The sequence below is a fragment of the Coregonus lavaretus genome (assembly GCF_964263955.1).
Source record: "Coregonus lavaretus genome assembly, chromosome: 24".
NCBI classification, from domain to species: domain Eukaryota; kingdom Metazoa; phylum Chordata; class Actinopteri; order Salmoniformes; family Salmonidae; genus Coregonus; species Coregonus lavaretus.
Genome location: NC_140011.1, coordinates 30427854 through 30570895, shown reverse-complemented (window position 1 = coordinate 30570895; position 143042 = coordinate 30427854). Strand labels below are relative to the sequence as shown.

The following is a 143042-nucleotide window of genomic DNA, read 5'->3' as shown; positions in this document are numbered from 1 at the left end:
ACTTTTTCTCCAACTGCAAATATGACATCAGTACGTTGTATGATGCAGCTAGCAGCTCAGTATGACTTAGAGTTACATCAGATGGATGTCAAAACAGCATATCTACATGCTCCTATTGACTGTGAAGTGTACATGGAGCAACCAGAGGGTTTTGAAGTCAGGTCAGATACAGGTGAGCAACTAGTCTGCAAACTGAACAAGTCACTGTACGGCCTGAAACAGTCAGGAAGGAACTGGAACAAAGTGTTGCATGATCACCTTAGTGAAAATGGTTTTACACAGAACCCAGCTGATCACTGTGTTTACAACAAACAAACTGCAACAGAAAGGATCATTTTGATAATTTGGGTCAATGATCTAATTATCGCTGCTAGTGATAGTGACTCACTCACAAGTGTAAAAGAAATGTTAAGTGAAAAATGTAAGATGAAAGATCTTGGGAGGCTTAGACATTTCCTAGGCATTGATTTTACACAAAGTGAAGGGAAAATAAAGATGAGCCAAACAAGGTACATAACCAAGATACTGGAAAGGTTTGGTATGTCAGACTGTAAAACAAGGTCAACACCATGTGAACAAAAAACAAAATTTGATGGTGATGGTGAACCTATTGATTCAAAAAGGTATCGTGAAGTGATAGGCAGCTTGATATATGTTATGACATGTACAAGACCGGATATCAGTTGGATTGTCAGCAAGCTGTCACAATACCTATCAGAATCAAAAGAGCAACACTGGATAACAGCTAAACATGTGTTGAGGTACTTGAAGGGGACAATGAATCAGGAGTTGTGTTACAAAAAGGGGGTGGAAAAACTCAACCTCGTAGCATATAGTGATGCTGATTGGGCAGCAGATCAAAGTGACAGACGAAGCATAACAGGGTATTGTTTTAGTTTAACTAAATGTGGACCTGTTATTTCATGGAGGTCTAAGAAGCAGCCAACAGTAGCTTTATCTACATGTGAAGCAGAGTACATGGCACTGGCTGCTACTACACAAGAAAGTTTGTACCTTGTACAGTTATTGGGCCAGATGGATAGTGAGTGCCAATATGCACCAGTAACAATCTTTGAAGATAACCAAGGTGCAATTGCTCTGTCAAAGAATCCAGTATGTCGTCAGAGATGTAAACATGTTGACATCAGATATCATTTCATTCGATCTGCGCTCAGTGATGGCAAAATAAGTATTGAATATTGTCCAACGGCAGACATGGTTGCAGATGTTTTGACTAAACCTGTAACGAAGTTCAAAAATGAAAAATTCTTGGGTTATATGTTTGGAATGTAAACTGACATTTGTGAGATGTATAACTGTAAGCTAAATGTGTTGATAGTTAGGTTGAATACGACTTGTACAGTATAAGAGCAAGTGGGGGTGTTAACATATAGACTAATATGTTATAAATTGTGTTCTTACACTGGTACAGTTATGCCCTATGAGAGATGTACAACTGCGCATGTGCAAAAATAAAGAATGGGCATTTTCCCGTGTTCTGGTTGAAACACCAACGATGAACATGTGTGTTTATTCCTCCGTTAAGTAAGCCGGTATTCCTGTCCTGAAGATGACAGCACCAACACTCTGAGAATAATATCGACAAATACACAGATACGGTGACTGAGTTTATCAGGAAATGTATAGGAGATGTTGTACCCACTGTGACTATTAAAACCTACCTAACCCAGAAACCGTGGATTGATGGCAGCATTCGCACAAAACTGAAAGCGCGAACCACCGCATTTAACCATGGCAAGGTGACTGGGATTATGGCAGTATACAAACAGTGTAGTTATTCCCTCCATAAGGCAATCAAACAGGCAAAACAGGCGGACACAGACGTCTTGCTTCCGGATAAGCAAAACACCTTTTCCGCCCGCTTTGAGGATAACACAGTGCCACCGACACGACCAGCTACCAAGGACTGTGGGCTCTACTTCTCCGTGGCCGACGTGAGTAAGACATTTAAGCGTGCTAACCCTCGCAAGGCTGCCGGCCCAGACGGCATCCCTAGCCGCGTCCTCAGAGCATGCGCAGACCAGCTGGCTGGAGTGTTTACGGACATATTCAATCTCTCCCTATCCCAGTCTGCTGTCCCAGCATGCGTCAAGATGTCCACCATTGTTCCTGTACCCAAGAAAGCAGAGGTAACTGAACTAAATGACTATCGCTTCGTAGCACCCACTTCTGTCATCATGAAGTGCTTTGAGAGACTAGTCAAGGATCATATCACAACTACCTGATACCCTAGACCCACTTCAATTTGCTTACCGCCCCAATAGATCCACAGACGATGCAATCGCCATCGCACTGCATACTGCCCTATCCCATCTGGACAAGAGGAATATCTATGTAAGAATGCTGTTCATTGACTATAGCTCAGCATTCAACATCATAGTACCCAAGCTCATCATTAAGCTCGGGCCCTGGGTCTGAACCCCGCCCTGTGCAACTGGGTCCTGGACTTCCTGAAAAGCCGCCCCCAGGTAGTGAAGGTAGGAAACAAAACCTCCACTTCACTGATCCTCAACACAGAGGCCCCACAAGGGTGCGTGCTCAGCCCCCCCCCCCCGTACTCCCTGTTCACCCATGACTGCGTGGCCAGTCATCAATCATCAAGTTTGCAGACGACACAACAGTAGTATGCCTGATTACCAACAATGACGAGTCAGCCTACAGGGAGGAGGTGAGGGCTCTGAGAGTGTGGTGCCAGGAAAATAACCTCTCACTCAACATCCACAAAACAAAGGAGTTGATCGTGGACTTCAGGAAACAGCAGAGGGAGGACCCACCTGTCCACATCGACGAGACCGCAGTGGAGAAGGTGGAAAGCTTCAAGTTCCTCGGCGTACACATCACTGACAAACTGAAATGGTCCACCCACACAGACAGTGTGGTGAAGAAGGTGCAACAGTGCCACTTCACCCTCAGGAGGCTGAAGAAATGTGGCTTGGCACCTAAAACCCTCACAAACTTTTACAGATACACAATTGAGAGCATCTTGTCGGGCTGTATCACCGCCTGGTACGGCAACTGCACCGCCCGCAACCGCAGGGCTCTTCAGAGGGTGGTGCGGTCTGCCCAACGCATCACCGGGGGCAAACTACCTGCCCTCCAGGACACCTACAGCACCCGATGTCACAGGAAGGCCAAAAAGATCATCAAGGACAACAACCACCCTAGCCACTGCCTGTTCACCCCGCTATCATCCAGAAAGCGAGGTCAGGACAGGTGCATCAAAGCTGGGACCAAGAAACTGAAAAAGAGCTTCTATCTCAAGGCCATCAGACTGTTAAATAGCCATCACTGGCACCTTAGAGGCTGCTGCCCTATGTACAGTTGAATACGGAAGTTTACGTACACTTAGGTTGGAGTCATTAAAAGTAGTTTTTCAACCACTCCACAAATTTCTTGTTAACAAACTATAGTTTTGCCAAGTCGGTTAGGACATCTACTTTGTGCATGACACAAGTAATTTTTCCAACAATTGTCACTTAAAATTCACTGTATCACAATTCCAGTGGGTCAGAGGTTTACATACACTAAGTTGACTGTGCCTTTAAACAGCTTGGAAAATTCAGGAAAATGATGTCATGGCTTTAGAAGCTTCGGATAGGCTAATTGACATCATTTGAGTCCATTGGAGGTGTACCTGTGGATGTATTTCAAGGCCTACCTTCAAACTCAGTGCCTCTTTGCTTGACATCATGGGAAAATCAAAAGAAATCAGCCAAGACCTCAGAAAACAAAATGTAGACCTCCACAAGTCTGGTTCATCCTTGGGAGACATTTCCAAATGCCATACCGCTCAGGAAGGAGACGCGTTCTGTCTCCTAGAGATGAACGTACTTTGGTGTGAAAAGTGCAAATCAATCCCAGAACAACAGCAAAGGACCTTGTGAAGATGCTGGAGGAAACCGGTACAAAATTATCTATATCCACAGTAAAATGAGACCTAAATCGACATAACCTGAAAGGTCGCTCAGCAAGGAAGAAGCCACTGCTCCAAAACCGCCATTAAAAAGCCAGACTACGGTTTGCAATTGTACATGGGGACAAAGATCGTACTTTTTGGAGAAATGTCCTCTGGTCTGATGAAACAAAAATAGAACTATTTGGTCATAATGACCATCGTTATGTTTGGAGGAAAAGGGGGGAAACTTGCAAGCCGAAGAACACCATCCAAACCGTGAAGCACGGGGGTGGCAGCATCATGCTGTGGGGGTGCTTTGCTGCAGGAGGGACTAGTACACTTCACAAAATAGATGAGGAAGGAAAATTATGTGGATATATTGAAGCAACATCTCAAGACATTAGTCAGGAAGTTAAAGCTTGGTCGCAAATGGGTCTTCCAAATGGACAATGACCCCAAGCATACTTCCAAAGTTGTGGCAAAATTGCTTAAGGACAACAAAGTCAAGGTATTGGAGTGGCCATCACAAAGCCCTGATCTCAAATTTGTGGGCAGAACTGAAAAAGCGTGTGTGAGCAAGGAGGCCTACAAACCTGACTCAGTTACACCAGCTCTGTCAGGAGGAATGGGCCAAAATTCACCCAACTTATTGTGGGAAGCTTGTGGAAGGCTACCCGAAACGTTTGACCCAAGTTAAACAATTGAAAGGCAATGCTAACAAATACTAATTGAGTGTATGTTAACTTCTGACCCACTGGGAATGTGATGAAATAAATAAAAGCTGAAATAAATCATTCGCTCTACTATTATTCTGACATTTCACATTCTTAAAATAAAGTGGTGATCCTAACTGACCTAAAACAGGGAATTTTTACTAGGATTAAATGTCAGGAATTGTGAAAAACGGAGTTTAAATGTATTTGGCTAAAGTGTATGTAAACTTCCGACTTCAACTGTACATAGACTTGAAATCACTGGCCACTTTAATAATGGAACCTAGTCACTTTAATAATGTTTACATATTTTGCATTACTCATCTCATATGTATATACTCTATTATATTCTACTGTATTTTAGTCTATGCCGCTCCGGCATTGCTCGTCCAAATATTTATATATTCTCAATTCCATTCCTTTACTTTAGATGTGTGTTTGTTGTTGTGAAATTGTTAGATATTACTTGTTAGATATTACTGCGCTGTTGGAGCTAGAAACACAAGCATTTCGCTACACCTGCAATAACATCTGCTAAACATGTGTATGTGACCAATAACATTTTATTTTATTTTATTTGTAAATTGGGCTGGGGAACAAAAGTTGGGTTTTGGAAAAACGTCCTCAGTGTGTGCTCTGCAAGCAATACAACGGATGAAGACATGGCAAGAGCGTGGTGAATGGATAGAAGTGGTTATGGACAGCGAGGAAGAAAGAGAAGAGCCAAGTGTAGAGGGAAGACGTGTGTTGAGGAAGAATAGCGCCAAGTACAAACCGCACTCTGCTGTCTCTGATAGCTCAGAAATTGAACCTGATGAGAGTGAGGATGAATTACCTGCGGTTGCAGGTGTGGTGAAGACCTCTGAGTCCGAGCCTCGTCCTGATGGTCATGCAAAGGATAAATCTGGCCCAGTGGGAGTGACATTTTTGGAGAAAGTGGATTCCAGCCTTTTGGCTGACCCATATGTTGTATCAAGTTGGGTAGAAAATAAGTTGTGTGCTGTTAAATCGGTGAAGGTAGCTTGAAGTGGTCTTATGACACAGAGGGATGGGGCGCTTTGCATCAAGTGCCTTAGGACAAGACCTGTGACTTGCTTTGCTCTCCAGAGCAGGGCACCTTTGAAAAGAGTGATTACTGGGGTGGTGTTAAGTGTTGAGGTGGAACAACTGAAATGGAAGATTCCCTGTATCTGTGACGCCTGCCGTTTGGTGCGACGCAGACCCGGTGGCGAGCGTGGCAAAACTGAGAAGATATTGTCTGTCCTTTTGAGTTTTGAAGCAGAGTCTTTACCTGACAAAGTCATGTTAGGATTTGTCAGTTATCCCGTGAGAGTTTTTGTGCCAAACCCACTAAGGTGCTCTGTGTAGGAGGGAGATTCCAAGATGTGAGAAATGTGTAGGAGGGCATGGGACAAAGGAATGTGTAGTATCTGTGGAAAAAACAGTGTGTGTCAATTGTGGGGATGCCCATGTTTCTGGGGATCAGAAGTGCCCAGTGCGACAGAGACAGGTTGAGGTTGCCGGGGTCGGAGTAGAACAGAAGGTGTCATATGCTGAGGCAGTGAAGAGAGTAGAGGATGATGGGTCAAGGCCTAGGCCAATACAGAGTGATGTGAATTTGTGCTTCAGTAAGGTTGGCTTTACATCTCCTTTTACATCTGCTGATGTAAAAAGGGCTTTATAAATACATTTGATTTGATTTGAAATCACAGAAAATGGATGTTGTGGTGGCAGCTGCAGATAAGTACTTGGGTGTACAAGGTTTTCCTGCAGAAGAGTTACAACGTGTGTTGAACAAAAGAGGTGTAAAATCAGTTAGGATCAAAGAAGTGGAATGGGGTATTTTTGTATGAAATAGTGGTATATAAGTGTACAGTTAGTTGGTGATGCCTTTTTTTCCCTTTCCCCCTTCCTTTTAATTTTTGTATCACAAAAGGTAACGTGATCGACTACCCACTATCCCACAGTAGGTGGCGGGATGCACAAACAAATGTGCGAACGCCATGATGAAGAAGAAGAAGAAGAAGAAGAAGAAGAAGAAGAAGGTTGCCAATGAAACCATGCGTAGATTATTTGTGTACAGTACATGTGGAGTGCAGTCCCGGACCGCGTCTCTACTCATAGTATGGTCGTTTCATACATTCTCATTCTTGGGCTAAAAAAGAATGAAAGGGAAGGGCAAAGCAAAATAATAGTCTCTCTGTCCGTACTGGACTTGTGTTCCCAATTGGAAGAATTCATAGACTTTTGCGGGCAGGGAAGTACGCCGAACAGGTCGGGTGTAGAGCTTCCGTGTTTTTGGCTGGCGTGCTGGAGTACTTGGTCAGTGAAATCCTCAAACTGGCTGGAGACTCTGCTAGGGATGCACACTCACCGCACATCAGCCCTCATCACATTCCTGAACTACACAAACGACAAACTTTCACCACTCTGTGAACCTGCTCCAGACTTTGTGGATGCTGATGGAGTTTTGGTTCTCCAGGCAGAGATTTCCGGATTCTGATGTGAAAACAGGTTTTCTCTCTGACCTGACATTGAAAGCAAAATGTAAAGCTACATGTCGTTTAACGTTCTGTGTCTCTAACGTGTCATGGAGTGTCAACTCAAAATGGATAAGTTGATGGAGTTGCTTGGATGACCCTCTGACTGCAAGCCAAGGGTAAAAGGAGAACACTATACTGACGACCCATCACATGAATGTAAACTGCACAAACAGATTCTAACCACCAACCACACAAGGTAGACTACATTAATAGAGAGTTGGAGACACAAATAATGTTGTGTAAGTTTATTCAAATACAACTGCTTTGTGAAATGTCCACCAAGATACTCTTCACTCTGTTTGGTACGGGCAACTTCTGAGTAAAGATGGCACTATGTCTATTCTTCTAAAAATGTTTGTATTGGCCTATTAATAAAGACATCATTTAAACTGTAAAAATGTATTACCCTTTAATGTGTCATGAACACAACCAGTCATAATATTTTCATCTGATTGTCAAACAAATCACTTCAAAAAGTAGGCTACCTGTGCATGTTCGTCCAATAATTCCAGCATCCAAACCATGTATACTCATGGAAATACACAAATATTACAAAACCCCCAAAAGTGTGCTAATGGCATTCAGCGATTGCCATTGATTAGGCCAACATTAATTGATGCGTCTTGCTGACAAATTGACATTTTTTGGTCAATTTGGTCAACCTAACACACACGGTCAACTTACTACACTAGGCTACAATGTGTATTACCAAGAACTTCAAATAGGCCTACTGGTAGCCAGTGATGTAGTGGTACAAAAAAATAGGTGGGTAAACTCTGATTGCTTGTTGCAGTAAAAAAACAAATACTCCCTATAAAATGCATTTTTCGGAAAAAGGTGGGCAAACAGCGTTTACTTGCGTTTACCCTCCACTAGGCCTACCCTCTCTGCCGAGGCAATTTTACACATGAATACATGCAGAACGGGTAGCCTCCATTCATTCAGTGTAAGACATGAGTTGAATCAAAACATGTTTTACACCCTAGTTCATGAGTTGTCCATAATTCATGAAGTAATGCTTGGAGTCTTCACAGATCGTGACAAAAACAATACCTTTCTTTCCTTACATGAATTACATTTATGACAGTGTTATTTGTCATTATTAGGCATTTAACAATTGAATTAGAACATTGAACTTAAACCCTGTACAAATCACAGATCTTGGAGATCTCGGAAAATGCACTAAGTTATAGGCCTACTGTCATTAATGTATAGCCTACTTGTTGGATGTGCATTGGTGTCTAGCTGTAGGCTAGTTGTCTAGTGATATTGTCGCCCATCATCAGCTGATCCAGGAAAGAAAACAACTATTGTAAAAAAATTATAAAGCTAAATAAATGGTCTACTATACTGAACAAAAATATAAACACAACATGTAATTTGGTCCCATGTTTCAGGAGCTGAAATAAAAGATCCCAGAATTTTTCCATAAGCACAAAAAGCTTATTTCTCTAAAATGGTGTGCTCAAATTTGTTTACATCCCTGTTAGTGAGCATTTCTCTTTGCCAAGATAATCCATCCACCTTGACAGGTGTGGCATAACAAGAAGCTGATTAAACAGCATGATCGTTACACAGGTGCACCTGTACCAGGCAGATGGCAGACAGTGTGTACTGTATGGCGTCGTGTGGGCGAGCGGTTTGCTGATGTCAACGTTGTGAACAGAGGGCCCCATGGTGGCGGTGGGGTTATGGTATGGGCAGGCATAAGCTACGGACAACGAACACAATTGCATTTTATCGATGGCAATTTGAATGCACAGAGATACCGTGCATACTCACCAGACGTCACCCATTGAGCATGTTTGGGATGCTCTGAAATGACGTGTACGACAGCGTGTTCCAGTTCCCGCCAATATCCAGCAACTTTGCACAGCCTTTGAAGAGGAGTGGGACAACATTCCACAGGCCACAATAAACAGCCTGATTAACTCTATGCGAAGGAGATGTGTCCTGCTGCATGAGGCAAATGGTGGTCACTCCAGATACTGACTGGTTTTCTGATCCACGTACCTGCGCGTACCTGAAAAACAGTGCAATGAGCGCACTAAATAGCTGGCTGATAAAAGCAAACAATGATAAATCAATGGATAAATCTAATGTGTTGGAATAAAGGCTATTTTTATCAAGGACCCATAGCAAACAAATGGCAAAATGAGGACATACAAAGGAAAATCTATGCGTACAGGAGCTCAGCTGAGGCCGAAATCCAGCACTACTGAGTGGACAGTGCCTCCACATAGAAATAAATGGTTTAAACCGTGACAGATAGATGGTGTATGTTTAATTAATGGTTTAAACCATGACAGACAGATGGTGTATGTTTAATTAATGGTTTAAACCATGACAGATAGATGGGGGTGTTTGTTTAATTTACCACTGTAAAATATATTTACCACTACATTTTGAACAAATAGAGAATGGTTAAATTAGCATTATTTAGAGACCCCCAATCCCCCCCCCCCCCCCCCCCCCCCCCCCCCCCAAGGTTTGACTTCTGTTGCATTTGAGGGAGCTAACATCTCATTCAGTGAAGCTGAGCTCCCCCAGGCTTCCCCGTAATTCGCACCTTGCCCACTAACTTCAAAACTAACGCTTTGAACACACCGACTGCGTTATTGCGCAAAATAGTATGCAGCATCATCTAGATATGTGTGCAACAAAAGTTCAACATTCACCTTCTGCTACCATTTCTGTCAACCCGTTTACGCATACAGTTTGACGCATACGTTCTATAAATCCAACATATGCACCACACAGAACACACTGCTCTGCAACGCAATGCTGCAAGGCAAACGCAGCGTTCCATTGGAAATGAATGTACTTCTGGTGTACCAAAACGCAAAGACACAGTCGGTGTGTTCAAAGCTGTTTTGCTGGTTGACTGCAATAGATTATACGCCCAATAGATGGTGCCAATGTGTTTTTTCATATGCATTGGTGAAGTGAGTTGCAGTGACTTCATTATGACTACCTCAAAGACATTTGCTTAGAATTTTTGGTCCAACCTGTTATCATTCCGACCTGGCTTTCTCTTTTATATAATTCTCCCCCCTCACATCTCGGTCCTTCCTGCTTTTACTACATCCTGTACATTTCTTTCAATATTTGCTTCCATGTTTCCCAGACAATGCACACTGACGATTTTCCATGGAAAGAAGATAAATGAATTAGACATCATTACATTATGCGTTTGGTATGTGCAAAGTTCAAACATTCAAAAGTCCAGGGTTCATGCACTTGGAGTCACAGACTTCCTCCTCCCATGCATTTCAGATGCCAGACTTTAGGAGGTTGAAAAGTACTGATCATTATGGAGTGGGAGTGAAACCAGAAGCTCCTGTGTAGTTGTGGGCCGCGGCAGTACAGTGGAAGAGGCTCCTCCTCCTGGATCCTGTGTATGGGCCTACAAGTATTTGGCAGCCTACGTGCAGAATGCCACGTTGCCTGTGTTGTGTATATGTGTGTGCTGCCCAGATTCAGTTCTAGACTCTTAAGTTGAGTTGAGTAATGGAAACCTGCTGTCTATGAAAGAAAAAAGCATTGAAATTATCTGTCTGGATGTTTATTTGTCTGCAGTGTAGAAGTGGCAACCTGGTTTCAAATGCTTAGTGGTGTTGGAAATTGTGACCAAAATATGTGAAAGTAAAGAATTGATAAGTAATTTGAATGAGATTGCAAAGGGGATATAGATTAGGAAATTGTGACTGAATAGAAGACTTGGGGGGGGGGGGGGGTAGGTAAACGAATAAGCTGTATTGGGGTGAATGTGAGGGAGAGGAGGAGGCCATAATAGGATCACCACTATGCCTGCTACCTCATTTTCTACTGTTTCTTATCCAAACTTTCTTTTATATTTTGCTGTCCATAAGTGGTCGTCTTTGAATAATTCTTAGTGTGTCCACTAGGCTGTCTGGGCCCAAAGTCAGAAAGCGAGAATTCCAGCAACGTGGACAAACGAACTGGGTTAATGGCTTGCAGATGTGGTTCCACTGTCTAGGGAACACTGCTGCCCTTACCGGAGAGAGTGGAGTCTGCATGGGAAGTGATTCAATGAGTTACGAGGAAAAACAACCATAACCCAGTACAGATGGTTCTGTTTCAGTGTACCAAGCGGAACCAACCCAAAAACACCTGTGCATAATTTTTCCTTTTTGGGGAACTATTGGTGTGTTACTATTAGTATGCTGAATCATAGGAGTATAGTCTCTGCAATCAAATCATGTCCAAAACATAATCAAAATTAATAATCAAAATGTCTTCCCTCCTCTTTCTCTGGAAAGATAGGCCATCTGTTGGATTTTACTGGAAATAGAACTCTACTTATAAGAAATCTATGTGGCATATACGACCTAATGGAATACTTTACATTTACATTTTAGTCATTTAGCAGATGCTCTTATCCAGAGCGACTTACAGTTAGTGCATTGATCTTAAGATAGCTATGTGGGACCACCACATACAGTGCATTGCAAAATTATTCAGACCACTTGGATTTCTTCACATTTTATTGTGTTACAAAGTGGGATTAAGATTTGAAAAGATTTGGCATGGGTCCTCAGATCCTCAAAAAGTTATACAGCTGCACCATTGAGAGCATCCTGACTGGTTGCATCACCGCCTGGTATGGCAACTCCTCGGCCTCCGACCGCAAGGTACTACAGAGGGTTGTGGGTACGGCCCAGTACATCACTGGGGCCAAGCTTCCTGCCATCGAGGACCTCTATACCAGGCGGTGTCAGAGGAAGGCCCTAAAAATTGTCAAGGACTCCAGCCACCCTAGTCATAGACTGTTCTCTCTGCTACCGCACGGCAAGCGGTACCGGACCGCCAAGTCTAGGTCCAAAAGGCTTCTCAACAGCTTCTACCCCCAAGCCATAAGACTCCTGAACAGCTACTCATGGCTACCCGGACTATTTGCACTGCGCCTCCACCCCACCCCACCCCCTCTTTTACGCTGCTGCTACTCTGTTTATTATTTATGCATAGTCACTTTAACTCTACCCACATGTACATATTACCTCAATTACCTCGACTAGCTGGTGCCCCCGCAGATTGCCTCTGTACCGGTACCCCCCTGTATATAGCCTCCCTACTGTTATTTTACTTTACTGCTGCTCTTTAGTTATTTGCTTTGATTTTTTTTTACTTAACACTTTTTTATTTAAAAAAAAAACGTAATTGTTGGTTAAGGGCTTGTAAGTAAGCATTTCCCTCTAGGATTTTGCCTGTGCTTAGCTCCACCCCATTTCTTTTTAAAGTTTATTCATTTCCTGTTTTTTTGCAGTATTACTTTAGTGCCCTGTTGCATAAAAGATGCGTGTTTTGGAATATTTTTTATTCTGTATATATATATATTTAATTTTTTCACTGTCCTTTATTTAGGTCATTATTGTGGAGTCACTACAATGTTGTTAATCCATCCTCAGTTTTCTCCCATCACAGCCATTGAACTCTGTAGCTGTTTTAAAGTCACCAATGGCCTCATGGTAACATCCCTGAGCAGTTTAATTCATGTCCTGCAGCTCAGTTCAGAAGGATGAATGTACAGTGGGGAAAAAAGTATTTAGTCAGCCACCAATTGTGCAAGTTCTCCCACTTAAAAAGATGAGAGAGGCCTGTCATTTTCATCATAGGTACACGTCAACTATGACAGACAAATTGAGAAAAAGAAATCCAGAAAATCACATTGTAGGATTTTTAATGAATTTATTTGCAAATTATGGTGGAAAATAAGTATTTGGTCACCTACAAACAAGCAAGATTTCTGGCTCTCACAGACCTGTAACTTCTTCTTTAAGAGGCTCCTCTGTCCTCCACTCGTTACCTGTATTAATGGCACCTGTTTGAACTTGTTATCAGTATTAAAGACACCTGTCCACAACCTCAAACAGTCACACTCCAAACTCCACTATGGTCAAGACCAAAGAGCTGTCAAAGGACACCAGAAACAAAATTGTAGACCTGCACCAGGCTGGGAAGACTGAATCTGCAATAGGTAAGCAGCTTGGTTTGAAGAAATCAACTGTGGGAGCAATTATTAGGAAATGGAAGACATACAAGACCACTGATAATCTCCCTCGATCTGGGGCTCCACGCAAGATCTCACCCCGTGGGGTCAAAATGATCACAAGAACGGTGAGCAAAAATCCCAGAACCACACGGGGGGACCTAGTGAATGACCTGCAGAGAGCTGGGACCAAAGTAACAAAGCCTACCATCAGTAACACACTACTCCGCCAGGGACTCAAATCCTGCATTGCCAGACGTGTCCCCCTGCTTAAGCCAGTACATGTCCAGGCCCGTCTGAAGTTTGCTAGAGTGCATTTGGATGATCCAGAAGAGGATTGGGAGAATGTCATATGGTCAGATGAAACCAAAATATAACTTTTTGGTAAAAACTCAACTCATCGTGTTTGGAGGACAAAGAATGCTGAGTTGCATCCAAAGAACACCATACCTACTGTGAAGCATGGGGGTGGAAACTTCATGCTTTGGGGCTGTTTTTCTGCAAAGGGACCAGGACGACTGATCCGTGTAAAGGAAAGAATGAATGGGGCCATGTATCGTGAGATTTTGAGTGAAAACCTCCTTCCATCAGCAAGGGCATTGAAGATGAAACGTGGCTGGGTCTTTTAGCATGACAATGATCCCAAACACACCTCCCGGGCAACGAAGGAGTGGCTTCGTAAGAAGCATTTCAAGGTCCTGGAGTGGCCTAGCCAGTCTCCAGATCTCAACCCCATAGAAAATCTTTGGAGGGAGTTGAAAGTCCGTGTTGCCCAGCGACAGCCCCAAAACATCACTGCTCTAGAGGAGATCTGCATGGAGGAATGGGCCAAAATACCAGCAACAGTGTGTGAAAACCTTGTGAAGACTTACAGAAAACGTTTGACCTGTGTCATTGCCAACAAGGGGTATATAACAAATTGAGAAACTTTTGTTATTGACCAAATACTTATTTTCCACCATAATTTGCAAATAAATTCATAAAAAATCCTACAACGTGATTTTCTGGAATTTCTGTTCTCATTTTGTCTGTCATAGTTGACATGTACCTATGATGAAAATTACAGGCCTCTCTCATCTTTTTAAGTGGGAGAACTTGCACAATTGGTGGCTGACTAAATACTTTTTTTCCCCACTGTATATTTGATGTGTCTGGGTGGTTTAATACATAATCCACATAATTATTAACTTGACTATGCTTAAAGAGATATTCAATGTCTGATTTGTTATTTTTACCCATCTACCAATTGCTGCCCTTCTTTATGAAGCTTTCTAAAAACCTACCTGGTCTTTGTAGTTGAATCTGTGCTTGAAAATTCAATACTTGACTGAGGGACCTTACAGATGTTGTATCTATGGGGGACAGAGGAAGGGTTAATCATTCAAAAATCATGTCAACCCCTATTATTTCACAGAGTGAGTCCATGTAACTTATTATGTGATTTGTTAAGCCACATTTTATTGCCTAAACAAAGGGGTTGAATACTTATGCAACAACTATATATTAGTTATGTTTTTTATTTTATTTTTTTAAATATAATTTTTCCTCCACTGACAGAGTATTTTGTGTAGATTGTTGACAAAATGTTTTAATTAAATCAATTTTAATCCCACTTTGTAACAATCAAATGTGAGGAATTCAAAGCGGTCTGAATACTTTTGCAAGGCACAACTAAATGTTTCCTCAATAAAGTAACTATATATATATATATAGAGAGAGAGACTTGTCTAAGACACAGAGATGAATAGCAGACATTTGATCCAGTGAGGTGGAGTAGCCATCGGCCTCAGATATAATCAAGACACACAGTTCAATCTAAAATAAGCAACAACAACAACCACGGGGATACGATGATCTATTTACATTTACAGGGCCCTCAAAAGTAAAAGGAGAAATACAATGCCACTTCGAGCAATGTCGAAGTGGCATTGATTAGAATACAGTAGAATACAGTATATACATATGAGATTAGTAAAACAGTATGTAAACATTATTAAAGTGACTATAGTGTCAAATTATGTTAATTGCACCATTTGTGTTCTTAATGTTCTTAATGTTTTGTATACTCAGTATATATATATCACTTTAATAATGCTGACATACTGTTTTACTCATCTCACATGTATATACTGTATTCAACTGTATTCTAGTCAATGCCACTTCGACATTGCTCGTCCTAATATTTATATATTTCTTAATTCTATTATTTTACTTTTAGATTGATGTTTATTGTTGTGACTTTTTAGATACTACTGCATTGTTGGAGCTAGGAACACAAGCATTTTGCTACACCCTCAATAATATCTGCTAAATATGTGTATGCGACCAATAACATTTGATTTGATGTACTTTCCAAAGACAGGAAAGTATTTCTACTTTTACTTTTGAGGGCCCTGTAAATGTAAATAGATAATTGTATCCCCATGGTTGTCATTGTTGCTTATTTTAGATTGAACTGTGTGTCTTGATTATATATGAGGCTGATGGTTACTCCACCTCACTGGATCAAATGTCTGCTATTCATCTCTGTGTCTTAGACAATTCCAAGATGTTCGGAGGGAGGACACAATTTGGGTGGATCAAATAATGCCTCTTGGCTCTGACTCGCCTTTAAAGAGCTTACACAAGGAATGATGTCAAGTCATGTGACTCTGGTCTGAAACGTGCAGAGCAGACTATTTTATAATTCAGTACTGGCCAGCCAATTATATAAAGTTGGATTTTTCCACAGTGTGTGGTCTATGTCAATGGCTAATTCTAAGCCGATTTAGGCACACACAAAAAAAATATGGTAATTTATTATAATTTTAGGAGGTCATAAACAAGTGCTTCTTTCCAGGTTTCCATTAAGATTGTCTCTTTGTGTGGTCGATGAAAAGGCCTTCGTGGACACATTGATTAGTCTAACAAACTGCAACGTACAAGACTGTTTAATTAATAATGACTAATAGAAAAGTGCCCAGTGCCCAGTGCCCAATGGAAAACATTCCTATCACAAAACTATGGGACAGTAAGAAACCAGATGAATTACTTTAGTTTGCTACAATCTGCCACCTAGTGTAAAATGTGGATATGGAAGTAATATGGCTGCCTTACAGTTTCAGGATATGTAAGACTAAAATCTTAGTGTGTATTTCTTTACATCTTTTTTCACAGAGTATGCATTTTGATAGTGTTGGCTGTGGATTGAGGGATTAGAATGTATTGCGTTCTGATGATTTTCCATCTGGTACTGCAGTACAGTCGTGGCTACTGTGGTCAGTCATTTAAAAAATACATTTCCCAGATGACTAGACAGAGAAAAATGAAAACCATTGATTAAGATTACCCAACTCTATATTATGTCCCTAGTGTTAACAACAGGGATGTGTTATCTTTGGCATACTGCAAGGGAAGAGTAAAAGTTCCCGATTTGTCCAGGACTTTAAGGGTCAACGTGGTCATACTGCAATCTGAGGCAACAATGAAACAGTCCCAAATGAAAGAACATAGAGACCGCAATGTGTTTATTGCATAGAATAACTGCTGCATAAATTCATATAGCAAAGCTTAAAAATAAGAGCAACATATTGCCAAAAAGGGCCAAAAGGAAAGAAGCTGGATTTTTTTGTTCAGTTTTGGTTTATGTGAGTGGATGTCACAATGACATGTTGTAAACCCATCATGCAATCATGCTTACATTTTAGAGCTCCTCCTGTGAGAAAGTTGATGTGCCAATATCATTTTGGCACCATGAGGTTGCACTTTTGTCAGGTCATCCAACAAAGTAAGTGCTATTTATCATAACATTTGCGTTCCTGCTGATCTGGCCAAGGAGCTTGTTATTTTCTTATCACATACTATAAGAAATAGGCCTACTGTTGCAAACGTCAGAATTGTCTTAACTAGTCTGACTTTATAAAATGGTGTGTGTGTGTTCTCCCAGATGTATTTCCTGGGTGGGGTAATTGCAGAAAGGCATTGTGACTGTGATTATGTGCTTATACTGTGATGTGCTTTTGCAAGCCCTAAGCAGTCATTAGCAGAGTCCACACATCAGTGATTCCATCTTGACCAAAGTGACATAGGGATTATTTTACTAACAGAGGGACCTGTTGAAATGTTTCATATATAAATATTTGTCATTTAACTGATTAGTTAGTTAACATGGTTAGTTTTTAGGCTACACATCTGCACCTCTTTTTAATTACACTGCCCATAGCCTGATGTCAGAAAGTTATAATAAGTTCAAACAGTGCAAGAAAAACATAACACATGGTTTTCTGTTATCAAACTCTGGAGCAGACCCATTAGGAGGTTCTGCGTCAGGTAGCCTATCCATCCAGTTGTTACATGAGCACCATACCATTCTGGGTTTGTCTAACAACGGAATTAGAAACTTCAAATGTTCAACTCCTCCTCCTCCCCACTCTTAGCGCATCTGCAAGCCTCGGAACAGAACGATGTGAGGTTGCGTGGGGAACATAGCAATACTGGTGCAGGTTTTTCAGCATTTAATGTAGGGTAAATTAGACTTACTTTGAAAAGTAATTGAATGTACTTTATTTTCAACGGGAAAATGATATACCACATAAATTAAAATTGTAGTAATTATCAGTCATAATCTATTTAGTTGTATTATGGGAGCGCGTAGATTTGTCACGCTTTATGCGTGTGCGCACGTATGTTTATTCGTTTGCATACTTCAAACTGTCCAATCTCAGCGGAATCCACCAGAGACAAGGACACGAAATAACCAAGCCGCAGGTACATTACAGCAGACAATACAATGGGCGCACAACGGTAAAGTTTTTAGCCTTCTGAGTCACGGCTCGGAATATCGACCACCAAAGCAAAAAGGCGCGGATAAAGAGCAAACCCGACCTGTCACCATCATTAGCGACGGGGAAGCCAACAAACCCTCTGATTCCTCGAGACCGCTTCCCTCATCTATCCACACAGTGTCCCGCGCAGGAGCGCGTCCAGGCTGGCTACTACCTCGAGTTCCAAGGCCCCCTAGGGGACAGGGGCACCAGCAGCAGGATGCCCATCCAAGTGGCCATGCAGAAACGAAGGCGAATGACACGACGAATGGGACGACGAATGGGACACAGGACAAACCGTCCCCATCGCCGAGAAGAGAAGACGTGATGGCAGGGGATGATCCTTACAACCCATACAAGACCTCAGATTCAGATAATCCTTACTACAATTACTATGACGTGTATGAGAGTCCCAGACGCAGAGAGAGACCTGGATATGGCACAAGGTACCATCAGAACGGTAAGAATGGTTGAATGGGTTAGAATTCGAGATGCATTTGATGCAGAATTATTTTCCCAGTACATGTAGCTTTAAAAATATAAGTTCTGTGTTATTGTTTTGTTTATCTTCATATAACAATAATTTGTGATTAAGACAAATACATATCCTCTAGGTCTGCCTGATCTTGTGCCAGACGCATACTACATTCAAGCCTCTGCATATGTCCAGAGAGTTCCTATGTACAACCTCCGATGTGCAAATGAAGAGAACTGCTTGTCAAGGTACTATTGGAACAAACACTACGGGATTTAAATAGAAGCTTATTGTCCAACAACTTAATTGTGTGAGTCAGATTGTCTGAGTTGTAACTCTTGAGTGTTTGTGGTTTAGGGTTGCCCTAGAGCAGCACACACATGCATTTTGTGGATAAATAGAATCCTGCCACCAGTTGTAAGGGTCGACTGGTATAATTCAACAAACCGTTTAAACACTCCTCCGTTTACATGGAGAAATCATCACTAGTCAGACTGGTAAACTCATTATCAAAACTAACCCAAACAACCATATCCTTCTCGAAAGGAATCACTCCTCGCTGTACCAAACCTTTCCCAGAAATTTAAGACCATACGCTTTATTGAAAAGAAGGTATTTGGCTTATAAATGCACTCGATTCAATTCTGTGTCCAAAGTGTATTCAGTTTGTGATGTTGTTTTGGTGGGGCAGTTCAGCATACAGAGCGAGAGACTATGACACCCGCATGCTGCTGAGGTTCCCACAACGTGTGAAGAACCAGGGGACGGCTGACTTCCTGCCAAGCAGACCGCGCTACTCCTGGGAATGGCACAGTTGTCACCAGTGAGTCTCTCCCAATGTCTGTGTGTTTCTCTGTCTCCGTCTGCCAGTTACACAAACACTGTATTTTTTGTGCTGTTCTTTCTTTTTCCTTCTATCTCTTACAGAGTGGATTAATGTCCTTCTATTGATCATTAACATACTGGTCTCATCAGACTGATTTGTCTGGCAAATATAGCAATGCATCAATTTATGGCAATCTATTTGACTCCAATTTCCACTTCAAAATATTTGACTCCAAAACATTACTTGTACTGCACATGAGGAATGTGATTCTGGATGTGTAGCCAGAACCTTCAGAGAGAGACGTCTATAACCTTGTCTTAATGAATACATTCAAAAGATGCCAGTTCTCTTCATTCCATAGAAGTCTGCATTTCACATTACCTCAGCCCATAGCTATGCTCTGAAGGAAGTCACATAATGTACTAACATCAAGTATGGGGTACGTTTGGCAGAGTTCCAATGAACATATTGACTTACATCCTGTAGGTTTTTGTACAACTGATTTGTAAGTCTCAGTCTCATTGACTGGATCTAGACCTGAAACCATAAAAAAATGCATTCCTCAGCATTGGAACAAACATTTTTCATTTTTCTACAGCAAATGTTTGATTGAATGCCAGCCAAAGTGATGACAAAGTTATTGAATCAGTTATTTTACACTGATCAACCTCCATTGTCCTGCTTCTCTCCAGGCATTACCACAGCATGGATGAGTTCAGCCACTATGACCTGCTGGATTCCGGTGGGAGGAGTGTGGCTGAGGGACACAAGGCCAGCTTCTGCCTGGAGGACAGCTCCTGTGACTATGGCTACTACAGACGCTTTGCTTGCACCTCACACACCCAGGTTACCAACACAACCCTTGTTGCTTTATGTCATGTTGACCAATCCGACCCCAGGAAGACTAGCTGTCACCATTGGCGTCGGCTAATGGGGATCCTAATAAAAAAAAAAATCATAAATGTCCAACCATGGATGATTTTCCTGCTTTATCTCATCTCTCAACTAATAATTGCATGTCTAGATTGTATGACTAGTTGTTTAGTACCAGGGTATGACGTCCAGCAAAACACATACATGCAGTTAAAAACTCTGCAGGGTTGGGGTCAATTCCAGTCAATTCAGAAAGTAAACCAAATTCCAATTCCACATGTTCCTCATTTAAAAGCATTGAACATAATTGGAATTGGAATTTCAGTGTACTTCCTGAAAATGACTGGAATTGAAATGGAATTGACCCCAACCCTGATACTCTGTAATGGCATGTGAGTGCTTCTTACTGTTGTCTAATCAGAGGTTTCATGTTGCTCCTTTGGTTATAGGGCTTGAGTCCAGGATGTTATGATACCTATAACGCAGACATTGACTGCCAGTGGATTGATATTACAGATGTGAAACCTGGGAACTATGTCCTGAAGGTTTGTCACAAAAAACAGATGACATTATTGGCACTTTGTAGCTGAACACTGTGTCCCATATTCCCATACCACCTCTGAGAATAATTTCCATTGTTTTTATGAAACGCTATGAAACATTTGTACTTTCACCCCTTTTGCTCTTTTTGTGCTTTAGATCAGTGTGAACCCCAGCTATCAGGTTCCAGAGTCTGACTACAGCAACAACATTGTGCGCTGTGAGGTTCGCTACACTGGCAACTACGCTTATGTGTCAGGATGTCACGTCTCACAGTGAGTCTTGAAACTCCTCATCTCATTTTACATGCCATTGTGCATACTTTTTAGTGTAGGAGGTAGGAGTAGGTCTAGTTTCAACACATGATTACTCAGCATTTTATTCACTATAGTGTGCCAGACAGTAATCCATTATAAACGTATTGTGAACATCTAATAATCATAACTCACATTACAGGAAATATTATCCTGTATGTGCTGTATGTGATGAAATGCTTTCTTCTTTTCTTCTCAGCTATTAAGAGGGGAAAGTCATTCTCCAAACCACTGAGAAGCAATTCTGTGAAAACTCCATGACAGCCAAAGTACACATGGATAACTGCAATTATGTAAAAATGGCCATACTCTTATCAAGTTGACAGTTTACCAATTTTTTCAGGTTAATGTAAAGAAAAACTCTTAGGTTCATGTTATGCCTAAATTAAATCAAATAACATTTTAATTTTCACATGCAAATAGTCCGGGTAGCCATTTGATTAGCTGTTCAGGAGTCTAATGGCTTGGGGGTAGAAGCTGTTAAGAAGCCTTTAATAATAATAATAATAATATGCCATTTAGCAGACGCTTTTATCCAAAGCGACTTACAGTCCTTTTGTACCTAAACATGTTTTTGTAAAGCCATTCTGTAAGTTCAGTGAGGAGGTAATAAAATATGGATTGAATTACTTGATAGGTTTAGAATTAAAAGTATAGCCTATATATTACATAACAATAGTTGGTTTTAAAAGGTCTAAACCAAATAAATTGAATTTCAGATGTTAAACCCCCCCAATATTTGTTGAAATTGCTTGTTTTTACATATCAATTACAATATTCAGCACCACATGGTATGGAATCCATCTTCAGCTTGCTTGAAGAGCACAGAATGTAGCGCATAGTGAGATACAGATGATTTTAACCATGGCATATTTCCCTCATCGTTTTATGTGTTTTATGTCAAACATATCATCCCTTTCACCCATTTCTTCTATCATTATTCACATTTGCTTGCTATAGCTTGTATGTTTACAACTCAAGTTCAAGGTCACTTTAGATTTTTTTAATGACCTTAAGTATTTGGAAATTAGTATATATTAGCAGTACACAGATCAGTTTTTGTAGGCCCAGGGATCAACTTCCAAAAACGAAATTTTGCATGAAATTAGTTATAGAATTGCAAAATATTCTCTCCGTCCCATGGCAAAATGTGTAGAATTGCAGCAAACGTATTTTAAAACGGCAACATTTTCTCTACGCCCCGTGGAAAAATGTGTAGAATTGCAGGAAATTAATTCTAAAATGTATCCTCTGTCAAGAGGTGGGCCACTAAAATGTTTTGCTCGCAAGTTGCTCATCCCTGAGTAAAAGTATTGCCCATAAAGTACTGGATACTGTACATACTGTGCCCGTGCTCTGAACCAAATATTCAAGGAGAAAATTAGGATTCATTTGTTTTGTGAAATGCTTTTACTTATGGTTAGTCTGCTAGCTATCTCTTTTGTCCTGTTTTGTTTGATATTTATGCAATGAAAAAAGCTCATATTACTGCACCGTTTTTATGTATTCCAGGAAATCTACTTGAATAAATCATTGTGACATTCATTGTGATTTTGTTTTCTTATTTAACTGGTTTTCACACAGTTGATTAATCTGAGATACAAATTGTTTGGTTAGTTGGTTGATTGATTTTTGTGGCTCGCGGTCGTAATACCTCTCCTCCCAAGTAGAGAGCAGCAGTGTGACTTTATTGCACTTCCATACTCTACAGTCATAACAAGAAGAAGAACCCATTCCAACGCTATGTAGCTAGCTGGCTACCAAAACATCCGTATGTGTTTGCAAGTTCATATATATCTCAGGGTTTTATGCATTTAGTGTCGGAGTTGTTTTGACAAAATGCATAACGTCAGGATTTCCATTCCATCGTTCCGTTCAGAGGATAATCCGATTGAGAAAGGGTACACGGTAAGAGATCTTGAATGTCCTCTGCGCCAGTAACGTTAAGTCTGAGCAAAAACCGCAGAACAACAATCATAACATTGCAGGTTTGCAACAAATGGTTGAAAACAAACCAAGAGTATCTTAGCTATTTACATTTGAGTAATGTTAGTTACTATAAAGGCAAACTTGACGTGACTAGAGTGGGAGTAGAGAAGACCCGGTTGGGCGCGAACCATTCCATTCTATAACATATTGACCAGAGACCGTAGAAACAGATTTTGACTGATACAGTGGCTTGCGAAAGTATTTTCCCCCCTTGGCATGTTTCCTATTTTGTTGCCTTACAACCTGGAATAAAAATGGATTTTTTGGTGGTTTGTATCACTTGATTTACACAACATGCCTACCACTTTGAAGATGCAAAATATTTGTGAAACAAACAAGAAATAAGACAAAAAAAACAGAACTTGAGTGTGCATAACTATTCATCCCCCTTAAACCACTCGAGTGTTGCTTTAGCAGTATGCTTAGGGTCATTGTCCTGCTGGAAGGTGAACCTCCGTCCCAGTCTCAAATCTCTGGAAGACTGAAACAGGTTTCCCTCAATAATTTCCCTGTATTTAGCGCCATCCATCATTCTTTCAATTCTGACCAGTTTCCCAGTCCCTGCTGATGAAAAACATGGATGGTGTTCTCGGGGTGATGAGGTGTTGGGTTTGCGCCAGACATAGCGTTTTCCTTGATGGCCAAAAAGCTCAATTTTAGTCTCTGACCAGAGTACCTTCTTCCATATGTTTGGGGAGTCTCGTGTTTGCTTCAAATGTGTTTGCTTCTTTTTTTCTTTAAGCAATGGCTTTTTTCTGGCCACTCTTCCGTAAAGCCCAGCTCTGTGGAGTGTACGGCTTAAAGTGGTCCTATGGACAGATACTCCAATCTCCACTGTGGAGCTTTGCAGCTCCTTCAGGGTTATCTTTGTTGCGCCTCTGATTAATGCCCTCCTTGCCTGGTCTGAGTTTTTTGGTGGGCGGCCCTCTCTTGGCAGGTTTGTTGTGGTGCCATATTCTTTCCATTTTTTAATAATGGATTTAATGGTGCTCCATGGGATGTTCAAAGTTTCTGATATTTTTTTATAACCCAACCCTGATCTGTACTTCTCCACAACTTTGTCCCTGACCTGTTTGGAGAGCTCCTTGGTCTTCATGGTTCCCCTTGCTTAGTGGTGTTGCAGATTCTGGGGCCTTTCAGAACAGGTGTATATATACTGAGATCATGTGACAGATCATGTGACACTTAGATTGCACACAGGTGGACTTTATTTAACTAATTATGTGACTTCTGAAGGTATTTGGTTGCACCAGATCTTATTTAGGGGCTTCATAGCAAAGGGGGTGAATACATATGCACACACCACTTTTCCATCATTTATCTTTTAGAATTTTTTGGAACTAGTTATTTTTTTCATTTGACTTCACCAATTTGGACTGTTTTGTATATGTCCATTACATTAAATCTAAATAAAAATCCATTTAACTTACAGGTTGTAATGCAACAAAATAGGAAAAACGCCAATGGGAATGAATACTTTTGCAAGGCATTGTAGCTTTGACAGGATGTGAAAATTGGAAGTCTTTAACAAATTGCCTCTCTTCCCTACTGTTTCCCTTTGATAGCAAAGTCACGAAAGAGCAGTTTTGTCTAACTAGTGTATTGTTTTAAATGGCCATAACTGTCAAATGTGAATTTGTTCAAAGCATTTTGTCAAATCTATTGGCCTGTACATTCACATTAATTTCACATTTCTGTGGATATTTTTCATCCCCAGGTCTTTAAAATCGAGGTGTTAATGAATGGCAGACAGCATACAGTGAAGAAGCGCTACAGTGAATTTCATAATCTGCATAAAATGGTGAGTTTTTGTGTACCATTGATTATTTTTTGTCACGACCATGCAAAAGACTGACTTCTATTCGTGGTGCAAGAACAGAGCCCACTTTACTTTTAAAACCTATATTGTACTCTGCAACATCCTGGGCCATCATAGTCAATAATATTATAAGGCTGGGCTAGGTTAGTGGGGTGATAATTAGTGGAATCAGCTTGAGCTAGGCTTTGAAAGTTTCCTCTACCCTAATCCACAGATTGCTCTGTGACCATGCTCAATTAGATATTTGCTTCTTTCAGCTGAAGAGGAGTATAAAGCCACCTGAGATCCCCTCTAAGCATGTACGGAACTGGATTCCCAAAGTTCTGGAGCAGAGAAGACACGGTCTGGAACTCTACCTACAGGTAATGAGAATACAACCACAGGCCTACAACTGACTAGTTCCTCTGAATCCACACACTCAATCTTTTGTATCAATAGGCCTACATTTAGCTTTTTCCCCTGACTTCCATTTGCTTTTGTTTTTCTTGTGTCTGTTATTCAACAGACTATAATTATGGAGAATGAAGTTCTCCCAAAGATATTCCTGGATTTCCTCAACATCCGCCACTTTCCCTCGCTGCCAAAAACAGAAAGTTGTGGGTGAGTTTTTATACAATGTGCCCTGTAAAAGCGGGGCTACTTTTAGAACATCTCATCTGTGCAATAAAATAGTTCCTCTATATAACATCTCCAAACTGATTGTCAATCTTGCCTTTTTTCTTTTTCTTTAAAGGTCATTTGAAACTGAATCTGAAGAGTCAAGGTTTGTTAAGTGATTTTTATGTTGTATAGTTGATTAGGTTTATAGTAGTGTATGTGTTGTAGGCTAATTCCAAAGTATAATGTCAAAATGCAAGTTCAGATTGCTAACTATTCTGAGTAATTTTATCAGAACATTGGCTTTATTAGACTTGTGAACCTTCACCACCTTGACTTCTCCTTCTCCTTTCTGGTCTCTCTAGTAAACTGACCCATCAGCCGGCCATGCTCTACCATAGAGACCCCTACCTGCTCCCGTCCACCCACGGTAACATATCTTTACACATCTTCAGACTGCCCATGAATATACAGTCAATATGGTTGCAATATTAAAGAGATCTATTTTGTGTAATATTTAATCAAGTCAAGTGTATTTGTCATATGCACAGGATACACATGGTGGACACAGTACAATAAAATGCTCTCCCTCAATAATGCGACAACAAAAAGAATAGAAAAAAATAGTACTACAAAATAGAAAATAGAATCTCGATGGAATACAAATGATCATGTAAATACAATAATAATTTGAAGGGGAAATGTAATATTGTATAGAACAAATCGGTTTTACTTTGCTTTGTTCCCCCCATAGATACATTTTGTAATGTTGTCATAGAAGGAGTGATACATGGAATATTCTACCCAGACCTTCAACCAAGGTAGAGTGACTGTATGCCAGCTTGGAGGACTTACTACTAACTCATGAAGAGAAAGAGATGATTAAGAAATTAACAGCTAGTAAGAGTCTGAATTTTGTAAACATTCTAATAGTTGTGTGTGGATATAACATTTTGTAGTTTGTTTCTGTGTTAATGAATATCTTGATAATATTTTAGAGCAAATGCCTCAAAGAAATGCATTTTCTGAATAATTGTTATTCAAAGAATAACACTATCATGATGTTATGACAACATTTAAGGTAATGCATATGCATATAGGCTCGGCCTCATGGACCCACAGGCTGTATCCATCTACTAATGGTCTTTCACTCAAATTAAGGTGAGACCTTGAGCAGTTTTACACTGTGATATGTTGGTGAAATAACATTACTAGGTCAAACACTTAACTCTAATATATTAGCTATGGATTAATGAAGGGCAACTGATCAAACACATCAAACGGGTGATAAAAAGCTGAAATATAAAAAGGGAAGCTGAACTTGTACTGTCAGTGTAATAAGCTGTCTTATGTTCGTCTGCCTTACCTCAACTTTGAGTGTGTCCCTTTATTTTAAGAAGATCAATGTGGTACATTGCTGGTCTTTTTGAACTTGGGACTGCTGCTGTAAACCTACTGGGACTGCTGCTGTAAACCTACAAAAAGGCCATTTACATGCCAGTCATTTTTGATCCAATTTAAAGTGACTGAAGCACTACAGATCTTAGCGATGCAGTAATGTTCCGCATATGGTCATGCTGTGTGTGTAATTGATAAGCCTCATACACAGTTGATACTTTTTCGAAGTAAGTTGAGCTTAGTTGGTCTAACATTACTTTGTCATTCATTAGACAATTATGGGTGGCTAATAATATAGATACTCTAAAAGACATGAGGATGGTCTGGACATTCTGTTGACTAGAATTCTCTGTCATCCTTGATATTTCTATCCAATGTGGTCTCTGTAATGTGGGGTGGACATTAGCACACTTAAAGCTAGAATCCTTTAATAAAACAACAGTGGTCATCCTGCATCCATTTCGATAGAAAGCTGAGGGATGGGGCTGGAGAAATGTAGCCTCTCTCAAATTCAGAGACAGAGCTATAGATGCAAGGACTGACCATCCATGATATCAACATTAGTTTTAACCATGTTTTGAGGATAGTGTTTGTTTACATTTACAAACATTGGATTAAAACAAGCTTATATTTTGGGTTCTGATGGGGTACAACAGTTAAACTAATCTCATGAGGCATTTAAGTTATACTTTTCAAGAATCAATGGGATAAACGCCAACTTTCAGTACATTACCTTGGAAATAATGATGATGCAGTCCCTTCGAGGTTCATTTTTCCAAGGTAATGTACAGAACAGAGGCGTTTACCCCGCTTATACCACAGTTGCCAAAGAAAATAACACTAAAGCACATATTTATAGGTAAAAATAACATGTTTGAGTATATTTTCATTTTGATAAGTGAATTCATACTTTCTCATCTTTCCACTTCTATCACCAGGGACGCGACCCAGTTGTTACTTATTTTTGTTCTTAATAGACGCGACCCAGTCGTCCGTTCTTTCTTTCCCTTGCCATGCTTGCTGGCAACGTTCTTACCAGCCAACTACGGCTAACACAGTCACGTCAACAGCCAGAATAATAGCAAATTAGCTGCATTTGCGTTTAAGCTGTTTTCTAGTGACATTTATTTAGATACATCCGACCATAACAATGAGCTGATGATGCACGATTTCGCCTGGCAACAACTAAGGATTCTAGCTTTAAAGTGAAGGATTTTCCATTTATTAAATGAAAGGTAAACTTGGGTTAGTTGAGCAGTCATGTATAGAACTGTCCACTTCAACTGAGATAAAATCATGCCTGTGTTGATAAATCCAGTGATTTTTGAATCTACCTTGTATATGTATGTCCTGTACAGTATGTAGGTTGTGCCATGACACCCTACCATTAATGATACTGTAGCACTTTAGGTAGAGCACAGTAATCATGATTAAGACTGATGGCAATAAAGCATGACATTTCCATAATGTTTTTTTTTTTTTTCTCAAATCATGAGTGAAACTTCCTTGCATTTGTGTTGACTACATATTCATAAAACCTTTGCCCCATGTATTAAGGTTTACAAAATCTGAAACATGCATGGTCATGAGCTTTTAAGTTCAAACACTGAGAATGCCATTTATTTCATGCTCAGGCTCTTTATTTGAAAAGTACCAACTGCATTTTGGAATGCAAATGGTGACAATGTTTGACTTGTTACCATCGGTTTCATAATGCACAACATAATTTGGTCTCAGAGTAACGCTACAGGTAAGTGCCAAAATAATGGAACCGCTTGAGTAAATGAGGGATACAAAGTATATTGAAAGCAGGTGCTTTCACACAGGTGTGGTTCCTGAGTTAATTAAGCAATTAACATCCCATCATGCTTAAGGTCATGTATAAAAATGCTGGGCAGGCCATTATTTTGGTTACCATGGCTGTGCCCCGAATGGATGACAACGCCCCCATCCACAGGACACGAGTGGTCACCAAACGGTATGATGAGCATGAAAATGATGTAAACCATATGCCATGGCCATCTCAGTCACCAGAGCTCAACCCAATTGAACACTTATAGAATAGTCTGGAGCAGCGCCAGAGACAGTGTTTTCCACCACCATCAACAATTTCTCGTTGAAGAATGGAGTCGCCTCCCTCCAATGGAGCTCCAGACACTTGTAGAATCTATGCCACGGTGCATTGAATCTGTTCTGGCTCATGGTGGCCCAACACCCTATTAACCCATAAGAGTTGTATTATGCTAATTCGATTTCCGCGGGGGAGTGGACATCGAACTTCGGGGGTTTTAAGATTTTGGCAGTTACCTGTAGCATATAAAGTTCAGCTCTACCACTTTTCACAACTGGAGTCAGTCTCAATAAAAAAAAAAACCTAATTAAAGTTAGGTATAGCAAAGAGATACATTTTGTGAAGGTGCATGTTGGATTTAAAATTATAATACTTCTGGCAATATAGAAATAAGACCAAAATGAACAATGTGATCTTGCACAACCTAGGAATGTATTTTTTCAGTTAAACAGGAAGATCAGTCATAAGACAATCAGAAAGTTGCCCCTGCATAATTTCAAACATTTCCAAATGTTCAAAACCATTCAAATGAAAATCCTTTGGCTTACTGGGTTGGTGTACCCAGTGTAGTAACAGACTAGCGTATTCTCACTGTCATCCAAGCACATTCACTTAAAAATGATTTACACACTCCTAGAGCTCATCGTGGCCGACTTCATCCTTGAGGTCCTGGTTGGCCTCCGTCTCTGGTTCCTTCATGTTCGCGAAGGCCACTTCCCTGGTCAGCTGCTCCAGAGGAGGGAGGCCCACCGCCAGGTTACGCATTGCAATGGCTGTCATCAGGAACCTACAACACAGAGCATGGTACACTCAGACTAAATATAAGGCACATGTGTTTATGACACTTACTCCTACAAAGCAAATGTCTACATTAAACCAAGCCACTGCAGGATACCAGTGGAAACAGGAGGAATTGCATGGTTTTGTCATGAGTTTTGGTAGTTGCACTGAAAACAACACTCACGCTCGCCGCAACATGTAGTACTTTTTCACAGTAAACCGGTTCAGCCTTTCGTACACATTGGCTTCCCTGCGCTTCTTTACTTCTTTCATTCTCCGCTGTCGCCGTAGGAACAGCTGAACGACGGGATCCATCACATTGGCCTCTGACCCCTCATCATTTTCTCCAGTGATGAGTGGCTGGAGCTCTGGAGGGAGGGGTTCGGTTTCTGTGGGGCGAAACGCTGTGTTAGCTCAGCACTTCCATCATGTGTGTTAGTTCCTGTTGTATGTGTTAATTGCTGTCGTGTGTACATTTAAGCCCTGACCTGTTCCGTTGCGGACCCGCTCCTGCAGCTCAAACAGCTTAGTGAAGTTCCTCTGAAGCGCTGCCTCTGTGGTGTTGACGTAGATGTACATGTAGCAGGACGGCCCCTCAGACACTGTGTACACCTTATGGTAGGCCCCAGCAGGAAGCTGCTCTCTCATACACACACACACACACACAATGAGTACTCCTAGCCACAGCATGGCAACTGGAATGTGAACCTTATGTTTAGCAGTAAGTTTCAGCCCATGATAATGACTACAGTACAGCTGTCATCCAGGTGAAGGGTGTCATTACAGGCTGGCTATAGCAGGTGGGGTGATGAGGGATCATACCTGCTTCTGCTCTCCAGGTTGGAGCGTGTAGTTCTTCTTCTCATCCACTATCTCAACATTCAGCTGGCCCTGCAGCACCTGAACACTGGTGTTGCCCAGGTCCTCACTGACATAGTTCTCTAAGTGGAGACCTAGAGGCAAAATGAACCAACACATACACAATATATATTTAAATTGACTTTGGGCGAGGACCTAGTGATCACCATGTTAAATACTCTCAATGGAAAACAATGAGGGAGAGGGAGAGGGCGAAGACCCCAAACCTGGGAAGTCTGCGATGAAGACTATCTCTGTCTGGTTGTCCAACGAGCCTTCGATCTCCTGGAACTTGGTCCTCCAGGGAGAGAGGTCCACCAGCAGAGGCATGAGCCAGGGATTTAGGCGGAATGGTGACCAGTCTGCCTTCACAATGTTCACACGGGGGTCAAAGATCCTAACGGATGGAAAGAGAATTCAAGACCAAACTGTACAGCGAAGAACATTTCTATCTATATGGAGGATGTAAAAGATCACAGAAAGGCTATCTAGTACCGTTGTTGGAAGCGTTCATTGATGGACACCCATATGTCGAAGTAGATCTCTGGGTCAGAGATGTTGTAGTGAGGCAGGTGGAGGCTCAGGCAGGTGGCGTACTGCTTCAGCATGTCCCCATGGTCCTTCCACCGCCGACTCTGAGTGAACACCTACAGGTGTGCCACAGAACATTAACACTTTGCTTCACCTTTATGGAACCAGTCATAACACCTTCATGAGTTTTGCAGTATGAGGTACTCAGATCCACCTTCTCCCAGATATTGTCACAGATAAGTTAATAATTCAATTGTAAAATGTAAATATGCCATCAATTTTTTCTATAAAGGTTTGATATGTTTTTTTAAAGTAAATGAATGAACATCACGAGCCACCTCCATTCCCAACATGTCCGGTTTTCCAAACAACCTCTGTCCTACTGTACGTAGGCTTATGATGAATTTCTGTATGTTGTAGTTCATTTAAAGTGAAACCAACATGCTATTATTGTTTTAATGGGATGTTGAATGGTTAATTAAATCGACTTGAGCTTATTATCCCTAGTGTCACATTCCCCATGTCTCCCCGAGTTCCTCCCTTTTTCCACGTGCTTTCTAACCCTTCCTAGGAGTCTGATTCGATATTTGTATTATAGTTCAATGGCTCACCCCAGGGTTGAGGTATCCGATATCTCCTGTTTTTCCGTCTCTGTAGGTGATCTTGACATGCTGGTGGGATCGGGAGTGGACCATCATGTCCCAGGAGTACCCATACAGGCCATTGGTCCAGTTGTTATAGCCCTAGGTCAAAAAGAGAAAAGCTAGATATATACACACACTACTGGTCAAAAGTTTTAGAACACCTACTCATTCAAGGGTTTTTCTTTATTTTTACTATTTTCTACATTGTAGAATAATAGTGAAGACATCAAAACTATGAAATAACACATATGGAATCATGTAGTAACCAAAAAAGTGGAGGTGTGTTGTGTCATTGTCCTGTTGAAAAACAAATGATAGTCCCACTAAGCCCAAACAAGATGGGAAGGTGTATCGATGCAGAATGCTGTGGTAGCCATGCTGGTTAAGTGTGCCTTGAATTCGAAATAAATCACAGACAGTGTCACCATGCGGAGATCATCCGTCCACCCACACCACGTCTCACAAAGACATGGCGGTTGGAACCAAAAATCTCCAATTTGGACTCCAGACCAAAGGACAAATTTCCACCGGTCTAATGTCCATTGCTCGTGTTTCTTGGCCCAAGCAAGTCTCTTCTTCTTATTGGTGTCCTTTAGTAGTGGTTTCTTTGCAGCAATTCGACCATGAAGGCCTGATTCACACAGTCTGCTCTGAACAGTTGATGTTGAGATGTGACTGTTACTTTTATTTGGGCTGCAATTTCTGAGGCTGATAACGCTAATGAACTTATCCTCTGCAGCAGCGGTAACTCTGGGTGTTCCATTCCTGTGGCGGTCCTCATGAGAGCCAATTTCATCATAGCATTTGATGGTTTTTGAGACTGCACTTTAAGAAACTTTCTAAGTTCTTGAAATGTTCTGTATTGACTAACCTTCATGTCTTAAAGTAACGATGGACTTTCGTTTCTCTTTGCTTATTTGAGCTGTTCTTGCCATAATATGGACTTGGTCTTTTACCAAATAGGGCTATCTTCTGTATACCCCCCTACCTTGTCACAACACAACTGATTGGCTCAAACGCATTAAGAAGGAAAGAAATTCCACAAATTAACTTTTAACAAGGCACACCTGTTAATTGAAATGCATTCCAGGTGACTACCTCATGAAGCTGGTTGAGAGAATGCCAAGAGTGTGCAAAGGGTGGCTATTTGAAGAATCTCAAAAAGAAAATATACTACATTGTAGTCATTTACATTGTAGTCATTTAGCAGACGTTCTTATCCAGAGTGACTTACAATTAGTGAGTGCATACATTTTCATACTGGCCCCCCGTGGGAAACGAACCCCCGTTCTGCTGACTCAAGCTACTCTACACTACTGTTTACTGCAGACTGATAGCAGTGTTGACACTGATTGAGCAATTATTCTGGTAACCCGTAGGGTTGGGAAATAACTTTAGCTGACAGCGGTACACTCAGTGACTCACAACTGTGACATTTAAATCAAGGCATTCAAATCAAATGCTGCCGATTTCTTGATTCAATACATGGAAAGGACTACAAGTTGGTCACTGTAAACGCATCTTCCATTTCTACAGGAGTAGTACCTGTGTGATGAAGTGAGAGTAAGGCAGGAAGAACTGTTCAGCCAGGTACAGAATGGTGAACAGGGTTGCCAGCTTGTGTTTAAACTGTGTTTTGGAGGCCACGGGGGCAGGAGGGGTGTCCTGTGGTCCCGTAGATGTGTGCTGGGTCTCTGGGTAAACACAGGAGGTGCTGGGCTGTGGGGGAGGAGACGTGATCGGCAGCACAGGCCTGAGGATCTTTGGGAAGCGGGCAAAGAAGTGCCTGGGCCAGTCAGGGTAGCAGAAGAGAGGACTCGTGGCCAGCATAGTGTAGGCAAACATACCTGGAGATAAAATAAAGGACAATAATAGTAGCATTTGTGATCAATAGGGGGTTATAGATTAACTTAAATAGTGGATCATTAAAGAAAATATTGTTTTGAAAACGTCCTCTGGGCCACAGGAGTCTGCTTGCATTATGTTGCCCTCAGTACAAGTGAACATTAATCTTATTTCCTTATCTATGGAATCCTCTAATGATTATGCACCACGGCTACAAGCAACCATCCAAAATGGGACATCATCCCAGAGTGCAACGGACTATACAGTGAGGGAAAAAAGTATTTGATCCCCTGCTGATTTTGTACGTTTGCCCACTGACAAAGAAATGATCAGTCTATAATTTTAATGGTAGGTTTATTTGAACAGTGAGAGACAGAATAACAAAAAAAAAATCCAGAAAAACGCATGTCAAAAATGTTATAAATTGATAAGCATTTTAATGAGGGAAATAAGTATTTGACCCCCTCTCAATCAGAAAGATTTCTGGCTCCCAGGTGTCTTTTATACAGGTAACGAGCTGAGATTAGGAGCACACTCTTAAAGGGAGTGCTCCTAATCTCAGCTTGTTACCTGTATAAAAGACACCTGTCCACAGAAGCAATCAATCAATCAGATTCCAAACTGTCCACCATGGCCAAGACCAAAGAGCTCTCCAAGGATGTCAGGGACAAGATTGTAGACCTACACAAGGCTGGAATGGGCTACAAGACCATCGCCAAGCAGCTTGGTGTGAAGGTGACAACAGTTGGTGCGATTATTCGCAAATGGAAAAAACACAAAATAACTGTCAATCTCCCTCGGCCTGGGGCTCCATGCAAGATCTCACCTCGTGGAGTTGCAATGATCATGAGAACGGTGAGGAATCAGCCCAGAACTACACGGGAGGATCTTGTCAATGATCTCAAGGCAGCTGGGACCATAGTCACCAAGAAAACAATTAGTAACACACTACGCCGTGAAGGACTGAAATCCTGCAACGCCCGCAAGGTCCCCCTGCTCAAGAAAGCACATATACAGGGCCGTCTGAAGTTTGCCAATTAACATCTGAATGATTCAGAGGAGAACTGGGTGAAAGTGTTGTGGTCAGATGAGACCAAAATCGAGCTCTTTGGCATCAACTCAACTCGCCGTGTTTGGAGGAGGAGGAATGCTGCCTATGACCCCAAGAACACCATCCCCACGTCAAACATGGAGGTGGAAACATTATGCTTTGGGGGTGTTTTTCTGCTAAGGGGACAGGACAACTTCACCGCATCAAAGCGATGATGGACGGGGCCATGTACTGTCAAATCTTGGGTGAGAACCTCCTTCCCTCAGCCAGGGCATTGAAAATGGGTCGTGGATGGGTATTCCAGCATGACAATGACCCAAAACACACGGCCAAGGCAACAAAGGAGTGGCTCAAGAAGAAGCACATTAAGGTCCTGGAGTGGCCTAGCCAGTCTCCAGACCTTAATCCCATAGAAAATATGTGGAGGGAGCTGAAGATTCGAGTTGCCAAACGTCAGCCTCGAAACCTTAATGACTTGGAGAAGATCTGCAAAGAGAGTGGAACAAAATCCCTCCTGAGATGTGTGCAAACCTGGTGGCCAACTACAAGAAACTTCTGACCTCTGTGATTGCCAACAAGGGTTTTGCCACCAAGTACTAAGTCATGTTTTGCAGAGGGGTCAAATACTTATTTCCCTCATTAAAATGCAAATCAATTTCTAACATTTTTGACATGTGTTTTTCTGGATTTTTTTGTTGTTATTCTGTCTCTCGCTGTTCAAATAAACCTACCATTAAAATTATAGACTGATCATGTCTTTGTCAGTGGGCAAACGTACAAAATCAGCAGGGGATCAAATACTTTTTTCCCTCACTATACATACAGTGTTGAATTATGTAGCTTCTATTATACAGTAACATTTGCTATTCTCATTATTTGTATTTATTATGGATCCCCATTAGCTGCTGCCAAGGCAACAGCTACTGTTCCTGGGGTCCGGCAAAATTAAGGCAGTTATACAATTTAATAAAAACATTACAATACATTCATAACAGATTTCACAACTCACTAAGTGTGTGCCCTCAGGCCCCTACTCCACTACCAAATATCTACATCACAAAGTCCTTGCGTAAGTGTGCGTATGTTATCATGTGTGTGTATGCATGTGTCTATGTTTGCGTTGCTTCACAGTCCCCGCTGTTCCATAAGGTTTATTTTTATCTGGTTTTTAAAATCTGATTCTACTGCTTGCATCAGTTACCTGATGTGGAATAGAGTTCCATGTAGTCATGGCTCTATGTAGTACTGTGCGCCTCCCATAGTCTGTTCTGGACTTGGGGACTGTGAAGAGACCTCTGGTGGCATTTCTTGTGGGGTATGCATGGGTGTCTGAGCTGTGTGCTAGTCGTTTAAACAGACAGCTCGGTGTGTTCAACATGTCAATACCTCTCACAAATACAAGTAGTGATTAAGTCAATCTCTCCTCCACTTTGAGCCAGGAGAGATTGACATGCATATTATTAATGTTTGCTCTCTGTGTACATCCAAGGGCCATCCGTGCTGCCCTGTTCTGAGCCAACTGCAATTTTCTTAAGTCCCTCTTTGTGGCACCTGACCACACGACTGAACAGTAGTCCAGGTGCGACAAAACTAGAGCCTGTAGGACCTCTACCTGCGGTAGAGCAGCGCTTTATTATGGACAGACTTTTCCCCATCTTAGCTACTGTTGTATCAATATGTTTTGACCATGACAGTTTACAATCCAGGGTTGCTCCAAGCAGTTTAGTCACCTAAACTTGCTCAATTTCCACATTATTTATTACAAGATTTAGTGAATGATTTGTCCCAAATACAATGCTTTTAGTTTTTTTAATATTTAGGACTAACTTACTCCTTGCCACCCATTCTGAAACTAACTGCAGCTCTTTGTTAAGTGTTGCAGTCATTTCAGACGCTGTAGTAGCTGATGTGTATTGTGTTGAGTCATCCGCATACATAGGCACACTGTCTTTACTCAAAGCCAGTGGCTTGCCGTTAGTAAAGATTGAAAAGATTAAGGGGCCTAGACAGCTGCCATGGGGAATTCCTGATTCTACCTGGATTATGTTGGAGAGGCTTCCATTAAAGAACACCCTCTGTGTTCTGTTAGACAGGTAAATCTTCATCCACAATATAGCAGGCAGTGTAAAGCCATAACACATGCTTTTCCAGCAGCAGGCTATGATCGATAATGTCAAAAGCCGCACTGATGTCTAACAAAACAGCCCCTACAATTGTTTTATCATCAATTTCTCTCAGCCAATCATCAGTCATTTGTGTAAGTGCTGTGCTTGTTGAATGTCCTTCCCTTTAAGCATGCTGAAAGTCTTTTATCAATTTGTTTACTGTAAAATAGCATTGTATCTGGTGAAACACAATTTTTTCCAGAACTTTACTAAGGGTTGGTAACAGGCTGATTGGTCGGCCATTTGAGCCAGTAAAGGGGGCTTTACTATTCTTAGGTAGCGGAATGACTTTTGCTTCCCTCTAGGCCACACACTTTCTAGTAGGCTTAAATTGAAGATATGGCAAATAGGAGTGGCAATATCGTCCGCTATTATCCTCAGTAATTTTCCATCCTAGTTGTCAGACCCCGGTGGCTTGTCATTGTTGATAGACAACAATAAATAAATAAAGATCACCTTTTCCACACTCACTTTACGGAATTCTAAATTACAATTCTTGTCTTTCATCATTTAGTCAGATATACTTGGATGTGTAGTGTCAGCGTTTGTTGCTGGCATGTCATGCCTAAGTTTGCTAATCTTGCCAATGAAAAAATAATTAAAGTAGCTGGCAATATCAGTCGGTTTTGTGATGAATGTGCCATCTGATTCAATGAATGATGGAGCCGAGTTTGCCTTTTCCCCAAAAATGTCATTGAAGGTGCTCCAAAGCTTTTTACTATAATTCTTTATGTAATTTATCTTTGTTTCATAGTGTAGTTTCTTCTTCTTTTTATTCAGTTTAGTCACATGATTTCTCAATTTGCAGCACGTTTGCCAATCAGTTGTGCAGCCAGACTTATTTGCCATTCCTTTTGCCTCATCCCCCTCAACCATACAATTTTTCAATTCCTCATCAATCCACAGGGATTTAACAGTTTTTACAGTCATTTTCTTAATTGGTACATGCTTATTAGTAACTGGGATAAGCAATTTCATAAATGTGTCAAGTGCAACGTCTGTTTGCTCCTCATTACACACCACGGACCAACAAATATTATTTACAACATAGGAGCACTACAAAACTTATTGTATGACCTCTTATATTATGATGACTGAAAAGACTCTCACCGATGCTGAAGAGTTGGGAGTTCATGCAGTGGAAGTAGCTGACAAAGAAAATGCCAAAAGGGCGTGTGGCATCAAAAAACAGCAGGTAGCCGGCAGACAGGTCCAGACAAAGACCACCTCCATGGATCACCAGCAGACTCACCATTTCATTAGGAAGAATCATCCTGTGGGACAGACGCAAAGGGTAAAGAAATACTTACAATCCCACATGGGGCAGTTTTATTTAAGCCGTTCCAAAAGATGACGGAGCATGGCCCTCAATACATTTGTATTGAAGTCTGATAAATACCATTTGTATGGTCCTGTGTGGCTCAGTTAGTAGAGCATGGTTAGAGCCAGGCGTTTTAGTTTTTTTTTTTGTGGGGGTTTTCTTTTACCAGTATTTCCAGTATTATCCACTAGTTTTGCTGCAGGCAGAAATCCTAGGAAATGCTCTTTAATTGACACAAGCTATCTCCAATCAATCATTCAATGTCTGGTTGTGCGTCCTAAACCAGGGGAGGCGTGGCATACGAATCTTAATTGCACAAAGCCTATTATTTGGCAGGGAATACTATTTTTAGATCAGTGATTCTACACCTCACTTTGCTCAAACTGATCCTCTCCAACAGACTCAATCCCTGATCTGAGGTTATAAAAGTGGGGCAATTAGTACAGTTAAAAGGGGACTATGAATCCAACCAGAAATTTTTTTAATTAAATTATATACAAAATTCCAAATCAGAATATCGCTTCAATAAAAGAGCGCGACAATACCCCGCTGGGGCGCTCTTTGCAGACAACAATATATTGTGCAAAACCTGTAACTTAGCCTTAGATTATGAGAATGCTTCTACCATAGAAGGTTGTGGAGGACATATCGAAACAGTCTCATCCTTACAGAACAAGACAACACCAATCAACACAAATATTTCACAACGTATTCATTGTCTGTTCTTAACATATGGGTTTGATAGGCATTTTATATCAGAACATTTAGAGGGGAAAATGTTGACTTTTCAGAACATAAATGTCTAGCCTATTTTCATTAGTTATAGAAATAACCCAACAACTTCTCCAACTCTGTTAAGACCGCATTGTTTGGAGATACGCTTCTCCGACTCTACAAAGCGCACGTAAAAGCGCAGGTCCTCGGAATGATATTCTGACACTGTTGAATAGTTCCCTGCCTGTAAATACACTGTATCAGCCAGAAAAACTTTAACGTCTTCACCCAGTTGTCCTTGAAAATATGAAGAACATATCGGTCTTGTGTGTCAGTGGATTCGTCCGTTATTATGGAGATGCTTTGTGTTTTTTTGACTAGTCTGCGCCTCCGTTCTTTACATGTGTGTTTACTTTTTTGAGAGTGATGTTGGCACTAAGCCATATCCTCAGCATTTACACTGCTGTTCAAAAGTTTTAGAACACCTACTCATTCAAGGGTTTTTCTTTATTTTTACTATTTTCTACATTGTAGAATAATAATAATAATAATAATATGCCATTTAGCAGACGCTTTTATCCAAAGCGACTTACAGTCATGTGTGCATTCATTTTTATAATAGTGAAGACATCAAAACCATGAAATAACACATATGGAATCATGTAGTAACCACAAAAGTGTTAAACAAATCAAAATATACTTTATATTTCAGAATCTTCAAATAGCCACCCTTCGCCTTGATAACAGCTTCGTACACTCTTGGAATTCTCTCAACCAGCTTCATGAGGTAGTCACCTGGAATGCATTTCAATTAACAGGTGTGCCTTGTTAAAAGTTAATTTGTGGAATTTATTTAGTTCTTAATGCGTTTGAGCCAATCAGTTGTTGTGACAAGGTATACAGAAGATAGCCCTATTTAGTAAAAGACCAAGTCCACATTATGGCAAGAACAGCTCAAATAAGCAAAGAGATCGACAGTCCATCATTACTTTAAGACATGAAGGTCAGTCAATATGGAAAATGTCAAGAACTTTGAAAGTTTCTTCAAGTGCAGTCCCAAAAACCATCAAGCGCTATGATGAAACTGGCTCTCATGAGGCTCGCCATAGGAATGGAAGACCCAGAGTTACCTCTGCTGCAGAGGATAAGTTCATTAGAGTTACCTGCCTCAGAAATTGCAGCCCAAATAAATGCTTCACAGAGTTCAAGTAACAGACACATCTCAACATCAACTGTTCAGATGAGACTGTGTGAATCAGGCCTTCATGGTCGAATTGCTGCAAAGAAACCACTAATAAAGGACACCAAAAAGAAGAAGAGACTTGCTTGGGCCAAGAAACATGAGCAATGGACATTAGACCGGTGGAAATGTGTCCTTTGGTCTGGAGTCCAAATTGGAGATTTTTGGTTCCAACCGCCGTGTCTTTGTGAGATACGGTGTGGGTGAATGGATGATATCCGCATGTTTATTTCCCACCGTAAAGCATGGAGGAGGTGGTGTTATGGTGCTTTGCTGGGGACACTGTCTGTGATTTATTTACAATTCAAGGCACACTTAACCAGCATGGCTACCACAGCATTCTGCAGCGATACGCCATCCCATCTGGTTTGGGCTTAGTGGGACTATAATTTGTTTTTCAACAGGACAATGACCCAACACACCTCCAGGCTGTGTAAGGGCTATTTTACCAAGAAGGAGAGTGATGGAGTGCTGCATCAGATGACCTGGCCTCCACAATACCCCGACCTCAACCAAATTGAGATGGTTTGGCATGAGTCGGACCGCAGAGTGAAGGAAAAGCAGCCAACAAGTGCTCAGCATATGTGGGAACTCCTTCAAGAGTGTTGGAAAAGCATTCCAGGTGAAGCTGGTTGAGAGAATGCCAAGAGTGTGCAAATCTGTCCTCAAGGCAAAGGGTGGCTATTTGAAGAATCTCAAATATATTATGATTTGTTTAACACTTTTTTGGTTACTACATGATTCCATATGTGTTATTTAATAGTTTTGATGTCTTCACTATTATTCTACAATGTAGAAAATAGTAAAAATAAAGAAAAACCCTTGAAGAAATAGGTGTTCTAAACTTTTGACCTGTAGTGTACGTTTTTACATGTATTTCTATAGCGAAAAAAAATAAAAGTTAGATGGTCATGGAATGCACATGTGACAATTCACAGGTGGTGTGAGCAGGTGCCTTATTGGCCTCTTGAGGTCGGATGATCGAAATGCAGGGTAGAATACATGAAAAAGGGGGGGACACCTGGCCCTAAGCATGGCGCTTTTAATACCAGGGTTGTGGGTTTGATTCCCACGGGGGACCAGTATGAAAAAATACGAAAATATATGCACTCACTGTTGTAAGTCGCTCTAGATAAGCATGTCTGCTAAATTACTAAAATGTAATCTAAAAATGTTAACTAACCTGAAAGGGTCAAAAAGCCAATGGTGTGCCAAGTATGACATGGGGGTTGTACAGCTTGCAGGAATTAGATTTGGGTCCTGGTAAAAGATTAATTCGAGTCCGTGCTGTCGGGGAGGGTGGGGGATATACTCCCGCTCAGAGTCAAAGAAACTACACATCCCCTGCAAACTGACTGTATGTTTCTATGTAGCACTTACTGTTTATTGGTTGAACCTACAGACCAGACAGCCAGCTGAACTTACTCAGCAGACCTATGCCATTACAGAACTGTCTAACATACAAAATACCGGTAACTATGTGTGAAGGTATTTATTACTTGTCCTGATAGCCTAGCTGTTGTATGATTGGAGTCTTTATTCTGCCTCAGTGCTCTGAATATTTGCAACCTGTTCCTCTATCCTCTAGCATGATCTCTGTGATGTTTGTTTTGTGTGAACTACGCATGTTCTGTGATTGTCTTTCCCTCCATCACTATTTCAGTTTTTATATGAAAATTCAAGCAGATGGTAAAAAAGGATGGAATTGCATTGGGATTGACTTTTAGCCTGAATTATCCTTTACCTAGCTGTCTTTTGGCAATTCATCAGAACATTTTCAGTAGAGTTGAACTTGATAGTAATGCACCAACACACACCTTATAAACATCCAGCTTTTGAAAATGCACGTTTTAATAACGATAAGCATGGTGGAATAATCTCTGTATAATGTACAAATGGATGCACAGACACTAATGGTAAAAAACGAATTGACATTATATGAGTGAGGATATTACAGCATTATATAATGAATGACTGCAAAGACGAGTGTAAAGGTAAGCCATCACTGTAGATCAAACTGACAGTAGATCAATACAATACTGCCATGCCAAAATAAATATATTTGTCCAACACACCTTACAATACATTATGGCATGTATATTACAATTATATCTAAAATTGAGATTAAACCTATGTTTTGAAGAAAGAAAATAAGTGTGCAAAGCTGTCAAGGCAAAGGGTGGCTACTTTGAATAATCTAAAATATGTTAAGATTAGTTTAACACTTTTTTGGTTACTACATGATTCCATATGTGTTATTTAATAGTTTTGATGTCTTCACTATTATTCTACAATGTAGAAAATAGTAAAAATAAAGAAAAACCCTTGAAGAAGTAGGTGTTCTAAACTTTTGACCTGTAGTGTACGTTTTTACATGTATTTCTATAGCGAAAAAAAATAAAAGTTAGATGGTCATTGAATGCACACGTGACAATTCACAGGTGGTGTGAGCAGGTGCCTTATTGGCCTCTTGAGGTCGGATGATCGAAATGCAGGGTAGAATACATGAAAAAGGGGGGGACACCTGGCCCTAAGCATGGCGCTTTTAATACCAGGGTTGTGGGTTTGATTCCCACGGGGGACCAGTATGAAAAAATACAAAAATATATGCACTCACTGCTGTAAGTCGCTCTAGATAAGCATGTCTGCTAAATTACTAAAATGTAATCTAAAAATGTTAACTAACCTGAAAGGGTCAAAAAGCCAATGGTGTGCCAAGTATGACATGGAGTATCCCTGTACCCAGTCTGCATCCAGTTTCTTGATTCCAGCAATGAAGTATACTATGAAAATCTACCAAGGAAAAAGATGAAGATATTCATATTATTGTAGTGTCCTCAAAGTTTATCATACACATGTTATAAGGCAGATACCCTTGATAGAGTAGTAAAGTAAAGTGTCCATGAACTCAACAGACCTGAAACCTCAGAAGAGTGTAGTTCCAAAGTGGCACTTGGCCATTCTTTTTTTTAGGATTACGTAATCCATCTATTGACCTGAAAATAATAATATACTGTATGTACATAAATGCATGCAGGCAAACACACTCACACGGAAAGATACAAACAACTTCAATCTAACAAATATATTATCTGTTTAACAAATGTATAGTAATGGTTTCATAAGAGTTCTGCAACTCACCAGTATCTGTTGGCGTCCATGAATGTGAGCTGGAAGCCAATGAGGCCGTAGAGGTAAGAGTGGTTGTTCCATGCTGTTTTGTCCAGGAAGAAGATGTACCAGTAGGTGGATATGAACATGAGACAGGAGAGGCGGTAGAAACAGCCCAACATGATTCCCACAGCACCTATAAAAAGACATCCATCAACACACATTAAAAAGATGAAAGCATATCAACACTATCACATAAACCCACACACAAAGGGGACAACATACAGCAGCTGTTCCAATCACTGATTCAGAACTTGACCTACCAAAGAGCATCACCACATAGACCAGGTACATATAATCAAGAGGCAGCGGCTGCAGGAAGTTGAAGAGAGGGAAGCGGCAAACAGGAGCCCCATCCAGGTACTTGTAATCCAGGTGGCTAAGGCCTCGCTCCTGTGTAATGTCTATAGCCATTATCATGCCTGGGGACAGAGACAGGGGAAGACACACAGAAGATTAGAACAACAAGAGATATTACACAAGACTACACTCACCTGACCACCAGCAGATTATTTGACTTGCATATGAAACTCAACTTCTTAATGCGATTTATTCGATTCTCAGGCACAAATTAAAATGCCAGACCCTGCAGCCATTTTGACCAAGGGTAACTAAACTTAGTGGAGATGACAGAGCTCACCAAACAGGAAGCGGAAGATGCCCAGAGAAGCAGGGTCAGTGGGGCGGTTTAGGAGACACACCAAGCGATGCCAGGAGGACAGGTCCTCCTTCTCAAACCCAAACAGCCGTTTCATCATGCTCTCAGTCTCCACTGCCCTCTCTGCTGCTGGTACTGGGTCCTTGTCCATGGTCCCTTCCCCTTCATCACTGCTCCCAGACGAGTCTCCCTGTCCTGAGGACTGCTCAATGAAAGGAGCACCTAAGAGAGAAGGGGAAAATATGCATACCAATTCACACTTCTGAGAAACACCTTTACCCTACTGTTCACAAGAATGCCACAGGTATGTGTACAGTATTTATGCCACAGTGTATTATAATTCATAAGGAACTATAAGTCCTTTGTTGTTCCTGATTATATGCTGATTGTGTATATTGCAATTCAATAACTGGGATGCAATGTAACTCATGATAATCAATGTATCATATTGTTATAAACCTAGTCAGCAGATCCGACCCGCTTACTTACAGCTGCACTAGGGTCGGAAAGCATATGCCGTGTATATTAAGACACTGCGGAGCTGGCGCGAGATATGGCTCCCAAAACGTACCTCAATCCTGAGACGAGAAATGCGTTATACCCCTAATTGTCCCATTATCCTAACTGTTACACTGAGAAGATTGAACGATGCTCGTTTTTCTAGAAACTGTCATTTTCGTCCTCATGCTAGGTAGCAGAAGCCACAGCAGCAATTTTTATTTATTATTTAACCTTTATTTAACTAGGCAAGTTAATTAAGAACAATTTGTTATTTACAATGACGGCCTACCAATCAGCTCCTATGTTCAACACAATTTGCCATTCTGGCTGCTGTTGCCACTGCTTCTTAGCATGAGGAGGAAAACAGCAGTTTATTTAAAAACTAAAAGTTGTTCAATCTTATTTGTGTAACAGTTGGGATAATGGGACAATTCGGAGAACAACGCATTTCTTATCCCTGTATTGAGGTATGTTTTCCCTTTTCCGAGCGACTCCATGGTGTCTTAATATACACAAGAATGCTGTCGACCCTAGTGCAGCTGAAAGCAAGCGGTTCGGATATGCTGACTACTATAAACCCTGTAACAATTTCCTGAAAGCAGAGCTTCTCAATGATCACTGGTTACAAAACAACAACAATGCTGGCCCTTGTTACATACCTGCATTAGCATTGTCGCACGCCCCTGCCTTCATGCTTCCAACTCGGTTATACAAACACTTGATATTTTGACAGGGATGTCACCCTAATAGTACAATTCCCCTCCTTTTCCCTACCCCAAGTAGTTATTCAACACACGTAAACTGTTGGGTACGTGTCACAGTCCGTGTACTAGCCTAAGGAAAGTTGTCTGGAAAATCGACTGGGAACCTGAAACAGTGCTCATAGTCTATTGGTTGGTTTTTCCACGAGACACACCTACTCATAGAGGGGATCCGGAAATGGTATGCCCCAAGCGGTTGGGATGAGAATAACCTAATGTAGCAGGCATAGTAAAATTAGAATAATCTTTGGTACATCCAATCCGGGATCCTTGGGACGTTTCTACCTCATTGAAGTTGAAATTTGAAATGGTTAAGGTAAGGGTTAAAGATGCACTATGCAGAAATCGCTCCACCATTTCCTGGTTGCTAAAATTCTAATAGTTCGCCTAATTTCACTTTATGTGACAAAACAAGCAAGCATAGTGTAGAGAATTACTGTACCATCTAAACCGTGTGAAATATATTTTCCATAACGCAAAATATTGGATTGTCAGCTGTTTGAAGCTGGTGTACAAAACCGAAAGTATATATAAAAAAGGATATATTGAAATATATTTGATGAACATTTTTATTTGGCCTTACTGCTATTAGCCCATACAAACGCATTGAATAACAGATTATGGGGGATTTATTATTCTCCTAATTGATGGGATGACTAACTTAGAAAGAATGCATTCTGGACTGTGCTGATGTAGGTTGTGTCACCTGGCAAGCTGTGATTGATGTGAAGAGCTGTTTTAGGGGGTAAAATGAGATAAGGATTTGTGTCTCCAAATGCTAGACTATACTGGTTCTTTGTGATCTTTGAACCATCCTTGGACGTAGGAATGGTGTCTAGGGGAGCTGGCTCTTCTCACTATGACAGGTTGTTATGATAAACGTATGCCTGGAAACAGGGATGCGCTAAGAGGCGGGGGACTAGCCTGTGCGTCAACGGATAGGCTGAGTAAGTCTAAACCACGCTCAAGTCTCTACTCTGATTGGCCAGCAGAGAGGTGGGAACTCTCTCTCTGTAAGAGTATTTGAAGAACAATCTGAAACAATGGATTTAGTTCTCTGAAGTGCCCTGCGAGGTATTTCAAGGAGCCCGTATATACGAAACATCATATTTACCATTGAAGGTTTTTGCATTAATTAAAATAACTAGTATATCTTAGAAGTCGTGTTGACCTCTTTTGTTCCTAATACCAGATTTGAATTGGCGCAACTTTGACAAGATTCACTACATGGAACAACAGATAGGAAGTTTGTTCTGAAGTGTCTGTCCTATATCTGAGAGATATAAGAAAGATCAGGAAACATATTATATATATATATATATATATATATATATATATATATATATATATATATATACACCACCAGTTAAAAGTTTGGACACACCTACTCATTCAAGGGTTTTTCTTAATTTTTACTATTTTTTACATTGTAGAATAATAGTGACGCCATCAAAATTATGAAATAACACATATGGAATCATGTAGTATCCAAAAAAGCGTTAAACAAATCAAAATATATTTTATATTTGAGATTCTTCAAATAGTCACGCTTTGCCTTGATGACAGCTTTGCACACTCTTGGCATTCTCTCAACCAGCTTCATGGGGTAGTCACCTGTAATGCATTTCAATTAACAGGTGTGCCTTGTTAAAAGTTAATTTGTGGAATTTCTTTCCTTCTTAATGCATTTGAGCCAATCAGTTGTGTTGTGACAAGGTAGGGGGGGTATACAGAAGATAGCCCTATTTGGTAAAAGACCAAGTCCACATTATGGCAAGAACAGCTCAAATAAGCAAAGAGAAACGACTGTCCATCATTACTTTAAGAGATGAAGGTCAGGCAATACGGAACATTTCAAGAACTTTGAACGTTTTTTCAAGTGCAGTCGCAAAAACCATCAAGCGCTATGATGAAACTGGCTCTCATGAGGACCGACACAGGAATGGAAGACCCAGTGTTACCTTTGCTGCAGATGATAAGTTCATTAGAGTTACCAGCCTCAGAAATTGCAGCCCAAATAAATGCTTCAAAGAGTTAAAGTAACAGACACATCTCAACATCAACTGTTCAGATGAGACTGTGTGAATCAGGCCTTCATGGTCGAATTGCTGCAAAGAAACCACTAATAAAGGACACCAATAAGAAGAAGAGACTTGCTTGGGCCAAGAAACACGAGCAATGGACATTAGAACGGTGGAAATGTGTCCTTTGGTCTGGAGTTCAAATTGGAGATTTTTCCATCTGGTTTGGGTTCAGTGGGACTATCATTTGTTTTTCAACAGGACAATGACCCAACACAACTCCAGGCTGTGTAAGGGCTATTTTACCAAGAAGGAGAGTGATGGAGTGCTGCATCAGATGACCTGGCCTCCACAATCCCCCGACCTCAACCCAATTGAGATGGTTTGGGATGGGTCGGACGGCAGAGTGAAGGGGAAAAGCAGCCAACAAGTGCTCAGCATATGACTGTTGAAAAAGCATTCCAGGTGAAACTGGTTGAGAGAATGCCAAGAGTGTGCAAAGCTGTCATCAAGGCAAAGGGTGGCTATTTAAAGAATCTCAAATATAAAATATATTTTGATTTGTTTAACACTTTTTTGGTTACTACATGATTCCATATGTGTTATTTCATAGTTTTGATGTCTTCACTATTATTCTACAATGTAGAACATAGTAAAAATAAAGAGAAACCCTGGAATTAGTAGGTGTGTCCAAACTTTTGACAGGTACTGTATATTAATCTTTGTACATGTATTTAACCCCTTATTTTTGGCACTAAACAGTATACAACTGGCACCAGGGGACCTTCAGAAGAGTCTTGTGAGGCCTGTGTGCATCCCAGAGCAAAACAACCGACATGTAGGTGTTGGTGAGAGTCTCACTTTTCCACAGAGAGGTCATATTAGTTGGCAGATCAGCTGTACCGACTTCAGACTAGTCCCAAGACTATTGTGGGGGTCATGGAGCAAAACTGAGAACATCATTGTGTTCGTGAGAGTCTCATTTTTCCATAGAGGGGTCAAACCCGTTCAGACTCTACAGACAAGAAGGCCGATTTTCGGGATGTCTCATGGTCTGACAAACACCTTTCTAGCTCTGTCACCTTTTACTGCAAATGCTGAAGTGCAACATATTCGGATGCCATGGATTGAGACACATCCAATGCAAAAAAAAAAAAGATATCTCTATCTTAAATTGATGGATTTTTATGGGGATTATTTTATTATGCTAATTCGATTTCCGCGGGGGCGTGGACATCGACCTTAGGGGGGTTTAAGGTTAGGGTTTAGGGTAGGGACATCCCAAGGATCTTTGGTTAGGAAAAACATATTTACCTCCTGAAATAACGAGGAAATTACGTTATGGGGCGGCAGATAGCTTAGTGGTTAAGAGCGTTGTGCTAGTAATCGAAAGGTCGCTGGTTCTAATCCCCGAGCCGACTAGGTGAAAAATCTGTCGATGTGCCCTTGAGCAAGGCACTTAACCCTAATTGCTCTGGATAAGAGCGTCTGCTAAATGACTAAAATGTTAAATGTTAACCTGAGCCGTGGTGCACCGGTTTCCACTACATAGCACAGCCACAATGTCAAAATAGGTTATATCGTAAAAATGTATGAAAGCAAAAATTTGTTTTTTGGTCTTCATTTAAGATTAGGCATACATTTGCAGTGTGGTTAGGTTTAAAATAAGATTTTAACAACAAACTGTAGAACTAGGCGGGGTTAATATGCCTTTGTGGCTGTGTTAACTAGTGACGACTCCGCACTGGTCTTTGTCCGCAACGACGGTCAGTGAACGGGCAGAAACTGTGAGGGAGGAGCGCCCTTCTCAATTCGAACAGTAATCTGCGCCGCTCCGTCATGTTGTCAACAAGGTGCATCGTTCAAAAACATACATCTCTTTTCCATAAAATACATGTTTGAATTTTCTAACTAGTTTTTATCCAAAGCAATCACTTTTGCATGTGAAAACACATAATCCTATTAATTACTCCACGTGTTTAATCTAGCATTGCCCTCAACTACGTCACACGTTTTTTCTTGTGTGCCGATTTCGCCGTGGGTTTTGAACGGGCACCTGGATAATGCCTGAGAGACAGCCCGGTTCCAAAAGAAATGCAATCACCGAGTGCAGACTACCCACGGGGGTAACCCGGGCCAGATAATCGTATCCCCTCATTGGATTGTTTCTGGGAGTCCCCTTGGTCACCTACACATTTTAAAAGATCTATACATCTGGTTAAACAATCCTCCAATACAAACATATTCCTACAGTAGTTACCAGGTAGCCTGTCCACATCTGCATATCTCCACTACTACAGTAGATGGCAATAATGCGCAGAAGCGCGTGAAGCACATTATAGTTAGCACGCTAGAAGAAGACATGGACCTAGCTAGCTAGTCTGTGGAATCTAATCTGCATTGTTCTAGCTATGAATAGTTGAAAGACAACTTGAAATGTGTTCTTGAGATATCCTTTGAAACATTCATAATGATGCTCCAGCTATTGGTAGATCGTATTTAGCACGCTAGAAGAAGACATGGACCTAGCTAGCTAGTCTGTGGAATCTAATCTGCATTGTTCTAGCTATGAATAGTTGAAAGACAACTTGAAATGTGTTCTTGAGATATCCTTTGAAACATTCATAATGATGCTCCAGCTATTGGTAGATCGTATTTGGCCGGATTAGCTAGCTCTGCAATATCTTCTTGTCTTTTGTTCAATCATTTTAAACGCAACATAGCTGAAAAGGCTTGTTGTTTACTTATAGTGACCTGTCACAGCTGATCTGGCTAGCAAACTAGACTACCTAATTGACAACAAAACTTGCTAGCCGAAGAGTTAGCCTTGTACGTTGTATATACATCAGGTAAATGTCAGTAATATCATACATTAGCAAGCTATTGCATTCATTAGCTACCCGGTCACAAGCTAAGGGTTGCTACTACTTGTTGTTGTGTGGGTAGCTGGCTAGTTTATGTAGCTTTCTAGCAAAGTTATCTACCGCTGCAGCTGTTGCAACCACAACAATGTAATTATATGTTAGCTGAACACAGTGCCTGAGTTTGTTAGCTAATATTGTTGATGTCAGACCTGAGGGCAGGACGTGTGTTCAGAATTCGTGCTTTGACATGTATGAACAACTGTTATGTGAGAGTTCTCCAGGTCTGAACTTAAATAATAATTTAAAGAAATTGTTACTCAACAACAAAAGTGACTTTCTATTGTATACCCCTGAGTAATGAAGCTTGTATAAATGACAATAGATCCATCCATTTGATGTTGCAGATGGTCTTGTTTTGTGTGTAGTGTGCAGGGGCGAGATGGGCACTCAGGGCAGCCGGTTACAGGCCTCGTCCCAGGATCCTGAGGAAGCAGTTGAGACTGCATGTGCCAGTGGCAAGCATGGATGTGAATACAGAAAGAGGAAACGGACTGCACAGTGCGACTGCGAGAGTGAGCCTGATGAGGAAGATGCCTTACTGGACACACCATGGAGGTGAGAAGAGTCACACACACGTCACACTGGAAATACACACAATTTCATAAACACACACACAGTGGGCCAGAGTAAGAGACAAACACACTTACAGAACAGGTGAGGTATTTGCACATCTTTCATATGGCCAGCCTGTTTTTAACCTTGGCCTGCGTTGTTCTGGTTTGTTTTGAAACTGTAACAGGAAGAAGCTGAAGAGCACCTCTAAGTACATCTATCAGACATTGTTCCTGAACGGGGAGAACAGTGACATCCGCATCTGTGCCCTGGGGCAGGAGTGGAACCTGCACAAAGTGTACCTGTGCCAGGTTAGTACACTGTTCTGTGTACACTACACACTTTATTCTCTACAAAGCCAATGCCTGTGACTCATTCCTCTCTCTCTCTCTCTCTCTCTCTCTCTCTCTCTCTCTCTCTCTCTCTCTCTCTCTCTCTCTCTCTCTCTCTCTCGCTCTCGCTGTCTCTGTCTCTGTCTCTGTCTCTCCTCCTCTCCCGACATGATGTTCTTATTTATGTAGTCAGGGTATTTCTCCAGCATGTTCAGTGGCTCCTGGAAGGAGTCTAACATGATGGTCATACCGTTAGAGATCCCAGACCAGAACATCGACACAGAGGGTGAGGACTTCAGTCACTGCCAGGAATAAAACACTACAAATTGCTTTGTTTATGTCACTGAACTCCTTTTTTGCAGTTACTATACGCATTTATCTTGATTTTCTCTGTGTGTGTGTGTGTGTGTGTGTTTAGCTCTGCAGGTAGTGTTTGGATCGCTGTACCGGGATGATGTTCTGATCAAGCCCAGCAGGGTCGTCAGTATCCTAGCAGGAGCTTGTATGCTCCAACTGGTCAGTAGATTATCATCATATCACACTACAGTATCTTTACATAGAATACATGGAATGTAACAGTATATAATGTTGAGATGATAGTGATATGTGTGAGTTGGAAGTTGAACTTGCTGGAATGTAATTTACTGAATGAGAATAGATTATCAAAGGCGATAAAATGCCATGCCTTGTGCATCTTTGCAGGATGGTCTGATCCAGCAGTGTGGTGAGACCATGAAGGAGAATGTCAGTGTCAAGACTGTGTGTGGCTACTACTCCTCTGCCAGCATCTATGGCCTGGACTCTGTCATGAAGAAGTAAGCCCCATCATTACACTCATATTGAATAAAATTAGATAATCGAAAATACATAGTTAATCATATTCTTATCACTCTACATGCGTATGCTTGTGTGTCTCCTGCAGGTGTCTGGAATGGCTCCACAATAACCTCATGACCCATCAGAATGTTGACCTCATGAAGGAGCTGGGGTGTGTATCTTCAATGTTTTCCTATTTTTCCCTAGGACTTATACTTGTAATAGTCTAAGTGTTGTGTGGTCAGTGTCAGTGAGCAGTGTTGTTTCTGTGCTGTATCTGCAGAGTGGACGTGATAGAACAGCTGATCCAGTCGTCTGACCTGTTTGTCATGCAGGTGGAGATGGACGTCTACACCGCTCTGAAAAAGGTACTACTGTAGCCTTAGGGACTGTTTCTAAAGGCTAAGGCTGTTTCTGTAAGGAAGACTGTTGATTTATCTCCCCCATCCCTTCTCTCTCATTCATACCCTCTCTTTGTAACTCTCTCTCCTCAGTGGATGTTCCTGCAGCTCAATCCATCCTGGGACGGTCCCATCAAGCAGCTGCTGGCTGATGCCGACGCCTGGCTTTGCAAACGCAGGACTGGTACGTTCTGTTCCACAGGGCATGTCCACAGCTAGCTACACACCTATCTGAACACAGGGCTGTAGAATATACACACAGACACTGACTGACCAGTATTTTCTAATGGCCCTTATGTTGCAGAGTTGGGAGAGGAGGAGCCCTTCTTAAAAGCAGAGGACGGCGCCCCCTTTACTCCTGTCTTCAGCCATGTGCGCCTACAATACATCATCAATGACTTGGCTTCCGCACGCATCCTGGAGAGAGACAACATTCTCCCACCAGGTAAGGGTGATGATTTGGATAATGATTTATGTATCACATTCACTCAGGACAGTTTTAGTAGTCATTTTTATTTCCTCTGTAAAACTCCTCATACCAGATTGGCTGACCTCCGTGTACAAGAGCCAGTGGTTTGCCATGCTACGGACGGAACACGACAATGACAATGGGTGAGAACTGGAGCTCCAAACCAGCAACATCACTCCATAACAACATTAATTCCATTCTGTGATATTCAGTGACTGAAAATATATTTCTGCTTGTATAGTAAGGCATGTGTGTTGTGTGTCTGTAGCCCACAGGATGCCAATAAGGAGGAGTTTGAGTCAAGTAGTATGCGATGTGGCAGGAAACTGACCAAAGATGGCGATGTGAGTCAGACCATTAGTCTCTGTGTAATAAGGACATCATTTTCATCATTTATTCAGAATAATCACGCTATAAGAACTTCAAACAAAACATCAAATAAAATATAATGTTTTAACTTTTTATTCTCTCAGTACTGTTGGCGTTGGACAGGCTTCAACTTTGGCTTTGACCTGCTGGTGACCTACACCAATCGCTTTATAGTGTTCAAGAGGAATACGCTGAGCCAACCATGTGGGGGAGCTGTGAGTCTGCAGCCTCAGAGACATCTAGCATACAGGTTAGTGTTCCATGCTGCAGACAGGACCTAGGCTGTAGTCAGCACAACACACAAAGGACAGATTTCAAATGTTGGCATTGCATTGTGTGTGGAGTAGTAATGGTATAATTATGTTCTGTGTAACTGCCATTTGATTTACCTGTGTTCTACCAGGCCTGACTAGCCTCTCACCTCTCACTCAATGTTTGTCCCTCTCTCTGTTCAGGTTACGCCTGGCCTCCTTTGATAACAGTGGTAAGCTGGTGTGTAGTCGATCCACTGGTTACCAGCTACTCACCCTGGAGAAAGACCAGGTCAGTCCAAGCCCCCAGTGTCCGGTCTGGAGCGTGAAGTAACGTGCTCTGCTGGTCGGCTACTGCGTAGCAACCCAGCGCTGCCAAAAGCCCTGGTCTGCTCTAGAAAGCTTACTTGTAAATTACGATCGCCAGAACTGTCGTTTTGGGCTCTAAAATTGGTTTATTATAATCAACTGTGAATTATTTTAAAGTTTGCTACAAATCAAGATATTTAATTAAATAGTGATCCATTTACTACTACATTTGTCGTCACACAGGACCACGTGCTGACACAGACCAATCACAGGCCGGCAGGCTACGAGGAGCCTCCATAGACATTAAGGTTGACTCTCAGGCAGGATGACAACGACTACATCGACCATGATCCTTTGCTAGTTACGGCCACTTTCACCATGATCCTTAGCGATTTTTTGTGGGGTCCCATTCAGCCCCATTCAGCAATATGGCGCGCTTCAAATTCAAATACTTCCGGCTTTATTACGCCATCGGGAGTTGTCCATAGGAAAACATGGATGACGTCAACACTATCACTATCTACTGGTTTTAATGTCTATGGGTCAGTCAGACCATACATAATCCACATGTTCTGAAACTTTCCTCCGCTCTTGAAATGAACATATCACTATATAAGTATTGCCTGAATCGGACCATATAACTATTGCTGTAACTTACATTCTGTGCTCCCCCTATTTGTCTTTCTTTCTTCCTACCAGGAGTATGTGGTGATGAACCTGGACAGTCGGCTCTTGTCCTTCCCTCTCTATGTGTGCTGTAACTTCCAGTACACATCTCCTCATATGGACCGCCGTCCTGATGCCCCTGAACCAGAGAACAGCGCCCGCAGTGTATCCTGATGCCAGCTCCACACTTATAATACAGGCTAATCCTGTCCTTGTCCCACACCAGCATCTTCCATGGCCCCTCTCTGACATCCTGGTCCCAAGCTGTGGCCCACAACTTCTACCCCCCAAACACAACCCTGGCATCTGCATGCTCTATATCCCAGTCTAGTGTGTTCTGGGATATGTTGTTAGTTAAAAAAAATATTTTATTCTTCAGCATTCCTTTTATAACATATTCATTATTTGAATGTAAAACATTTTTATTTCATTCCTTTGACATGTCTTTTTTGTATTATTTATTTTTCATTTTTTTAATGAAAGAAAAAGTGAGAAAAAAAAAACTTAAACTGCAAATAAATTGTCCACACCAGTGGGCTGTGGTGCTATCAGAAGTGTGTGACCATCTCATGTCTCTCACAGGGAATTATCTGTTACTATTTCTGTACATCCATTACTATCCTCTCTGTAATTACTGTATTGCTAATTAATTAAGAGTATGTCAGCCACTATACTGTCCAGGTAAAGAAGGATTTTCAAGCCAAGACATGGATTGTGTATGTGCGCCATTCAGAGGGTGAATGGGCAAGACAAAATATTTAAGTGCCTTTGAACAGGGTATGGTAGTAGGTGCCAGGCGTATTGGTTTGTGTCAAGAACTGAAACCTGCTAGGTTTTTCACGCTCAACAGTTTCCCATGTGTATCAAGAATGGTCCACCACCCAAATTCTCTGGCAACAGAAATAAGCTTTCTGTGCATATGGAACATTTCTGGGATCTTTTATTTCAGCTCATGAAACATGGGACCAACACTTTACATGTTGCGTTTATATTTTTGTTCAGTATATATACAGTACCAGTCAAAAGTTTGGACACACCAACTCATTCAAGAGTTTTTCTTTATTTTTACTATTTTCTACATTGTAGAATAATAGTGAAGACATCAAAACTATGAAATAACACATATGGAATCATGTAGTAACCAAAAAAGTGTTAAACTAATCTTAATATATTTTAGATTCTTCAAAGTAGCCACCCTTTGCCTTGATAACAGCTTTGCACACTTATTTTCTTTCTTCAAAACATAGGTTTAATCTCAATTTTAGATATAATTGTAATATACATGCCATAATGTATTGTAAGGTGTGTTGGACAAATATATTTATTTTGGCATGGCAGTATTGTATTGATCTACTGTCAGTTTGATCTACAGTGATGGCTTACCTTTACACTTGTCTTTGCAGTCATTCATTATATAATGCTGTAATATCCTCACTCATATAATGTCAAGTCGTTTTTTACCATTAGTGTCTGTGCATCCATTTGTACATTATACAGAGATTATTCCACCATGTTTATCGTTATTAAAACGTGCATTTTCAAAAGCTGGATGTTTATAAGGTGTGTGTTGGTGCATTACTATCAAGTTCAACTCTACTGAAAATGTTCTGATGAATTGCCAAAAGACAGCTAGGTAAAGGATAATTCAGGCTAAAAGTCAATCCCAATGCAATTCCATCCTTTTTTACCATCTGCTTGAATTTTCATATAAAAACTGAAATAGTGATGGAGGGAAAGACAATCACAGAACATGCGTAGTTCACACAAAACAAACAGCACAGAGATCATGCTAGAGGATAGAGGAACAGGTTGCAAATATTCAGAGTATTGAGGCAGAATAAAGACTCCAATCATACAACAGCTAGGCTATCAGGACAAGTAATAAATACCTTCACACATAGTTACCGGTATTTTGTATGTTAGACAGTTCTGTAATGGCATAGGTCTGCTGAGTAAGTTCAGCTGGCTGTCTGGTCTGTAGGTTCAACCAATAAACAGTAAGTGCTACATAGAAACATACAGTCAGTTTGCAGGGGATGTGTAGTTTCTTTGACTCTGAGCGGGAGTATATCCCCCACCCTCCCTGACAGCATGGACTCGAATTAATCTTTTACCAGGACCCAAATCTAATTCCTGCAAGCTGTACAACCCCCATGTCCCTTTCCCTCACTGAGGTATTGGATCTGCCATTTCTAACTCTCTTTTTCACTGTCATCTTTGAGTCTGCTGTTTATACTTCCTCACTGTTATTAGAGTCTGAGATGACAGAGTAAACTTTATGAACCCCTTTGTCACTGTAGTATGGAGTCCAGGCTGTATCATGCATCTGAAGTAAGCTCTTCCCTCCTCCTCACTGTGGAATAGAGTCCAGGTTCTCTTTGAGTCTGTGCGTCATGCTGGGGATCAGGTTGACGTGGTCGTCCACACAGCTGCCCACACAGTTCTCCATCATGGCCCGCACGGCTGGCTCCTTGGCCCCAGAGTCAAACAGGTCCCTGGCCTTGTCATTGCAGTGCATGGTGCACCTGGTCAGCCGGTCCTGGGCATGGGGAGACAGAATGTTAATTACTACACATTCTCTGTATGTTTTCTCATGATAATCAAGCACATAATAACACCACATGAAACTCACCTGAAATTTCTCTAGTTCATTGGTCACTAGTCCTTGGGCCTGCGCCAGAGGAGTGTGGCAGCGTTCAATACAATTGTGCACCTGCGACATGGAGTCTGTGGAGCGCTCGCAACACTCTGCACTGCACTTGAACATGAGTCCCTGGGTACATGCACAAGAAAGATTTGAACTGTGCACCTGATAGAAGCCTACGTGTTGTCAATAAAAGGTGGCAAATTATCTATACTTGGAGAATGAGGGCGATTTGTAAAACTGAAGTTGGTAGATAATGCACTGCACAATATACTGGATTACATTGTATGTATTGAACATAGCTGAAATTGCATTTCCATGACCACTTACTTGCATCTTGCGGATGTGGTCCCGTTCTAAACTTTGAACCATATCCTCTATGGTTTTCTGTACACGAGCTTGATGTGCCTCTGCCATCTCAAAGGTTGCTCTCAGTAGCGTGGGTATTCAAGCTGAATTATAACTGTTAGAAGATACGTTTTGGCTACGTTGCAAAGCTAAATAACAGCCACCCCAATGACATACAGTATGCTATTGCAAGATTAGAAGCTTTGTTACATTACTGTTTCAAAGTGTAGGTCACCTCCGTGAAACCATGCCTCTTCGTTCTAATGGCAATTGCGTCACATCCGCTCTAGCTTCCGCCATTAGTGTGGTAATTTCCGGTTCCAAATAAGGTCGCGACGTGACCGAAGCAGAGTTAGTTATAGATATATTTGACCGAACTCTCCACTTAGTTTAAAGTCCAAACTTTAAACTTTTACAACACTGTGCTTATTCTCTATTATATTTTTTCTCAGTGACTTTGACTAAATTACTAGTTAGATTAGTAAATAGCATGATGCGTTTTAAAGATCCTCTGTAAACTCGTAGTAAAACTTAATCGTGAACTCTTTGAGAAGTCTAACCCTCTACTGACTTTTGAAATGGTGAGCAGTGCACACTTATCAGACCTTTATAATTGTTTGACTTTAGCTAACAAAGTGGGGTGATATCATAGATGTTTTTAAAATATCACACAATCATATTAAAGTGACATGTTTCTGACTACTGATCAGTTGTGAATGTAGCCTATGTTATTTCTGTCATTGAATGATGGTTTCTTTCATCTCTACTCAGATGCCCTTGCTTGGAAATAAATGAAAGCCTATGATGATTTCGAAAACTCTGTCAATCAGGGCACTCCTGTTCTTGGGACTCTAGCCTCAACTCCAGAACTCAGAACTCCACCCAAGACAATAGGTAAACCAATCCTAGTCCAGACTCCACATTCCATTGTCTTTGTCAATGGCATCCAATGAGGGGGGTTCAAAAATCACCATGAATTTAGTTATATTGGCCCAGAGAGCATTTCTATTTCAGAGGACACATATTTATGACAATTTTTTTTACTTGTGAATTGTTCATTTTAATCCCCTTGGACTTTGAATGACATTGTACAGCTGTGGTTGGAGCAGGCATCGGTGGCACAGCAACAGCTTACTTCCTGAGACAGGAGTTTGGGGCAGTGGTGAAGATCGATGTGTTTGAGCCAGGCACGGGGCGACTGGCCACCTAGAACATCGGGGGCTATGAGTACGAGACGGGGGGGTGCAGTTATCCACCCCCTAAACCTGCACATGAAGCGCTTCCTTGAAAAACTAGGTGAGACATGTTAGCCTATCAGAGATACACTTGCTTGTTCCTGAAAGAGTGCTGTACACATGCACAGATGGACTAATATGACACCCATCTCTATTTCTCCCCTGTTTCTCTCAGGTCTTTCCCATAGATGGGATGTCCCATGGAAAGGAGCTTACCTTTGAAGAGAGTGACTGGTTTATTGTGAACTTCCTGCGCCTGCTTCGGCGGTACAGGTTCAACTTCCTGCAGATGTGGGTGGAAAGTGTTCTGGACAAGTTCATGAGGTGAGACTTTAGATTCTGCTACCTGTCTATTTACAGCACAGCAGTCAAAACCTTTATTATGAAATACAAATGTTGTTAATGAGAGAAGAGTGCTAATTGTAGGTATGTGATGTTTTGATTCTTGTTTTTCCAGAATCTACCAGTACTAGCAGTTCAGCTACTCCTTCACAAGTGTGGAGAAGCTCCTGCTTGCAATGGGTGGTGACAGTTTCCTCACACTAGCCAATCAGATGCTGGAGGAGGCCATGTTGGGGGAGGGCTTTTCTCAGAGCTTCCTCAACAACGTCGTGGCACCTGTCACCCATGTGAACTATGGCCAAAGTGTCCGCATCAGTGGTTTTGTAGGTAAGTTTTTAACAAAAGACTTTAGTGCGATAAGTGGTTTCGAGTGGTCTTATGTGGCCATCCAATCAAATCTATTTAGTCTTGAAAACTAGTGACGGGAAGTTCGGCTCTTTTTACTGACTCGGGTCCTTTCAAATTGTTGAGTCAAAAGAACGAATCGTTCGACTCATTTTGTTCATTTGATTCAGTATTGCCCAGAACACGCAGGACCCTCTACCTGTGAACTAAAAACTCGAAATAATCATGATACTACAAGCCTCATTCACCATAGCGGGGGCTTATTGGAGCTATCATTTGTGACTGAGACGTATAAAAGTGTGTTTCAAACAATGTAGGCCTACATTTGTGATTACTAGGCATACACAAACGATATTTCTTGATGTCTTTGAAATTAGGTCTATAGGTGTGACAGCAACCGGACTAGATTGTGAATGACTCTTGGCGGAATGGAATTGCTTGACTGCCGCGAGGGATTAGCACAATATCGTTCGCAGCAGCCCCCCAAACAATGATTTGTTCTCGAGTTCAAGCTTGTTGAGCAGAGAGGCAGGCTATATGTTTTGGTTCTACAAAGTTGTGTCCATCATAACGTTCAATAATAAATTAATTGCAGTCATTCTTGCACCATGCAATCAATTATCAGTGTATTTTTCTTCTCTATGCTGCATGCAGCATGATCAATTTTCCTGTGCGCACTGATAGACAATTGGTGGTCGGAGCACGTCTCTGGAGCCACTGAGTCGGGGGAGCGCTTATTAATCCTGCTGTATTCATTGCAGCCAGCAGGTCAAACAAACAACTAAAATGAACGATGACTATCGAGTCAGTAAAAAGAGTAGTTCAGAAATAAGTAATTGTTCACGAACTCACATCACTTTTGAAAACATAAGGGAACTGAACTAATCCTTGTGAAATGTGTGGTGTGATGTGATGTTGTCTCCAGGGGAGATGTCTATAGCAGGGGCATACCCATGCCTGTGGACGGAGGTAATATGAAGGTGTGCTCAGGACTGCTGTACCACAGCAAGGAAGAGCTCATCCCAGCACGAGTCACTGCTAACTCTGTTAAGCTGCGACCATCTAAAGCAGGTACACACTGTATATACATATATAAATGCCTGAAGTAACTAACAGCACAGTTCATTGTAAAATAAATCTGCAAGTTGTCTAAAATCTGTTCTGTAGATGCTAAGGCTCTACTCATTCTCTCTTTCTCCTGTTCACAGGTACCACAGCCAGTCTTTAAGAGGTGAACTATGTTGGGGACTCTGGCTCCGCCCATTACCTGTATGACAAAGTGATCGTGGCCACACTTCTCCACCAGGGAAAGTCTGACATCACCTTTGCAGGCTTCTCCCCTCCTATCCCCTCCCAGTACCCTGGGCGCTACCACCAGACTGTCATCACCCTGGTCCACGGTCTCCTTAACGTGTCCTACCTGGGGACCTCTGAGAAGCCATCTACCTTCAGTGTGTCAGACGTTCTCACCACAGACACCAAGGGCTCCATCATCAACAGCCTGAGCTCCATTGACCCCGTGCACATCCCACCAGGCTACTCACGCCCGCCAGTCAGCGAGAGCAAGGTGTGGAAGGTGTTCTCTCCTCAGCCTCTGTCCCAGTAGCAGCTCCAGGACCTGTTCCTATCGGAGACGAAGTGACTGGTGTATCCCACTCACAGTCCACCCCACCGCGGGACCCCTCCGTTCATCCTCCATGAACGCCTGTACTACCTGAATGTTGTGGAGTGGGCAGCCAGCACCATGGATATGAGCGCCATCTCAGCTAGGAACTTGGCACTGTTTGCACACCACAGCTGGCACGCCCAGTCGGGCAGGATCGACCAGGAGGACCTGCACACATGTCTGAGGGGAGAGCTAAGAAGAGAGAGAGCGGGAGGGAGGAATAGCAGAGGCGGAGAAGAGTGAATCATGCGAAATGGCAATAATATAGTTCTTATATATACCACACTAAAATGCTCCTGTCAGGTGAACAGGTGTCTGGGGTGTTCTGCCTAATTATGAATCTAACACTGAAGATATCCATTGACCCACTAAATTTGATATATTTTTTTTCTTGAAAATGTTAACTTAAATAATATCAACTGCAACATTGCCTCACAATTTTATTTTATTGTATTCTTGTACTGTACTATATAGAATGATCAATGTGACAACAGCATAGGGAACTACAGTGAGGGAAAAAAGTATTTGATCCCCTGCTGATTTTGTATGTTTGCCCACTGACAAATAAATGATCAGTCTATAATTTTAATGGTAGGTTTATTTGAACAGTGAGAGACAGAATCTGTGGAGGGAGCTGAAGGTTCGAGTTGCCAAACGTCAGCCTCTAAACCTTAATGACTTGGAGAAGATCTGCAAAGAGGAGTGGGACAAAATCCCTCCTGAGATGTGTGCAAACCTGGTGGCCAACTACAAGAAACGTCTGACCTCTGTGATTGCAAACAAGGGTTTTGCCACCAAGTACTAAGTCATGTTTTGCAGAGGGGTCAAATACTTATTTCCCTCATTAAAATGCAAATCAATTTACACTGCTCAAAAAAATAAAGGGAACACTTAAACAACACAATGTAACTCCAAGTCAATCACACTTCTGTGAAATCAAACTGTCCACTTAGGAAGCAACACTGATTGACAATACACCTCATGTGGCTGGAGTGTGTCAGCAGTTCCTGCAAGAGGAAGGCATTGATGCTATGGACTGGCCCGCCCGTTCCCCAGACCTGAATCCAATTGAGCACATCTGGGACATCATGTCTCGCTCCATCCACCAACGCCATGTTGCACCACAGACTGTCCAGGAGTTGGCGGATGCTTTAGTCCAGGTCTGGGAGGAGATCCCTCAGGAGACCATCCGCCACCTCATCAGGAGCATGCCCAGGCGTTGTAGGGAGGTCATACAGGCACGTGGAGGCCACACACACACTACTGAGCCTCATTTTGACTTGTTTTAAGGACATTACATCAAAGTTGGATCAGCCTGTAGTGTGGTTTTCCACTTTAATTTTGAGGGTGACTCCAAATCCAGACCTCCATGGGTTGATAAATTTGATTTCCATTGATAATTTTGTGTGATTTTGTTGTCAGCACATTCAACTATGTAAAGAAAAAAGTATTTAATAAGATTATTTCATTCATTCAGATCTAGGATGTGTTATTTTAGTGTTCCCTTTATTTTTTTGAGCAGTGTATATTATTTTTGACATGTGTTTTTCTGGATTTATTTGTTGTTATTCTGTCTCTCACTGTTCAAATAAACCTACCATTAAAATTATAGACTGATCATGTCTTTGTCAGTGGGCAAATGTACAAAATCAGCAGGGGATCAAATATTTTTTTCACTCACTGTATGCTATACTGCAGGGTAAAAGTAAAATGATTGAAAAGACAAGGCAATTGGGTTTTCAAATATATAGCTGCCCTAGATACTGCTAACTTTCTGCATTTAGAAATAAGTGTCAAATACATCTGGAAAATGTACCCTGTGACGAGGGACCATCTAAACCAATTTCTGTATGTCTTCCTGCTGCGTCTCAAGCGCTCTACCTCTGGCGTAATGTTGAAAAGGTTGTAAAGCAAATTGTTTGGTGAAATTTGTGGTTTTGCAATGTAAAGGTTCTTGCAAAGGAAATTGGCCAACAGATAATTTGAAAAGTTTTGGTGTTATACAATTATGAAAACACCCATGAAGAACAAACCCCTGTACTTTTTCTAGTTTAAAATGTTTTCATGTTAGAAATATAGTTAAAGCCATTAGACTGCATATTCGCACGGATCATTTGATGTTGTTTGAAAATGTACTGCAGGTATTTACATGTTTCTAAATTGTGCCTTTGAAATTACTAAGCAATGCTCTTTACATCTGGGTATCAGCCTTTCTACTTGCTTTCAGAAAATATTTTGTCTCTGTTTTTGTCATGTATGTGATGAGCAAATTGTGCCATAAAACTAGTTTTCCATGGGGACCAAAGTGAAATATAAGAACACAAAGTACATTTATTTTACTGTGAGTGACATGTATCCTTCAGAAAATAATTGTCTTCTATTCTGGGAGGTAAATGACACATTTCTCTGTCATTTGTCTAGAATTACTTTGAGAGCAACCATAATTGGTTCAGCCTTTCTAATGCACTTTTAGAAGTGTTTAGGTTTTTTTTGTGATAATGTGTGATACTGTACAACCGTAGTAGAGGGTGCACTTTGTTCGAATAATATGACACATTTTACAGAAAAGTCCTATATTGGAAAAACTATATTTGATGGAAGAGGGAGAGTATTTTGAGACCAGTTGATTTGAATCCCCAAAATTGGCACAGATTAAATGTAAGTGTTTGTAAACAAATTTGAAATTGTAATTTGTAGTTGTGATATGTTTTATGCACTATTTGACATGGTTTTCTATGGATTCTCAGCAAAATAATGGGAGTCTTGAAATCAATGTTTACAATCATAATAAAGAGCCGACACACTGAAGTGATGAATGTCATCTTTAATTATTCAATACATGCTCTGCCAGGCCCCGAAGATGCAAATCGCCTCGTTCTTCAACAAACTGGACAAACCACATTTTCTATCTGCAGATGAGGCCATTGGCTCTGTGACATTTGCAGTGTTGGGGAGTAGTTCCACTACATGTAATTCAACTAGTAAGTGAACTACCTTTTGCCATAGCTTGGTGGTAGTTTAACCAAATTCAAAGCCTCGTAGTGTTTTTATTAGTTAACACTACCCTGTAGCTGTGTAGCTAGCTACTTCAACTACCACTAAATATTTTCGCAAAACAAATCGTCTCACTCTGGCTTTCACACAGGTTGCACTAAACTGTTAACATCAGACTGCAGAGTTATGCGTTCATGCAGTTAGTAACTTTAGTTAAACAAACTATATTTTTATTAAGGGTAGCTTTACTGTAGCTCAACTTCTTCAGTGTGAAGTAATTGGTAGCTGGGTAAACTATATTTTCAAAGTAGCTTTCCCAACACTTTTCAGTCACTAAAAGCTGGGTCATATTGCTAGAAACACAGATGTCACTGTGAAAAAAAGTAGCAATGATATTGTGAAAGATGACTGGGGAATTCAAATGTCATACAGATATCATTCACTTTTCCCAAACAAATTAGAATAAAAATGGAATGCTTTGTACCAAAATGGACATCATCAGGTCTGTGTGCACAATGGATGAATTGTCTCACTAAAATGGTCTGTACCCCACATCAGAACACAGCCTCAATGATACACAATAAAAATACAAAAATGTTATTCCAGAAAGGAAATGAGGTTTTCTTTTGACAACATGGAAAGACTGTCCTACAAACACCCTTTCCAAACACGCACCAGCACCCCAAATAAAGGGGCATCTGACAGAGGAGCTGACAATGGGTGGCATTCACACCCTGAATAATGACACGTCTGTGTTGTGGCCGGAATGTGCCACCCAGCTGCCCCCAGGTAGGGAGGGACAATGGTACCACAGCCGCCTGTCCATGCAAAGCATGTGATGAAAGAGATGAAAAGTATAAAAGGGCCAATGACCGACAAAAACACAATACCCAGTTTGGACTGACACTATAGCACCTTCTACAACCAACCACGGAGCCAAGATGAGAGTCGGAGTGCCCATATTCCTCTTTCTGGCTGCAGCAGGATTCCATACTGGTATGATAATTGTGTGGTCTATTTTCTCAATGTCATAAAGTTTTAAACTTCTCCAATATATTTTTGTTTAAAATATCCCTCAGCTGTGACATTTGATGAAGCCCTGTACTGCTGATGCTAGTTGCAATGCTGTTTCATGATGTATTGTGCAATGGTAATGTAAATAAGGCCCTTAGCCTTTTTTTATGTGATTGGTGTTCTATTGAATCCTTACATTTAATTGCTGACATGGCCCGAGGAAAATGTGAGTTGGCTGGATATAATAATAGTGGTCCTCTGTAGCTCAGCTGGTAGAGCACGGCGCTTGTAACGCCAAGGTAGTGGGTTCGATCCCCGGGACCACCCATACACAAAAAAAAATGTATGCACGCATGACTGTAAGTCGCTTTGGATAAAAGCGTCTGCTAAATAGCATATTATTATTGAAGAACGAGAACGGCCACACACTCTTTAAGCTCCCAATTCAGCGCTGTTTTGGGCGGGGTTGGATATAATCACATATCATTTATGTTGTGTTGGCTAATATAATAATCAAATTTGACATCCCCAGCTCTGGCTGCATCCTTGGAATCGGCAGAAAAAGAGGACACATTTGGTGAGGAAGGTGAGAAAGTCCATTATGGATGATGATAATGTTGATGTTGATGTTTTTGAGTGCAATGCCTCCCTGACAACTCATGCAACTCATAAGACAAAATAAGATAAGATAGTACTTTATTAATCCCCCAGAGGGGACATTTTATTGTGCAAGCCAATACATACAGTACATTCATTACCAGTAAATACACCATAAAAACACAACAAGGACACACAGACATTAAAAGCAGCACTTTATCAATGGTTTAAAAAAAGTGTTTGTGTTAAAAAAAAACTGAATGCAACTTTCTCACTTTTTCCAGTGGGGCTGGAGCAGCTAAGTGACCTGCAAAAGAGAGGTACAATGATCAATGTCTCAGAGACGCTTGTAAAGGAGCTTTTGCTCCACGCACAGCACCTACTGGAATGAATTTGACTGAAATCTAATTCAACTGGAGTTTTTAAAATCTACTCTAGGGCACAGATGGCTCATAGTGCTAAAGCTTGCATTAATCAAAATCATTTCTCTGCCTTTCTCTGTCCTCAGATCAGGAGGAGTTTGAAGCAGCACAAATGAGTGGTAAGACACAGTGACACGGGCAACGATTCAGGTTTATGACCTGTCTAGAATTGTCCCAGCAAATAATTTGTAATAATTTCAATTAACACTGAAAGAACAGTCATTTCCATATTTCCATCCATCTACAGAGGATGCACAGAGTGAGGATGTACACTACTTGGGTAAGGGAATCCTACCCTTCTAAAAAACGAATAAGGGGACATCAGAGCCATTGTCTGTATTTTTGTGCATTTGGCCCATTGATAGTGAAATAATAAGATTTGACCTCTTGTTTTACTTTAACAAATGTAATTCTTCTGTCTACGGTAGAGGCTGTTCAAGATCAACATACTGGTAAGCACTGAAGTCTGCTGTAAACATGCATACTTATTAATCAACCATACCTTTTTGTAAATGTAGTCCTATAAATGTTTTACAGAGGAGAAGAATGACACTCATGAGGAGGACATGGGTAAGTGCAGATGGCATATGATATGACAACACTCACAGGAAAAGATTGGTTACTGACTGGCACATGGGTTTTTTTCATAATTTGTTTAGATTACTTATAACTTTACTCGTGTCGTTTTCCAGCAGACAGAGACAGAGACAGAAACGTTGAGACAGACCAACATGGTAAGGAAAGGTTGAATGGATGGTGTTTAAAGACACACCTGTAGATGGCAATAAAGTGTCAGAAGACTGACATGTGTGTCAGCAAGACATTCTCTGGATGTTTGGTTGTTTAGTTATTATGATAATTATTAAAATTATATATTTGAGATTCGTGCCGATACATGTACATGTATAAGCCTAAGTTTCCCGTTCTCCAACAGAGTCTGAGTCTGATGAGAATGTAGATGGTGAGTATTTACCTCTCAATCTTTTTCAAATTGTCTCATGTAAAAACACATGCAGGACTTTTCTTAATATACCCTCACAACCTTGGGTTTTCTTTTTCCTCACAGGTATGAGGCACAAGCGAGGTACGCATAGAACCAGAGAGTCTCATGTTCTCTCAAGTTACTCAGAGAAGATGATTCTATCCAATGTAACACAAAATATCCACAACACATTTGAAACTCACATGAAACACAATACCAGCCATTCACTCACTGGTATACAATTTTGTGTTAAAATAAGATTTTAACATATTCTGTCCCTTCCTAGAACACCTTGAAGCCAACGTTGAAGAAGCAGATGAAATGGCAAATTTAGGTAGGATATGAATATCTACTTGTTAGTAAATAGTTTGAACAACTGAAAATGGTCTTGTTGACTCTGGGAGTAGATACATACACTACGTTATATAATATACTTATTTTTTCTCTTCACAGATGAGCTCATTGAGGACAAAGCCAGAGACGAAGGTGATCATTTCTTAATTATACCCACCTAGTATCCATTTTCCATAAAAATGTGTGTTTGCATGTGTGTGTGTGTTTGCTCTAGCTGTTGTTGAACATTTTCCACTGCTCATAAAATGTAAAGGTTCAGGTTCAGACTGTGTCCCAAGTGGGATGAAATAGAATGTAAAGGAAAGGGCTTCATTAGGGCTTTCCCCTCCTGTTACTCTCCACATTTCCGTCTGGTAAAAGGGGAATGTTACAACACACAATAAACACATAACTTCCTTTACCACAGCTGTATAATAGCAGCCAGGCACATCCTGGCAGTGAAAACATGTTTTTATTACACTCATGCGAACAAGTAATGACATCTTTGTTGTACCAAAAACTTTGCTTTGTAGTGAGCACATCAACATAACATGTTGTATAATAGTTTTATAGTTATTAACAAGCTAATTTTATGAACAGAGAGCAAAAACACTTTTTATGAACTATGCCACTGTAAAAAATGTTTTATACACCTTTTGTCAAACAAAAATGTTTTCAAGGTCAATAGTTCTTTTTGAGTTTATGAGGAAAATCACATCATAGAGCTAGACTTTATTGACCTGACCTCAAACCAAAACACTCCATGGAGAGACTTTGACCCAGACCATGAGTCACTGATGTCAAACTAGTTGAACAGGACACTGTCAGCGGCAACATGATTGATTGTTTGAAAGCTTTTAGTGTATCTAGGACAGAAATCTAGGGCACTCCAAGACGCCTGTCCCCAGATGCTTATCTGTGCTTGATTTATTCTGTATCATCTGCTGTGTCCTGGGTTATTTCTGGACCCGAGATGCGCCGTTCCTTTCCTAACCTGTATGAGTCAAGGCAGGCACATATTTGACAAACTATAGGACCAAGGTCAAGGTCCTTATCTAAATGTTCAGCACTTCATCTTCTTTAGGCTCTGGATCTTGAACCCTGAAAACAAATAAATATGATATAGTGTAATAATTTACAACTAGTTTCTAGATCATGGGGTTAACCTGAAAATGCACTTTACTGGGCATAAAAGGGGGCCTTATGTTCTTGAATCAATGGTTTTCATTGGCCTAAGCAACTCTGTGCTAGAATGAGTCGCCAGGAGACGATGAATGGTTGGGGTTGTTTAACGAATAATTCATACACGTGGCTTTGAGACTCCTGCGGGGGAGTAGGATACTTGTGTGTGTGATGGTCATAAAACAAAGGAATCAATTCTCACTTTTTCTGCATCATAGCTGAGGTAGAGTGAGTCTGCAGGAGGCATCATGTGAGGAGGCGGAGCCTGCAGACCTACCACCATCTTCCATTAGAGAACCTGAAGAACATTGTGCAGCGGAACAGTTTACTGTCAATAAAGAGAAACATCTCTCACCATTCTATTCCACTGCTGTGTGACTCCATCCTTATGCAATAGGTCGTTGAGGTTTATTTTGAATGTCATGGTTTATGAAAAGTGAGTCTTTCAAAACATCTTGAATACACGAGAAAATAATGAAAAAATACAAGTTAGTAGCTTTCCATTTTTATATTTTATTCCCTCCAAGTCCGTATTCTGTCTGTGCATAACAAACCAGTATTTTCTTTGGTGCCCCAAAAAATAAAAGCTAATTTAAGGCAACTACAGGTCTAAATGAGCTTAGTAGTGTAGCAGCCCAGTACCGCAACTCTTGGTGGCATCACAGCAGCAATGTATGCCCCCCTCTTTCCAACAGAGCATCCGGGCAAGGTCCACACACACACACACACACACACACACACACACACACACCACACCACACAGGTCAAAAACATTAACCAGGTTCAGGGTAGTAACCTGACGTCTCTCACACTAATCTCATCAACCAGATATAAAACATTCAGCTGTGAGAGTGGCAAGAGTAACCTGATGTGTATGCAAGTATACATTCCACAGACCAAGAGTACAGGGAAGTTACAATTCTGCAGCTAAATTGCAAAACAGACAACAGAAGGCTTGAGCAGAACTAACGCATTACAGTCTAGTTTGACGCAATCAAGTGTAACAGGAAATCTAAGGGCCTCATTTGAGTGTCTCTCCGCATTTACCAACTTTCAGTACATTTGTTCAGATTTATCTTGTGTTTTCAGGTAAAAGGTCTGCTATCACCATCAATAATGCTAAAGCAGACCCAGAATAGATACAGATGTACGGTACTAGATAGTTTCATCTTTTACTTGCGGCAAAACAATTGGGAAATGGTTGAGAAATTCAACTTTTTACAATGATCCCATTAAAACAATTGTATTTATCAACCCACCACTGATGAAAAAAAGATTGTACTGTTTCAGACATTTAAAACATGTCTTGAAGACATTTTAGCCAATTTCCCAATTAAATAATGATGCCCCAAAAGCCAGGGTGGCGGGAGCTCAACTTTGTAAGGTGAGAGGTCAGGTCACCTAGTAACACCATCTGTGCTCAAAACAAAAGCATTATGGTAACTGGATAGACAGAGGGATCTAATCCACAGCCAGGTGTTGTGTTGTTGACAATGAGAAAGGGATATATTTGCCTGTCAAATGAGGCCTCTACTCAGCCTGGTTTCATGTTGAGCAGGTTTCAGTTAAATTAGGTAGTCTGACACAGCATAAAAATTTAATTTCTTTAGAATAACTTTCAAAAGAACCAATCAAATAGAGAAAGTACAGAAAAAACCTGAGGGATCATTGTAACAAGTTGAGAAAGCAGAGGTGAAGCTGAGAGAATTAGCTCAGAAGGCCTTGCACATTTCCTGTACTTCTCTACAGACCAAGGGCTCTGTTGAATGGCTGAGTAACAACAGTCAAACTCAGTTCGATCAGCAAATGGCAAGGGGAAAACTGAAGCTCCCCTGCACATAAGGAAAAACAAGGCGACCAGATCCAAGTACACACACGATTCTTAAAATTGTTTAGTGACAAAAAGACACGCAAACACATTCTCTTGACAATGGCATTTAAAAAGGTAGAGAACACCAATAACCTTGCTTTCAACCTAAAAACAATACTGTTTATTCTAAGTTATTTTGAGCAGGTGTTATGTATAGTGGGGGAAAAAAGTATTTAGTCAGCCACCAATTGTGCAAGTTCTCCCACTTAAAAAGATGAGAGAGGCCTGTAATTTTCATCATAGGTACACGTCAACTATGACAGACAAAATGAGAAAAAAAATTCTCCAGAAAATCTCATTGTAGGATTTTTAATGAATTTATTTGCAAATTATGGTGGAAAATAAGTATTTGGTCAATAACAAAAGTTTCTCAATACTTTGTTTTATACCCTTTGTTGGCAATGACACAGGTCAAACGTTTTCTGTAAGTCTTCACAAGGTTTTCACACACTGTGGCTGGTATTTTGGCCCATTACTCCATGCAGGACCTTGAAATGCTTCTTACGAAGCCACTCCTTCGTTGCCCGGGCGGTGTGTTTGGGATCATTGTCATGCTGAAAGACCCAGCCACGTTTCATCTTCAATGCCCTTGCTGATGGAAGGAGGTTTTCACTCAAAAGCTCACGATACATGGCCCCATTCAATCTTTCCTTTACATGGATCAGTCGTCCTGGTCCCTTTGCAGAAAAACAGCCCCAAAGCATCATGTTTCCACCCCCATGCTTCACAGTAGGTATGGTGTTCTTTGGATGCAACTCAGCATTCTTTGTCCTCCAAACACAACGAGTTGAGTTTTTACCAAAAAGTTCTATTTTGGTTTCATCTGACATTCTCCCAATCCTCTTCTGGATCATCCAAATGCACTCTAGCAAACTTCAGACGGGCCTGGACATGTACTGGCTTAAGCATGGGGACACGTCTGGCACTGCAGGATTTGAGTCCCTGGCGGCGTAGTGTGTTACTGATGGTAGGCTTTGTTACTTTGGTCCCAGCTCTCTGCAGGTCATTCACTAGGTCCCCCCGTGTGGTTCTGGGATTTTTGCTCACCGTTCTTGTGATCCTTTTGACCCCACGGGGTGAGATCTTGCGTGGAGCCCCAGATCGAGGGAGATTATCAGTGGTCTTGTATGTCTTCCATTTCCTAATAATTGCTCCCACAGTTGATTTCTTCAAACCAAGCTGCTTACCTATTGCAGATTCAGTCTTCCCAGCCTGGTGCAGGTCTACACTTTTGTTTCTGGTGTCCTTTGACAGCTCTTTGGTCTTGGCCATAGTGGAGTTTGGAGTGTGACTGTTTGAGGTTGTGGACAGGTGTCTTTTATACTGATAACAAGTTCAAACAGGTGCCATTAATACAGGTAACGAGTGGAGGACAGAGGAGCCTCTTAAAGAAGAAGTTACAGGTCTGTGAGAGCCAGAAATCTTGCTTGTTTGTAGGTGACCAAATACTTATTTTCCACCATAATTTGCAAATAAATTCATAAAAAATCCTACAATGTGTTTTTGGATTTTTTCTCTCTCAATTTGTCTGTCATAGTTGACGTGTACCTATGATGAAAATTACAGGCCTCTCTCATCTTTTTAAGTGGGAGAACTTGCACAATTGGTGGCTGACTAAATACTTTTTTCCCCCACTGTATGACAGGAGAAATAGATCCTTCACTAAAGGCTAATACTGCATTGTAATTGTTGTTTTGTCATCCAAACTTGTAAAATAAGATTATAAACAGGAATATGGCATATGTACATAATTACACGGTTAAAAAAAAGTAGTGGAGTATAATAAAAAAAAACATTTAGTTGATGATTTGATTAGCTATTTTTACAAGATCATGAGCATTGAAAAATAATTTCTGCCAAGTCAGAAAAAAAAACAATGACAAAGAAAACAAAATGTTCCCATTGGAAGTGATCTGGAGCATAAACGAACACAACCATCACTTAAGGTTGGAAATGATGCAGCCAAGAACCACATGCCCATATCACAACGTCCTTTTTTTCCTTTAACACATTTTTTAAAAATGTATTTCTTTCCTTCGGGTGTGTTGGCAAGGGGTTAGCGGGCTATATCCGCCTTCCAACACCTTCTCTTTACGCTCTCTCTCCCCTGGTGCGAGTGGGCGTGTGTTCTCTCCTCCCCTGTTGTGGGGTGCAGGCAGCCCTGGGCTCACAGGATGACATAGGTGAAGAGGGCCATGATGGCAGCGCTGATCAGGCCAGAGATGGGCACAGTCACAAACCAGGCCAGAAAGATGTTGCGGAACAGACGCCAGTCCACACCCTTCCTGGAGCGCAGCCAGCCAACCGCTACCACAGAGCCCACCTGGCAACACACACATGATTAACACACCGACCTTTGTTAACTACTTAGAATCCATGAACCATTAAGAAGAAATGGCCAACACTCCCCCTGACAGTAGCAGACTGGATTCAGTTTTTTATATTGGAAATTAGAAGCAGTTTTGACCGCCAAATTCAGACATCCTGTTTACTGCTCCCTGCCTTCCACATTACTAAGGCATACTCCCCTTCATGTCTCAGCATCAGACCACAGTGTCTGAGTCTGAACAGCTTACCTTGCAGTGGGTGGTGGAGACAGGCAAGCCAATGTTGGAGGCAACCACAACGGTCAGGGCTGAGGCAAGTTCAATGCTGAAACCACTGCGAAGGGAAAGAAAACCAGGCCTGAGTCACCGGTTGGTTCTGCCTGTGTATGTGTCCAATTTCATGGACAGTGTGAAGCCTGGGGGTGTTTTTGTGAAGTCTCATGTCTGTGGGGAATGTTATATTGTAAGGGTGCCATTTGAATGTTTGATTTGGTCAGTTCTGTGATGTCTGGTACATACCTGGAGGGCGTGATGGGGGTGAGGTCCTTGCCCATGGTCTGGATAACCCTGCGACCCCACACCCAGAGCCCGAGGCAGATGCCAACTCCTCCGTACAACAGCAGCCAGATGGGTGTGGGGGCACTGGAGTTCACCGAACCACTATTGTAAACCAGCCACAGAGCTACCAAGGGACCAATGGCATTGCTGCAGGAGAAAAGAGGCTAGGTTACTAACATACTAATCAGGTACAAAAGGTCCCTCTACATGAACATACAGAGGCAGCAACCCTATTGCTAGTCAATAAATATTTGTTTAAAAGGCAGTAAAATGACTATTCATCCAAGATGGAACATCTCCCTACCTGACGTCGTTGCCTCCATGGGCGAAGGAGCCAAAGCAGGCGGTGAGGATCTGGAGAAACCTGAAGAGCTCAGAGACCTCGGGGCGGTCACAGTCCTGTCCATCCTCCTCCAGAGAGCTGCGGCTGCTGCCAGCGTCCTCCTCTCCCATCTCCAGAGTCACCTCTGCCTCCCCCAGGCCCTCGGGAGCCCCGTGCTCAGCCACAGCGTTGCAGTAGCTGGTGTAGCTGTCCATGCGCACACGCTTCTTCTTCTCCTCTGTACCCTTGTCCTCGCTGGCGTGGAACTCGCCCTCTTTGGGCCGGAAGTCCCCGTGCATGCCGATGATGGCCATGGTGTAAGAGGTGTAGCTGTTGTTGCGGCGGATCGGTCTGTCGCCTGCCTCGCCCATGCAGTCGCCTACCTTGGCAAGGTGGAGCTTGTGCAGCAGGTCCTTGTAGAGGCCAGAGTCCTTGTGCACCGTATGATACTGGCTGTAACCGTTGCTGGGGACGTGGGCTGGGCCGTTGCTGAATTGCACATCATTGCTGAACTGCACTTTTTGGACTGAATACAAATATATTTAAAAGTCAGGAACAGCGCAAGCAAGCTCTGTAGTCAGTTACTCATGGAGGAGAATGAACGACTTATTTACCAAATATTTTTAGCCCATTTTCTCACTTTTCCCAACCACTTTACCAAGGCAGCCATAACCTCCCCATGACTCACACTTACCATTGGCGTTGCCATTCTCAGACTCCTTGCCTTCCTTGTTGTCGCCATCTTCAGAATCACCAATGTCAAAAGTTACCCTGCGCTCCTCTTGGGGAACCTGGGAGGGAGTGTCTGGGTCAGCGGGGAAGGCAGGGGAGGGGGTGTCTGGGTCAGCAGGGGAAGGGGGTGAAGGGGGCTCCTCAGGGACAGGCTTCAGGATGGTAGAGGGCACAGGCTCCTCCCTCAGTTCCCTCTTATCCATTAGGGGGCTCTCAGAGGGGCTTGAAGACTTGATTTTTCCTGGAGGGGAAGAGGGTGGAATTAGACTGCCTGAGCCGAGTCCAAACACGAATACGGTACAGTAAGGGAACATGAGATGGCACTAGGGATGTGCATCTTTCCCTTTCAAGAAGCTCCGATACAGGAAGGGTACGTTTTAATTTGAAACGAGTCGTTGTGATTCGAGAACTAATCGATGCGATAACATTTGTTGCATAAACATGAATTTTCCACTCTAAATTTAAATCTGCTGCTGATGGACCTCATGAGCTGGGCCTCTGAGCTGGATCTGTCGGAGCTGACTTTTGTGTGTGATGTAGGTCTATGGTGTATACCAGGGGTATTCAACGCTTACCCTACAAGGTCCAGAGCCTGCTGGTTCTCTGTTCTACCTGATAATTAATTGCACCCACCTGGTGTGCCAGGTCTAAAATCAGTCCTTGATTAGAGGGGAACAATGAAAACAAGCAGTGGAACTGGCTTCGAGGTCCAGAGTTGAGTTTGAGGGGTGTATACTATGTATGCACCTGATCTGATCCATAAGGGAGACTAGGCATCTACCACTGTCAGATTAGGGGGAGGAGGGGGGGCAATGTAGCCTGTTTGTTGTCCTCCCACTGAAATCACCGTCACCCACTAATTAACTTGTAATTTTTGCCAATTAAGTGTTTTAGCTAGTAATGTATCAATATTTATTGTTTCTATGACATAACCAATTAATATAGTTAATACACCCCCGATGGTGAACCTGAACAATCTAAATAAGATCTATTGCAAGCCCTGTTCAGCAGATATAGCCAGATGAGAGTTGTGTCTCCGGTAGCTTACTTTTATTCCAGTAAAACACAATTCAGCGCATAGATAACAATAACCTAGTAAATTACAAATTGCCACAACTAATAAAGCCCAATATCACGCAAGCCATTTTAGCATTTGAATGCTCAAGGTGCCATGCAGATGTGGAAGATCAGGAACAGGCTGCCTACCTCGCATTGGTCATCGCGCAAACCTGGGCACATTGCGCGGTTTGACTAGGCTACTGATATTCCCTAGGGTTGTTCGGCAAGCAAAATGACTTGTAGATCAATGACTGTCAACAGTTACATGCTTAGCTCGTCACTGAAGGAGAGGATGCATCAGTTGTCACAAAATATTAGGTATTTTCGGATGATAGAACAAAAGTAATACAAAAATGTGAATCTGCGATTTTCTGACTGATGCATGCTACATTTGGATGGGTTTGGGTTCCACGGACTGATGCAGTCGTTTCTTAAAGGTTTGAATCGGGGACCAATACGCATCTGTGGATCGTTACATCCCTAGACGGCACATATGGTTCTTATACACCTCAGCATTTAAGGTTCACATAGGAATTGCATAACCAGATCAGAAAAACTAAAGAAAAGCAGCTGCCCTAATTACTACATGGGTAAACTCGTTAAAATTGAGGGAGACAGTGTTCATAAGCGCAGGTAAAATGATTAATTTCGCGCAATAATGTCTGCTAAATGTGTATATGACCAATAAAATCAGATAATGACTTACTTTTTTTTGCATATTTACATTGTGCTATCGACTAAAACCTTTACATGTAGGCCTATGTAGATAAGGTATGAAAATGAATGTATCCTGCATGACTTTGTGGTTTCAGACCAAATTAGATACTCAATGCAAACATATGGCCACCGTGTGGTCGTCTGATCAGTTTGGTCTGCTACCTAGCCAGTTGACCCGATTGCATCATCTACATTTTCCCAGAGGCGCTAGCTGTTTATTTGACTACAGCCACGTCAGTCGAGTCACACGCACAGTGATGCACTGCTAACTTCGCGTCAATGCCTTAACTCTACCCATGGCTATTCTAGTCAAGGATGTAAAGGCCCATTAGTGGATCGCTATGATCCAATTAGGCTGCCTCTGTCTTCTGGACTAGGACCGTCCCAGACAGTTCATTCACGGACATCCAGATGGACCTCAGCATCCCATGCGTTTCACCTTTCACAAGCTGCACCATTGGCCCTTTATAGTGAAGTTAAAATAAAAGGGAGGCTATTTAAGAAAGGGTCTTTAACTTTTAAATCCTGGATTTCAGAACATCATGTGATGCGATTGACTTTGACTATTAATAGATGGGTCTACTTTTGACCAGCACAATTATCAGCCTGCATTTTAAGCTCATTGTCAATTCAAAGCTGATTAGTATAAAACAGTCCGACTTCAGAACTTGTCACCACACAGAATTAATGTGTAAAATAACATACGTGAAAATGGCACATTTCTATGTTTTGTATAAAAAGGATAGAGGAAGATAAGCGTTTCCAATGACATCAATCAATTAGACAATTAGTAGGCAATGCCGACCCATAATTGGTTAAAAATCACATCACACGTATATTCTGCCATCTTTTTTACTACAAAACATGTTAATGTTGGGGTGATGCTGGAGATGATGAATATGAAGTAAAAATGTCCCTTTAATCCCTGACACTTGTTCAGTGCCTAATGTAATGCATCAATCTAACCACACTTAAAACGTATTTTCCAGGTAAGACCATGGAATGAAATTCTCTATCAAATAAGCACATCAATTATCAACTTAGTAACAGGGGTGCCAAAACTGAACGAAAAACTAAATTGAGACTTACGTTCAATCTTCTTCTTGAGGCGTGGGCAGACGATGAACCAGACCAACAGGGCGGTCAGCACACCACAGGCCAAAGAGATGAGCAGTGTGCCCCACCATGGGATCTTGTCAAATCCAAGCACTGGAGTAACCAAGGAGTGACATACAGAGGTGGAAATGGAGAGAGGATAGATGGTTTTGAAAAACAAGGCAGCAGGCGCTACCTTTCTAAAGATGTAGAAAACAGTTGGCATTGTGACTAAATTGTCTATCTGGACCCTCACCTATAAGTGGTAGAATTACAAAAGCCTGTTCTTATATTTACATTACAAAATATTTCTAAATTATACAATATCAACCATAACATAGTAAACAATATAATTTTCTATAGGATAAAACAAACACACTTTGAGTACAGAGAAATACATTTAAATGAAGAGGGTAAAATGCTACAATGATCAATTGGAAGCTACAAGTTCTCCATTAATTGCACATAGTCATATTTCGTATTACCTCAAACACATACACCACCAATAGCTACAAGGATGAGCCACAGCAAGTGGCAAATATCCCAGTCAAATATGGTATGTGTGCGTGCCCATAGAGCAGTTACGCAATGCCGCATGGAGGAGAGCATGTGAATAACAAGGGATGTCGCAGTGACCCAAATGTACCCCTGCCTCCAACTGCACATGGACAGTGAGTGCCTTAAAATGGCTATATGAGAGGACTTGGGGAGAATAAAAAAAGAACTAAACAAGGGGGCCTTCACATTTACTTTAACAGTGTCCACTGGAGCATAAAGGACATCTGGTGCCAAGACTGCAGAGGGTCTGTGTGGGGTTGTCAACGCAGTTTTGGGCATGCTGTTGGCAGGGAGACGGACCATTACAGATCCCCCTGGGAAAACAGCAGCCAGCGACGTTGGAGAGTCAGCAACATGGTCAGAGTAAAAAAACAAGTGCTGCGCGAAAATTCAAGTTGACCATGATCACGCATAATAAAAATAAATGAATAATCTAGACTGGGATGTGAACAACAAACAAAGGAAATGAAGGCCAGGGCCCAGAGATAACAGTGAGTCAGTATTGGTTAAAGGGCAGAGTGCACCATGCTCTCTCCTGGGTAGTCTACTCACATTCTGCGGCAGGAGACTACAGGCCGTGGCACATCAGCAATGTGTATTTAGTTACGCAACACAAACTCACCCCCCTCCAGGAAGGGAGAGGAAATGGGAAGGGGGCGGTATACATTTTTTTATTTCAAAAACAGCTGAGGCTTCTTCCATTAGACTAGTCTCGAATGACTGTGGCTGTGGGACAGCCCAAAACAGGTGCGGCCGATAGACATTTGTTTGGGGGGGGCTGGTGCCAAATTAAGAGTGGGCAAAAATAAATGACCCCGAAAGAGGAGAGAATGGGGTCTGTATTATTCAGTATGTGCCGAGGCACATTTCCATGTTGATGGCCTATAGTGGATCACATCTCTACAGAGACAATAAAAATAAAAAATAGCAACGGCCCAGTCGTTTTAAACAGAGCCACACAAAGGGGTGTATACACCACAGCTACACAGTGGGATGAATGAGAGAGGGCTCAGGAAGTGGAATTTAACCACAGCTGCGTTCCAAACCCCTCCCTTGTAACCTCTGCATCCCGTGGACTACTTTACACAATAACATGGTTTGTTGTTGTTTTCCAACAGCGGTTCAGCCCCATCCCTCATGGCAGTACAGTTAAATAACCATTTATGACTCCTTATATATTTGGGATGGTGGCTTTGGCCAATTATCCTCTTCATTGTCCTCCTACCAACTAGTAGTATAAACAATGTTGACAGACTAAAAAAAAAGTTAACTAAATTACTTTTGTTCAAGGTTTAACGCTTAGCTTTTCCTAACTGTACGAAGATAAAAGGAGGCTACTCAAACTATTTCAGCGGCACTAACTTACTGTTGCTTACCTATTAGGGTCTATCAGGTTCTAATTAAGCAATAAGGCCCACGGCTAAGGGCTGTATCCAGGCACTCCGTGTTGCGTTGTGCGTAACATCAGCCCTTAGCCGTGGTATATTGGCCATATACCACAAACCCCTGAGGTGCCTTATTGCTATTATAAAACTGGTTACCAACGTAATTAGAAGAGTAAAAAATTAATGTTGTCATACCCCTGGTATACGGTCTGATATAGCACGGCTTTCAGCCAATCAGCATTCAGGGCTCGAACCACCCAGTTTATAATTAGTAATTTGAAGTGCCATATACCATGTGTATTCTGAGTCACAGCGCAGTTTAATAACCCCCTTTGCTGCTACACTGTCATCTGTGTTTCTATTTTCCTGATTGTTTAGTGTCCCCTAAGCAACCAAGCCACCCGCCGTTTGTTTTTCAAAGGGGAACCGAAGCAGAAAATTAGCATTCCAGCTAACGCATCCTGAAATGCAGGGACAAGGGGGGTGTCCACTGTATCCCTCTTCTTTTTTATGGATGTTGTTTGAAAGTGCACAGTTGGTAGTGAAGGACAGGCTGGTTATGTAACTAGAGGGGACATGTATTTGCTTGGTTGGTTACACAAATCAAATGTAGTCAAAATGTTGACATGGTCTTATACATTGGTGACATAGCCCTTTCCTCTGTCTGCAAAGCTTTTCAATCTATGGCCCCTTCTACAGGGATCATCAACTAGATTCAGCCGTGGTATAATTAGTAGACTACAAATTGACCGCAAGAAGCCAAAACAGATAATTTTCCTAAAACAATTTCAAACCTTGCTTAGATTTGTATACGATCACATACAAATCGCTATTACGCGTGGGAATACTTTGGAACAGATTGCCAAAATTAAAGTAACTTATAGCTGATGTGCTGGGGTTTTTACTGTCTTATGTACAACAATATACACGTACAAATGTGTGTGTGTGTGTGTAATATACACACAATTATTTTTGCACATAAAACTTGAAAAAATATAAATAATAAAAAGCCTGCGGGACGAATTGCCAGTTGGGAAACACAGCTTCAGAATGACTAACTAGAGATGTGCTAAAATGAGGAGTCAGGGTGATTAACAAGGTGTGGAACTTTAAAGTCTCTTCTGGTAATGATCCACTCGACCTATGGCCCGAGTTACATTCATTTTTCACTAGTTCCAACTGGGGTCTCTGGCACTAGGATTGGCTTTATTGTGTATAGGACTGGCATGTTAAATTGTTTTTGTGCTTTCACACCACCATGTTAAAGTAAAACCAGAGGAACATGGAGTTCTAAAACAGGAGACCAAATGTACAGTTCTCGGTCTTGACTCCGCCCCCCTCTTCACCCATTGAATTTAATAAGGGCTGTATTAGACTTGCAGATCAGTCACCACTACACTACCGTTTTACAACTCGGGGACCAAATGCAGAAAAAAAACGAAATATTTTTGGTGCTATCCATTACTTATCCTGTGATTACTGTGGTTCCTCCAAGGACAAAATACTTCCTCATGAGAGCACACAGCTGAAATGTGTTCTGAAATAGTATAACCCACTTAGATACATTGCACCTGAATGAACTGTGCCAGAAAAGGAAAATGGAGGAAGAAACTAACCATGGACTCATGTCTCGTTTTGAATTCTTAATTCAGCCACTTACAGTGCATTCGGAAAATATTCAGACCCCTTGACTTTATCCACATTTTGTTACGTTACAGCCTTATTCTAAAATTGATTAAATTGTTTTGTTTCTATTCTCCTCAATCTACACACAACACCCCATAATGACAAAGCAAAAACAGGCTTAGAAATGTTTGCTAAAATAAAAATAGAAAACTGAAATATCACATTTACATAAGTATTCAGACCCTTTAATCAGTAATTTGTTGAAGCACCTTTGGCAGCGATTACAGCCTCGAGACTTCTTGGGTATGACGCTACAAGCTTGGCACACCTATATTTGGGGAGTTTCTCCCATTCTTCTCTGCAGATCCTGTCAAGCTGTCACGTTGGATGGGGAGAGTTGCTGCACAGCTATTTTTAGGTCTCTCCAGAGATGTTCGATGGGGTTCAAGTCCGGGCTCTGGATGGGCCACTCAAGGATATTCAGAGACTTGTCCCGAAGCCACTCCTGCGTTGTCTTGGCTGTGTGCTTAGGGTCGTTGTCCTGTTGGAAGGTGAACCTTCGCCCCCAGTCTGAGGTCCTGAGCGCTCTGGAGCAGATTGTCATCAAGGAGCTCTCTGTACTTTGCTCCATTCATCTTTCCCTCGATCCTAACTAGTCTCCCAGTCCCTGCCGCCGAAAAACATCCCCACAGCATGATGCTGCCACCACGCTTCACCGTAGAGATGGTGCCAGGTTTCCTACAGACGTGACACTTGGCATTCAGGCCAAAGAGTTCAATCTTGGTTTCATCTGACCAGAAAATCTTGTTTCTCATGGTCTGAGTCCTTCAGGTGCATTTTGGCAAACTCCAAGCGGGCTGTCATGTGCCTTTTACTGAGGAGCACCTTCCATCTGGCCACTCTACCATAAAGTCCTAATTGGTGGAGTGCTGCAGAGATGGTTGTCCTTCTGGAAGGTTCTCCCATCTCCACAGAGGAACTCTGGAGCTCTGTCAGAGTGACCATTGGGTTTTTGGTCACCTCCCTGACCAAGGCCCTTCTCCCCCGATTGCTCAGTTTGGCGGCCAGCTCTAGGAAGAGTCTTGGTGGTTCCAAACTTCTCCCATTTAAGAATGATGGAGGCCACTGTATTCTTGAGGACCTTCAATGCTGCAGACATTGTCTGGTACCCTTCCCCAGATCTGTGCCTCGACACAACCCTGTCTCGGAGCTCTACGGACAATTCCTTCGACCTCATGGCTTGGTTTTTGCTCTGACATGCACTGTCAACTGTGGGGGGACCTTATATAGACAGGTGTGTGCCTTTCCAAATCATGTCCAATCAATTGATTTTACCACAGGTGGACTCCAATCAAGTTGTAGAAACATCTCAAGGATAAGCAATAGAAACAGGATTAACCTGACCTCAATTTCAAGTCTCAGAGCAAAGGGTCTGAATACTTACACTACTGTTCAAAAGTTTGGGGTCACTTAGAAATGTCCTTGTTTTCCATGAAAACATACATGAAATGAGTTTGAATAGGAAATATAGCAAACTGCATAGGAAATGACCATCACATTGCCTCCACCATGCTTGACAGATGGCATCAAGCAATCTTTTCATTTGGTCTGTATCTCACAAAATGTTATTCTTTGTGATGTCCATAACACTTTTTTCCAATCTTCCTCTGTCCTGTGTTCTTTTTCCCATCTTAATCTTTTATTTTTATTGGCCAGTCTGAGATATGGCTTTTTCTTTGCAACTCTGCCTAGAAGGTCAGCCTCCCGGAGTCGCCTCTTCACTGTGTTTTGCGGGTACTATTTAATGAAGCTGCCAGTTGAGGACCTGTGAGGCATCTGTTTCTCAAACTAGACACTAATGTATTTGTCCTCTTGCTCAGTTGTGCACTGGGGCCTCCCACTCCTCTGGTTAGAGCCAGTTTGCACTGTTCTGTGAAGGGAGTAGTACACAGCGTTTTACGAGATCTTCAGTTCCTTGGCAATTTCTCGCATGGAATAGCCTTCATTTCTCAGAACAAGAATAGACTGACGAGTTTCAGAAGAAAGTTATTTGTTTCTGGCCATTTTGAGCCTGTAATCGAACCCAAAATTGCTGATGCTTCAGATACTCAACTAGTCTCAAGAAGGCCAGTTTTATTGCTTCTTCAAATCAGCACAACAGTTTTCAGCTGTGCTAACATAATTGCAAAAGGGTTTTCTAATGATCAATTAGTATTTTTAAATGATCAACTTTGATTAGCAAACACAACGTGCCACTGGAACACAGGACTGATAGTTGCTGATAATGGGCCTCTGTACGCCTATGTAGACATTCCATTTTTTTTTTTTTTTTATCAGCCGTTTCCAACTACAATAGCCATTTACAACATTAACAATGTCTACTATTTCTGATCAATTTGATGTTATTTTAATGGACATTTTTTGTGTGCTTTTCTTTCAAAAACAAGGAAAGCGACCCCAAACTTTTTAACGGTAGTGTATGTAAATAAGGTATCTGTTTTTATAAATTAGCAAACATTTCTAAAAACCTGTTTTCGCTTTGTCATTATGGGGTATTGTGTGTAGATTGATGAGCGGGAAAAAAAACAATTTAATCAATTTTAGAATAAGGCTGTAACGTAACAAAATGTGGAAAAAGGGAAGGGGTCTGAATACTTTCCGAATGTATAACTTGACTGACCAAGTGTGGCTAAAGATCAGGATTAGCCTCGTAATAAGCCGGCTCCAGTTACAGGCAGTGGCCAGAGTCTAAAAGTGTGCCAGTACGTGTAAGGATACACTTCCTCCTCAATGTGTGTGTGTGAGAGAATACAGTAGGTCTACATGTCAGTATGTAATATCTGGTTCTACTATTAAATCACTCCCTGATCTCTTCTCAGTTGTGTGGGAATGCGTTGAACAGCAGGATTCCTGGAATGCAATCGCTGTATGGAACTTCATGTGAGGTACCCCAGAATAAAAGGTCCCCATGTACAGGACACTCACATGTAGGTGTGACTGACATAACAGTACAGTATGTGACTGAGTGCATGTAGACTCCTCTCTCTGAGTGTACATTTATACACAGTGCATATCAGGGCATACTCTAGCCTATAGACTCCATTTAATGGCCCAGGCCAGTTGACTTCTTGAACAGTTCGGTCCTGTAGGTAGAAGAGAACAAAAAGGAGCAAAAGTTGCTAATTTAATTAGAGTTTCAAAACTAAAAAGTGAAGAATATAGCAGACTAAATATTTGCTGTGCTCTACATGACACTACTGACAGAGGCAAAAGACAGCCATTGGCAGAGCTAACTCCCTCTTTACTTCCATTTTTCCTCCTCCGTGTGGGAAAGGGACAGACATTGACGTAAACAATAAAGAGAAAACCCATTTCCAGCTCTGTTGTGCAGTGCTCCTCTCTGCAATTTCATTCCGTTATGACCCACACCACACTCAAGAAAAGTGCCAAAACACAACAGGTTAAAATAACAGGCCTTCTCTGAGAACAGTAAACAGTCTTGTTCAGTTTGGAAAAAGTGTGGGGATCCCGTTGGCTGGCTGAGGGAGCAGTTTATTTTAGGCTGTGGCTGCAGGCAGGCATGCATGGTGAAGGCAGAGTGGGCCAACGATACTCACTTGGAGCTCCAGTGAAGATGATGGAGAACAGGTTGATCATCATAGTGACAGCATAGAAGACAGGCAGGGCCTTCAGACCGTTGGGCACTGGGTCTTTCTACAAGGGGACAAACAGAACAGTCAGAAACACTACGCTCTCTATTGTACTGTCAGGTTACATTTGATGGCAGAATAGGGGGTGTGTCCGTAAATTTGATATGACATGATGGCCCGTGAGATTACATGGAGAATGACATGGAGAGCGACACTTCTTTCCAAAGAACAAGGAATGGCTTTATTCTGATGACCTTGTTTGGGACATCATTTATGGTCTGGCACATTTCCAACAACAATTTCCAACAGGAAGCCTCACACAATTTTTAAGGACATCTAGATTTAGATAAGTGGATTTTACTCAGCTTACCTTGTGCAAGATGAACATACGTACAAAGTAGAAAAGGACGCCTGACATGATGCCAGACAGAAGGGGGGAGAGGAACCAGGAGGCAACTGCGGAGATTAGAACAATTAGCATTGCACCGTGCTCTCAGGAAGAACACCAGACACTAGCGCAGAGCGATTAGTGCTTTTTGAAGTCAGTTCAGTATTTAATTTTTTTACTCATTAAATGCATTATGAAACTAAAATAATTGTTGAGATTTTTCTATTGATTCCATTATCAATAGAGAAATTGCTATGAAATAACACAATATTTCAGTTCTGTATATTACTTAGTTTTTAAACTGGTACTCTCTTTATATAGCTCCATTCTTGTGTATTTAATTATCGTGTTAGTTATTAATATTATTTATTTTTACTCTGCATTGTTGGGAAGGTTCGTAAGCACGCATTTCACTGTAAAATTTGATATATACATTTTTTCCATTCCTTAAAGTCATCATCTCATCTCTGCTCAGGCTGTACCAATCAGCAAGACAACGTAATCTCTGTGCCCCCCATACGGTACGGACTTTAGTCATCCTATTTAGCTAAGCTAGCCTGCCTAAGTATGTTGCAGAGCGGTCTGACAAATTAATTTGACTAGTTCTTCAAAGTATATAAGGCATACTTTCACGAACTGTCTATCCCCCTTTCGTCATTGTGTACATTCCTCTCTCGTGCGGTCTGTGTGTATCCAACCTAACGTAGCAGGCATCTCTGATCCGAAAAGAACAGGTGTGCAATGGTCATTGTTGTTAATTACCACATTTCTGCACTGAACTAGGTTGAATATTTGCTTAGTGAAAACTACAACTCCCTTCAGCCCAGCGTCCAACATAGTTCTTGACTTCTCTCGTGAATTATTTGATTTCTTTATAGAGAAACGGCACGTTGGGCTCACAAAAAAACAAACTAAATGGAATCTGTCAATTAGTTAACTGAAACAAAACTAAATTTCAGTTAATCCCTCAGCACTACCAGACACTTGCATTACTTGTACAAACATGTCTGACTTGAAGTCGTAATAGTAGCTCTTTATTTTACTTAGACAATGGCGATAACGTCAAAGTAAGCTGTGGATAATGGAAGCTGTTGACTCACCAATCCGGAGGAGTTCCAGCCACCTGACCCCCTGCTGACCTCTGGCCACCAGAGAGAAGCCAATGGTAGCACCCACAATGCAGTGGGTACCTGAGATGGGCAGCTTGAGAAAAGAGGCCACCAACTGCCATACAGCAGAACCTGAGAATTAGCATAAAATGCCAAATTGTCAACTTGAACAGGGAGGGACAAAACATTACACCGGAGTAAAACCATACACAAGAAATCCAGATTGAATAAAACCCATGTTCTTACAAATGTATTATAAGACCCTTTTGGTATGTAACACTCACCAAACATGGCGCTGACAGAGCCAGCCATCAGCACGTGTTCAGAGCCGTTGTACATGCCCACGTCGATGATGCCCTTGCGGATGGTCTCGCTGACCTTGGCTCCCAGAAGCACAGAGCCAACGGTCTCAAAGATAGTGGCCAGGATGCAGGCCTGCCGCAAGGTGACCACTCCAGAGCCCACTGCAGTACCAAACGAGTTGGCCACGTCATTGGCCCCCACAGAAAAGGCTAGGATGAAGGCGATGATAAAGCCCACTATGAGGAGCCACATGTAGTCTGTCAGTGGTCCACCAGTGACCTGGGCCATAATCCCTAGTGTGGTGCCCGCCAGGGTGAGGGTTGCGAGAGTTGTCGAAACCATTGTGCGTGATTGATTGCTCTAAAGATTTATTTGCTTCACAATATATAAGGAAATGTATATGAAAATAGATGTGATATTTGCAAGCAGCAAAATGAAAGAGGTATCGATGTGTGTATACAGTAACTTCTCTTCAAGACCCTAACCCATAGGGGTTTGGGGGTTAACTAAACTCACTGAGAGTAGCCTATGAGTTGTCCCTGACTGAACAGAAATAAATTATAATGAGGTAAAGTGTGGGCGTATTGCTATCCTGTAATTTTACTAGCTTTGTTAGGGTTTCTTTGGCTCTGGGCTATCATGCAGACTAAATGGTCACCCATTGTTCAACAGTCACTGTAGGTGAATGGCAGAACATCCTGAAAAACAACAGTTGGAGAAAGTCAGTTATGTAAACACTTCCAACCTAAAACAAACAAAATTCCTTCTTCCAACTTTAGCACATCAGTGTGCCTCAGAACACATCCATTCATGGATATACAATAGGAGTCAGAGACCTGCTGCTGGTCAATTTATGATAGTCAAATCCCACAACGGCAACTAGGGGGAAAAAAGCATAATTCAGCTACAAGACTTCAAGCATGGTTAACACTATTGCAAATCTACTCAAAAGAGTAGTCTGACCATGTCTTCTTCCCTTTATAGAAATTAAAGGGTGGCCATGCCATTTAATTATGGGCAATCAATAGGAATTTCAGTATGAAAACAAAATTCACTTTTTTAACGCCAACCCTTGCTCTGTCAAAGGCATAAATACAACTACCTAGTTAGCAAGCTAAGAGCTGCCGGTATTTTACATTTTGTATTAGCTACTTTACCTAGCTACGTTACGAAACTGAGCCAACTTCCTTCCCATAATCATGTCTCGCTGTGCAATGACAATGGTTTCCGTTAGCTACAGACTGGCTTGCCTGACAAGATAAGCCAATAAAGGAAGCCATTTTGGGGGATGCACTCGTAGCGTAGGAAGACATTCACCAAAGCTAACTTTAGCGAGATCACATAATAGAAATTAACAACGACAACGTAACATAGCAGCACATTGATATACGACGATGTAATAGCTAACTAACTATATACACACACACACACAAGTCCGATAGATATACATTTAACATGGTTATAACAGCCATCCAAAATGTGCCAGCTACGGAGAAATCCAACTTTATACGACGCATACCAGGAGTCATTCATTCAATTTTGGACTCGCACTAGCAACATTACCAATGTCTAACGTTAGCGAATGTTCTATCTAGTTAGCAAGCTATCCACATTGCCAGCTGTCTATGCGCTAGTTTACAAATGTAATAGTCAATACGCGCCATATAAGCCATGCTAGCTAGCTATACTAACAAGCCACGTTTCGTAATGGCTATGGTTAGCGTCGCTTCATTAATTATTCTATTGAATGATATTAGCTTTGCTAGTCAAGCTAGTAACGTTACAGTACAGCTAACGTTAGCTAGTCAGCGCTTGCTATCTGATTTCATAATCCTCACGATGTAGCTAACGTACTGTCAATGTGATGGAAATATTTCCATAGTAACTAGCTAACTTGTTAGACATTTTGTTAACATTAGTTATACGGATGTTTATTTACATTTACATTTACGTCATTTAGCGTTTATCATGAACTAGCTAGTACCTATTGACAAAAATAAGTGAGTCAAAGTACGAAATACGAGCAAACGTTAGTTACCAATTAAAACCGCACTGTTTTACAAAGGTAACAAATAGAATAATTTGTGAATTTGAAAATAATGACAAGTTTAACTTACCACACGTCGCAAAAGTTGTCAATGATGAAAAGGAAGACTAGCTAATGTCTAGCCCGCGCACAATTTGCTCAGTAGCGCGCGCGGGATCATGAAATAGACAGTCACGGGAAACGATTAGTTTGAACTTTAACAAATTTAGAAAGCTATGTAAAGCTAAATAACTATATGAACGTAGCTACTCTTGCCGTTTAGTCTGTTATATTCCCATAAATTCAGAGTAAAAACCAGGCGCATCTGCTCTTGTTAGTTCCGGTAAAAGCTAGTTTTGATTGAGTCACGAGCCGGTGCTTGTCTTTATGGAGAATCAGAGGGTGGTGCTTTGGTTATACACCCTTCGTCATGCCCATCTTGGATATACCTGTCAATCATCGAGCTACACCGTATCCTCATTATTCATTGATGACAAATTTATATACTTGGTTGTGTGTGGCTCTTCATGGCACATTCCCACACAATAAAATGTAATGTCATAGATTGTAAAAACTCACAAACAGAGGCAAGCAGCACATTTTCCAGTAGCATGTGGTAGGCATAGCGGAACTAATTTCAAAACCACTTTTATCAGCATGCAGTGAGTGGAGTATCTTTTTCAAAGCTACATCCCAAGAATTTTCATGAAGATTTTTTTATTCTTGAGTAAACAATGCATTATTTCCCGTGACTGCAGATTGATAGACAGAGGTTGTTATGAATTCTCAATGAATTATGATTTTTTTTTTTTTTTATCTGTATTGGAGTCACATATTCGTCGTCTTATATTTAAGCTCAGACTAATATTTATTCAAATCTTACAGTATTTGTCATGAATTATATAGTGTGGTGGCTAAACAGAAATGTCCATAATGACCATTAATTTGATGATAAAAGCCCCACATTTTGCATCAAGGTTAATATGCCCCTTCCATTATCTATTTATTTTTATTAAACCTTTATTATGTGGGCCCAAAACAAGGGAGGGGATGTTCTGATCAGTGGTGTAGTGGATAAACGAATGTAAACACTGTTTATACAACTTTTCAAATTTTGCGCAAGCGTTTACTCAACAATCGTGGAAAAATGAATAGAAAATATAGGGAGCGTTACTTCATTCACAGTGAATGTAGCGTTTACCACTACATCACTGGTTCTGATGGTATTTAATGAAGACATTGGCACTGCACTAGCTAAAGCATGTGAGCATAAATGCAGTTCACCGACACCTGCTGCAAATATTGTGCATTGCCAAATGTGCCCCTCCAGTGGTGTAAAGTACATAAGTAAAAATACTAAAGTACTACTTAAGTATTTTTGGGGGGTATCTGTACTTTACTATTTATATTTAACTTTTACTTTTACTTCACTACATTCCTAAAGAAAATAATGTACTTTTTACTCCATACATTTTCCCTGACACCCAAAAGTACTAGTTACATTTTGAATGCTTAACAGGACAGGAAAATTGTCAAATTCACGCACTTATCAAGAGAACATCCCTGGTCATCCCTACTGCCTCCGATCTGGCGGACACACTAAATACACGCTTCATTTGTAAATTATGTCTGAGTGTTGGAGTGTGCCCCTGGCTGTCCGTTTAAAAAAATGGTGCCGTCTGGTTCGCTTCATATAAGGAATTTGAAATGATTTAGACTTTTACTTTTGATACTTAAGTATATTTGAGCAATTACATTTACTTTTGATACATATGTATATTTAAAACCAAATATTTTTAGACTTTTACTCAAGTAGTATTTTCCTGGGTGACTTTCACTTTTACGTGAGTCATTTTCTATTAAGGTATCTTTACTTTTACTCAAGTATGACAATTGGGTACTTTTTTCACCACTGTTCCCCTCTGTGTTCCCAGAGAGGGATGTCCAGAAAAATCTGTGCCACCCCTACCTCATTCTAGTGTAAACATGGTTCTCTAGCCTTCCCAGTCTGACCCTAGTGACATTTTATCAGAACAGTCTGACATTTAGAAAATCTGAACAATTGTTGTGGGAGTTTGCATAATTATTTATAATTAAAGGGATAGTTCACCCCCCCCCCCCCCCCCCAAAAAAAAAAAAAACTATTACATTTACATTTTAGTCAGGAATGATTAGTAATTACAATACAATATCAGGATATAACAATAAAACAATATTACAATGACGTAACATAATAACGCTGCTATAAGAATAGTAAGGCACATTGGCAATATGACAATTATAGATGCACCAATGATTTACATAAGAAACAGTAACTGGGAAGCGCTACAAGGGGGCCGCGTAGAGCTATAGAATGAACAGGCCTAAGGCTTTAAGCAGGAGGCTAAAGGCGTCCGCGTGCTTCCCAGCCGAAACAGTTCGGAAGAGTTCGTGCATATATTATGACAACATTTGGTGACATTTTTGTTGTTTTGGACTTCGGAAAGGGTTTTGTCGGCTGTTCGTGCACACACAATTTTTTTCTCAAGGCCAACCGAAATTCGGGAGCCGAAGTTTACACCCCTTCGTCGGTGATTGGTCAACAATAGGGATTCTTCAATAAAGTCTTTGTTGTTATTCAACGAGAGACGACTCGTTTTCATGCACATTTTTTCATTGATAAATACTGCACCAAACATCTTAAATGTAAAATTGTGCGACTAAGATCTCCTCCACAAAAATGTCAAAATTAATGACTGATTTCTTGAGTTATCTTAGACTAATTGTGACTATTTTGAGGAAGTTTGAGACTGGCTACGGTGTCTCAAAATGGACAAACAGTACTATTGCTAATTCTCCAAAGCTATTTTAGCATACAAGTTACACAGAACTAGAGGAGGAATGTTCAAAAGCACATGGACAGAATATAACACCATAAAGGCTATGAAAAAGATATTGCGTGTCTGTGGTTATAACAAATAACATTATATACACTACCGGTCAAAAGTTTTAGAACACCTACTCATTCAACGGTTTTTCTTTATTTTTTACTATTTTCTACATTGTAGAATAATAGTGAAGACATCAAAACTATGAAATAACACATATGGAATCATGTAGTAACCAAATTCTCTCAACCAGCTTCACCTGGAATGCTTTTCCAACAGTCTTGAAGGACTTCCCACATATGCTGAGCACTTGTTGACTGTTTTTCCTTCACTCTGCGGTCCGACTCATCCCAAACCATCTCAATTTGGTTGAGATCGGGGGATTGTGGAGGCCAGATCATCTGATGCAGCACTCCATCACTTTCCTTCTTGGTCAAATAGCCCTTACACCGTCTGGAGGTGTGTTGGGTCATTGTCCTGTTGAAAAACAAATCACTGCAACTCCCCTCCAAGTCTCGCTCATCAACTCATCCTTGTCCGCTGGCTATGTCCCTTCCATCTTCAAGAAAGCGAGAGTTGCACCCCTCCTCAAAAAACCTACACTCGATCCCTCCGATGTCAACAACTACAGACCAGTCTCCCTTCTTTCTTTTCTCTCCAAAACTATTGAGCGTGCCGTCTATAGCCAACTCTCCTGCTATCTCTCTCAGAATGACCTTCTTGATCCAAACCAGTCAGGTTTCAAGACTGGTCATTCAACTGAGACTGCTCTTCTCTGTGTCACGGAGGCTCTCCGCACTGCTAAAGCTAACTCTCTCTCCTCTGCTCTCATCCTTCTAGACCTATCTGCTGCCTTTGATACTGTGAACCATCAGATCCTCCTCTCCACCCTCTCCGAGTTGGGCATCTCCGGCGCGGCTCACTCTTGGATTGCGTCCTACCTGACAGGTCGCTCCTACCAGGTGGCGTGGCGAAAATCTGTCTCCGCACCACATGCTCTCACCACTGGTGTCCCCCAGGGCTCAGTTCTAGGCCCTCTCCTATTCTCTCTATACACCAAGTCACTTGGCTCTGTCATATCCTCACATCGTCTCTCCTATCATTGCTACGCAGACGACACACAATTAATCTTCTCCTTTCCCCCTTCTGATAACCAGGTGGCGAATCGCATCTCTGCATGTCTGGCAGACATATCAGTGTGGATGTCGGATCACCACCTCAAGCTGAACCTCGGCAAGACGGAGCTGCTCTTCCTCCCGGGGAAGGACTGCCCGCTCCATGATCTCGAAATCACGGTTGACAACTCCGTTGTGTCCTCCTCCCAGAGTGCAAAGAACCTTGGCGTGACCCTGGACAACCCCCTGTCGTTCTCCGCTAACATCAAAGCGGTGACCCGATCCTGTAGATTCATCAAATCAAATCAAATCAAATTTTATTGGTCACATGCGCCGAATACAACAGGTGCAGACATTGCAGTGAAATGCTTACTTACAGCCCTTAACCAACAGTGCATTTATTTTAAACAAAAAAAGTAAGAATAAAACAACAACAACAAAAAAGTGTTGAGAAAAAAAGAGCAGAAGTAAAATAAAGTGACAGTAGGGAGGCTATATATACAGTAAAATAAAGTGACAGTAGGGAGGCTATATATACAGGGGGGTACCGTTGCAGAGTCAATGTGCGGGGGCACCGGCTAGTTGAGGTAGTTGAGGTAATATGTACATGTGGGTAGAGTTAAAGTGACTATGCATAAATACTTAACAGAGTAGCAGCAGCGTAAAAAGGATGGGGTGGGGGGGCAGTGCAAATAGTCCGGGTAGCCATGATTAGCTGTTCAGGAGTCTTATGGCTTGGGGGTAGAAGCTGTTGAGAAGTCTTTTGGACCTAGACTTGGCACTCCGGTACCGCTTGCCGTGCGGTAGCAGAGAGAACAGTCTATGACTAGGGTGGCTGGAGTCTTTGACAATTTTGAGGGCCTTCCTCTGACACCGCCTGGTATAGAGGTCCTGGATGGCAGGGAGCTTTGCCCCAGTGATGTACTGGGCCGTACGCACTACCCTCTGTAGTGCCTTGCGGTCAGAGGCCAAGCAGTTGCCATACCAGGCGGTGATGCAACCAGTCAGGATGCTCTCGATGGTGCAGCTGTAGAATTTTTTGAGGATCTGAGGACCCATGCCAAATCTTTTTAGTCTCCTGAGGGGGAATAGGCTTTGTCGTGCCCTCTTCACGACTGTCTTGGTGTGTTTGGACCATGATAGTTCGTTGGTGATGTGGACACCAAGGAACTTGAAGCTCTCAACCTGTTCCACTACAGCCCCGTCGATGAGAATGGGGGCGTGCTCAGTCCTCTTTTTTTTCCTGTAGTCCACAATCATCTCCTTTGTCTTGGTCACGTTGAGGGAGAGGTTGTTGTCCTGGCACCACACGGCCAGATCTCTGACCTCCTCCCTATAGGCTGTCTCATCGTTGTCGGTGATCAGGCCTACCACTGTTGTGTCGTCGGCAAACTTAATGATGGTGTTGGAGTCGTGCCTGGCCATGCAGTCATGGGTGAACAGAGAGTACAGGAGGGGACTGAGCACGCACCCCTGAGGGGCCCCCGTGTTGAGGATCAGTGTGGCAGATGTGTTGTTACCTACCCTTACCACCTGGGGGCGGCCCGTCAGGAAGTCCAGGATCCAGTTGCAGAGGGAGGTGTTTAGTCCCAGGATCCTTAGCTTAGTGATGAGCTTAGAGGGCACTATGGTGTTGAATGCTGAGCTGTAGTCAATGAATAGCATTCTCACGTAGGTGTTCCTCTTGTCCAGGTGGGAAAGGGCAGTGTGGAGTGCGATAGAGATTGCATCATCTGTGGATCTGTTGGGGCGGTATGCAAATTGGAGTGGGTCTAGGGTTTCTGGGATTATGCTGTTGATGTGAGCCATGACCAGTCTTTCAAAGCACTTCATGGCTACAGACGTCAGTGCTACGGGTCGGTAGTCATTTAGGCAGGTTATCTTAGAGTTCTTGGGCACGGGGACTATGGTGGTCTGCTTGAAACATGTTGGTATTACAGACTCAGTCAGGGACATGTTGAAAATGTCAGTGAAGACACTTGCCAGTTGGTCAGCACATGCTCGGAGTACACGTCCTGGTAATCCGTCTGGCCCTGCGGCCTTGTGAATGTTGACCTGCTTAAAAGTCTTACTCACATCGGCTACGGAGAGCGTGATCACATAGTCGTCCGGAACAGCTGGTGCTCTCATGCATGCTTCAGTGTTGCTTGCCTCGAAGCGAGCATAGAAGTGGTTTAGCTCGTCTGGTAGGCTTGTGTCACTGGGCAGCTCGCGGCTGTGCTTCCCTTTGTAGTCTGTAATAGTTTTCAAGCGAGAGGAAGAGGCGAATTTTCATGCTCTACAACATTCGCAGAGTACGACCCTACCTTACACAGGAAGCGGCACAGGTCCTAATCCAGGCACTTGTCATCTCCCGTCTGGATTACTGCAACTCGCTGTTGGCTGGGCTCCCTGCCTGTGCCATTAAACCCCTACAACTCATCCAGACCGCTGCAGTCCGTCTGGTGTTCAACCTTCCCAAGTTCTCTCAGGTCACCCCGCTCCTCTGCACACTCCACTGGCTTCCAGTTGAATCTCGCATCTGCTACAAGACCATGGTGCTTGCCTACGGAGCTGTGAGGGGAACGGCACCTCCTTACCTTCAGGCTCTGATCAGTCCATACACCCAAACGAGGGCATTGCGTTCTTCCACCTCTGGCCTGCTGGTCCCCCTACCTCTGCGGAAGCACAGTTCCCGCTCATCCCAGACAAAACTGTTCGCTGCTCTGGCACCCCAATGGTGGAACAAGCTCCCTCACGACGCCAGGACAGCGGAGTCACTGACCACCTTCCGGAGACACATGAAACCCTACCTCTTGAAGGAATACCTGGGATAGTATAAAAGTAATCCTTCTACAATTATTATGCTTAGCCACCTCACTTGTTTCAAAGTAGTCAGCTACTTTTCTTTGTAGTGTAGTTTAGCTACTTTCATCTCAAGGATAGCTGTTCATCCCTTTTCACTAAAGAAAGTATGATATAAGAACCTAGCATTGAGGTATACAATTAACGGAAACCTATACGTTTCCTCTTTTGTATGGCCAGAGAGGAAGAGGCGAATTTTCGGTATGGACAAAGCCCTGTACATCATTGCATAAGAGCAGTAGAGTGAAATGTACTGCACCACCTGGCGGACAATGGTTGTCATTTCAATTTGATCCATCGTTGACTGCAAAGATAATTGCTGTCCATATTATATTTCACTTTCAATATTGACAATATTTGTTCAATGATTTAACTGTATCGTTTTTTTCGTTTAGCATTATTTCTGATTACCGAGCTAATGCAACTGTGCATTTGCATAGACTCCTTTTCACCTTTATCGTGGTCCTTCAAGGCAGAATGACGTCAGGATCACAACTTAACTTGCTAGTGGCTAATCAAAAGATTGACACCGACTTCTGCCAATGAAAATTGCACCCCAATAATGAATGCCCAATAAGAATTGTGTTGTCCAAATAAGGAGGGTCCTTTCCGAGGGGTGTGAAAGCTACGGATCAGGTTGACTGACTGCGATGTGTAAGAAAAACGTGAAATTGGTGAGCTAGTAATTTAACCGAATTGAGGACAATTAAAAGTAATAGCGGTTTATACGACTATTCAAAAACTGTACGTTATCTGCCCACTGTTGTGTAAAGATCCGTTCCATGGTAGATAGTGCTTGGCTCGTGCTCTTGTCTTGCGTAGCTTACGTTAGCTAGTAAGCTAACGTCATACATTTATTATGAGCATGGGACCTTGATACTTTGTCACCTTAAGCCTGTAAACTAACAAGCTAACGTTGGCGCAATCTGCATATTTGGCAGTGTGGTTTGCTTAATATAGCTATGCAAATTATTCTTAGTTGTTAGTTTGCCGTCAATATTGACAGCGTCACATCATTGTTGGTAACGAGTGTTCCAATCCAAAGACTTGCCTTAATTAACGGTCACTTCTAGTTGAACTTGCTCTTGCACAACCTGCAGCATGTTTCAGTCTATACAACGGCGGCCTATAGCATTATGTGAAATCAGTGTATGTGCTGTTAGGCTTCAAAGCAGTAATTCACTGAGACAGGGAATCGGCAAGGGCAAATCCGAAACCACCTCATGGATGGGACGACGCATGGGCCTGTTGTTGTCATGGCTCCAGAGATCGGGGGTGGGCACGAGTGAAAAAGTGCGGTCTGACAAGAAGAAGCAAGGCCTGCTGTCAATTTTTGCCAACCATTGTAGCTTTGTGACCGGCCAGAGGCTTCGACGCGCTTATCAGATTGGAGAGCTTTACTCAAACCTGTACTCGGAGCGAACCAGGTGGACCCTGGTAGGAAGCATATGGCGTCGACTCCAGAGCAAGCACGCCTCCACGGGGAAGCTTGTGGCTGCACTGGCTGGTGTATTCATGTGGGAAGACGAGAAGGTTCGAGATGAAGAACTACACAGGTACATGCTGTTAACGTTACTTACAATTAACCATTAAGGCCAGAGGCGGTGTGGTGTATGGACAATACCACATCAAGGGCTGTTCTTAAACACGACGCAATGCGGAGTTGCTGGATACAGCCCTTAGCCGTGGTATATTGGCCATATACCACAAACCCCCGAGGTGCCTTATTGCTATTATAAACTGGTTATCAACGTAAAACTGTAAAAATACATGTCATACCCGTGTGGCAGTCAGGCAATCAACATTCAGGGCTCGAACCACCCAGCTTATCATGTTAAACGTGTGCATATTGTACTGTGCCACATTGTACACAGATTTTTCCCAATTGTTTAATGCAGGTGTGGAATGTTAGGCCTACCTTTGCTTCAATCTTGTCCTGTAAGGTGAAAGCGGGCAATATGCTTCGCTTCAAATACAATTGTATTTGTCCTATGCGCTGACTACAACAGGTGTATACTTTACCGTGAAATGCTTACTTACAAGCCCTTTCCCAACAATGCAGAGTTAAAAATTGCGAAATTAACAAAAAAGGAAATAGTAACACAAAATGGCTAACACTATATACAAGGAGTAACGGTACCGAGTCAATTTGCAGGGGTATGTGGTAGTGGAGGTAATTATGTACATGTAGGTAGGGGTAAAAGTGACTAGGCAATCAACCACAGGAGGTTGGTGGCACCTTAATTTGGGTAATGGCCCGAGTGGAATTAGTGGAATGGTATCAAATACATCAAACATGGTTTCCATGTGTTAGATGCCATTCCATTGGCTCGTTATGAGCCGTCCTCCCCTCCGCAGCCTCCACTGCAATCAACATATAATAAACAGCGTAGCAGCAGCGTGTGTGAGTGGCGTCAATATGCGTGTGTGAGCGTATGTAGTCTACAGTGCCTTCAGAAAGTATGCATACCCTTTTGATTTATTCCACATTTTGTTGTTACAGCCTGAATTCAAAATGGATTAAATAAAAATTCTCACCCATCTACACACAATACCTCATAATGACAAAGTGAAAATATGTTTTTAGATTTTAGCAAATCTATTAAATGAAATACAGATCTAATGTATATGTATTCACACCCCTGACTCAATACTTTGTAGAAGCACCCTTGGCAACGATTGCGGCTGTGAGTCTTTCTGGGTAAGTCTTTTAAGAGCTTTCCACACCTGGATTGTGCAACATTTAGCCATTTTATTATTTTCAAAATTCTTCAAGCTCTGTCAAATTGGTTGTTGATCATTGCTAGACAACCATTTTCAGGTTTTTACCATAGATGTTCAAGTAGATTTAAGTCAAAACTGTAAAATCGGGCCACTCAGGAACATTCATTGTATTCTGGGTAAGTAACTCCAGTGTAGATTTGGCAATGTGTTTTAGGTTATTGTCCTGCTGAAAAGTGAATTCCTCTCCCAGTGTCTGGTGGAAAGCAGACGGAACAAGGTTTTCCTCTAGGATTTTGCCTGTGATTAGCTCCATTCTGTTTTTGTTTTTTTTATCGTGAAAAATTCCCCAGTCCTTAACGATTACAAGCATACCCATAGCACGATGTAGCCACCACTATGCTTGAACATATGGAGAGTGGTACTCAGTAATGTATTGGATTTGCCCCAAACATAAGATTGTATTCAGGACAAAAAGTTAATTTCTTTGCCACATTTTTTGCAGTATTACTTTAGTGCCTTGTTGCAAACAGGATGCATGTTTTGGAATATTTTTTTTATTCTGTACAGGCTTTCTTCTTTTCACTGTCAATTAGGTTAGTATTGTGGAGTAACTACAATGTTGTTGATCCATCCTCAGGTTTCTCCTATCACAGTCATTAAACTCTGTAACTATTTTAAAGTCACTTGGCCTCATGGTGAAATCCCTGAGCGGTTTCCTTCCTATCTGGCAACTGAGTTAGAAAGGACAATTTTTTTACCCATCTACCAATGGGTGCCCTTTGTGAGGCATTGGAAATCCTCCCTGGACTTTGGTTGAATCTGTATTTGAAATTCACTGCTCGACTGCAGGACCTTACAGGTAATTGTATCTGTGGGGGACAGAGATGAGGTAGTCATTCAAAAATCATGTTAAACACTTATTGCACACAGTCCATGCACTTTATGTGACTTGTCAAGTAAATGTTTACTCCTAAATGTATTTAGTCCTGCCATAAAAGGGGTTGAATAATTCTTGACTCAACATTTCAATAAACATAATTCCACTTTGATATTATGGAGTATTGTGAGTATGCCAGTGACAAAAAAAATCTAAATTAATACATTTTAAATGCTGGCTGTAACAGTGGAAAAAGTCAAGGGTGTGATTACTTTCTGAAAGGTATGTGTTGGAGTGTCAATGTAGTATGTACAGTGGGGAGAACAAGTATTTGATACACTGCCGATTTTGCAGGTTTTCCTACTTACAAAGCATGTAGAGGTCTGTCATTTTTATCATAGGTACACTTCAACTGTGAGAGATGGAATCTAAAACAAAAATCCAGAAAATCACATTGTATGATTTTTAAGTAATTAGTTTGCATTTTATTGCATGACATAAGTATTTGTCTGAAGTTTGCCAATGACCATCTGGATGATCCAGAGGAAGAATGGGAGAAGGTCATGTGGTCTGATTAGACCAAAAAGCTCTATTTTTGTCTCAACTCCACTTGCCTTATTTGGAGGAAGAAGAAGGATGAGTACAACCCCAAGAACACCATCCCAACCGTGAAGCATGGTGGTGGAAACATCATTCTTTAGGGATGCTTTTCTGCAAAGGGGACAGGACGAAAGCACCGTATTGAGGGGAGGATGGATGTGTGGCCATGTATCGTGAGATCTTGGCCAACAACCTCCTTCCCTCAGTAAGAGCATTGAAGATGGGTCGTGGCTGGGTCTTCCAGCATGACAACGACCCGACACACACAGCCAGGGCAACTAAGGAGTGGCTCCGTAAGAAGCATCTCAAGGTCCTGGAGTGGCCTAGCCAGTCTCCAGACCTGAACCCAATAGAAAATCTTTGGAGGGAGCTGAAAGTCCGTATTGCCCAGCGACAGCCCCGAAACCTGAAGGATCTGGAGAAGGTCTGTATGGAGGAGTGGGCCAAAATCCCTGCTGCAGTGTGTGTGCAAACCTGGTCAAGACCTACAGGAAACGTATGATCTCTGTAATTGCAAACAGGTTTCTGTACCAAATATTAAGTTCTGCTTTTCTGATGTATCAAATACTTATGTCATGCAATAAAATGCAAATTAATTACTTACAAATCATACAGTGATTTTGTGGATTTTTGTTTTAGATTCCGTCTCTCACAGTTGAAGTGTACCTATGATAAAAATCACAGACCTCTACATGCTTTGTAAGTAGGAACACCTGCAAAATCGGCAGTGTATCAAATACTTATTCTCCCCACTGTATGTGTAAACTCCAGTGAGTGTTCATAGAGCCGGTGCAAGAGTCAGTGCAAATAAAAAGGGGGTCAATGCAAATAGTCAGGGTAGCCATTTGATTAACTGTTAAGCAGTTTTATGGTTTGGGGGTAGAAGCTGTTCAGGAGCCTTTTGGTCCCAGACTTGGCGCTCCAGTACCGCTTGACATGCGGTAGCAGAGAACCGTATGACTTGGGTGTCTGGAGTGCTTGACAAATTTTAGGGCTTTCCTCTGACACCGCCTGGTATAGACATCCTGGATGGCAGGGAGCTCGGCCCCAGTGATGTACTTGTCTGTACGCACTACCCTCTGTAGCGCCTTACGGTCGAATGCCAAGCAGTTGCCATACCCAGCACAAGGTGCACCTCTGTAATGATCATGCTGTTAATCAGCTTCTTGATATGCCACACCTGTCAGGTGGATTGATTATCTTGGCAAAGGAGAAATGTTGACCAACAGGGATGTAAACACATTTGTTCAACATTTGAGAGAGAAGCTTTTTTTTGCGTATGGAACATTTTCTGGAATCTTATTTCAGCTCATGAAACATGGGACCAACACTACATGTTGCGTTTTATATTTTTGTTCAGTGTAAATATTCTAACGAGCGCAAAGAAATTGCAAAAAAAGGCAAATCCAGCTCAAAGTTATACATGTATAGGTAGTACATTTTTGGTGAGTTGTGACATTTAAAAGTGACTGTAAACCAGCGACATTGTGCAAATGAACAAAGTTTTGACATGCTTGTCTGTAGGACGAACCGTACTCTCTGTGTGGAGTCGCTAGGGCAACGGGCCTGCCTGCTATGCTTGGAGAAGATTGGGGAGCAGCAGACAGCCGAGAACGGAGAGGAGAAGAAAAAAACCTGCAAGGAAATCAAGACTCATAACTCATCCAAAGGGCTTGGATTTCTCAAACACGGCAGAAAGCTAATGCAATATGATGCCCCGTCACCTTATTAATTCAGCCACTTACTTAGATAACGCGACCCCTAAGCTTAACTTGCTAGTTAACGCAGAATTTTGCGTTTTTCCACGCAGAAAAAAACCTAATACGAACAGACTATTTTTGTGCTTCAGTTGCACTTCTCCAATCAGATGAGAATTCACCAACAGGTAAGTGTAGCTACTGTTTTCGGTGTAGCCAGCCTACTTTTCTCCGGTAAAATGCAAGATTAACTTTAAGAAAAACATTAGGAAATGTAGCTGGCTACATTCTTTCTGTGATACAGAACTATGATAGCCATGCATCGTTTTTGCAAATATACCTTTTTTTCATTGTAAACTCATTTACTTGTGTGACTGCCAGACAAAGCATTGCACTTCTGTTGTCATCTGATGAAAATGAATGTGCGGTTTTGTCATACAACACAATGCCACAGATGTCTCAAGTTGAGGGAGCGTGCAATTGGCATGCTGAATGCAGGAATGTCCTCCAGAGCTGTTGCCAGAGACTAGAATGTTTATTTATCTTCCATAAATCGCCTCCAACGTCGTTTTAGAGAATTTTGGCCATATGTCCAACCGGCCTCACAACCGCAGACCACGTATGGCATCGTGTGGGTGAGCGGTTTGCTGATGTCAACGTTGTGAACCGAGTGCCCCATAGTGGGGTTATGGTATGGGCATGCATAAGCTACGGACCACGAATACAATTCTATTTTATCGCTGTCAATTTGAATACACAGAGATGCTGTGAGATTGCCATTCATCCGCCGCCCTCACCTCATGTTTCAACATGATAATGCACGGCCCCATGTCGCAAGGATCTGTACACAATTCCTGGAAGCTGAAAATGTCCCACTCCTTCCATGCTCTGGATCAACGTGTACGACAGCATGTTCCAGTTCCGCCAATATCCAGCAACTTCGCACAGCCATTGAAGAGTGGGACAACATTCCACAGGCCACAATCAACAGCCTGATCAACTCTATGCGAAGGAGATGTGTCACACTGCATGAGGCAAATGGTGGTTGCACCAGATACTGCCTGGTTTTCCGATCCACATCCCTACCTTTTTTAATTTTAAGGTACCTGTGACCAACAGATGCATATCGGTATTCCCAGTCATGTGAAATCCATAGATTAGGGCCTAATGAATTTATTTCAATTGACTGATTTCCTTGTGAACTGTAACTCAGTAAAATGAAATTGTTGTTCAGTGTAGATTAAAACTCTCTTGGTAAGTAGGATGATCTACAGCTTATCATGAGGTATTCTAACTTGGGCGAGCAGAACCGAGACTTCCTTTTAATATTAGTGAATTGTGTACCAGCTGTTAACTAAAGACCCCCCCCCCCCCCCTCCCCATCACAAATCATTATAACAATCCCTCATTTTCTTTATTTTTGTTGTTGCAAGAAGAATTCCATTAATATAACATTAATTGACCCAAACACAACATACAAATGAATTCCTAACCTCTTGATTCATGACAATTTGTAAGTTACATGGAAATTATATTCAAATGAATATATCCCAATAAAAATAACTTCAGTCTTGCTTTCCATGTTCCTATTGAATTATCACTAAAAACATTAGACTTCAACAGCGTTTAAATTACCATATTCCCCCACAATCTTTGCATCTCTATTCGTACTCTTAATACCTTTCTGTATGTCTCTAATATTTCCCATAGCTTTAGTTAAATTCCCAATACCTTCCAATTCTGATGGCAAGCATGTGTATCTCTCCCCAGGCATATTAGGGGAACAGAGTCAGGGTTGAACAGAGTTGAATATTGTAACTATTAACAGTCTTGAATATCCAAGCAATTGGGTCTGAAATGTCACTCATGGGACACTATGCAATTGATAATCGCATAGCATTGGATGCTATTATAGTAGATAAAGGGGGAATGTATGTGATTATAGGGGGAGAATCATGTTGTACTTTACATTTACATCATTTAGCAGATGCTCTTACCCAGAGCGACTTACAAATGACAATTCTTAGTGATTCACATTTGGTCCTATCACTCAAAAACTAAAACCCTCAACTTTATCACCCATTACAACTGTCACAATGTACACTTGTATTAACATACAGTATAAATATCCATAATTCTATTATGACATTCCTCATCCTGAGAATAACTACAGATCATTATCTCAATGCATTATTAATACTATTAATTTAGCAGTGTATATACCTCTTACCCAAATTATCAAATTTAGATAAATCAATGTTTTTATTACCACAGCTAAGCATCCCCTTTTTTCTCCGGCACTTAAATCTTCTGGCGTCTCTTCATTATGTTCTTCAGACATCTTCATAGCTCAAAATGCATTGCCCATGACAATATCCCAACTTCAATGTCTCAGTCACCACCATCTATCTCTACACCCCATTGTCTTGTCCATTTGCCAACCATTATACCAACAACATGAGAAATGTTGTATTTGAACCGATCTTTCTCCATTCTCACTCAATGGTGGACTCCTGTCCCACTCTCTCGATATAAAAACATGAGAAAATCAGTTGAAAGCTTCGATTGGCTGTTGTACACCGGTTGCAGGTAGAAGTGGTGCTGTTTAGGAACGTCTTCAACGCCTCCGATATTCATCTTCAGCCGGTTCAGAGATTATTTATTTTTAAGGTTCACACCATTCTATGCCAAATTATCCATGCTATGCATCAAGACACCATCTGTATTTACCTCAATAAAAGACTAAACATAAGTTGAGTTGATTTCATTTCTAATCCAAGAAACCATATAAGCATTGACTTATTTGACAAATAATTATGTTTTACCAATTATTCTTAATACCAATACTAATATACTTCCCAATTTCTGTTAGGTAAACCCTCCAAATACAGATAAATGAATGATGTGATTCTTGAAATTCTGGAAGATCTTGGAGGTCTTGTAGGTCTGTCCCTCCTCCGAGGGAATCAGCCATCACACGTAGCTCATCAGTAGAATTCCTCTTGCCATCGTCTCCCATCACCTGATCCTCGTCAGCTCCAGCATCCTCAGCTCCCTCATCTCTAGGTCGTCGGTTTCCTCGTAGTACTCTGTTGCATCGGTTTAGATGATACCAGGTCGATCTCCCCTCTATCCATACATCCGTTGGTGTAGACTGGGTGACGATGTATGGTCCTTTTTAGATCTGACCCTTCTTCCTTCACTATGGTCTAGGATCATGCAGAATTCTTCTCCATTTATCAACATCGCTCTGTGGAGTGTGTCCTCCTTGCAGCGTACCAATAGGGAAGTTGTGAGTCCCTGCTGCAAAAACACAGACACAAAAGAAAACAATGCTCCGCAGTGGCGACGCCATCTTCCTCCTCTGATTTGGAATACTCCTACAGTGGGACAAATAGATGCAGGTATCTCTCGCTCTTACTTTCCCCTCCATCGAGATAGCCAGCAAAACCTAGTACTGACCTCCCCACCTAGGTTTTGTCCATCTGACTTCTTTAATCCTTTACCGCCAGTCTCCCAGGTGCATACAATGCCCAGATTCTCCTGCTAGGTTTGGCAGAGAAGCCTTCACCCTTTGGGAAGAAAGTCTTAGCAACATTGTTAGGTGCGACACCGTATGCTACTATATCCTGTCTTCATATCAGTCAGTAGAAGCCTTGATATTAGGGTGTGCACATTTTTGCAGCTTGTTATAGGTCACTAGTTTGATAGACAGGCCGCCTCTACATACTGCCTTATACCACACATACACTTTCACTTAAAAAATGTAATCTAACACATTAATTACTACTGCTCATATTCTTAATACAATTTGCATATTTACCAAAAAGCCTTATGCGAGCAGTACTTCCCCCCATGATTCATACGTTCAAAAACAAAACAGACTGTTCAGGAGTCTTATGGCTTGGGGGTAGAAGCTGTTGAGAAGTATTTTGGACCTAGACTTGGCACTCCGGTACCGCTTGCCGTGCGGTAGCAGAGAGAACAGTCTATGACTAGGGTGGCTGGAGTCTTTGACAATTTTGAGGGCCTTCCTCTGACACCGCCTGGTATAGAGGTCCTGGATGGCAGGAAGCTTGGCCCCAGTGATGTACTGGGCCGTACGCACTACCCTCTGTAGTGCCTTGCGGTCGGAGGCCAAGCAGTTGCCATACCAGGCGGTGATGCAACCAGTCAGGATGCTCTCGATGGTGCAGCTGTAGAATTTTTTTGAGGCTCTGAAGAATTTTTTGAGGATCTGAGGACCCATGCCAAATCTTTTCAGTCTCCTGAGGGGGAATAGGCTTGGTCGTGCCCTCTTCACGACTGTCTTGGTGTGTTTGGACCATGATAGTTCGTTGGTGATGTGGACACCAAGGAACTTGAAGCTCTCAACCTGTTCCACTACAGCCCCGTCGATGAGAATGGGGGCGTGCTCAGTCCTCTTTTTTTTTCCTGTAGTCCACAATCATCTCCTTTGTCTTGGTCACGTTGAGGGAGAGGTTGTTGTCCTGGCACCACACGGCCAGATCTCTGACCTCCTCCCTATAGGCTGTCTCATCATTGTCGGTGATCAGGCCTACCACTGTTGTGTTGTCGGCAAACTTAATGATGGTGTTGGAGTCGTGCCTGGCCATGCCGTCATGGGTGAACAGAGAGTACAGGAGGGGACTGAGCACGCACCCCTGAGGGGCCCCCGTGTTGAGGATCAGTGTCGCAGATGTGTTGTTACCTACCCTTACCACCTGGGGGCGGCCCGTCAGGAAGTCCAGGATCCAGTTGCAGAGGGAGGTGTTTAGTCCCAGGATCCTTAGCTTAGTGATGAGCTTAGAGGGCACTATGGTGTTGAATGCTGAGCTGTAGTCAATGAATAGCATTCTCACGTAGGTGTTCCTCTTGTCCAGGTGGGAAAGGGCAGTGTGGAGTGCAATAGAGATTGCATCATCTGTGGATCTGTTGGGGTGGTATGCAAATTGGAGTGGGTCTATGGTTTCTGGGATAATGCTGTTGATGTGAGCCATGACCAGCCTTTCAAAGCACTTCATGGCTACAGACGTCAGTGCTACGGGTCGGTAGTCATTTAGGCAGGTTATCTTAGAGTCCTTGGGCACGGGGACTCTAAGACATTACAACAGGGGCATCGGTAGACACAATATAAGTAACCTAATTTATGTCCCTCTAACTGTCCTGAATGCCTCTGCTGATCCTACAGCTATTGTATGCAGTAATCATGTGCCTAAGAACCAGATTTATACTGTTAGCACTGAGCCGGTGTGCCCGAGGAGGAAGGCCACTGTGTGCAGCTCACCCTGCACTAACATAAATAACATGACCACATCTACTGCTGCTAAGCTTCCCAGTAAAGCAATAAAAACAAGTAAGCATCACAGAAGAAAAGTGCTTAAAATAGCCCACGTTAACATATGAGCTTAAGAAACAAGGTTCATGAAATCAATAATTAGCTAGTAACAGATGACATTCATATTCTGACTATCTCTGAAACTTACTTAGATAATACCTTTGAGGATACAGTGGTAGCAATACAAGGTTATAACATTTACAGAAAATATAGAAATGCCAATGGTGGAGGTGTTGCTGTTTTTATATTCAGAACCACATTCCTGAGAGGATCTCATGTTAAATACTGTTGAAGTAATATGGATACAGGTTCATCTGCCTCACCTAAAGCCAATTCTGGTGGGAAGCTGCTATAGACAACCAAGTGCTAACAGTCAGTATCTGGATAACGTGTGAAATGCTTGATAATGTATGTGATGTCAATAGAGAGGTATACTTTCTGTGTGATTTTAAATATTGACTGGCTTTCATCAGGCTGCCCACTCAAGAGAAAGCTTCAAACTGTAACCAGTGCCTGCAACCTGGTTCAGGTTATCAGTCAACCTACCAGGGTAGTTACAAACAGTACAGGAATTAAATCATCAACATGTATTGATCATATCTTTACTAATGCTGCAGAGATTTGTTTGAAAGCAGTATCCAAATCCATTGGATGTAGTGATCACAATATAGTAGCCATATCTAGGAAAACCAAAGTTCCAAAGGCTGGGCCTAATATATATGTATAAGAGGTCATACAAGAAGTTTTCTAGTGATTCCTATGTTGTTGATGTAAAGAATGTTGGTCCGTGGTGTGTAATGAGGAGCAGACAGACACTGCACTTGACGCATTTATGAAATTGCTAATTCCAGTTACTAATAAGCATGCACCCAATTTAAGAAAATGACTGTAAAGACTTAAATCCCCATGGATTGATGAGGAATTGAAAAAATGTATGGTTGAGAGGGATAAGGCAAATAAGTCTGGCTGCACAACCGATTGGCAAACGAATTGCAAATTGAGAAATGTGACTAAACTGAATAAAAAGAAGAAACAACATTATGAAACAAGGATAAATTACATTAAAGAATGATAGTAAAAAGTTTTGGAGCACCTTAAATTACATTTAGGGAAAAAAGGCAAACTCAGCTCCATCATTCATTGAATCAGATGGCTCATTCATCACAAAACCAACTGATATTGCCAACTACTTTATTTTTTTAATTGGCAAGATTAGCAAACTTAGGCATGACATGCCAGCAACAATTGCTGACACTACACATCCAAGTATATCTGACCAAATTATAAAAGTGAGTGTGAAAGAGGTGAAAAAATGGTCTATTAACAATGACAAGCCACAGGTCTCTGACAACTTGGATGGAAAATTTCTGAGGATAATAGCGGACTATATTGCCACTCCTATTTGCCATATTTTCAATTTAAGCCTACTAGAATGTATGTGCCCCAAGGCTTGGAGGGAAGCAAAAGTCATTCCACTACCTAAGAATAGTAAAGCCACCTTTACTGGCTCAAATAGCCAACCAATTAGCCTGTTACCAACCCTTAGTAAACGATTGGGGAAAAAATAGGGTTTGACCAGATACGATGCTATTTTACAGTACACAAATTGACAACAAACTTTCAGCATGCTTATAGAGAAGGACATTCAACAACCACAGCACTTACACAAATGACTGATGGGCTGAGAGAAATGTATGAAAAAGATTGTGGGGGCTGTTTTGTTAGACTTCAGTGCGGCTTTTGACATTATCGATCATAGTTTGCTGCTGGAAAAACGTATGTGTTATGGCTTTACACCCCCTGCTATAATGTGGATAAAGAGTTAGACAAGTAACAGAACACAGAGGGTGTTCTTTAATGGAAGCCTCTCCAACATAATCCAGGTAAAATCAGGAATTCCCCAGGGAAGCTGTTTAGGCCCCTTACTTTTTTCCATCTATACTAAAGCCAGTGTGTCTATGTATGCGGATGACTCAACGCTATACACGTCAGCTGCTACAGCAACTTAAATAACTGCAACACTTAAGAGTTGCAGTTAGTTTCGGAATGGGTGGCAAGGAAATGTTAGTCCTAAATATTTCCAAAACTAAAAGCATTGTATTTGGGTCAAATCATTCACTAAACCCTAAACCTCAACTACATCTCGTAATGAATAATGTGGAAATTGAGCAAGTTGAGGTGACTAAACTGCTTGGAGTAACCCTGGATTGGAAACATATTATTACATATAATGGTGAAAATGTATTGATACAACAGTAGCTAGGATGGGGAGAAGTCTGTCCATAATAAAGCGCTGCTCTGCATTCTTAACAGCACTATCAACAAGGCAGGTCCTACAGGCCCTAGTTTTGTCACACCTAGACTACTGTTTAGTAGTGTGGTCAGGTGCCACAAGGAGGGACTTGGGAAAATTGCAGTTGGCTCAGAACAGGGCAGCACGGCTGGCCCTCGGATGTACACAGAGAGCAAACATTAATAATATGCATGTCAATCTCTCATGGCTCAAAGTGGAGGAGAGTGACTTAATCACTACTTTTTTTTTTTTTTTAAAGAGGTGTAGACAGCTGTCTGTTTGGAATGCTGGCACACAGCTCGGACACCCATGCATACCCGACGAGACATGCCACCAGAGGTCTCTTCACAGTCCCCAAGTCCAGAACAGACTATGGGAAACGCACAGTACTACATAGAGCCATGACCACATGGAACTCTATTCCACATCATGTAACTTAGTCAAGCAGTAAAATCAGATTTAAAAAAACAGATAAAACTACACTTTCTGGAACAGCGCGGACTGTGAAGAGAGACACACACACACACACACACACACACACACACACACACAGCATTCGCAAACACATGCTAACACGCACTCTCATCACACACATTTTAATATTGTTATTTTGCTGTACCATTGATTTTATTGTTAATATGTTATGGTAGACTAGTGTGTAATAAGGTGTTATGTATTGTTTTATTGCATGTAAATTGTGGTTGGACCCCAAGAAGAGTAGCTGCTGCCTTGGCAGTCGCTAATGGGGATCCGTAATGACAAATGGTACTACGGTATTCTAAAATGTTGGTATCATGACGTGTTGGTACCGTGGTATGTCGCTTGTGGTAAGATCTCTATCCCTGTACACTTCCCCAGATGTGGACTAGAGCTCCAAGCTTTGGAGAAGGTGAAGAATCTGAGTGCATCTTCAGAAAAGGAGAAGGCTGCAGGGCAGGTGGAGACTGGCTGGGAGGTTGTCATGGAGAAGAATAACTTCAAAGTGTGGAGGCGGTCCATTGAGGGAAGCCACTTGTGGGAATACAGAGGTCAGCCTGCATTGTCACTTGTTGATACCCAGAACATGCAGTATACAGTGCATTTGGAAAGTATTCAGACCCCTTCACCTTTTCCACATTTTGTTATGGTACAGCCTTAATCTAAAATTGATTAAATAAAAACATTTCCTCGTCAATCTACACACAATACCCCATAATGACAAAGCGAAAACAGGTGTTTAGAAATGTTTGCAAAAAAAACAAAGATACAAAAATTATACCTTTATTTAAATAAGTATTCAGACCCTTTGCTATGAAACTTGAAATTGAGCTCCGGTGCATCATGTTTCCATTGATAATAATAATAATAATAATAATATGCCATTTAGCAGACGCTTTTATCCAAAGCGACTTACAGTCATGCGTGCATACATTTTTTGTGTATGGGTGGTCCCGGGGATCGAACCCACTACCTTGGCGTTACAAGCGCCGTGCTCTACCAGCTGAGCTACAGAGGACCATCCTTGATGTTTCTATAACTTGATTGGAGTCCACCTGTGGTAAATTCAATTGATTGGACATGATTTGGAATGTCTTAAAAAGGTCCCACAGTTGACCGTGCATGTCAGAGCAAAAACCAAGCCATGAGGTCGAAGGAATTGTCCGTAGAGCTCCGAGACAGGATTGTGTCGAGGCACAGATCTGGGGAAGGGTACCAGAAAATGTCTAACATTGAAGGTCCAGTGGCCTCCATTCTTAAATGGAAGAAGTTTGGAATCACTAAGACTCTTCCTAGAGCTGGCCGCCCGGCCAAACTGAGCAATCTGGGGAGAAGAGCCTTGGTCAGGGTGGTGACCAAGAACCCGATGGTCATTCTGACAGAGCTCTAGAGTTTTCTGTGGAGATGGGATAACCTTCCAGAAAGACAATAATCTCTGCAGCACTCCACCAATTAGGACTTTATGGTAAAGTGGCCAGACGGAAGCAACTCCTCAGTAAAAGGCACGACAGCCCGCTTTGAGTTTGACAAAAGGCACCGAAAGGACTCTCAGACCATGACAAACAAGATTCTCTGGTCTGAAGAAACCAAGATTGAACTCTTTGACCTGAATGGAGGAAATCTGGCACCATCCCTACGGTGAAGCATGGTGGTGGCATCATGCTGTGGTGATGTTTTTCAGCAGCAGGGACTGGGAGACTAGTCAGGATCAAGGGAAAGTTGAACAGAGCAAATTACAGAGATATCCTTGATGAAAACCTGCTCAGGACCTCAGACTGGGGCAAAGGTTCACCTTCCAACAGGACAACGACACTAAGCACACAGCCAAGACAACGCAGGAGTGGCTTCGGGACAAGTCTCTGAGTGGCCCAGCCAGAGCCCGGACTTGAACCTGATCGAACATCTCTGGAGAGACATGAAAATTGCTGGGCAGTGATGCTCCCCATCCAACCTGACCGAACTTGAGAGGATCTGCAGAGAAGAATAGGAGAAACTCCCCAAATACAGGTGTGACAAGCTTGTAGCGCCATACCCAAGAAGACTCGAGGCTGTAATCACTGCCTAAGGTGCTTCAACAAAGTACTGAGTAAAGGGTCTGAATACTTATGTAAATGTTTCAGTTTAAAAAATAATTAAATTGCAAAAAGTATTTGCTTTGTCATTATGGGGTATTGTGTGTAGACGTTAACAAAATATGGAAAAAGTCAAGGGGTCATAATACTTTCCAAATACCTTTTTCTATTTGATTATATGGCATGTCATAATTTCATCAACCTTTTTGATGTACATTTGCACTCTTTTCCCTCTTCTTATTGCCATGATCATCATGTCATCATTAACACTCAACACACTTTTCCCTCTAATCTTTTCACAGTTTTGGGTTCTTACAACGATGTCACCCCCAGACAGTTCTTCAATGTTCAGGTACTAAGCTAGTTTATTTTATGCTAACTGTCTTGACTTGGTGTAATAGTTAATTTTGAATACAAAAAACAAAACATTTGTGTGCAAGAGGAAACCTGTGCTTTCACTAACCAGGTTTCCATGTCAGTGGAAACGCTTTAATCGAAGTAAACTTAGTCACGCAATGACATGTTTTGTGGTCCTCCCACTACGACTTTTCGGGAAAGCATGTAGTTTATTAGGGTACAGATGAAAAAATGATGAACTTCACAGGGTGGTGAAAGTGCAAGGTTATGAGCTTGATGCTTCTTTCCAATAAATATGAAGGGTCTTATTCTGGTGACGTGATCATTGATGCTTGGCTGCCATTTGACAAATAAAAAATAATATCACTTTTTTGTCCTTAATAATCTCACTGTATCTGCAAGCTATTGACGAGAGCGCATGTGCCAATACCAGAGTGGGGGAACTCGCTATATAACGCACCATTTATTTGTGAGCAAACCATCGGTAGAGTTAAATGCTATGGAAACTCATTGCATTTGTCTTTTTTTATTCGGTAAAAGGTGTTTATGTGCACTACATCACACACCCTTTTATCCCCAACAAGTCAATTTAATGGAAACTTAGGGAAAATGTGCAAATTGTTTTTATGCTGATTTTAACATTCACATGAAAAATCTGTTGCCAATTGGATGGAAACCTAGCTAATGAACCTGTTAAGAAATTATTCTGTAGAATATGTGCAAGTGGTTTTGTGTACATTCAGCACCAGATGTCCTGAATGTTCATACGCTCTCTTTGCGTGTCTGTGCTTATCTTTGTACTTAGCTCGTTTTGTACATGTCTGTTTACCCAAATGCCCTTGGTGGAGTGTAAGGTTTGTGTGGAGATATGTAGCTCTAGGTGTTGCGTGTGTGCTAAATTAAGCATCTGTTCCTCTCGTCTCACGCTCTGCCCTTTGCCGCAGTTGGACACAGAGTACAGGAAAAAGTGGGATGCTCTAGTTCTTAAGCTGGAGGTGGTGGACAGGGACGTCAACACCGGCTCAGAGGTTGTGCACTGGGCCACACATTTCCCTGTAAGTTCCCCCTGCCAACTTGCACACTAGAAATGCAGAACTCGTTCTTATCAAAGATATGCTTTCGTTTCCTCAGTGGTTTCTCTGTTACAATGTAACATTTATATACTGAGTGCTGCATGTTTTTGCCTTGCTCATGTGTTCTCGAGTTGATTATTACAGATGTATGCAAGCATACAGTATTATATTTTATGACGAGAAAGCAATGTTTCCCTGAAATAAGGGCTGTGTCATAGTCCACAGATGGCAACAACTAGTTATCCTACATTTGTTGGATTTTTTATTTGTTGTATTATCTTCCCACAGTATCCCATGTACTCGAGAGACTATGTTTATGTGCGTCGCTATGACGTTGATGTGGAGAATAATCTGATGGTCCTGATCTCCAGGTGAGTGACTTCATGTCAAATAGTTCTATTGAAATTAGGGCTGTCAAACAATTTAAAATAATGAATCAAGTTAATCGCATTGTTTTCTGTTGGTAACTACAATTAATCATTTTTTTTAATTTATTGTTGAAATATGACCCTAATTAAAGATGTTTCCATTTAAACCACATTGGGTTGTAGGTATAATATATTTTGATTTATAGGGGAATAAAGCCCCAAATGAACTAAATTCTAAGACCATAACATCATCCAGGTTTATGTTAAATCTAGCCTAGGCTACTTCTAATCTGTTCTTCCAACATGAACTAGTCAAGCTTCTACCTACTTGCGAATTGGGATAAATTGCTTAAATCTTTTGATCTGAGAACTATAACTGTGTAAAATTATTGAGTTGAATCTAGAGGCATTCAGCCATGCATGGCATTCTAAATGTTCTCATTTGGTTAGCTAACATTAAATTAAAGGGATACTTTGGGATTTTGGCAATGAAGCCCTTTATCTTCTTCCCCGGAGTCAGATTAACTCATGGATACCATTTTTATGTCTTTGCATCCAGTATGAAGGAAATGAGGTAGTTTTGCGAGTCAATGCTAACTAGCGTTAGCGCAATGACAAAGTCTATGGTATCTACTGGCAGTTACCATAGAATTCCAGTCATTGTGCTAATGCTAGTTAGCAATTGCACAAACACTAGTTAGCAACTTCCTTCAAACTGTACGCAGAAACATACAAATGGTATCCACGAGTTCATCTGAGTCTTGGGAAGTAAGAAGTTTGTCTTCATTGCCAAAATCCTGAAGTATCCCTTTAACTAGCTAGCTACTTCTGTGCAAATGTTTTTTCTGTTATCTAAAGAAACGCCTGGGAATGTGTTTATGGTTGAACTTTCTGTACGTTTTCCTTCAAATGTGTTGCATAGTGTAGAGTGAACAGACGTCCCCAATTTTGGTGGCCTATCCCGACAATGTCCCCAATTAGCCCTATACAAGTATTTGAAAGGGCTAGGAAAAATGGAATATTGTTCCATGACATGTTTTTTTATTTCCACGAATCTACAAAATCTGGTCATTTTAGCATAGTGGATGTTTTAGCATCACAAGAGCGACTTCTAGCTGCTGACTGAGTGGACAAGAACGTGTTGCGCTCAAAAGGGTCTGTGCGGAACAGACTTTTGGGTGAAAAAATTGATGTGATTAAATGCGTCAAAGGTATGGCGTTACTGTCAACTTAACTAACGTGTTAACTTTGACAGCCCTAATTCAAAAACGTTTGCATTATGGGTTTTTACTTTACCTTCTATAACAGTATTTTGAATGTTTGGTTTATTAAATGTGATATGCTGTGTGTGTAATGTCAATTTTTATAGTTTACACCGCTACTTGAGTCATACCTCTCTGCTCTCTCGCCATGCCTCTTTCCACACAGACCTAGCCCCGCCCCGTCATTCAAGGAGCGCATTTGTTGTTCCTTGACCACGAGACACTTGCATTCAGTCTTCATGGTCAATGCAACAATGTTGATGACAACGATGTTTCCATTTTGCTTCTTAATATAAATCCACAAGCGTTATCTAATTACACTAATTTGTCTTTTTCTTAGCAAGTTTTAGCTAAATCATGTTAGCCGCTAATGCTAATAAATGTACTGAGTCAGCACAAAAGTAGCTAGCTAATACAGCCTGATACCAGTGCTGGTGTAGGCTTAAATCAGCATGTTTGTGCAACGGTATCTTCTAAATCAGAGAGGAATAGGCAAAGCATTCATGTTGGCTACATGAATAAACATTTAATTTAGCCAAAGATTATAGGGTCCCCTAGGAAACACTGACCATCACTTTGTTTCCTACCCTGTCACAATAACTCTGTCCTGGCATTTTCATTCGTTGTCATGTCTAACAACACTGTATTAAAATTGCCTACTGTTATTTATATTCTAACTATAGAATTAGAATGAAGTCTATTTACATGAGTCCAACAGTTCACCCAAGTGTTTTCATCTAAATCGCAAGTCAAATCGCAATTGTAACATTTGGTTAAAAATAAGGCCTAGTTATTTTTGCCCATATTGTGCAGTCCTACGTGGCAGTGTGGAAATTCTCATGAGTGCAGGAAATTATTTTGGGTTGAATTGAACAATATAAAACAATCAGAATGGAGAGACTCATTGAAATCACTTAGAATGTATGTGTTGTCACAAACTACTGTGATATTTTGGCCATATCACCCAGCTCTACGTTTCATATTTTTTGTGTTTATTTTTGTTGTTGCTTGGAATCTTTTTTGTTTTGCTCTCTCCTCTCCCATCCTTTTTTTGTGCCATTTTAGAGCGGTTCAGCATCCTGGAGTCCCAGAAACTCAGGACTACGTCAGAGTCCACTCATACCAGTCCAAGATGGTCATCCGCCCTCACAAGACCTTCGATGAGGTGAATATCATAAAACATAGATAATGTCACCATAGGGCAAGATTTTAGTTCTATGCTGTTTGTGTGCATGTTGGATTACAGTATCTGACCTTGTCATGTCGTCCTGTCCCACAGAATGGCTTTGACTACCTTCTGACCTACAGCGACGACCCTCAGACCGCCTTTCCCCGCTACTGTGTGAGCTGGATGGTGTCCAGTGGTGAGCTCTCGTTCTCCTTGTTTCTCTTCACTAAGCTTAATGATTATCCCTAGGTGTAAACTGAATGTAGTCATTGTTGGAATATCAACAATAAAAACATTTTTTATCTGAAGCGACACAGAAGTGCTTCACTGAAGGGCAGTAGGGCACAAAAGTAACAATCAAATCCTGATCTTTCCATCAAATGCAGCCACTGACTATGCACAATTATTGAGACGTAACTCAATGGGCGAGGGATCATTTTATTTTTAGCCTGAGGTAGCTGGGCTATAGTAATTGGCTGATTTCAACATGACCAACGAACTGGATCTGTTGGTATTGTAGCTCAGTGCTTTGCTTCATGGTCTGATTTTACTTTTGTTATCTGGATGGAAAGTCACCTTCGGGCCTATTCAATTAAACCCTTTTAAAAGTAAAACAAAAACAGTAGGTCATTGTGGTCTACAGTCTTCACTGCTATCATATGGTTTTCCCTGTGGTTGTATGTTATCCTCGTTCCTGGTTATCAACTGTTGCCCTCCTCCCTCATAGGTATGCCTGACTTTCTGGAGAAACTTCATACTGCAGCCCTTAGGGCTAAGAACCTGGAGGTAGGGATCTTCGACTACGCCAGTGTCATAAAGTCCAACGACACCAAGCACCAGCCCAGCCAGGACCGCCTTGGGGACAACACTCGCCCTGGGCAGATCTATGCCTAAGGGACCATGTCTATTTAGCAGGGGTGGGGAGTTTGATTTAACCTGCACCTGCTCACATACAACAACCCTCTAAACTCTCAAGCTTTTGGACACAAGGGTTGATGGGATATAATGAAACTGGAATATACATGTGTTGAAGATATTCAGTACTCGTTCCTCACAGACTGGTCATTGATAACAGAATTGTCATGAGAAGCATGGACTGTACCAACAAGCGTTTGAGCCCTTCGGAGAAAGTACTCCGCTTTTGCTGCCGGGAGAATTGCCATTGGGACTTACTGCCTTGCGACACTTGTGCTAGACAGCAAACATCCTCATGCCTCCTTTTGCTAACTAGCTGCTTCACCAACTAGTGAGACTGAGCCAAAATACTACCCCTATAGAGATGTTGCCAAAGCATTGTTTCTCCCTCCATCCACCATGTCTACTAGTTTCTTCCAGCCACCTTGTTTGGGTCCCTTATCTGGTCACATCAGCACTGAAATATCTTGCTGTAAAGGCTTAGCTACATAAATACATACCTATAGTTAATTATTTTATACAACAGAAAGAAGATAATCTATAATTAAACTCACTGTGATATCAGGAACTTGAACACACTTTTGAGCTGAATGCCCTGGCATATTGACTTTCACAGACAACTGGATTTAAGGGTTCTTGTGGTCTCTTTTTCACATTTTTGGGATTGATGTTTTGCTCTGCAAAACTGAGGTTCCCACTTTTGTCGGTCACGCCTTTTCAGTGTGTGTTTTTAAACTGCCAGGTCACGACACTTCTAACAGCCTTCTGAAGATTACCAGTGTCTTCCTGTCCACAAGGTGTCTTATGGTAACTGCAAAAATCCTCTAACTATGCTTGATGTTTTTTCACTTGCATTGCAGTTCCCCTCCACCCGTCCATGTTAATATGCCCTTATAAAAAAAAAAAAAAACATACATTTTAAGCGCGTGTTTTCTTGTGCCACCTAGAACTATCTGCATATGACTGAAATAATGTATTTCTTCCTGAGAACAAAGTTCAAAGTTATGGAACAGACATTATTAGAACCGACTGCTCGATAGTTTGCACTACAGAGGAATGTTTGTTTGCTAAACTGTTACTGTACCTTAACAGTGAAAGTAGTGAAACAATTGTCCTATTACTGATGAATTTTGGAAGGTAAGGGTTTAGTAAGATCATGTCCCCTTTGCGTGTATGTGTAATACCTTTTTATTGCATTTTTGATTTGTTTTTTCTTCTTCTTGATGTGTAAATGGTTCTGCAAACTACCTAGACCTAATCTTATGAACTATTTGTCTGACTCATTGGAGTAAGGGGCATGTGTGAATTCTCTGCTCAGCCTGACAATCTGGTACAATTGAATGAGCACCTATTTCTGTATATAATTTTTTTTTTCTGTTACTGATATTGGTCAAAACAGAGATTTTTTTCCAGGGAAAGTTTCATGAATTTATGGTACCAGTATATATGCATGACTACAGTTCCATGAAAACAGATTGTTGGTAGGTCACCAATACTGAGTTAGAAGTGTAAAAGATACCATAGTTCAATACGTTTAAATGCTAAGGGTCAGTTTGTAATTCCATGGGTCCCACATGTCAGTATTAAACGTCCAATGGAGCAGTTTTTATATCAAGTCATTTCTGGGTAACAACTGTACTTACTGTAATATACTTCAATTAAATTGGGCAAAAATAGCTTTTGTTGCAAAAAACTTTCAAGCAAGAATTTTGATAGGACTTTCATCAGCTGCGTATGATATAAAACACAATTTTGACTGCACTGGGCCTTTTTTAAGATGACTTACTCCCATGAAGCCCCAAATAACTAATCGTTCAACTACGCTTATCTTTGTGATAAACACAGAGGAGTTTTCTTGCTCTGAAAAAATTACGTTTTACTGTCCGCAGTATATGATTGTCAGCATATGGTGTGTTTGATATATTGTACATGTGAGAGGAAATTAATTGCCTCTAGTTGAGCTTTTGTTTAGCGATGGTCAGAGCTATGTGTATGCAGAGCATAAGCAACTTTGGTTTCTATATTGAACTACTGTATGAAATGTTTGAGACTGTTCAGCTTCAGCTTGTAACGTTCTGGTGTGCTAACACTTTCTTTCTAGACACATACAGTGCCTTCAGAAAGTATTCAGACCCCTTGACTTTTTCCACATTTTGTTACGTTACAGCCTTATTCTAAAATCTAAATATTTTATCCTCAATCTACACACAATACCCCATAATGACAAAGCAAAAACAGATTTTAGCAAATGTATAAAAAAATAACTGATATCACATTTTACAGAAGTATTCAGACCCTTAGTACTTTGTTGAAGCACCTTTGGCAGTGACTAAAGCATCGAGTCTTCTTGGGTATGACGCTACAAGCTTGGCACACCTGTATTTGGGGAGTTTCTCCTATTCTTCTCTGCAGATCCTCTCAAGCTCTGTCATGTTGGATGGGGAGCGTCGCTGCACAGCTATTTTCAGGTCTCTCGAGAGATGTTCGATCGGGTTCAAGTCCGGGCTCTGGCTGGGCCACTCAAGGACATTCAGAGACTTGTCCCAAAGCCACTCCTGCATTGTCTTGGCTGTGTGCTTAGGGTCGTTGTCCTGTTGGAAGGTGAACCTTCACCCCCAGTCTGAGGTCCTGAGCACTCTGGAGCAGGTTTTCATCAAGGATCTCTCTGTACTTTGCTCCACTCATCTTTCCCTCGATCCTGACTCCCAGTCCCTGCTGCTGAAAAACATCCCCACAGCATGATGCTGCCACCACCATGCTTCACCGTAGGGATGGTGCAAGGTTTCCTCCAAATGTGACACTTGGCATTCAGGCCGAAGAGTTCAATCTTGGTTTCATCAGACCAGAGAATGTTGTTTCTCATGGTCTGAGTCTTTAGGTGCCTTTTGGCAAACTCCAAGCGGGCTGTCATGTGTGTTTTACTGAGGAGTGGCTTCCGTCTGGCCAATCTACCATAAAGGCCTGATTTGGTGTAGTGCTGCAGAGATGGTTGTCCTTCTGGAAGGTTCTCCCATCTCCACAGAGGAACTCTGGAGCTCTGTCAGAGTGACCATCGGGTTCTTGGTCACATCCCTGACCAAGGCCCTTCTCCCCCGATTGCTCAGTTTGGCCTGGGGGCCAGCTCTAGGAAGAGTCTTGGTGGTTCCAAACTGCTTCCATTTAAGAATGATGGAGGCCACTGTGTTCTTGGGGACCTTCAATGCTGCAGACATTCCCCAGATCTGTGCCTCGACACAATCCTGTCTCGGAGCTCTACGGACAATTCCATCGACCTCATGGCTTGGTTTTTGCTCTGACATGCACTGTCAACTGTGGGACCTTTTTATATAGACAGGTGTGTGCCTTTCCAAATCATGTCCAATCAATTGAATTTACCACAGGTGGACTCCAATCAAGTTGTAGAAACATCAAGGATGATCAGTGGAAACATGATGCACCCAAGCTCAATTTTTAGTCTCATAGCAAAGGGTCTGAATACTTATGTAAATAAGGTATTTCTGTTTTATTCTTAATACATTTACTGAAATTTCTAAACTGTTTTCACTTTGTCATTATGGGGTAATGTGTGTAGACTGCTGAGGATTTTTATTTAATCCATTTTAGAATAAGGCTAATGTAAAAATGTGGAGAAAGTCAAGGGGTCTGAATACCTTCCGAAGGCAATTTATGTCACCCTCCTGTAGGCTACAATTGTGTTTTTATATATATTTCAATATGAAGTTTAACACCTTGGATATGATTTCCAGAAGTTGATTCCTTTTAGAAATTGTGTAAAATATATTGATTTGAATATAACTGGGAAAATATGGAACCAGGAAAGAGGTTGGTCGTCCTTGTATGATTCCATGTTGAAATGGAGCAACTAATATGATTCAATAAACCAATTTGAAGTATATTGTATTTTGCCTTAATCTTTGGTTACAAATTAGACATTCTTTATGCGTGTGCGCAGCGCTTCTAAAAATGAATATTTCACTCCGCTCTTCACGTGTGCACAGCCCCCAGCCAGGCAGTGTTGCAGCACGAAGTGGAATAGGCAATATAGGATTCGTAGTTCTTTGACTGTGTAAATTATACTGAACAAACATATAAACGCAACAATTTCAAAGATTTTACTGAGTTACAGTTCATATAAGGAAATCCATTAGGCCCTAATCAATGGATTTCACATGACTGGGCAGGGGCACAGCCATGGGTGGGCCTGGGGAGCCAGGCTCAGCCAATCAGAATTCGTTTTTCCACACAAAAGGGCTTTATTACAGATGTGGAGGTCCTGGGCTGGCATGGTTACACGTGGTCTGCGGTTGTGAGGCCGGTTGGACGTACTGCCAAATTGTCTAAGACGACGGTGGCTTATGGTAGAGAAATGAACATTACATTCTCTGGCAACAGCTGTGGTGGACATTCCTGCAGTCAGCATTCTAATTGCACGCTCCCTCAACTTGTGGCATTGTGTTTTGTGACAAAACTGCACATTTTAGAGTGGCCTTTTGTCCTCAGCACAAGATGCACCTGTGTAATGATCATGCTGTTTAATCAGCTTCTTGATATGTCACACCTGTCAGGTGGATGGATTATTTAACCAAAGGAGAAATGCTCACTAACAGGAATGTTAAAAAAATAAGATTAAATTGCACAATATTTGAGAGAAATAAGCTTTTTGTGAATATGAAACATTTTGTGGAATCTTTTATTTCAGCTCATGAAACATGGGACCAACACTTTACGTGTTGCGTTTCTATTTTTGTTCAGTATAATTGACCAGCTATGAAACAAAATAGCAGAAATACTTTGAACAGCTACTGCAGCATTTATTTTACTATACATGTGATCATACTTGACTTTTTATTCACAAATATGTGTAATGTGTAATGCTTGCACTGTGGAGCCCTGACCACCTGCCAACATGGCTGGTGAAATAGACATCTTACCCGACAATGCCCAAATCTACCCGCAGGTGGCGGGTGTTAATTTTAGGTCCTGTTACGAACCCAATAACTAGCCTGCTAATATTGTGGCACTCACTAAGTCTAAGGGGTCTTTGGCCTAGTTAACTGGTCTGTAACCTGAATAAATGTGTGCATTTATGTGAGAAATCTGGGTTTGAGGACCGTGTTGGATGCACATGTGCCCAGCAGACCGCAACTTACCGAGTTTAGGACCAGCTCCGTCTTGACCAGTCCAAGCGGTTTATTATTATTTGTTCAGATGGTGATGAAACATATGTACAAAAAGGAAAAATACCAAAGTAATGCCCAAATTAAAGACTCAAAAACAAGCAAGGCCTTATGGTCACCAAACGAACCAGCCGCCTCACGGCCTGCAAGCTGGGACACTGACTGACGATCGCCCTAACTGGCAGCACCTGATGTGCTTATCAAGCAGGCTAAGCATCTGGACAAAGTTGCTGCTGCCCCCTGGGGGAATGGAGTGTGGACGTGTAACCTGGACAGTGTGTTTGTCTATGTCCGAACTCTAACCTGGCCCCCATATCATAACAGATTACTAAATATCTAAGTCTTATCAGGACACAAATGTACTTATCAGCCAAAATTAACGATCATTATGGAAATCTGCTATTGTCCTCACCTATGAAATCACAGTATATCACATATAATATACTTTATATGTAGACAACAGGTGGCTGAAGCAGGTACAGTATGTGAAACTACAAGTGCCACACCATGTCAGCCACAGTAAATTTGCAGTGTGATGATGTATGGCATCCGTGACCTACTGAAGAAAGCACAGCCTGCTATTCAAATGGAAACACACATTCCGATCACGTTCGTTTACAAGGTCATATTTCCCAGACAAAGAAAACAAGGTTTGGTTTTTATAGCATGGTAGAGGAGTTTAGTGGGTGAGTAAAAAATTCCCTTTCTGAGAGGGAACATGGTCAGTACTGTTTTTCGAGGGGAAAACCCATTTCCTAAAAGTCTGAAGAAAATGATCAAATCTAATTTTAATGGTCACATACACATATTTAGCAGATGTTATTGCGGGTGTAGTGAAATGCCTGTGTTCCTAGCTCCAACAGTGTAGTAGTATCTAACAATTCACAACAATACACACAAATCTACAAGTAAAATAATAGAATTAAGAAATATATAAATATTAGGATGAGCAATGTCGGAATGGCATTGACTAAAATACAGTAGAATACTGTATATACGTATGAAATGAGTAAAGTAGTATGTGAACATTTTTAAAGAGACGATGTCTATGTACATAGGGCAGCAGCCTCTAAGGTGCAGGGTTGAGTAACCGGGTGGTAATCGGCTAGTTATGGCTATTTAACAGTCTGATGGCCTTGAGATAGAAGCTGTTTTTCAGTCTCTCGCTCCCAGCTTTGATGCACCTGTACTGACCTCGCCTTCTGGATGATAGCGGTGAACAGGCCGTGGCGGGTTGATGTCCTTGATGATCTTTTTGGCCTTCCTGTGACATCGGGTGCTGTAGGTGTCCTGGAGGGCAGGCAGTGTTCCCTCGGTGATGCGTTGGGCAGACCGCACCACCCTCTGGAGAGCCCTGCGGTTGCGGACGGTGCAGTTGCCATACCAGGTGGTGATACAGCCCGACAGGATGCTTTCAATTGTGCTACTGTGAAAGTTTGTGAGGGTCTTAAGGGCCAAGCCGAATTTCTTCAGCCTCCTGATGTTGAAGAGGCGCTGTTCACCACACTGTCTGTGTGGGTGGACCATTTCAGATAGTCAGTGATGTGTACTCTGAGGAACTTTAAGCTTTTCACCTTCTCTACTGCGGTCCTGTCGATGTGGATAGGGGCGTGCTCCCTCTGCTGTCTCCTGAAGTCCACGATCAGATCCTTTGTTTCGTTTTGTTCACGTTGAGGGAGAAGTTATTTTCCTGGCACCACTCCGCCAGGGCCCTCACCTCCTCCCTGTAGGCTGTCTCGTCATTGTTGGTAATCAGGCCTACTACTGTTGTGTCGTCTGCAAACTTGATGATTGAGTTGGAGGCGTGCGTGGGGGCTGAGCATGCACCCTTGTGGGGCCCCTGTGTTGAGGATCAGCGTAGTGGAGATGTTGTTTCCTACCTTCACCATCTGGGGGCGGCCCGTCAGGAAGTCCAGGACCCAGTTGCACAGGGCGGGGTTCAGACCCAGGGCCCCAAGTTTAATGATGAGCTTGGAGGGTACTATGGTGTTGAAGGCTGAGCTATAGTCAATGAACAGCATTCTTACATAGGTATTCCTCTTGTCCAGATGGGATAGGGTAGTGCAATGGCGATTGCATTGTCTGTGGATCTATTGGGGCAGTATGCAAATTGAAGTGGGTCTAGGGTGTCAGGTAAGGTGGAGGTGATGTGATCCTTAACTAGCCTCTCAAAGCACTTCATGATGACAGAAGTGAGTGCTATGGGGCGATATTCATTTAGTTCAGTTACCTTTGCTTTCTTGGGTACAGAAACAATGGTGGACATCTTGAAGCAAGTGGGGACAGCAGACTGGGACAGGAAGAGATTGAATATGTCCATAAACACTCCAGCCAGCTGGTCTGCGCATGCTCTGAGGACGCGGCTATGGATGCCGTCTGGGCCGGCAGCCATGTGAGGGTTAACATGCTTAAATGTCTTATTCACGTCGGCCACGGAGAACGAGTCCCCACAGTCCTTTGGGGCGGGCCGCGTCGGTGGCACTGTCTTATCCTCAAAGCGGGCGAAGAAGGTATTTAGCTTGTCCAGGAGCAAGACGTCGGTGTCCGTGACGTGGCTGGTTTTCCCTTAGTAATCCATGATTGTCTGTAGACCCTGCCACATACGTCTCGTGTCTGAGCCGTTGAATTGCAACTCCACTTTGTCTCTGTACTAACATTTTGTCTGATTGCCTTACGGAGGGAATAACTACGCTGTTTGTATTTTACCATATTCCCAGTCACCTTGCCGTGGTTAAATACGGTGGTTCGCGCTTTCAGTTTTTCGCGAATGCTGCCATCTATCCACGTGTATCCTTTGGATTAGAACTTCTTTGAACATTTAACATCAGAGGCTGACAATATTTTTCAAGCATATCTGGGTCAATGTTTTTGAGAGTTTATTCGATTTAGTGAATGTGATCTAGAGAATGTAATTGCACCACCCAGAGACTGTAACAAATGCCATCCATTGTGAATTCAGGATAAAAAGAAAGCAGAATATACCCATTTGTAAGTAGCCTATATGCCCATTATCTCTGTGATTGAAAACCTGATGGCGAAAGCAACTTTGTGCCTGATTTCATGTGGTAAATGAATGTCTCAGCAGTATGATTTTTAGAGCCAATATGTCCACAGTCTTAATTTAGTACTTAGATACTGTAACATCTGACCTCTACTGGTGGCGATTAAGTGCCTCAGTCAAATGTGGGGAGCACTTACACTAATTGATTTTGGCCATAAATCTGCCACGTTGCAGCCAGCTTGTAGGAAACCACAAAACTGCTTTATGCACAATAATTAGTCTCCCACTCCTTTTGTCCCGACTCCCATCGAATCCCGGCCTATTCAACAATGACATCGTCATATACATTGCAGAGATTTACACAGTCTTTTAGAATAATTTATTTGGAATCACTGTACTGGTCAGAAGATAACCAATGAGGTGAAAAAATTGGCCTTGGAATCATCAAATCAAAAATGTATTAAGATCTTACCCAAAGGAAAATGTTCAGTTGTGACCTTTGACCTTACGCTAGACTAGAGCATCAACGGAGCCTAATTCCAATTCTCCTTCTCTTTAAAGTTTGCACTCGTTCACCCTCAAGGACTCGAAAACATCCGATGGGTGTGAGAAATATGAAACCAGTCCAATCCTTTTAAATCCATGAGGAGGGGTGAACAAGTGCACACCTCAGGGAAAAGGGGTGAGAATCAGAATTGGGAAAAGCTCTGTCATAACTATGGATAAATATGTAGGGATCTTTTACATCCAGTTAAGGATGCAGTGTGGAGAGTGCTCACAAGCCTCCAAAGTGCTTGGCACCACCATGGACAGGAGAAGTACTGCATGGTTAGATCAAGCACAATGGGGTCCTGGGCGGAGATATAGAGCCATTGGAGGTTATGTGGGACCAGGTTCAATCTGGTTGATTTAGGTGGGATGGTAGAGCTCAAGAATCTTAACTACATGATTAGAATCCTGTAAAAATTACATTTTGATCACTTCGATAGAAAAAGGTATGAATGGGAAATCTCAGGTCCATCATGGAGAATATGGTCATCAGCTCTAAAATCATGAAAGGACGACTCCGCCGCCAGAATATGCTATTTCTTGATCCTTCGTTCTTCCAACTCCATTTGTGATTCAAGGACAACACCAAAGCTCTACAGCATTGATAGCCCAGGAGGAGAAGTGGTGGATGTCCATTGGCATTAGGGAGGGTTGCAGACCTGGGGAGTGATGGACCCAAATGACACCGCCTTACATACTATTGAGACATAAGGGCAGTGCTCGTTATACAGTGCGGCTATCTGCAAAATTACAAAAAAGGATTAGTCATAGGTCACACTCTCACTGCGGTGAAAAGCGGGCACCGCCCTTCCTGCGCATAAACTGCGACAAACCCCGCCCTCCCATCCTTCGCACCCCACCCCATCAGATACCTTCGTACAAAAAAAGCATAAAACACATACAATTTCACAGTTCAAACGGTGAAAGATTAGAACATTTACATAATATGAATAAAAACAGGCCAACAGGAAGAGTTCGTTAAATAAATTACTACTACATTACGGGGAATCAATGAAAACAGAGTTTGGCAGAATGATGGTCATCTTGTTAAAGAACATCAATATCAGCTAAAGAGGACCAGCTCTTAGGTCTTCCAGCTAATGGACAAAGAATAGTCTTAAACATCCAAGGGCAGATGGGACAGCAGATACAACTATATCACCGGTGTCCATCTGTAGAAATTTGCTATCTCATCAGACCTGAGACTCAACTGCTTTTGACATGATGGTCCAAACCTGGTTATTTGTCACCTGGACTCAAAGTCAGCGATCAGTATGAAATAATGCCCTCCACAAATGGAGAAGGAATGATTTCTCTAAAAGACCTATGAGGACAGTCCCATCAGTGGGTTTGGAAATCTTGTTACTTCCATTCTTTACAAATCCCCTGGGATATCTTATTGAAATAGGAAGGGTTTCAGTGATAATGAAGTTAAGCTCTGACAACTGAACCACTTTGTGTGATGAAATGAGAAAAGGTATGCGTGCATGGGAGAGTAACTGACAACTAGTGTATAGAGCGATGAGCAATGGGGTTTTGGTAACAGACTAGTAGTGAAGATAGAGGGGAAAACTGTCTATGGAAGGTTGATGTGTCCAGGGAAAACATCCCTACAAAGACAGAGGTGTCCTTGTGGGTATTTGATGATGTTTCAGATGGACAAAGTGGCATAATGGTATCATGGTTGGTGGGATGGTGTTATGGTTTTTATGCATGGACATCTGATTTTATACATGATGTCTTACCTTTAGTTTGGTGGATTTTTGTTGTTTTAATAATGTCAATTTATCTGTGTCCTAAACTAAGGTATTTCAAACTAAGCTATAACTCTAAAACCTCACTATTTATAGAATACACTGTATATGAGATAGAAAGTTTAATTTGTCTCCGTCCGTCCACAGGACTTGCATGAACTATCATCTTTGTTCTTTTCCATTGAAGGCAAGACACTACAGAAAAACAGAAATCTCAAATAGCTGTCAACCCAGGGGTACTGTGGACCAAGAGTCAGGAAGTCATCTTAGAAGATATCAAGAAAATTAGGCAAATATAAACCTAAAACATTCTGAATTTCAATAAACCTCACCCGTTATACTTCACCCGTCCATTATACCTCAGCCTTCTTTGAAGCACTCCAACTGGTGTCAGTGGAAAGTCACTCCCTCCAACCTGGTCTGTCCATGGAAACCCTCAGTCTCCATCCTCTCGCCCCATAGCCGATGGTGGGACGCCCAGCTTGGTGGGGTAGAGTTGAGGGTCGTGAGGAAGAGCGGGTGGTTCTTCTGAGTCTCGCCTCTAGTACAACCAAGCTCAACTGGAGACAGACTGTCTTGACTACATCTCCTCCAACACCCGCAAGCCCGTACCTCCCGCCCCTCCTTCAAGTTAGGAGGGGTTAGTGATATTCTCCTTGGATAGGTGGACTGGCGTGAAGGACTTGGGCAGGATGGGATTGGATGGATGGGGGGGGGGCATGTTTCCGCATTTCATAAATATTAATACAGAGTCTGCCCCTCTCCGAAGGGGCAGAGTCTTTAATTTCGTTAAAGGGGGAAGTGCTTTATTCACTTAATGGCTTTTATTAGTGCCCGGTCTTCAACTCTTTCATTAGCTAAAGTGCTGCTATAATTTAAAGGGGGAACGGGGTGGGGGAGGGGTGGTGTCCCGAGAAACATTGTTCTTGCCGCTGCAGCCAGCCACTGCTCTGTCTAAACCTCTGCAGAAAGAGTAGCCATTCTGTCTCAAAAAAGATTGGAGACTCCAACATCGAATACACTGTAGATAAAGAGTGGTTACAGGAAGTGTTGAGGGCAAATGCCAGGTTTCCCTTTATGTGGCAGATTTGTCCTTCACCTGAACATTAGTCAAATTGGAAATAATACTTTCTTGCAAATACACCCAAATTCCACAAAAACATTGATCATGCAGGTGTTATTGGTTAGATCTTTTATCATTGGATGTGTTCAGTCCCATGTTATAAAAATGAAGTTAAAGCAATATTTTGATTGCTTTCATTTTAGAAATGCTACTGTAGTGTTATCAAAAACATATGCAAAATAATAATCAAACACGTGGAAACGCAACTTAAAAAGTATATATTATGTGTGAGCAATAAGGTTGTGTGTGTCATAATGTATGCCTTGACAATAATGGTGTTCAGTTATGACTACTCTGACCAAATATATTAAAATAATAATATGCCATTTAGCAGATGCTTTTATCCAAAGCGACTTACAGTCATGCGTGCATACATTTTTGTGTATGGGTGGTCCTGGGGATCGAACCCACTACCTTGGCGTTACAAGCGCCGTGCTCTACCAGCATAGCTACAGAAAAAGGCAGTGATCAATTCAAAATTCACAATTACCGGTTGCTGAGTAGGCTATACCATGTCCATACCACCCTACATCATAGACAGATACTGTATGCTTATAGGTTCAGATAAAATGCTCCTCCTTAGAACGTGACATATAGCCTAAATTTGGTTCTAAAAAGCTATTTTGAAATCAAATTTGATCAGATGTGTCCTGTCGTGTGAAACGTTCTGTGATCATTAACACATGGCAGCACTTTATTGAGTGTCCTGAGCAAATTCCCCACCTGACCTTATCATGCTATCCATCTAACCCCCCCCCCCCCCCAAAAAAAAATGACTCTTGTCCTCGCAACTGCTAACGTGGCGACTTCTCACACAAAATGGCTGATCCATCTCATACAGCTGGGTTGCTACACATCGGCATTAGATAATCCATACACACCAAAGTGCTTCAAGATCTGATGAAATGCTATTCACTACTGTGGGTTATTGGTGTTTCTGAACAGCTGGGGTAGAATGTCCCCAGACTGTGTCTGAGTGAATGAACTGATTAACCTGAGAGACTGTCCGTGCTGGAGAGAGGGGGTGGGATGCCAGCCTGACTATATCACCGATTTTATATAAATCAGTGGCCGACAGGCCTTTCAAATAAAGCCGTTGTATTGGACACCGTGAGATGGTCTCTGGGTAAGTAATGTCTAGTCCAGGGGTATCGCTTGACTTCCAGAGGAGATGGAGCTATCATACACCCACTATGTTTTAGGATGTATTTCATAAGAACAGTCTCACCAGTGAAAGTATAGACAGATGGAGCAGGACACATCCATGTCACTGGGACAGGATGTGGATGTATTTCATATGAAGGGAAACGTGAATGTTATATTAATTCAGTGTTGTTCAACATTAATTACAGTGTATCTTTCCAGGCATAAACCCAATGGCCTTTATAATTATCAAATATAAAAGACGATGACTTCATATAATAAAATAGTCCTTTTTATGGTGTTTATTTGATTAAAAATGTTATATTCAAGGCTCATACCTCTTCGATGGATGTTATGAATCACATACGGGTATAAATGAGGGAGGTAAATGCAACATTGACATTCATATAATTTTTTCTTTTCAGTTTGAAAATTCCAACATAAAATTGAGAACCACAAGACACAGATGTTCTCGTGGATATGTTTGAGGGGGGTTTTCATGAGCAGCAGACTATTCCCTGTGATGCAGTGAGTCAGGAGTCCTTTTACTTTTTCACCAGCTGGATTACGTCCTCATCCTCCATGACATGGTCTTTTCCCACCTTCTGGGGGTTGTGTTTCACTGAAGCACCCCACACCAGAGCACTGAAAGGACAGGATAACTGAGTGTTAGAAAAATACCAGCCAGGTGCAACATTGTATCATATATGTCTGTGTGCTGTGCTCTCCCTTGAACGGTAATTCAATTGTTAACATTGGACACCTAGTGGCAGCTATGTGCATTTGGTGAGTTCTTTATTTCTTACAGATTGTGGCTTTAAATCGGTTAAATACTGGGGTGGGTATACCTCAGTCATTTCCAAAACATCAACAAGAAGCACAAAAGCCATTAGTCAATAGTGTAGTTAGTACTCACTATTTTAATTCTTTGAGGAGGCTTTTATGAATCTTCAGACAGAAGTCCTCTACTGTAGTATGTTCAGTAGGTAGAACGACTGGAGATGTGTAGTCAGGAAGCTGGCCTTTGGGTTTGGTGTATCTGGGGGACAACACATTCAAATTATTAATGAATTTAGACACAAACCACACATTTATCAAGCAGTGTAATATGGTTTCCAATAACCCTATATGTCCCTTCTACGGGCTGTTAGGTTGAGAGAGCGTCTCCTTACATGCGCACTAGGTGCAGGTAGTCCCACATCTTCTCCAGTAGGTCGTCAAAGTTCCAGCGGGAGTGGGCAGAGATGGGCACGCAGTGGGGCACCTTGTAGATGATGTCCAGCTCTTCAATGGAGATCTGGTCGATTTTGTTGAGTACATAAATGCAGGGGATGTACACTCTGGTGGGATTAAACAGAGCATGTCTGTCAGCAGGTCTGTAGGGGAGCGTTGACCATACTTTGGAATGGGGTATAGCAGTATTTTGGCTAGGGGGTATAGGTCAGACCCAATTATAGATGAATGGAGGATTATGTCAGAAAAACAGGAGTTCCTGCTTAATCAGGAAGATTACATCCCTGAGTTTGTAGAAGTGCTCAGCTGCTTACCGGTTTCCCTCCACCACGTCGATGAGGTCATCAGCCGTGGAGTCGCTGCGCAGGGTGATGTCAGCGTTGTGGATCTTGTACTCGGCCAGGATGCTCTTCACTGCGTCACCATCCAACTCACTCTGTGGACACTGGAGAGAAGGAGAGAGAAAGGAAGAACACCAGAGTAAGCCCATTGAAATCGAAAGGGAGAGACAAAAGATCGATCAACCTCCATAGATAGACAGACAGCTCTAAAGAGAGAGAGACACAGAGAGAAATAGGGACAGATTGAGCTGGACGTGAAACCGTTGTGTTAAACACGTACTGTGACGGTGAAGTTGATGCCTCCTTTGTCCTTCTTCTTGAAGCCGATGTTGGGCGGCTGCTTGTTGAGGCGGATTCCGAAGCCCTCCAGCTCGTGTTCAATCAGCTTCTTGTGGCCCAGAGGCTTCAGAACATCCAACACTATGAGGACCAGGTTGCAGGTTCGAGCCACTGGGAAGAGAAAGACCACAGTTACAAACTACCTTCAAGGTATGTGAGTGTGGCACGTGTGTGCGCTCTAAACTGTCACATGTAGTTTGTGTATGGTTCTGATGCTTCACTGGTGGTTCTCACCTGCGATGACCTGTCGTCCTCTGCCCTTGCCATCTTTGGCCCCCTCGATGATACCTGGGAGATCCAGGAGCTTGGAGACACAAAAGTAGAATAAGCATCCTAATACTAAAATATATTCTCCTGCAAAACATCTTAAAGAAATGACAAAGATTAAAACATTTGTAGAAAAAAATCAAATTATCACTGTTTGTACAGATTGGCCTCTGTTGGCCTTAAGGTGCAGTGTGAAAGGTATAAGATGCAAGTAAAGTACCTGTATTTTGGCACCCTTGTAACGGATCACTCCTGGTACTGTGGTGAGGGTGGTGAACTCATAGGCTGCCACCTCTGAGTACACCCCTGCCAGGTTACTTAGTAAAGTAGACTTGCCCACCGAGGGGAACCCTACAAACCCGATACGGGCGTCACCTGTTTTTGCCACATCAAAGCCTATACAACAGAGTGACAAATTAGATTTCATTACAATGTGACACGAGCTTGTAAATCTCAACTCGCTACATCTCCACTGCACTGTTGTGTAGCAAAGGGACACATTCTAAAAATGAATGATGATCAGGAGTCCGGACTCACCTTCCCCTGTGCCTCCTCCACTGCCTCCCTTTGGTGTGATAAGTTCTCTCCTCATCTTGGCCAGGCGAGCTTTGAGCAGCCCCAAGTGGTTAGATGTGGCCTTGTTCTTCTGAGTCCGAGCCATCTACCCAACACAGAGAGGATGCTTTAATTCATTCATATTCTACACAATACAACAATCAGAACTAGAATATTAGCTAGGCCTACTTGTTCAGAGCCAAGTTGTGTGATGGCTGGATTTCGACTGATCACTAATAAAGAAAACATATTGTCATCATGACACGGACAGCACCATTATACTTGTTTATACTGAGCTGCACTGAGGTCGGAACGTAATCACGGTTGCATTAAGACACAGTGGCGCCGGCGGGAGACATGGGTTGGAAAACGTACCTCAATGCAGGGATGAGATATGCCACTGTAGTGCAAATTTTACCTTTATTCACAATGCTCCATCGAGAAGATTGAAATACTGCTAAATTGAAATACTACCATATATATATATATATATACAGTACCAGTCAAAAGTTTGGACACACCTACTCATTCCAGGGTTTTTCTTAATTTTTTACTATTTTCTTAATTGTAGAATAATAGCTAAGACATCAAAACTATGAAATAACACATATGGAATCATGTAGTAACCAAACAGGTGTTAAACACATATATATTTTATATTTGAGATTCTTCAAAGTAGCCACCCTTTGCCTTGATGACAGCTTTGCACACTCTTGGCATTCTCTCAACCAGCTTCATGAGGTAGTCACCTGGAATGCATTTCAATTAACAGGTGTGCCTTGCTAAAAGTTAATTTGTGGAATTTATTTCCTTCTTAATGCGATTGAGCCAATCTGTTGTGTTGTGACAAGGTAAGGGTGGTATACAGAAGATAGCCCTATTTGGTAAAATACCAAGTCTATATTATGGCATGAACAGCTCAAATATGCAAAGAAACGACAGTCCATCATTATTTTAAGTCATGAAGGTCAGTCAATCCGGAAAATTTCAAGAACTTTGAAGGTCTCTTCAAGTGCAGTCGCAAAAACCATCAAGCGCTATGATGAAACTGGCTCTCATGAGGACCGCCACAGTAAAGGAAGACCCAGAGTTACCTCTTCTGCAGTGGATAAGTTCATTAGAGTTAACTGCACCTCAGATTGCAGCCTAAATAAATGCTTCACAGAGTTCAAGTAACTAACACATCTCAACATCAACTGTTCAGAGGAGACCGCGTGAATCAGGCCTTCATGGTTGATATGCTGCAAAGAAACCACTACTAAAGGACACCAATAAGCAGAAGAGACTTGCTTAGGCCAAGAAACACAAGCAATGGACATTAGACTGGTGGAAATCTGTCTTTGGTCTGATGAGTCCAAATTTGAGATTTTTGGTTCCAACCTCTGTGTCTTTGTGAGACGCAGTGTAGGTGAACGGATGATCTCCGCATGTGTAGTTCCCACCGTGAAGCGTGGAGGAGGAGGTGTGATGGTGTGGGGGTGCTTTGCTGGTGACACTGTCAGTGATTTACTTAGAATTCAAGGCACACTTAACCAGCATGGCTACCACAGCATTCTGCAGCGATAAGCCATCCCATCTGGTTTGCGCTTAGTGGGACTATCATTTGTTTTTCAACAGGACAAAGACCCAACACACCTCCAGGCTGTGTAAGGGCTATTTGACCAAGAAGGAGAGTGATGAAGTGCTGCATCAGATGACCTGGCCTCCACAATCACCCGATCTCAACCCAATTGCGATGGTTTGGGATGAGTCGGACCGCAGAGTGAAGGAAAAGCAGCCAAAAAGTGCTCAGCATATGTGGGAACTCCTTCAAGACTGTTGGAAAAGCCTTCCAGGTGAAGCTGGTTGAGATAATGCCAAGAGTGTGCAAAGCTGTCATCAAGGCAAAGGGTGGCTACTTTGAAGAATATAAAATATATTTTGATTTGTTTAACACTTTTGTGGTTACTACATGATTCCATATGTGTTATTTCATAGTTTTGATGTCTTCACTATTCTTCTACAATGTAGAAAATAGTAAAAATAAAGAAAAACCCTTGAATGAGTAGGTTTGTCTAAACTTTTGACTGGTACTGTATATTCAGTCAATAAAAAAGCAAGTGCCATTTAAGATTAATTTATTTCAACCATATATAATATAATCAACTGGTTATATTAATATCATGGAACACAATCTTCAAAAAGGCAGTAACCTAAGCAGTGGCCCTTTGTCCTAATATTTATATATTTCTTAATTCCATTATTTTACTTTTTACATTAATGTGTATTGCTGTGTATTGTTAGATACTACTGCACTGTTGGGGTTAGGAACACAAGCATTTCGCTACACCCGCAATAACATCTGCTAAATATGTGTATGCGACCAATACAATTTGATCCGATTTGCTTGTAAAAACATATGGCTGTGTAATGGCATAGCCTTGCTTTCTTAATTTAGCAGACAAGACGCTCTTATTTCCAGAGCCCTTATCATAGTCAAGACACCTACTTTATAGTAAAAAAAACATGACGTAATACAGGACTGCCCAACCCTGTTCCTGGAGAGCTACCGTCCTGTAGGTTTTTGCTCCAACCCTAATCTAGCACACCTGATTCTAAAAATTAGCAGGTTGATAAGATGAATCAGGTTAGTAACACCTGGGGTTGGAGCGAAAACCTACAGGAGGGTAGCTCTCCAGGAACAGGGTTGGGCAACCCTGATGTAATATAACAGAATAAAATAGAACAGAATATTTTTCCAAATTAAAAAAGTTGACACTACGAAGTGATGCGCATCTCGCGAAAGGAACAGTTATTCTCAAACATAATTTGAAACGGGGCTCAATTTGACAAAGACAATTCTTTCAGGATTACAAAACAAAATCTGTCTTCTTTTCGATATACAGTTGAAGTCGGAAGTTTACATACACTTAGGTTGGAGTCATTAATACTCGTCATTCAACCACTCCACACATTTCTTGTTAACAAACTATAGTTTTGGCAAGTCGGTTAGGACATCTACTTTGTGCATGACACAAGTAATTTTTCCAACAATTGTTTACAGACAGATTATTTCACTTATAATAATTCAGAATTCCAGTGGGTCAGAAGTTTACATACACTAAGTTGACTGTGCCTTTAAACAGCTTGCAAGACCTCAGAAAAAAAATTGTAGACCTCCACAAGTCTGGTTCATCCTTGGGAGCAATTTCCAAATGCCTGAAGGTACCACGTTCATCTGTACAAACAATAGTACGCAAGTATAAACACTATGGGACCACGCAGCCGTCATACCGCTCAGGAAGGAGACGCGTTCTGTCTCCTAGTGATAAACGTACTTTGCAAATCAATCCCAGAACAACAGCAAAGGAACTTGTGAAGATGCTGGAGGAAACAGGTACAAAAGTATCTATATCCACAGTAAAACTAGTCCTATATCGACATAACCTGAAAGGCCGCTCAGCAAGGAAGAAGCCACTGCTCCAAAACCGCCATAAAAAAGCCAGACTACGGTTTGCAACTACACATGGGGACAAAGATTGTACTTTTTGGACAAATGTCCTCTGGTCTGATGAAACAAAAATAGAACTGTTTGGCCATAATGACCATCGTTATGTTTGGAGGAAAAAGGGGTGGCTTGCAAGCCGAAGAACACCATCCCAACCGTGAAGCACAGGGGTGGTAGCATCATGCTGTGGGGGTGCTTTGCTGCAGGAAGGGCTGGTGCACTTCACAAAATAGATGGCATCATGAGGAAGGAAAATTATGTGTATATATTGAAGCAACATCTCAAGACATCAGTCAGGAAGTTAAAGCTTGGTCGCATCTTCCAAATGGACAATGACCCCAAGCCTACTTCCAAAGTTGTGGCAAAATGGCTTAAGGACAACAAAGGCATTGGAGTGGCCATCACAAAGCCCTGACCTCAATCTTATAGAAAATGTGTGGGCAGAACTGAAAAAGCGTGTGCGATCAAGGAGGCCTACAAACTTGACTTGTGGGAAGCTTGTGGAAGGCTACCCGAAACGTTTGACCCAAGTTAAACAATTTAAAGGCAATGCTACCAAATACTAATTGAGTGTATGTGTGACGAGGTGTGAAAGAAGGAGTCAGGCGCAGGAGGTAAAATACCGAAGTCCAGAGTTTAATCCGTTTGCATAAATCAAACACCCCAAGCGTCAAACGAAACTGTACAAGGGAAAACATCCACCGTGGCAATAACACAGTGAAATGTAGCTCAACCGAGCTACACGCTCTCACAACAAAACAATCACTCACAAAAGACAAGGGGAATGAGCACCAGGTGTGTGTGATTGACAAGATATGACAAGTGGAGTGATGAGAATGGGATTGGCAGTAGCTAGTACTCCGGTGACGACGAACGCCGAAGCCTGTCCGAACCAGGAGGGGGGACAGCCTCGGCGGAAGTCGTGACAGTATGTAAACTTCTGACCCACTGGGAATGTGATGAATGAAATAAAAGCTGAAATAAATCATTCTCTCTACTATTATTCTGACATTTCACATTCTTAAAATAAATTGGTGATCCTAACTGACCTAAGACAGGGAATTTTTACTAGGATTAAATGTCAGGAATTGTGAAAATCTGAGTTTAAATGTATTTGGCTAAGGTGTATGTAAACTTCTGACTTCAACTGTACAGATAATAATAATAATAATATGCCATTTAGCAGACGCTTTTATCCAAAGCGACTTACAGTCATGTGTGCATACATTTTTACGTATGGGTGGTCCCGGGGATCGAACCCACTACCCTGGCGTTACAAGCGCCATGCTCTACAAACTGAGCTACAGAGGTTCGATTTAGTTTATTCTGCCCGTTCTTTGGAATTTTCTGAATGTATTAACAATTACACATTGAACACTGCATGGTGATGAGTTACGGCCACGACATCTGTTTGGTGAGTAGGCTTAGGCTTAATGATTCTTATGAAAATATGCTCTGTCTTTATCGAACAAATGTTTTTGCATATTTTCTGTGTGGAACCGGTCTATGTTTAGGGGGTTTAAAGCCTAGGCTAACCAATTCTAAGGGAAAGGGAATTTAGGGAGAAGAACTTAGGGAGAAGAACATTACACCGAATAGTTTTACAGTGGAGAGGGTCAAAATCTTCAAGTTCCTCAGCGTGCACATCACTGTGGACCTGAAATGGTCCCTCCACACCAACAGCGTTCTGAAGAAGGAACAACAGCACCTCTTCAACCTCAGGAGGTTAAAGAAATTCGGCTTGGCCCCTAAGACCCTCATGAACTTCTACAGATGCATCATTGAGAACATTCTGTTGGGCAGTATCACCGCCTGGTATGGCAACTGCACCACCCGCAACCACAGGGCTCTCCAGAGAGTAGTGCAGTCAGTCCAACGCATCACTGGGGGCACACTGCCTTGCCCCCCAGAACATCTACAGCACCCGGTGTCACAGGAAGACCAAGAAGATCAGAGACCTCAGCCACCCGAGCCACAGCCTGTTCACCCCGCTACCATCTAGAAGGCGGAGACAGTGCAGGTGCATCAAAGCTGGGACCGAGAGACTGATAAACAGCTTCTATCTCCAGGCCATCAGAATGTTAAACAGTCACCACTAGCCGGCCTCCGCCCAATACCCTGCCCTGAACCTTAGTCACTGTTACTAGCCAGCTACCACCCAGTACTCTACCCTGCACATTAGAGACTGCTGCCCTATGTACATAGTCATTGAACACTGATCACTTTAATAATGTTAACATATTGTTTTACCCACTTTATATGTATATACTGTATTCTAGTCATGGCTCATCCTATATAACTACTGCTGTACCCGCCTTTTCCATTCATATACTGTCCATACACACCATTTTTTGTATATACACTCACCGGCCAGTTTATCAGGTACACCCATCTAGTACAGGGTCAGATCCCCTTCCCTCCAGAACAGCCTGAATTCTTTGGGCATTCTACAATGTGTCGGAAACGTTCCACAGGGATGTTGGTCCATCCTGACGCGATGGCATCACGCAGTTGCTGCAGATTGGACGGCGGTACATTCAGGCTGCGAACAGCCGGTTCCATCTCATCCCAAAGATGCTCTATTGGGTTGAGGTCTGGGGACTGCGCAGGCCACTCAAGTGAACTAAACTTGCTGTCATGTTCCAGGCAATGTTTTTCCACTCCTCAATTGTCCAATGTTGGTGATGGCGTGCCCACTGGAGCCGCTTCTACTTGTTTTTAGCTGATAGGAGTGGAACCCGTTGTGGTCGTCTGCTGCAATAGCCCATCTGTGACAAGGATCGACGAGATGCCATTCTGTACACCACTGTTGTACTGCGCTGTTATTTGTCTGTTTGTGTCCCACCAGTTAGCTTGCATGATTTTAGGCATTCTCCTTCGACCTCTCTCATCAACGAGCTGTGAAAACCCCAGGATAGCGACTGTTTCTGAGGTACTGTATCTGGTGAGCCTGGCACTGATGATCATACCACGCTCAAAGTCGCTTCGGTCACTCATTTTGTCCATTCTAACGTTCAATCGAACAGTAACTGAATGCCTCGATGCCAGTCTGCCTGCTTCACATAACAAGCCACGGCCACGTGACTCACTGTCTGTAGGTGCGATTCATTTGTGAACGGGGTGGTGTACTTAATAAACTGGCCGGTGTACAAAACATTAGGAACACTTTCCATGACAGACTGACCAGGTGAAAGCTATGATCCCTTATTGATGTCACCTGTGAAATCTACTTCAATCAATGTAGATGAAGGGGAGGAGACAGGTTAAAGAAGGATTTTCAAGCATTGAGACATGGATTGTGTATATGTGCCATTCAGAGGGTGAATAAGCAAGACAAAATATTTAAGTGCCTTTGAATGGGGTATGGTAGTAGGTGCCAGGTGTATCGGTTTGAGTGTATCAAGAACTGCAACACTGCTGTTTTTTTTTTACGCTCAACAGTTTCCTGTGTGTATCAAGAATGGTCCACCACCCAAAGGACATCCAGCCAACTTGACACAACCGTGGGAAGCATTGGAGTCAACATGGACCTGCATCCCTGTGGAACGCTTTTGACACCTTGTAGTGTCCATGTCCTGACGAATTGAGGCTGTTCTGATGGCAAAAGGGGTGTTCCTAATGTTTTGTACACTCAGTGTATATCTATTTATGTTCGGGACTCTGACATTGCTCATTCTGATATATTATTTATCTGTACGAGCTCAGCCATCCACACAGACGCACATGCAATTATTTCACACTGTGACATTTTCTTTTCAACATAACGTCACATTCAGAACGACTGGGAACTATTTCAGGCTGGGTAGATTTTTACATGACACAGGTCTGTGTAAACAAGTGTAACCAAATATTTTTTATAACTAACCCAAGATAGACCACTGCCTGTTGTTTGCAATGGGAGCAAATTCATCATAGAGGGTAGAACAAGCAAGAAGGTGGGCAGAGCCAAGCGCAAGCTAGCGAGATCCTATTGGCACGTTCTAGCATGAGTCATTCCAATTCAAAAAGCACAAAAAAATAGCATTGACACACACTATGTCAGATTTTCTGAAATAATTTCTGTAGTTAGAAACTGATGAGATTAGCATTCCTGAAACATTACTTTGTTTAAATATTAAGCTAATTGATTGCACTCAAATTTGCCATTTTAATTTATAGGTTTCATATAATCTTCAATAAATAAATATAGTACCCAACATCCGATTTGGGCCATAATTCTTCCTAATAAATAGTATGACATGAGGAATCCAGTAAAATGATCAAAATGTCACCAATCACATATAGATGTTTTCTAATAATTGTATTGAAAAACATGACTGCAATGCAAAGGTTTATAATTGTATTATTTTATTAGGGTTGTGACAAGATTTTTGTCACTAGCCTGTTTCTCCATCAAAGTTCTGGGCTGGTAGGAAAAGTCTTCATATGAGAATTGCACGATACAGATAGCCCTCTCAGAGAGCTGCCATTTGTTGGACTATTCAAGGAGAGTTGGGTTGAAGCATTAGGTTGCAAAGAGAAGGACAAACTGTATTGCTTTCATGGAGGACTGGCTTGACTACACAGTTGACCACATCATTTATTTTCATCAGGAGCAAAAGGTATTGGTTTTCTACCCAAAGTTGCAAAGCAAATGTTGTGATCCCTTTAAAAAACACAAGAGACCAGCAAAATTGATTACTGGGTGTGGTGGCAGTAGCAGGAACAGCGGCATCTAGTGGGCAAAACATGGTACTTTCACATGAATTCATGGTAAATAATGCAAACGACTTCAAATGGCTAATTTATCTAAAGGGGGGGGAAATAATCAGATTCACAGGAAATACATTACAAAGGATAAAGAAGCATTACTTCAAGCCGCAGCTCCATACTAGTTGTCAGACATAGAGAACCGATTCTGTATACTGGTTGTTGGGGTGGGATTGGCATGTGGGGGGTCTGTGGCTGGCCTTTGACCATTTTATTGGATTCCTCATGTCTTACTCAATGGTAGGAATAAGTCTGGACTTAATCGGATGTTGGGTACTATATTTGTTGAATATTATGTGAATCCTATAAATTAAAAAAAAGGGTCCATTTGGGTGAAATCAATTTGCTTAATTTCTCAGAGATCAAATTAAATGAAAAAAAAAAGTTTCACGAATTTATCTGTTTCTAACTTCAGAAGCTATTTCAGAACAATCTGAGATGGTGTGTGTCATGGCTTGCTGAAATGACCCATTTATTTGCATATTTCCGTTAGGGGACGTCAAAAACAATGCAATTTTTTGAAACTTTGGCAAAGGGTAAAGTCTACAAAATGTTGTCCACTCTGTTCATAACAGTTTATCGTTTTGGAACAGAAAACTGTTTTGACATCAAATGTTTAATCGGTGAGAAAATTAGCAGAATCTCGGTCAAAATGCATCTTCTCCCACTGCTGGACTTCCTCTCATCGCCATATTTGGTGGTGAGTGGAAACACCAACCGAATGCTTCAGATTTATACATCCGGTGAAACATCTAGCTTATTGTTCTGTGGAGTAAAGGTAGGGTCGGTATCTTCAGACAACTAGTTACCCTGCCAATAATAACACATAGCCAGCTAAAGTTAACTACAGTAGCCAACTACCGAGCTAGTATCTACGTTAAAAACTAACGTAGAGTTGAGAATTGTTAGCTAAATAACACCCAGCTATGCTCAGACTTGGGTGTCTGCCATCATATTATGTTATATAATATGTTTTGAGGGGGAGAAATCCATTGTAACGTTACGTCCTCGATTAGCCAAGTTAACTTTAGCCAACTATAGTAGCTCGCTAACGTAACGTTAGTCAAGTGGCCAAGCTAAAACGTGAATCACAGCTACCGTTAGCTAACTTACCTCGGCCTCAATTTCTGCTATTTTGGCGAGTAAACTCATCTTGCAGCTGGTCCTTAGATGATATCACCTATAACGATTAAACACGTTTAATAGTAAAGTTGCTAAATTGTTGAGTTTTTATCACGCAAGCATACAAGGCTAACTAGCAACAGCTAGCACTCATGCGTTCAACCTGTGGTCTGTATGCGGCTCTCGCTAGGAGGAAGAGGCAGCCGGCAAACCGTGAACTCAGAAAACGCGACGCCGTTGGCGCCACCTACCGGAATGAAGTTGTTTGCAGATTTATGAAAGTTTTGCTGACATGACATATTTCGTGCAACAACAATGACATAGACTTCGCAGAAATTATGTAACACATTTCAAATACAATATTCATGCTTGGATTTGACAAATCAAACTAATGTATCTGACACTGCATAATTAATCACACTAAAAGGCTAATGCACGCTCTCTCTCAATTCAATTTAAGGGGCTTTATTGGCATGGGAAACATATGTTTACATTGCCAAAGCAAGTGAAATAGATAATAAACAAAAGTGAAATAAACAAAATTTTTTTTACAGTAAACATTACTCACAAAAGTTCCAAAAGAGTAAAGACATTTCAAGTGTCATATTATGTCTACATACAGTGTTGTAATGATGTGCAAATAGTTAAAGTACAAAGGGGAAAATAAATATATGTTGAATTTACAATGGTGTTTGTTCTTCACTGGTTGACCTTTTCTTGTGGCAACAGGTCACAAATCTTGCTGCTGTGATTGCACACTGTGGTATTTCTCTCCTCCCTCTCCCCAGTCAAATGGATGTATTAGTAATGCACACGCATCTGGTAAATATAATTTTTTTTATTGTTTAATATTTCGTTCGCATACAGTACATAATCTCTCAAAAGTTTCTATGTTGCTAAAATTTCTGGATCGACTGGCATTGTTTTAAAGCTCTAAAACCAACAACAGTACATTCAACACTGTAGATGGGATTGAGCTTTTGGTTGGTTGGACAAGGTCATTGCAGGAAGTTGACTAGATAAATGCCCATCGGATGAATATGGCGTACTCATCTAACTTCTGAAAACCTTGCAGAGGGAGGGTGCATATTGCCAAAATGTGTATAAATAGTGGAAGGTTACCTTTATTTACCATTATGACTGGCTAGTGGCCAAGCTATTGCTGTTTAAAACAAAGGGACAAAGCTTTGTTGAAATCTAATTCTATAATCTTGAGCACATACAATATTTGCACAATTATGTGTGTCAGAGATTATTTTTTTGCAGTTAGGTTTTGACATTTTAGTGATCAGGCCCAACCCTCTAATACAGTAAGTTGCTATACCAACTTCTATACATTCCTTTTGAACTAACAATGTGTATTCCTATCATTTTCAACATGGTATCTTAACCTTGGTCCTGGAGGTTTAATGGAAGATATGTTGAATATGCTGGATTTCACCTCAACAATGCAATGTGTTGCATCATTTATTCTGTTCACATCTCTCCATCATTATTTGCTTGTAAATATTGTGTTAAAGACATATTCTGTAAGTGTGCGGAGGTGTGCTTATCCTCATGAAAATAGAAAAATATGAATTACTTTTAAAAGTGAGCTACAGTTCTTGTGAATTATTGGTTTGCATTGCATCCAACTATTGTTGCTCAGCTGAGGCAAAAACCAGCATAAATACTAAGCGCTTCCAGGACAAGGGTTGAGATATGTTGAGGAAAGAGCAAACTGTGTTTGTGATAATTGAAAGTATTCATTTCAGTAGCCTATCAGTTTGAAATTGAGGTCCCTTTGTGGTACATAGCATGATGGTTTTGACTTGAGTCATCTTCACTAATAATTAAAAAGTAATTAATTGAGAATTGACCATAAATCCATGCCCAAACATCTAAATTGTTCTTATTTTAATGAGCAACACAGATTTATATCATATGTCAGTCAGCATTGAAGTGCATTGATTAAAAAGTAAGTGCAAGTACAGATTTGGATGCATTCATTTTGATAAGAGGATTAAATTGTTTGCAGTGTGGCCCCAAAAATAGTCATTCTACAGGGGCACTCTGCAAAAGAAAAAACACTATAGTTGATGCTGTTTCTA

General features: G+C 41.7%; 8 protein-coding genes, 1 long non-coding RNA gene and 1 pseudogene across 13 annotated transcripts; 6 read left to right on the top strand and 4 right to left on the bottom strand.

The window, feature by feature from the left end:
- The first annotated feature begins 17701 nt into the window (after nt 1-17701).
- On the top strand, nt 17702-22557 carry loxa (lysyl oxidase a). Its single transcript, XM_084140383.1, has 7 exons — nt 17702-18444; nt 18599-18707; nt 19151-19282; nt 19978-20131; nt 20608-20703; nt 20858-20973; nt 21212-22557. Exons 1-7 carry the CDS (start codon nt 17802-17804, stop codon nt 21216-21218), a joined length of 1257 nt encoding a protein of 418 aa, XP_083996509.1. The 5' UTR covers nt 17702-17801; the 3' UTR covers nt 21219-22557.
- Nucleotides 22558-22719: 162 nt separating this feature from the next.
- Nucleotides 22720-28301, top strand: snx24 (sorting nexin 24). Its single transcript, XM_084140818.1, has 7 exons — nt 22720-22920; nt 24719-24802; nt 25078-25182; nt 25326-25420; nt 25554-25583; nt 25783-25847; nt 26172-28301. The coding sequence occupies exons 1-7, from the start codon at nt 22852-22854 to the stop codon at nt 26240-26242; spliced, it is 519 nt and encodes a 172-aa protein (XP_083996944.1). The 5' UTR covers nt 22720-22851; the 3' UTR covers nt 26243-28301.
- Nucleotides 28302-28433: 132 nt separating this feature from the next.
- ggcx (gamma-glutamyl carboxylase) lies at nt 28434-45230 on the bottom strand. The gene is made up of 15 exons (XM_084140817.1): nt 45025-45230; nt 43847-44086; nt 43470-43628; nt 43177-43342; nt 42953-43031; nt 42722-42828; nt 37871-38034; nt 33245-33546; nt 31667-31798; nt 31020-31171; nt 30752-30921; nt 30489-30619; nt 30155-30302; nt 29851-30055; nt 28434-29673 (listed from the first exon to the last, which is right to left on the bottom strand). Exons 1-15 carry the CDS (start codon nt 45056-45058, stop codon nt 29520-29522), a joined length of 2343 nt encoding a protein of 780 aa, XP_083996943.1. The 5' UTR covers nt 45059-45230; the 3' UTR covers nt 28434-29519.
- Nucleotides 45231-49465: 4235 nt separating this feature from the next.
- On the top strand, nt 49466-55453 carry LOC311099502 (germ cell-less protein-like 1). 3 transcript variants are annotated; one of them, XM_084140205.1, is made up of 15 exons: nt 49486-49996; nt 50437-50626; nt 50811-50934; nt 51145-51241; nt 51374-51471; nt 51658-51770; nt 51878-51943; nt 52055-52139; nt 52266-52356; nt 52477-52617; nt 52715-52784; nt 52910-52985; nt 53115-53260; nt 53466-53553; nt 53814-53948. In XM_084140205.1, exons 2-15 carry the CDS (start codon nt 50451-50453, stop codon nt 53868-53870), a joined length of 1428 nt encoding a protein of 475 aa, XP_083996331.1. In that variant the 5' UTR covers nt 49486-49996; nt 50437-50450; the 3' UTR covers nt 53871-53948. The 3 variants fall into 3 exon arrangements, with proteins under 3 accessions (XP_083996330.1, XP_083996331.1, XP_083996329.1); XM_084140203.1 differs by lacking the exon at nt 53814-53948 and adding an exon at nt 54270-55453 and having other exon boundaries at nt 49500-49996; XM_084140204.1 differs by lacking the exon at nt 53814-53948 and adding an exon at nt 54270-55453 and having other exon boundaries at nt 49466-50626.
- Nucleotides 55454-55541: 88 nt separating this feature from the next.
- fam136a (family with sequence similarity 136 member A) lies at nt 55542-57516 on the bottom strand. Its single transcript, XM_084140206.1, has 3 exons — nt 57211-57516; nt 56869-57009; nt 55542-56775 (listed from the first exon to the last, which is right to left on the bottom strand). Exons 1-3 carry the CDS (start codon nt 57295-57297, stop codon nt 56587-56589), a joined length of 417 nt encoding a protein of 138 aa, XP_083996332.1. The 5' UTR covers nt 57298-57516; the 3' UTR covers nt 55542-56586.
- A 206-nt stretch (nt 57517-57722) lies between these two features.
- LOC311099501 (prenylcysteine oxidase 1-like) lies at nt 57723-61159 on the top strand (annotated as a pseudogene). The gene is made up of 7 exons (XR_014615721.1): nt 57723-57809; nt 58000-58122; nt 58323-58524; nt 58639-58787; nt 58921-59132; nt 60076-60221; nt 60359-61159. The product of XR_014615721.1 is annotated as a prenylcysteine oxidase 1-like (transcript).
- A 5349-nt stretch (nt 61160-66508) lies between these two features.
- Nucleotides 66509-67298, top strand: LOC311099296. Its single transcript, XR_014609716.1, has 5 exons — nt 66509-66577; nt 66778-66804; nt 66910-66927; nt 67112-67159; nt 67279-67298. It is a non-coding gene; the product is annotated as an uncharacterized lncRNA (long non-coding RNA).
- Nucleotides 67299-68833: 1535 nt separating this feature from the next.
- LOC311099295 (sodium-dependent phosphate transporter 1-B-like) lies at nt 68834-88445 on the bottom strand. Of its 2 annotated transcripts, XM_084140010.1 has the most exons (12): nt 88157-88445; nt 86876-86918; nt 86021-86737; nt 85728-85868; nt 84610-84695; nt 84207-84303; nt 77015-77134; nt 74112-74390; nt 73400-73943; nt 73057-73242; nt 72787-72871; nt 68834-72533 (listed from the first exon to the last, which is right to left on the bottom strand). In XM_084140010.1, exons 3-12 carry the CDS (start codon nt 86379-86381, stop codon nt 72378-72380), a joined length of 2055 nt encoding a protein of 684 aa, XP_083996136.1. In that variant the 5' UTR covers nt 86382-86737; nt 86876-86918; nt 88157-88445; the 3' UTR covers nt 68834-72377. The 2 variants fall into 2 exon arrangements, with proteins under 2 accessions (XP_083996136.1, XP_083996135.1); XM_084140009.1 differs by lacking the exon at nt 86876-86918.
- Nucleotides 88446-95496: 7051 nt separating this feature from the next.
- LOC311100145 (stAR-related lipid transfer protein 7, mitochondrial-like) lies at nt 95497-117781 on the top strand. Its single transcript, XM_084140922.1, has 8 exons — nt 95497-96447; nt 109279-109448; nt 111272-111321; nt 112271-112381; nt 112688-112770; nt 115095-115194; nt 115309-115393; nt 115925-117781. The coding sequence occupies exons 1-8, from the start codon at nt 95993-95995 to the stop codon at nt 116089-116091; spliced, it is 1221 nt and encodes a 406-aa protein (XP_083997048.1). The 5' UTR covers nt 95497-95992; the 3' UTR covers nt 116092-117781.
- An 11365-nt stretch (nt 117782-129146) lies between these two features.
- LOC311099565 (developmentally-regulated GTP-binding protein 1-like) lies at nt 129147-141151 on the bottom strand. Its single transcript, XM_084140262.1, has 9 exons — nt 140944-141151; nt 131577-131700; nt 131260-131435; nt 131007-131076; nt 130714-130883; nt 130407-130537; nt 130032-130199; nt 129776-129898; nt 129147-129504 (listed from the first exon to the last, which is right to left on the bottom strand). Exons 1-9 carry the CDS (start codon nt 140980-140982, stop codon nt 129405-129407), a joined length of 1101 nt encoding a protein of 366 aa, XP_083996388.1. The 5' UTR covers nt 140983-141151; the 3' UTR covers nt 129147-129404.
- Nucleotides 141152-143042: the final 1891 nt, after the last annotated feature.

Coding starts and splice junctions, on each gene's coding strand:
- loxa (XM_084140383.1), top strand. CDS start 17,802: ATGGGAGCGCGTAGATTTGTCACGCTTTATGCGTGTGCGCACGTATGT. Junction 20,132..20,607: donor CTTGCACCTCACACACCCAG/GTTACCAACACA, acceptor CTTTGGTTATAG/GGCTTGAGTCCAGGATGTTA. Junction 20,704..20,857: donor CTGGGAACTATGTCCTGAAG/GTTTGTCACAAA, acceptor TTTGTGCTTTAG/ATCAGTGTGAACCCCAGCTA.
- snx24 (XM_084140818.1), top strand. CDS start 22,852: ATGCATAACGTCAGGATTTCCATTCCATCGTTCCGTTCAGAGGATAAT. Junction 24,803..25,077: donor TTCATAATCTGCATAAAATG/GTGAGTTTTTGT, acceptor TGCTTCTTTCAG/CTGAAGAGGAGTATAAAGCC. Junction 25,183..25,325: donor GTCTGGAACTCTACCTACAG/GTAATGAGAATA, acceptor GTTATTCAACAG/ACTATAATTATGGAGAATGA.
- ggcx (XM_084140817.1), bottom strand. CDS start 45,058: ATGAAGGCAGGGGCGTGCGACAATGCTAATGCAG. Junction 43,032..43,176: donor ATGGACGCCAACAGATACTG/GTGAGTTGCAGA, acceptor TATTATTTTCAG/GTCAATAGATGGATTACGTA. Junction 30,620..30,751: donor CTTCATCGCAGACTTCCCAG/GTTTGGGGTCTT, acceptor TTTTGCCTCTAG/GTCTCCACTTAGAGAACTAT.
- LOC311099502 (XM_084140204.1), top strand. CDS start 50,451: ATGGGCACTCAGGGCAGCCGGTTACAGGCCTCGTCCCAGGATCCTGAG. Junction 50,935..51,144: donor ACAAAGTGTACCTGTGCCAG/GTTAGTACACTG, acceptor TTATTTATGTAG/TCAGGGTATTTCTCCAGCAT. Junction 51,771..51,877: donor CTGGACTCTGTCATGAAGAA/GTAAGCCCCATC, acceptor TGTCTCCTGCAG/GTGTCTGGAATGGCTCCACA.
- fam136a (XM_084140206.1), bottom strand. CDS start 57,297: ATGGCAGAGGCACATCAAGCTCGTGTACAGAAAACCATAGAGGATATG. Junction 57,010..57,210: donor ACCACATCCGCAAGATGCAA/GTAAGTGGTCAT, acceptor GCATGTACCCAG/GGACTCATGTTCAAGTGCAG. Junction 56,776..56,868: donor ATGAACTAGAGAAATTTCAG/GTGAGTTTCATG, acceptor CCCCATGCCCAG/GACCGGCTGACCAGGTGCAC.
- LOC311099295 (XM_084140010.1), bottom strand. CDS start 86,381: ATGGTTTCGACAACTCTCGCAACCCTCACCCTGGCGGGCACCACACTA. Junction 85,869..86,020: donor CTCTGTCAGCGCCATGTTTG/GTGAGTGTTACA, acceptor GCTAATTCTCAG/GTTCTGCTGTATGGCAGTTG. Junction 74,391..77,014: donor CCTCAAGAAGAAGATTGAAC/GTAAGTCTCAAT, acceptor CTTCCCCTCCAG/GAAAAATCAAGTCTTCAAGC.
- LOC311100145 (XM_084140922.1), top strand. CDS start 95,993: ATGTTTCAGTCTATACAACGGCGGCCTATAGCATTATGTGAAATCAGT. Junction 112,771..115,094: donor CTGATGGTCCTGATCTCCAG/GTGAGTGACTTC, acceptor GTGCCATTTTAG/AGCGGTTCAGCATCCTGGAG. Junction 115,195..115,308: donor CTCACAAGACCTTCGATGAG/GTGAATATCATA, acceptor CCTGTCCCACAG/AATGGCTTTGACTACCTTCT.
- LOC311099565 (XM_084140262.1), bottom strand. CDS start 140,982: ATGAGTTTACTCGCCAAAATAGCAGAAATTGAGGCCGAG. Junction 131,436..131,576: donor TGGAGGAGGCACAGGGGAAG/GTGAGTCCGGAC, acceptor TCTGTTGTATAG/GCTTTGATGTGGCAAAAACA. Junction 129,505..129,775: donor CTCCTCAAAGAATTAAAATA/GTGAGTACTAAC, acceptor CTGTCCTTTCAG/TGCTCTGGTGTGGGGTGCTT.